Here is a 142218-nt window from a genome sequence, read left to right on the forward strand (position 1 = left end):
ATCATCACCAAGGTCAGAGCTGCAGTGTGGAAACAGAGCGCCGTGTCCCTGGCAGGCCTCAGCATTCATGTTGTTGCACTTTCTGCGTGTGTGCAGTCAATAAAGTCACATTTTTCCACAGAGGTCCGGTCACTCAAGCCAGCTGTCCTCACACTGCCCAGCACCGTGAACCCTGAGGGTGGACAGCTGGCAGCCGGGCAGTCAGAGCAGACACTGTGCACAGACTCATCTCATAGACTTGTTGTGAGAGCCAATAAAGCTCAATCACAGACACAACGATGGTGTCATCTCACTTATTGACCTAAATGTGTCTTTCTCCAGGACGAAATACTTTTTAAAAACTGACCTGAAGACTTTAAATGAGACTGAATGACCTGTGATGAGCATGATGAACGTGTGAGTCCACTACAGGCAGCTCAGCTTCACTGCAGCATTGTGGGTATAAAATGAAGATGCTGCTCTCTGGTGGTGACGCTGTGAAGTGCAACCCGGTGATCATGAGATGATTTAAGAAAAGGGGCACTGCCTAAACAAACTAAATAATCAAACTCTTTGTTTTCATGACTGAATAAACTGAATAAACAAACTGATCTTAAAGGACAACACAGTTTCACATATGTGGCGGACCCTGCCACCTTTCTAAGTTCAAACTGTTCTGGGACCTTATTTTCCCTTTGATGAAAGTCATTTTACAGTCGTACAGGAGGAAAACAAGCTGTGCAGAGTCTTTTGTGGCCCTAGAGGGAGCTGTGTGATGTCAGATAAACATCCTCAAGTGATGTCACCAAATCAGCAGGTTCAGTGTCCCGTTTCAGCTCAGTTCTGACCTCAGCTCTGTTTTGTTGATCTGTTTGAGGGCCCAGTACACTCAATAATAATCACCTTTGCTTTCTTATCTTTTGAGTAAATAAAAACCCCACCCTACTCGTCAAATAGCGACGCTTGGTCAGCGCCTTTAGCGTCCGTTTCAGACACAGTGGACTTTCAACTGACTCCGATGTAAACCCCCTCCGCAGCAGTTTTAGACACTCAGAGCTGCTGCTTCAAAATCATCAGGTGATCAGTGCACCTGCTCAAACACCTGTAAAGGCATTTAATGGAAATCCAGGTGCTTTCCAGAAGTCGCAGCCTGCAGTCACCTGTTTTTGTTTATCATTTGCTAGCTGGCTGCTAGATATCATGAACGCTTTACTGACCGTCTGGGTTAGAGGTTAGGGGTTAGGGTTAATTAAAGTTCTGTGGGTTTGAACAAAGCTCGGCTGCATTTGATCCCATAAAAACAATATTAGGATTCACGTTTAACCTGGCTGTCTCCTCTTCTTGGCACACCTGTCACCTGTGAGTGCCAGCTAGATGCTTACGGTGACATTCACCTTAATTTAACTGTCAGCTTGTTTATTTATGTGGTGATATCAGAGCTGTGATATTTATGTGGGCTGACATTAACACATATAACTGTCCTCAACCTAGAACTTGAAAAATAAAACCCAAAGGCACAGCTGTGTTTGTCTGTCTATCTATCGATCGGATTATTGCAGATTGTGACTGATCTTGAAGGCATCGACGAGCTAGTTTTCAGGTGAATCATAGAGGTTGTGATGTTAATTGTCCTTCTGTTTCCAAACTTCACATAAACACATTGACTTTCTAGGATTGCGGTGATATGCTGGTTTCAAGGTTTCCCATGTTATGAAAACTGATGACTAGTTAGTGTCAGAGACTAGTCAAGTTGATTGTAGTTACCCTTCAGATAAGACCAGGAAGGACACATTTGGTGTCAGCGTTGAAAGACAAAACACTGACACATATTATTCTAATGTGAAAACCTAGTTTTGAGATTGATGGTGTGTGTGTGTGTGTGTAAATAGGGACTCTATGGTGCAGTCGGACCAAATTAATTTCACTGTCTGTCACGTCCGCATGATCCCAGAACAAAAAGAGATTTTGTTGAGATCTGACTGTAAAAAGTGGAAAACAACATCAAAATGCCGCCTTGTAAAAAAGCCTGAATTCATCCTTTGTCAGCAGAGTCGACCAGACAACAAGCAAACAACTTTTTAAAAGCTTGTTTACTGAACGGATTTCAAATCGATCAGGGGCTATGCCGTGATGAGACATAGTTCCATGACTTACCAGGAAGTCCAACTTCCTCTCTCGCTTTCCTCCACACCAGCTCCTTTTTTTGCCCTTTCTCAGTTCGAGTAGACGTGTTATCGTACAGCTCTGGGTGATTATTATCCTCTCCTCCATCGCTGTTCATGAATGTCCGGACATCGGCCACGTTAAGGTCACGATGTCTGTGTCAATGTCAACGGCGATGGGCTTTCGCGACACGGCGGCACGCAAAATCATCGCTAACTCGAATGATGCACCTATTCACGTCTTTTCACTGACTTTGTGTGTAATCTAGACACACATACTTCACCTTGCGTTTGGTCTGAATGCCCCATAATGGACCCGGGACTTTTTCATGCCTGGTTTGCTCACCGACATTGTTAAATGAAAACCTTTGTGTCTTCTCTGTATGCTGATGCCTCTCTTTAACACACAGTTTGTACGATCTGCTGCTACAGGTCTCAAAACAAAACAAGGGTTTTAGCCTTGTTAATATAAATACATCGATATTTGTCTTGGAATGGGAATTTTGTGGCACGTTGGAGGAAACGCACTCGATGAAGCCTCGTGTTGACCTCAGCTGAACCTTTGAATGCATCAATGCACAGAACAAGGACCGTTGATCTGGTCCCTCCATCACTGGTGGAAATACAGAGGCGCTCTTTGCTGATCGCAAGAGCGCAAACCCGGAAAACCAGAGATTCTGCTGGGTTGCTACGTGGTCTCCACACTCACAGTGAGCCAATTGTTCAGTTTCAGGCCATGTCCTCGACGACTGGGTCATCATGGAATGAATGAGTGAGCATCGAAAGTTTATGACCAGGATTTGTATGAATGAAGCAGAGTTGTGACATAAAACAAACCCAACCATCCTATATTTACTCAGGTGTGACACACTGGACCGTCACCAGGTGAATATAACTAGAGATCATCTGTGTTCAGTGACTGTATAATTTCCCTGTTTCGCTGAGTTTCTGGTTGTTGTTGCACCTCCTGCAGCAATGCAAGGCACCTGTTCTTCCTCTGTGGTTATTGCTTTTACAAACCACAACCACCAAGACACTGTGTCAGGAGTCAGAAAGCTTCATGACCTGATTGCAAGTTGAATCCCTATTGTCTTGTAGCAAAGAAAGCAAACCCGACACTTTATTTCCATGAAACTGTCACACAGTTTGACTCAAAGTCCACTGTGCTCCACCTCCCGAGCCACACACTGATCCGTGTCCTGATTTGTCCTGTCCCGCTCTGCCCCTGAGGAGAGCAAGACACATTGGCCTTATTGTCTTTTTGACACTCTCTGCTGTGACTCCAAGCATGTGTTCAGTGGGTTGATGGGACGGAGGGGCAGGGGGACGAGCTTCTGCACCGCTGCAGGGAGCTTTTTGTGTCTTTATTTGGCAAAATGTTGTGAAACTTTATGATGCGGTGACAGCAGCGTGACGTTTGTGATGCATGTGGAAATTACAATATGGCTCGAGAAGTGTGAGTCAGTCAGCCACAACAGGATGAGTCAAACTGCTCGGCTAAAATTTCATCAAAAGGTAGGAAATTTACCGTCAGAAAATGCATCTTGTCTATTCATCTAAATGACTTCTGATGAGTGTAAAGACATGGAAGTATGTCATGAGACTGCAAAGCTAAGCTGTGACCACAACACTGTCGGCGGTATTCTTCCTGCATTCCTTAAGAGAAGCAGGGGCGTGCTCAGGCCGGTCTTGAGCGTGCTGAAACTCTGCTGTCAATGAGGAAGTAGCTGTGACAGGTCCAGGGGGGCAGCGAAGGCGTGGCCTCTCAAGTGCAGCAACTGCAGCGTGCAGGTAGACAGCATAAAGCCTGATCAGAGCACCGATCTGCTCTGTTACAGGGACTGTCTGCACTCGGACAATGACGCCAACACTCCTATTGTGGGTCCTCATCCTAAATGCCTCGCTCAAGCCCTCAGGTAAGTCGCTGGATACTGTTACCTCCATTCAGCACAGTGGCTAATTAATAACTAAAGCCTAGCTTTATCCACAGCACTCTACTTTACCTGTGAGTTTACTGCTTCTGGGCATAAATGTGAAAAAAAGGTGCTTTAAAACACCTGACCAGGTATGATTGATATACTGCATCATAGATAAAATAAATGTGGGTGTTCTTTAAAGACTTTAAACACTATACTCGTGTTTCTTCCATCAGTTTTAGGCCACTGGATGATATCCGTCTCCACATAAACATATGGTTGATCTGCTGACTGAGTTGACCATGTCTACATCAGTGATAATGAAACATGCTGTGACAAAATGTCCACTTGACCTAACGTATTTACTTGAGCAACATATGATTAGAAAGGAGGGACTGCGGGGGCCTTAATCCTGCCTGGTGTAACGTCCTGCTCAGGAGTGACACAACTGCTGTTGATACACTGCACTGTAACACTCGTTGGTGTCTAATACTGCTTTATAAGACGTGCAAATAAGTGGGAACGCAGCGCAGATGTTGTGACACAGGTTGTGTCAGGGCTAGGCGCTGTCACCACCCTCTAAAGGTACCACGGCGTACCTGGCCGACAGGTGACCGTGACTCAGAGGGGCTTAGTCATTTCCTTTGCAAGCTGATTTCGCTGGATGGAAACTACCGTCTTGGGTTAACAGTTTATTTGCATTGGTGAGACAACTGTGAGAAGTCCTTAAATTCAGAGATTACATGTACAGATGTCAAAATGAGGAAGTGATGAAATCTTCAAACCGTTAAGTAGGACTTGTGTAATAAGATCTTCACAGATGAACACCACTTGTAAATTAAATGTGTAGCAGTAAAAAGCTAATGTTAGGCTATAAACAGACGACATCACGGTCACACGACTTACACGTCACAACCACTGAGCGTCTTACTACACAATTACTATACATGTTTTCTATAAACTGATCAATGCACAAGTTGTAAAGTCAGAGTTAGAATAGTTTGTAACTAAAGTTGGGCGGTAAAGACGGACTAGTGAGTAGATGAGTCTCCGTGTTCGCTGTGAGGACGTTTAATGTCCCGACAACCTCTGTAGTCTTGTTAGCAACTGCTAACCGTTTTTAAACGCACAGTAAGAGTTTTATGTCGTAGAACAAAACGTGTAAATATCTTCAGCCTGTGGTAACAACCGACTTTATTTCAGACATTTAACTGAAAACACATTAAAAAACTCACAGACTTTGAGACGAGGTAACAGGAAGCGCCAACATGCTAACTGATTTCCGGGTTTTAGGACTACAAACTTTGCATTTTCCATATTAGTGAGAGTATAACAAAAAATCTAAATGTCTGATATGTTGAACTTGTGCATGTACAACATCGTCAAAGTTAAAAAAAGGTCAAAGAAGCTCCCCTCTCCCACAGAAAACACTGCTCCTGAAACGCCTCGTTAGGTGTCCCGCCGTTAATTCTGTGACTTCATGACATCACACTTAGTCAGAGTTATAGACTTTTGAGTGAAAATGGGAACATGCCGAGAAGGAGGTTAAACTTTTTTCAGCCCTGATGAGTGGAGAGTGGAGATATTACCAACCACCTTCACCAACAAGTCACAGCACAATATCTGTAGCCTGTCAGACCAAACTCTGGGAACTAAACTTGCAAATTACTCACGCTGACCCTGAGTACATCATGATTACTGAAAGATGACTCAGACGGATATGAATATTTTTTATCAGCACAGATCCCGTCATGTCTGACCTCCCGGTGGCAGGACAGTAAGAGAACAATGACCAGAGAGAAAGTGAGAAAGTTAACAGACAGAAGAGGAGTTTGAGAAGCGTATGTCCCCTTCATCCTCATCCTCAGAGGAAATTACACCCTTGTTGGGTCATCGTACAACCAAAACACGGCGTTTAAGTTCACGATTGGATACAAAGACAAACTTTCTCCTGCTCACAAAGCCGTGTGTGTTCCTGCTGATAAGGAATATAAGGTTATCACAACACCCCTTCACTGATAGCTAGTGGCCGTGACGGAGCTCCAGGTGCCGTGTTGATACTCTAAACACTTCATATTAATGTGTCACGGGTCGGTGAACAGACTCAGTAGAAAATCCCCATAATTACCGTAAAGGATGGTTGCCCAAGTGCCGAGCTGCAGCCAGAAACACCAGAGGGCACGAAAAATAGTTCACCAACACTAATCTTATATCTAATCTGCTGGGAGTGAGTTATTCTACAACTAATTTTCATCTGAAGGATCTTTTGTTTGTGTTTTTTTGAGTTTGCTAACCAGTCAGCAGATAAGGCCGCTAGCTCCACAGCTAACTGAGCTACACAGCCGATAGCAGCTGGTCTCTGCAGCCAAATATAGCTCTGTGGTTAATTTAAAACACGGTACACAAATAGACTTTGACTTGCTTTTTCTAGAGAAGCGCGGGGGACTTTTAGTGTGGTTAAGTTGGCTCTTAAAAATGACGCCTTTAAAAGATCCACTGATTATCTGCTTCCTGTTACAAAGAATAACAAATGTTTCCCTGAGACGACGTGATGATTTCACTCATGACCGTTTGAACCCAGGCTGGAGGGTGTTCACGGGAATCAAACTGACAACCTACTGAACTACTAAAACATAAAAAAGGTGCACTACTGTGCTCCTTTACTCTCGTATAATGCTTCGTTTGCAGGTCAGGCATCAGGACTTTTAACGCCTCTGCACTTTATTTTATTTCTGCCCTATAAAAATTTACTTTCTTATCACAAAGTCATATGATGCATGTTGTGTCTCTGCAGAGAGCCACGGTCGTGACTTCGAAGAGGTGGAGGACTACGAGGTGGTTCGACCTGTCAGACTTCACACAGTCAGAAAAAGGCAAACAGAGGTACATTTTTCGAGATTAATTCCTGTTGTTTCCCGAGTTCTGTTCTCAAGAACAAGCGTGAATCACTGAAACCACAATTTTCTCCACATCTTTCTTTTACGCAGAATGTCAGGCCACAGACCATTAAGTATGCAATGACGGTGGGAGGAAGAGACATTGAAATGCAACTAGAAAAGAATAAGTAAGTTTTCACTTCCTTAAAAGTAATTTCCCTGTGAGGTGTGAGGCAATGAGACAAAAAGACCGACGCATGCTGGTTATAGAGTCAACTTTCAAGGTCATTTCTAAAAATATTGAGTCCACATTAGAGACATGAATACCTCCAGTGTTGCTGGTTTATTGTGTCTTGATGCCAGAGACAAAGTCGGTGCTGTCACCACAAAGAGTTGAGCCAATTCTTAAAGAGAACTTCCTGGTTTTACTTCTTTGTTTTGTGTGGTTTTCATGCATTGATTTTCACTTTTGATCAACGTCGACTTCCCATTATTACACATTAACTCTATTAAACTGGTGCAAACAAATGTGAATTTCAACAAGAGCATTGGTTGTGTTTTTCCCACGTCCTGAGAATAAGTGTGATGAATCAGCGCCTGTAAGAACGTGTGTTACAATGATTACATGATGCGACACAGGATGAGATGACGGTCATTTTATTTTTTCATCACCAGTGAATTACTCACCAAAGACTACACGGAGACATATTACAAAGAAGACGGGACACAAGTCACCGCCGCTCCAAATGACATTGTAAGTATTTGGATTTTCAGTTCCTCAAACAGAGGATATGATTTGTCATTCAGCTTTTACAATAACTAACTTCAACATTTCATTCTCCGACTCTTCAACAACAATAATACGAGAGTAAAACATAAACAGATCCAAAGAATAGCTTGACAACCCCAGTCATCATGTTCATGTCCTCTTCAGGATCACTGCTACTATCACGGGAAGATCGTGAATGACAGCGGATCGTCTGTTAGCATCAGCACGTGTGACGGACTCAGGTGAGCCCCCGAACAATCGTCTCTGTGACTGAACTTTTCATTCAAATGTCCCGAAATCATCCAAGAGTCCAACACTGATAAAGCTTTATAATCACTGTTTATCACTTAATGTACCTCACACATTAAGCAGATACATCGACTTGTGTTTCTATCAACCTGGACATTGTAATTCACCCTCCTTTTAGCTCTGTTTTGGTCTCCACCAACTCCAAAATGTTCACCTGTCGTCAACACTTAATCACCAAGCTTGTCTGAGCAGGTAGCATAACTTTATCTAACATAAAAAGTCTGATTATAGTCATAAAGAGATCTAAAGTTAGCCACTTATTCTAGCTCATAATTCATATTAAGGTTTATCAATGCTACTATCACACCTCAGATCACAGACAAAAGTACAAATTAGAAGAAGAAATCTTTGTATTCCCAGTTGAAGTGCAGTATTTGTCAGGTAGCTTACCTGTCCTGCTGTTTTTCTCCTGGTGATTCATTTTTGTAAATCTGATCTAAAGTCTTTTCTCTCCTGTGTTTCTGGTGGGAGAAAAAAAGTTTTGCCAGGATCTTTCTAAGTTCTTTAATTTCTTTGCATCTGTGGAAAAAGAAATGTAACATTATTGTTTTCACTCTATTTCACACACACACCAAAAAATTGTTCTGCTGGAAAAAAAATCGTTTGAAAAAAAAATAAAGGAACTTAGAAAGATCATCCTGATCTCAAGTCAAGTCAAACACAGGAGAGAAAATAGTTTGAATCAGACATAAAAAAATCATCACTTGGCCCTCAGGGCTTCGTACTGAGGTGTGACTCGGTGTATTTAATCCTGCCTGGTGGTTTAGGGGTTACTTCAGAACGTCTGCACAGAGGTACCTGATCGAGCCGCTGTCTGGTGGCGATGAGGACGATCACGCAGTGATGACTTTCAAAGACACGAACTCCACGACGCCTGCCGTGTGTGGCGTCACCAACACCAGCTGGAACGAAGACTATGAACCCCCAACAAGCCGCAGCCGCTCCAGATCAGCAGTAAAACACCCAAAGCTTTTATTACACCGTGCACATTTTTATGTTATAGGACTATGTGATGTTAAAGGTGCTTTATCTGCTTTGTTTTTCCTTCTCCAGGGGATCTCTATCCTCCATCAACAGAAATACATCGAGCTCTTCCTCGTGGCTGATAACCGGGCGGTAAGACAAACACAAACACGTGACAGATTCCTGAGTTTCTGTGGCATGAACTGACTTGTCCGGCTGTTGCTTGTAACTGTGATAAGCAAGCAGAACCGTTTTGGTGCTTTCTGACCTAGTTTTGATAAAAATCACACACAGGACAGTTATTTTACAAAATCATGTGGGAAGTTTTGAATTAATCATCTGCTGAGAATTAGGATCTGACATGACATCATGTCGTTCCAGTATGTGAAGATGAAGAGAGATCAGACGGAGATGAGAAAGAGGATGTTTGAAATCGTCAACTTTGTCAACCTGGTGAGTCAACGCACAAAAAATGACACAAACTGCCAGCTGATCTACGCCTGAGTGTTGTGACAATATCCAGTCTTGTTCTTGTAACGTCTGTATTTGAATTAATAGCCCAGATAACATGGTTTGTTTTGTGCAGGCGTACAAACCCCTGAGGACCTTCGTCGCTCTGGTGGGGTTAGAGATCTGGACCAATCGTGACATGATCTCCGTGACGCCGCCGGCTGGAGCAAACCTGGACGCTTTCATGAAGTGGAGGAACTCGGTGCTGGTGAAAAGGACGAAGCACGACAACGCACATCTCATCAGGTACGAACGGCCCGTGTTCAACCATCGACTCATCGACCTGCATCACGAATAGCTCGACTTTACAGAGAAGGTCCATCATCAGGTGACCGGTTTCTGACGGTGAAGCTGCTCTGTGGTCTGTTGGTTCAGCAGCGGATACTTCTGTATCTTTTGCCAGACGGTAATGACCCTAACGGTCGCAGTTTGGTTACGTTTAGGCAACAAGTTACTTCGATTTATAAAAAAGATACATTACGCAAAGTTAGGTGAGTCAGTTCACCATCGACTTTTAGCTTCACACAGGACATGAACGCTTTTCTCCCGGATGAAAGTCCTGCATTTGTTCAGACTTCCATGCCGTTATACTGTGCCACCGTACCCATACTCTTTTACTTTGTTTATATGTGGCGGACCCTGCCACCTTTCTAGCTTCAAACAGTGTTCTGGGACCTTATTTTCCTCTGAGAACAGCTTGTTTATTCACTCATGGAAAAAAGTTTGTATTATTACCTAATTTATATTAGAAATATTAAAATTCTGAGTTTGAATTTCTTCCCCAAAACTACGTAGTGCCCCTTTAAATGTATTTTTCTGACTCTTACTCACTGTTATTATTTATTATTTTATTATTTCTCATTCAGTGTTGTTGCTCTTGGAAGAGTTAAACCGGCGTCAGGCTTTAGCGTTAAAAATCCAGCGTTCTCGATCTCAGTTGATATTTCTTGTTGAATAAAAAGGAAGTTGCAAGTTCTGGTTTTTATCCAAAACACAATCGGTCCTGTTTCACAAGTTTAAACTTGGAACTGTACAGCCACTGAAAGTTTCCACATCACACTTTAATCCTCACACATTTGCTGTCACAGATAAAGTTTGTTTGTGTTTCAAACTGAAATGTGTCGCCGTACAGACGAGCCTGTACGGCGACAGGCCAACCAGGAAACGAAGCGGTCAGATTTTATCAAATTTGAATTTCAGTTCTGTTCAGGCCCGTATCACTGAATCAAGCTGAATCAACAAACGTGTATTTGAATGTCACGGTTGGTTTACAAGAGCTGCGTCAAAGAAAATATATCTCAACGAAATCAACAATCTGTGATTTGAGATGAAGTCGTAAAAAGTGTTTCACATGTCGACGTTCTTTGTCTTTCAGCGGTATCGACTTTGAAGGAGCGACCGTCGGACTGGCTTTCATCGGGACGCTTTGCTCGGGTCACTCTGTTGGAGTAGTACAGGTGAGATGTCGTCCCGTCGCAGAGTACTGTGGCGGTACTGGCAGTAAAGTGCTTACAAACCAGTCAAACCAGTTAACAGGGAATGCCATATGCTTGGATCCAAAACAAAGGCCTCCTCTGGGGATAATAATGAAACTGAAATCTGCTTTTACAACCTCTCAAGTCCTCAATGACATAAACATGGGAAAACTGAAGGTGTGAAGGTTCAGTTAAGAAGAGCAAACAAAAGAAAACCTGCAGGCGTCGGGCTGTTTGAAACGTGAGCAACACACTTGTACAAATAAGCCCGGCCCAGATGCAGGCAGACTAATTGAAGGGAGACTTTCACTGGTCACTCAGCACACAAACAACTTCCCTCAACAAGAAAGAAATCTCAACAGAGCAGAGTTTCTGGCTGACAGTCTGTTGGGATGAGGTCTGCAGTGAGTCAAGGACAGAACCAGAAGTCTGGCCCGGGTGTCATTCCCCACCTCTCTTAAGCCTTCACAAAAAGGGCCATCGTCACACCCTGATTGGCTGAGAGGGGAACGACCAGGGCTGCTTTCACTCATTAATTAGGAGCCAGTCTCCAACAGCCTGCACACAGCTGATCTGAGTCCACTGCGATCAATACAGAGGGGTTTAAAACTCAGGTGTTGGGAGTGAGGTGCAGCACCCCCTGCTGGACTGTGGATGACAGGAGTATTGGAGATAAACTTATTTACTGAAATCTGTGTTGTGTGAGCTGAGCACAGTTAAGGTTGTGAGACCGGCCACGCACAATAAACAAAATAAAGGTGAGCGAGAGACGCTGGAAGACGTTTAGCTTTCAAAATCATGTCCCTCAAGAACTGTAATAATTTTAGCTGCACCATCAGGTCAAATTAAAATAGTCTCCAATACTTGCAAAAACATTCACACCAGCTTCATCCGTATATTTATTTAAGTGTAGGGGAACAATCATTAATCCATCTTTAAATGTCATTGTTTGTCGACCAAATCCAACCCTTTCGTATCTTTTCTTTTAAAGGGGAAGTGCAACTTTTCTCAGCTTCTGATTTTTTAAACTCTTCCACTGTAGTGCAGCACATGTCTAGACTGTGCCGCGGGAATAAGAGGAACTTTCTCGCCATAAACAAAACAAACTCAAAGTTACAGTCAGAGAACAGGAAACGAGTGAGCAGACAACCTCGGTGCACATGCTCGGTTTAAAGGTGTAGATTTTAGTAAATGTAAGATAATATAATATTCATGACTGTGTTTTCATTCATGAATAGTCACCTGAAACTGAGGATCGTTGTGTTTTTGTTGCCCTGCAATCTGATCCCTCGAGACTGCTGCTGAAGCTTCCACTGAAAATGTGACACACTGGACCTTTAAACAAACTTTATTTAAAGAGATCCGCTCGTATAACTGGTTTGTTGTGACTTCTCAGGATCACAATGACCGGGCCATCGCAGTGGGAGCCACACTGGCTCATGAGATGGGCCACAACCTCGGCATGGACCACGATGACTCCAGTCGCTGTGCTTGTTCCGGGGACAGCTGCATCATGGCCGCAGCACTCAGGTAAGAAGAGACAGTACAGAGGTGAAGATAAAGGGAAGGGAGACAGAGTCTGTCAGTGAAACTGACTACAAGCACGCAATGACAGATTTTATACATGAAGTGATGCAGTCATGTTTTATAGGCCAGATCAGATAATCAACCTCCAACATCAGGCCGGGATCAGACGATCAATCACAGTGTAACTAAGGCGTGTCCTGTATAACATGAGTGCCCGTGTTTCAGTGAGTCGGGATCTTTTTGTTTTGATTAAAGGAAACTGCATATGGAGTCAGTGTGTCACACTTTTTTCATGTTTCAGTCTGCTGTCAGTGATCAGCAGCTCATTAAAGCCTTTGCTGCACGTTGCCTCTCTATGACAGAGATCTTATACAATCTTAAATGTAAATGCTGGATATTGGACACTGATATTGAATTTCTGGTACATGGAGACAGTAATCGGCTGTTCATTTAAAGAGTTTAATCTCAGATGGAGAAAGAGGAAAATCATAACCGGTTTCACCACCGACGTGAGCCTCAGTGAGGGAAGTGACTCTTAATCTGTCTCTGAGAAACACATTGTTCTGTCTCACTTAATGAAACAGTGTATTACAGAGTCATTAATGTGACTCACACAGGTGTCAGTAAACCATCTGCTGTGAATTCATTCATCACTTCAGATTTTGTGGGGAGATTTGTTGAAGAAGAAGCAGACGAGAAATCACTGCATTAAAAAATATTTGTGTAATTATTCAGGGGATATGACTGTGGAGGTAACGATGACAACATGTTTGTGTTCCCTCAGCTGGAACATCCCTCGAACCTTCAGCAGCTGCAGCGGCAGCAACTACGAGAAGTACCTGACGGGTCGCAGCCCGAGCTGCCTGCTGGACAAACCGGACCTCAGAGGCCTGGTCGCTCCTGCAGTCTGTGGCAACGGGTTTCTGGAGAAAGGAGAGCAGTGTGACTGCGGCTCAGTGGAGGTAAACCAGGCACACGAGCAGACTGAGAACACACTGAGTCAAAAGTATTTGTTTTAAGATTTTAATCCGTGTGTGTTCACGTCTGACAGTTTTGCCTCGAGGCCACTGATTTCTCAGAGTCAGACTCATCAACTTGTTTCTTTGTCTCATCTTGTCTCTCCCAGTTTGTTTTTGAGCCCAGAGGTTTCATGTGAATTAGTCTGTTTGACAAGCAGCAACATATTTATTTCCATCCCGAGGAGTAAAGAGAAGAAGATATTTGAACGAGTCACAAGGAGTTTTTAACTTATAAAACAGCCTCATGTTATAACTGATGCCTCTGTTTGACCTACATCAGCAAAAAGATTGTCTTTTTCTGTGGATGATATTAATCCTGTGACTGGGGCGGATTCCCTGTGAAATCATTGGGACTGTACGGAAGCCCTGAGGGACAATCCTGGTGATCCGTTATCTTAATGTGATCTAAATTATTGTCTCCTCTGTGTTCATGACTTCCATCTGGTGGGGAAAAAGTTGAAGTAATCTTTCTATCTTAATTTTTTCCATCCGTGAAAACTTGGAAAAAACATTTCAGGAGAAAAACAAAATCTGTGTGACTTTTCTTTCTGAAGATTTGAACTCCTTTAATATCTCGTTAAATATTGAAACTGTTGTATAAACAGGACAAAGATCTAAATTAAGTGGTATTTAAAATTTCAGAAACACTGAAGGATTAACAGTCTGATTAACGAGCTCTGTGTCGTCGTTACAGGAGTGCACCAACCCATGCTGCAACGCCACCACCTGCGCCATGAAGGAGGGAGCTCAGTGTGGAGAGGGCGAGTGCTGCGACAACTGTAAGGTGAGTGAAGCTGCTCTGATGAGCTTTGTGCAAATGTTGATTTCCCTCGATGAATGATTTAATCTGCTCCTGTCCTCTAGTGGACATCTAAGGTATTACAAATATTTGAATTTGCTCTCAAGTAAATATTGTTTTCACGGTCACGGTTTATTTTTTCCAAAGCTAGAAAAGGTGGCAGGGCCCGCCACATATAAACCAAGTAAAACAGTATGAAACTGTGTCGTTTATTCAGTTTATTCAGTCATAAGAACAAAGAGAGTTTGTTAATTTAGTTTGTTTAGGCAGAAAAAATGAAGATCTTTCTCTTCTGGTCAACATTTCTTCCCCAAAAACTACATAATGTTCCTTTAAAAGGTTGTGATGTGTCAGTGTTGGGTTCAAAACTTGTTTCCGCTGCCTCCCAGTGGACAGAAAGTGTAATTCTTCCCCTCGAAGTGAAAAAAACTGAAACTTAATGGTGTTTACGGCCAAAAGCAAACACTTTTTGTACTGTTAAGATGTAAAATGGACGTACGTTTATGTAATTCACTGACTTTCTGCTCAAAGTGTAGGAAACTTTAACTTTAAACAGTTCTTTGACACAAATCTCACCCTGAGGTAGTTTTATAGCCCTTTAAATATACCTATAAAGGGCATTACATACTCGATTACATGACGTGTAATCTGTCTGAATGTGCACAGATTTCACCTCGGTCCAAGGAGTGCCGCAGGAAGCAGGACGACTGCGATCTGGCGGAGTACTGTGACGGGAAGAGCACCGACTGTCCCGAGGATGTGTTCGCCGTGAACGGCCTCCAGTGTGACGGAGGCCGAGGATACTGCCACAACGGCCAGTGTCCACAGAGGCCCAACCAGTGTGTCAAGATGTACGGGTCAGGTGAGTGTCACTGTACATGATGCTGCTTTGTTAAAGGATACTGTAAACCATGATTATATAGGAGCCACAAGATGCTGATGTGATCATCTCCTGTCGCCAGGCGCTATAGAGGCCCGTCCGTCCTGCTATGATCAGAACACCAGAGGAACCTACTACGCCTTCTGCAAACGTCCCGCAAACGACCGCTGGATCCCCTGCCAGCGAGAGTGAGTCTCTGCCAGTACTGAACTATAGTCTGTGTTAGAATAAATGTTTTTCTGTAAAACCAGTTGGATTACTGGCTCTGAACTATCTTCACTCTCTCGGCCCTTGCAGAGACGTTTTTTGTGGGAAGCTGTTCTGCCACAACGGCAACGAGAACCCAAACTACGGCCGCATGGTCCGGTTAGGTGACTGCAAGGCATCTTTCTTTGAGGACTATGAGAAAGACTACGGCCAGGTGGACACTGGGACCAAATGTGGGGATGGAAAGGTAAAGCTCGTTTTGTTTTGTTTACAGTTACTCATTCTGTAAATGGGTCACGTGGAACCGAGTGATTTTTTTTACCCATAAGGAAAGTAACACCAGTCACAATACTCCTACTACTACTACATTTCTCCTTTTTGTCTCCAGGTGTGCAGTGAGAACGAGTGTGTGGATCTGGCGACAGCTTACAGAAATGTCAACTGTTCAGCAAAATGCTCAGGCCGCGGTGTAAGTACAAGCCAACAGCACTCCGTTCAGTTTCGTTAATATCTTTTTTTTAATCTAAAAGTACTACAAGGAACTTTACGAAACAGTCTCAGTTTAAGATCATCAGATGCAACACCTCATCCTGCAAACAGCCGTCTTTAAAACAGAAAAACAGCTTCTTCCTTTCGCTCACCAGATCAAAATCTCTGAGGCAGTGGTGCTCGTACCACTTTTGTCCACAGGGGTCGCCAAAGTTAACACAAAATTATGTGTAGCCTCTGGTGCTAGGTGTCACCCTGTATACGATTACCTCAGGGTCATCCTTTCGTAGAGCAGCTCATATGTTTTTAATGTATGTTGTGATGATTTCTTTTCTCCAGGTGTGCAACCACAAGGCTGAGTGTCAGTGTGAACCCGGCTGGATGCCTCCTAACTGCGACTCCAAGGATGAAGAATTCAGTTCTGTGTCTACTGGTGAGAGCTGCCTGCAGTCGCTCATCAACACAATAAAGGATATAATATTAAAGTTGTATCTCTGCTGCATCCAACAAATCGATGTCTGTTCTGTCTCTGCAGGAGTGGCCGTCGCCATCGCACTGACCGTCACACTGGTGGTTCTCGGTGTCATCGCTGCTGTGTTTGGGTTCGTCTGGAAGAAACGACAGAGTCCTGGTTTGCCAAGGTGAGTCCTCAACACCCTGTTCCGGGTCTTGGTGTGGCTTTGAAAGCGTCTGAGCCAACAGATTAAATCTCTCTTTATCTAACAGCACACACACCCAAATGAAGTCGTCAGCAGTGAATCGTCCGGCTCAGCGCCTGAACAAAGGGCCACCTCCCGGTCCGCCCATGTCGGTGCCAAAGGTACTGCGTTGTTATTTACTGTATTAAAAGGTGTCAAGTTGAGATTTATTGTTTATTTATTCAGTGGATTTTTCTAACAATACTTAACATTTTTTAGGTTGTGAGGCCAAAACCCAAAGGAGCTCCACCTCCACCTCCTCCAGCGGGGAACAGAGCGAAACCCCCGAGCCAGAACTACATGGCTGCACGTCAGGTAACGCTGATCCACATTAAACACGTCATTGTCCTCTGACACTGACAAACTGATGTGATTCAATCAGAAGTTTAACAACAATAGATCTTGTATGTATATTTTGCACACCTGAAAATGTTGAGTCTAGATGTCAAAAATGTCAAATTATTCCTTAAAACTCAACGTCTTTGTTTTGTCCTCCAGGCTCTGAGGCCCGTACCGCCACCAAAGGTCTGACGCGTGACCCGGTGCCACCTGATATCAAACCAGGGGACGCTTGCTTGTCCACTTTCTCCAACGAGCGACTGCTGCTAATCCAGAGAAGCAGAGACTAGTTTCTTTATCACGCGCGTCCTGTCACGACTGTTTCCTCTGCAGCTTCTCTTCCTGCGGTGCTGTCAGAAGCACGTCGACACGTTGGTACCAGTGATGTGCAGCGAGCAGGAGGGACGAGGTGGACTTTAAATTGTTACTTGCATGCCATGCACGGAGGAAGTGTTTATGACAGGGATGACCTGGCACTTTTTTATACTACAGGGTGAGGGGTTAGTGCAACTAGACGCCGCTCTGGCCCTGATCGTGAGCCATATCTTTTTATACTTGTTGTGTTGTTTTGTCACAGAATATTGCACAAGACAGGATTTTACTTGTCAGTATTCAGGAACTGCAAAAAGTTTAAGATTTTAGTGTTGTTTTTTTTAACCCACAAAAATACCCTGAACTGCTTTTGATTAACGTTGATGTGATGGATGTAAATACTAACGCAAACATTTCAGATTCAAAACAAGCGCTGGTTGTTAGGACTGTGTTCACCCGAGCGCACACAGGTTCTGTAAGATGCTACATGTTTCTGGTTATTTCAAGCAAATCCTTTTAAAGGATTTTGAAAGTACGAGCCGCAGCACTTTAAAGGGGCTCTGTGCAACGATTTCTATTAATTTACATGTGTTATTTAGTTGTTTTTATTAGTAACGTGAGGATTGTAACGTGAAAAGTGAGACCTGACCCGCCTCTCCACAGTCCAAACGATGTGACTTCAAGTGCCTCGTCCCAGAGCGACAGTAGCTAACGTTAGCTTAGAAATGGAGCCCGCCAACATAAACTGAAGAGCGGCTTCAACACAGAAGTTACACGGAGCCCCTTTAAGATACTGTCAGTAGTCTTAATTAACGCTTCACTGCAGTTAGATACACTGAAACGCCGGCCAGTTAAGTTTACAGTTTTTTACACACATGTAGACAATGACAAATACACAACATGTCGTCTGCTGCAGGTTCAACATCAAATGTCATCACTGTGTTTTGTTTAGGACATCTACAATCAGCACACTGCCTGATATTTAACTAAAATATTGTGGCTTGTACATTATTATTATTATTTTTTTACTAATTTGGTTTTATGTAAATAGAGTTTCTGCAAAGCACACGTGTCATTTCGCTGCTTGTTTTCGACTCAGTTCACTATGTGAACAGGTACGTAATATATGAAATAAAGAAATAAAAAAATCCATGTTTCAGGTTCGGCACTGAGCAAGAAGATGGTTGTTGTTTTTAAAAATGTTGCATCGCCTAAAATAGCAGATTAAATGTTTTACATTACATTTTCACATTACGAACCAGTGACCAGTGAGGATTTCACTGACCATATGGATTATGGACCAATTATCGGGGTTTATTGGGCCCGATATTCAGCATTTTTTGATTATCTGTATTGGTGATTTTTCTGTCAGATTGCTGATAAAATGGTTTGGTAATTGGTAACACTAAACAATTAAGTAACTAGCAACAAAATGTATTAAATAAATGTAGTGGAGAGGAAGTATAAAGCAGCAGAAAATGGAAATACTTGAGTAAATTGGAATTAAATATCAGTTTTCAGTCTTCAGTCTTTCAGTAAGAGAAATCTGCAGCTGTGTTTTGCTGTAAAGCTCCCGAAATGTTTGAGGCTACTGTGTGAAACTTTCTATCGGCATGAGGTTGAGTAGATGATGACTGAATTTTCAGAAAAAGTCAGAGAAGCCATCAACACATCAACTTTGTGCCTCCAAATGAAGGTCCGAGTGAAAACAAAACAAGAGCCAACATCCAACACGAGTCAAATAAAACACTGTATTTGAATTTTATTCTTTTCTTTCAAGTGATACATCTACGTAAAAGATTTCATGGCCTCGCATGACAAGTACGGTACGTTTTTTTTTCATCCCTTTGTTACAGCTATTATAGGATTCTTGATGAACAATAGTTTGTTTACATTCTGCGAGATATGTATAGGACCTAACAGGAGGTCAGTATACTGTATGGCTCACCCGATGAAGCCTCACCTTTTAAAAACAAAATGTTTAACATCACAATTAAGAGTGTAAAACCCAAATACTTATAATATTTAGGACGTTTCCCCAGAAGTCTACTGAACATAAACGGCAAACAACAATAGTTTTTTTGGAAAACTTTTAAGAAGATTAATATTACCGACATTTAATCTTTAAACCATGTGTGGTTGAAAGTCTCCTGGCTTGACTCCGGTTTACCATCCACACACACGCACACATACAGATCTTAGACATATGTGGCCAAGGTGGCATGGCACATGAGCACAGACGCCTCGTTTTTAAAAATAAAAACAGGTGAGGGGAGCGGGGGCGTGTATTTACAAGGAAAAATAGCAAATCTTAAAGCTTTTTTCCCCCCATCGACGATAAGACAGAAGAATTACAGTCAGGTGTGTCGAAGCACCAGTTGGTTGTTGGTTGTAAGTCCGAGTGAAAGCGGTTTCTTAAAGGGTTGGGAGGGGGGTGCCTGTGAAGAGGAGTGGACGTGTTGAGACCAGAAGAAACAAACCAGCAATCTCAGCATTAAAAATAACATACTGTGTATATGAGTCAGCCATGGTTGAGATGATTACAGTACTGTTGGGCCTTGAGAGACAGCTGTTAGTGTGGCGGCGGTACCTTTTATAGTATCATCCCTGCCGAGGGGGAATGACTCAGTCCATTGTGTCTGTGTACAGCGGCGTCAAAGTGCTGTCGTTTCACTGAATGTCAAATGTTTCCCTTATCTGATACGCACGGTTTTTTATCACAATTCAAAAAAACAAAACAAAACAAAACAAAAAAACGTGCAATCTGTATAATCAACAGTAGATGGAGACACTAATATAGCTTTAGAAACATAGGAAAGCCCAAGAAGCACAGCCTGGATTATTATTTAGTGTTTGACAATAAAAACATCAAATCAAACTGCCATAATTCTGTTAAATACACCGACACTTCCTAAGCAATAATGAAAATCAGTCTCTTTTTTGAGGACAGTATGGCCGGCAGTTCCTCTGCGTTTTCGAGCAAATGTGTCCTCTTTTGTCCAAAAAAATGACAACCGAGAGAAAAAACGTGTCCTTTTTGTTTCTCGTGCTGCTTCATCGTCAGCCCCCGGAGGGGTCGGCTTAACTTCAGTGCTTGGGAGGAAGAAGAAGAAGAAGAAGAAGAAGAAGAAGAAGTGCTTCCAACCAGGATGTGGGAGTATTGACAAGTCTGGTTTGCGTTGACAGAATAAGACATGCTGCACTGTGGATCCCTTTTTTTTTTTTTTTTGGTTTAGCGGCGAGAAAAACATCCTAGTAGCCATCGAGTGAACAGAACCGGCACAGAACAGCAGCTATCATTGCACACAAAGCGTTAAATCCTTCACTTGAACCGTTTTCATTCACGAGTAATAATAATACAGGAAGAGATTTTTGTTACTCGGGAAGTGAACAACAAAATACTGAACAAAAAATCCATTCATCAAATATTTGTGGAAAATGTATAAATAAGACTATAAGTCTTCATTAAATTTCAGCTTTAAGTATAAAATAGTAATTTGTAATAACTGTTCTGGTATAATTAACTTCCCTTTTTCTTTTTTTTAATCACCTCTCAATAAACACAACTTATCTTCCAACAGACACACGTATAAGCAAACACTGCACTGTACGAAGAACCTCGAGCACCTAAAAAATGTCCCGATCCAAAGATCCAAACGAGGCTGTCGAGGCCAAAGTATCTGAACTTCAAATGTTCCCTTACCAAACACACGGAGAACAACAATTAAAAAAAATATAATAACTTACAAGTGACTAAAACTCCTGGATAACGAGGGCCTCATCTATCTGCGTCAACTCAGATTTATAAAAGTTTTATAACTTTGACATGTATAAGTTAGGACTTCAATGTACAGGATACATTTGAAACAACTGCAAAAAATGTCTTCATTCAATGATTTTGGTGCTATTACATAATATATCTAATATATTTTAATCTTTAATAAATAATCTTCCGCGCATGATTTAACACATCGTATGTTTTTGCTTTTTTTTTTTTCCTCCATCAGCTGGAAGCGTCTTCTCAGCGATGTGGCCTTCATTTTGTTTTATATCCTCCCGCCTGATTGTGGGTGAGCGGGAGATGGACAGGCAGCTTCAGTCGAGGAGACAGACGGAGAGAGGGAGAGAGAGAGGGGGAGAGAGAGAGAGAGAGAGAGAGAGAGAGAGAGAGAGAGAGAGAGAGGCTGGGGGCTATGATGGTGTGTGGGCTGTGTGAAGATCGGGAGGGTGGCGTGTTTCCGTTGCCTATCCATCAGTGCCGTTCTTGTTGGGAGTGTTGGTGTTGATCGTGGTGCCGTCTGGCTGCTGGCCATCTTTGCGAGGCGGCATCCTCTCGTTAATCCGGTCCAGGCCGCGGGCCTCCTCGAAGTTACGAATCTTCCTCGTGGGAGAGAAGCCTTGAATGGCTGAAAGGGGGAATAAGAGAAAATGATGAGAAGCTTGAAACTCTCTTCCCTGCTCCTGCTGCTTCAGATATTTGCCGTAAAGCTTTTTTTTTTTTAGCTTTCTCATCAGTCTCAAGTTCCATTTCTTTTTGCACAAAACACAGTGTCAGCCTAGCACAGTACAGACGATCAGTGAATACAACACATGCACAGCTAAAACAATGACTCCTAGTCTTTCAAACAACCAGTGGGACAAGCTACACAACAATTAAAACACCTCACACTTTGTTAGACTTACGGTAAAACGTCCCGAAACAGCCAAGGAAACCAGACAGAAAACGTGTGCAAATGAAAAGCAAACTTTGTAAGGGAACTGTTCAAACATACTCTTCAGTCATTTATGTTAACAAGTTAAACAGAGAATGATGTGAAGGTTTTATAGGTGGATTTACAGCCATAAATACTACGTCCTCAAGGGTAGGTACTCTTGCACAACCAGATATCTGTGACAACTGTAGGTGAGTGGTTCCCAACCAGAGATGTGGAGCTCAAGGAAAATGAAAAACATGACATGATAATCATATTATTGCTACGTCTGCCCACGCTGGACATTTAGCTCCTCGCCATCTCCTGTCGTTATGTCGTTTGACATAACGTGCAACAACCGCCTGCTACGACAACGTGAGAACGGAAACGATTCAAAAAGTCCTGGATTATTTACACATTTACCTTTTCATGTGTGCATTATTAAAATTAAATTTGATTCTTTAAATATCATGATCGACTTCAACATCAGTACACTGTGGCACCTCTGGATAAAAGTAAAGGACGTACTGTTTTAATAGTTTGATATGGATTAAAGGAGCACTCTGTAGTTTTGGGGAAGAAATCTTATTGACCTTAAAGGACGACACAACTTCATACTGTTTTACTTTGTTCATATGTGGCGGACCCTGCCACCTTTCTAGCTTCAAACAGTGTTCTGGGACCTTACTTTCCTCTGAGAACAGCTTGTTTATTCACTTATAAAATAAATAATAGAATAACTATTAGAGTATTTGTATTATTACCTCATTAACATTGTAAATATGCCCCTTCAAAGTAATTAAATGCAATTGAAATAGTTTAAAGTAAAGACAGTTTAATTGTATGAAAATATACTGTAACAATACCCATTTTTAAAAAGGTGCAATATGCAGAAATTCTAGTTGAGAAAACTCAAATATTAACTAAATTTATCAACAGGATGTGAAGAAATAACAGTTTTAACATATGTGTGTTGTGTTGCAGAGATTTCTACTGAAGTTAGCATGCTAACCAGCTAGCCCCAGCCCATCCTGGTCCAAAGCTCCTGTGCTAGTTGCGTGAACAACAACGCTCACCTGGGACCCCCGAGCCCTCAGCCTGCGCTGCTAACTGCACAGCTAACTGAGCTAACTAGATAACGGATTCGTTTTGAGTATGAATTCAACAGGATGCCAATTCTTACATATCGCACCTTTAAATCAAGTGGAATGAAGACATTTGGAGCAGGATGAACCGGGTCTATGAGGGTGTCTTTGACAATAAAGGTTGGGAACCACTGGTGTACGTTATGCTGCCTGAACACACTTCCTCTTTGCTCTGTCTAGGAGGTTATTCTCCCCCTTCTGTTGATGTGTTCAGCACCAAAGCCACCCAGACTTAATCTTTTACATGCATGTATCTGATAAAAACTAATTATTCTCGTGGCTGAGGCCTGTTTAACCACTAATTACCACTATCAGCCAGAAGGGGCAGAGCGTGTTGCAACAGCCAAATAGTGTAACAGGATTAACTTCTGAAAATATCCCAGGCAGGGATGTCCCTAGTCTTATTTTAGCCAGGTCTTAGCAGGCTTTTCTTCTGTGTGGGGAGCCTCACTCTCAAGAAAAGCTAATGTGGCGATAGCTAGGATAGCCTTGTGAAGATAACTAGCCCTCTTGTAGCATATCTTTACTTTTGTAAATCTATGTTAACTGACAGGTCGAAGGTTGGTGAGAATAATCTTGCTTCGTTTTTGTCATGATCATCTTTTCCTATCTTATCTATGATTCATTTATTACTTCACTCCCTCCCTGTAAATGACGAGCTCTCTATAAACTACTAGTACAGCGATCCAACAGACACTGATGATGCAAGAGCAACCTCCAATACAGTAATACAATATTCAATGATATTAAAAACTGTGGGGAAACTAAAAGAACAACAAAACCAAGAGAAAAAAGTACACATTTTAAGGGTGTGGCTGTGTTTAAAGGGTGAACAACACACACAAAACAAAGACATGAGATTTGAGGCACACAGCCATGCGTACCTTTTGCTTTAGCTGCCTCAACCGTAGCTATGTTAATGGGAGTTGAGGAAGGAGGAGGGAGGAGAAAGAGGGAGTCATCAAAGGCAGCCAGAGACAGCAAATACAACAGTCATATCAGAGTGTAAACCCTGGTGTAATAAACAGATGGCAGAATATAGGCCAACACCCATGGCACACAGTCATTATAGATGCAAAAATTCACAGCAGCTGTATTACAACACGTCAGTTAGTGGGCGGGAGGGTTAGAAAAGAAGGAGCCTGCTGGAGATTTAAGATGGCGTTGGTGTTAAAGGGTCATGAGGACTTAGGTGTGGAGAGCTGAAGGGGGGATTTGGCTGAGCGCTAAGAGTCTAAGAAGACCGGGGCGCAGCGGTGACCAGGCAGGACGACACACTCGTACAGTGTAGTGTTGTCTTTTCACACACACTCATCTAGTTACACACACATACAAACAGCCTCAATCCAGAAAGAAGATATTAATAATCAAGTAGAATTTAGAAAAACTCAGTGGTGAACTTTACATGATTAATATTTCTCCTTTAAAAACAAATGTTTTGACGGATGTGCAGGTTTAAAGAATATTTGAATCATCTAACAGAATCTCTAAATGAAGTTTTAGGGAACTGGTTATGTATTAAAGATGAATGAGAGCAGGCAGATTGTAACCATTTATTATTAGTGACACAAAACATGTCTGATTGTTTTCAGGAAGAATCTTTTAAGACCTCAGAAAAAAGGGTTTAATCCACAGGCTGAAAAAAAGTTTTAAAAACTACAGGCAGGGCTGAGAGAAACAAAGTGAGGAGTCAAGAGAGAGACGGACAAAAATACACAATCACTCGCCCTCCCTTTTGTTCAAAGAGGCCCAGCTGATCTGAAAGCAGTGGCTCGGGGAGCAGACATGCACAATGACATTCTCTAAAAAGGTCACCAACATGTGGTTTCTCCTTCGATTGCTCCGCAGCCGCTGTAAGCCTCCAGCGTGGCAAAGCGTGACTCCCAGCATGTCCTCTGGCAGGCGAGGCCGGGCACTGACCTTTAGATCAGAGGGTCAGCGGCCACTTCCAGGTGACAGGCCGACCCCCTCGACCAGCCAGCCCTCAGCTGAGCCCGAAAACTTTGGGCTGCGAGTGGGGGGGAGGCTTGAGTCAAAGTCTAGCCGGTGCTTCCTGAGGTGGGCGTGCCGTCATTGATCCAGAAAACTTGAAAGAGACCTACAGGGCAGGGAGGCTAGTTTCCCTCAGCTGGATGTCAGGGTAGCTTTAAAGCATCCAGTGATCATTTCAGGCAAAAGGCAACGCTCGGATGGTTGTATCTCAAGGACTATTTTGTGATACGTGTAGAGCTAAAACTACTTTAATGGTGTACCCATTCAATCAGATAGTGTTGTGGGAGAGACATTGTGCGAGAGGATGTCGCATCAGAGCCAAAGTAGAAAAATCACCGATACCGATAATCGGAAAATTGTTTAAAAAAAAATTATTCCATGCAAAGCATCCTTTGGACATTTACTGTATGTCCTTCATCTGGTTGAACAGGTTGAATTTTAGTAATAAAGAATCCAAAAATGCTGCATCACATCAGGAAATATCAGAATACTGTCAGTACAGAAGTTGTGATCTCTGCCTCTTTCTGAATCGGATCTGTCCTCAGTATTAGCCGCTTGATCATTGATTGAAAATGACAGGAACATTTCCTGCAAATAAAACTGTAGCTGCACTGGAAGTAACATTTCTTTTATCTACTTTCGGCAAGTTCCCTTTTTTAAAATGATGTTCTGGGGGGCATTTTGCTCCAACTAGGTAAAACGGTGGAGGTGGAAGATCGGAGAAATCTGTCGAAATCAAACCCAGGCTGCTACGAAGATTCAACTTTATTACACAGATTATATATACACCGATATTATATTTGGCTTAATATGGAGAATTATTTTTTTGCAACTATCTAGTATCTTATGTGTTCTTTCTGTATTGATGTGCTAGAGGAGCAATAGATCATGTAACATCACCTCTTGCTATGAAGAAAAAAAAAAAAGGCTTGCTCACAGCAATAAAAAAAAAAAAAAAACCTACACGCTCGGTGAGAAGGGGTGAGGAAATTTCCCTAGGGGGTGTAGGTTGTGATAAATGGCAGCTAGCAGGGAAGAAAGAAACGGGGTTAAAACACGCTTACCGGACTGTAAGGTCTGCTTTCCCCCCGACAACACGCCCACAGGAAGAGTTCCAGTTGGGGTCAGGCCTTTGAGCGTTAACACATTCTCGCTTTCCTCCCTAGTCCGCAAACAAGACACACACACACACACACACACACACACACACACACACACACACACACACACACACACACACACACACACACACACACACACACACAGATTACATTTCAGGAAGCAGGGCGGCGGCAGCACACACACCTGGTGTTTAAGAGACTGTTCGGTAAACCAGGAGGTCATAAGTTCAATCCTTGTGGGATAATTAACCTGTGCCCACTCGCTGTCTTGATAGAGCGATAGACCGTCAGCTCGAAAAACGCCTGCAGCCAAACAGCTAACATGTGTCCTGGTTCTGTAAGTGGGTCAGTGACAACTGGTGTCAATTTTAGCAGCTGAAGAAGCAATATGTCTACGGGTCACTTACAGTGTGTTCACATACATTTATGATTTTCAAAATACTCGTCCATCCTTTGTCTCCTCTACTACGTCCAGAACAAGACTTCTGCACAGCTTTTAAAATGTATTTCAAAATGTAGACGACATTATATTCATCCTGTCTGGATTTCTCTTTTTTAATTGTTTTGTTTTGTGAAATACCTTTTAAGCCACTGACCCACATGCACTGGTCTGTAAAAGACAGGCCGCTCCACATCTTACCCACTTGCGACAACGCAGCAGCGGCAGCAGCATTAATCTGGAATAATGTCTAATGTCATTATACAGTCTAGGTGGATCGTGACTAATCTCATGCCAGCTCATTAATCCAAGCAGGACAACATTGTGTTTTCAAACACAACTTCATTGTGCACTCGACTGACTCCATTCATTTCACCGGCGCTCCTGCCATCTTCCCTGGCCCCGTGGTGCCGTGTGATTCACCCTGGTAATTTGACTGAGCTCATTGTGATCCATATATACACGTACAGAAGGTAGAGTGTTACCATGAGAAAGGAAGAGGGACATCAAAAGGGAGAGCATGAATGACAGGGTCAGACCTGAGCACTGAGAAGACTCGGGCCATTTTCCCCACAGCACGAATCTTGTTCCGGATGACCTCCTTACGCATCGCTGAAGTTCCACCTGGAACATGTTCAGAACGTAACGTTAAGATACAGTATACCACCTTGACTATTTAATACTGCTATTTACATCCTATGCTACTGATTTTCTTAGGATTTACATAAAATAAACAACATTCTGTATAAAAATCTTGTGGGAATTCAGCGATTGTACTCAGGATTTTTAATGAAACAACAGGCACAGAGCTGATTAGTGAATAGCATGTGTCAGACAATCTGTGTCACATCGAACAGGACAACATTTTTACCTTCATACAGGTCGTCTCCCTCCGACATCAGCTCATCGTCGGAGCAAATGTTCAGTACATTCACCAGCATCTCCGTCACTGTGGAGGAGAGAAGCCACATTAATACCCGAGACTGGATCGCGATAAAGACACTCAGGGTAAGTTCAACGTGGTGAACTTTCATTATCAGGATAATCATGAATATTCTTACAAGAGTGACTTGAAAAAGTTGAAACTCTCTTTGTTTTCATGACTGAATAAACTGAATAAACAAACTGACCTTAAAGGACAACACAGTTTCATACTGTTTTACTTTGTTTATATGCGACGGACCCTGCCACCTTTCTAGCTTGGTGTTCTGGGACCTTGTTTTCCTCTGAGAACAGAGTTTTAAGCATGGTCTGAGGATTATCGGGATAATATTGTGAATTACAGTTATTCTGGCTCAGATAATCATGACATTAAATTTTTATTGGTTGCAATCTCCAACTGCACCACTAGATCCTACACACTGGTCCTGTAATGTTAGCGTGTAATGCTGTTCATCTCTCTCAGTTTTTGTTAAATGTCTACCAGCTGTGTTCTGTATGAGTTAAAGCTGCAGATAGAAACCTGGATGAAAAGCGTAATTTATAGTCCGGGTCTGTATATTCCTCAAAGTCAATGAACCATAAGCACCGCAGTAAAAGGTTTATTTCTGACTTTCTGTCCACATTTTCCCAATCAAACCACAAACATACCTTTCTCTCCAACGAAAGGTAAAGACCACGTGAAGACATCCATAAAGTTGGGCAACCAGTAAGGGTGGGGTGAGCAGTTGAACTGTCTGATGTTCATCACGTTGTTCTCATATTTTAATACGGCAGCTAAGGATTGACAGAGGGAAAGAGATGGGAGGAGAGAGATTCAAGGACTGGAAAAAAATGGAAATACAACAACGAGAGTGAGATAAGAAGAGACAGAAACCTTTGTTGTTGTAGACGTCTAGGTAATTTGGAGCTGAAAAGATTGTGATTAATGAAGGGAAGCCTGTGGTCTGGCTTTTTCTGTACATCCGATACCTGTCAGGCCACAAACAAATGACCCATCAAAGGCATTTTAAATTATGATAAAGTAATCTGCTGGGATAAGAATTAAAAGAAATTGTCGCCCTACTTACCCTGCATCCTGTGCTTCATGGGCTCTTATTACTGACAGCAAGTTATTATTTACCAAAAAGTCACACACTGCTGAGTAACTGCAACGAGAAAGAAAAGCAGAGAGAGGAGTCGGTTAAAACACTGAGCGGAGGTCAAAGCTTGTTCAAACTTAAACCATTAAAAGGAACAGCATGAGGTCACTCATGATCTCACTGACTGTTGTTTGCCTATGGAAATACTTTCATACTTATTTTCAACATGCCGTGCCCTGCCGCCTGTTGAGCGAGGGCTTTAAAGATGCTGAGGACCCAGAGCCAGGACTCTGGTATTTATTGGCTCTGCTGGCTTCTCTAGAAGCTGCACACGAAGAAGGCAAGAAGGCAGACGAGCTCAGCTAGATGAGGGTTTTAACTGCCTTTCTTTCTTTCACTGCCCTGCTAATCCATCAGCAGTGCTCAAGAGAAATAAATGGACAATCAATATTTCATATATCAACATCAGGCCGAGATGAATGCTTTTCTAATATTTATCACTTCAGTGGACTTCAGAGCAGGGCAGGATTCAGTTAAGTCAGCTATCTGAAAATCACATACTGAGCCTGTGTCTAACTAGGTTTCAACCACTAGTTAGTTTAACTAGTGATTTAATACGTGGTAGTATCATTAAAACGTGTCTAAATGTGTAAATCAGTTGTGGGGAAACGTCTGTAGCGCTGTACATTAAAAAAGTAACCGACTATCATCAACATGAAGTAACTGGGGCATCACAAGCTTTAAACTGACTTTCAGCAGGCCAAATGATATATTAAAAAATAACTGCAAATGGTTTATAAATGCCAGTATTAGTCTTATTTAAATACTGTATGCATTTGAGGTGTGGACATGTCTTTATTATTAAATGCATTGCGTTGCCCACAACACTATCTGATTGGTAACACGTCACAATTAAGAGCCTGTAAACACTGAATAATCAGAATCTGCAAAGTAACTTTAATTTATATAATAAGTGTAGTGGAGAGGAAGAGGAAAGCAGAAAATGGAAATGAAAAGTCATGTCGGTCGAGCCCTAACTAAAAAAACGTACATAGTGTTTTGAATTTGGACTGAATGGGGATTATATAATTTAATCGTGTGGCTCATCTAGACTTTCCAAATGTTATTGGACTGAATGGCTTGTGACACTCAAATAAATGTATCCACCATTTTACAGACCCTTCTTTCACAATGTTAGCTTATGAGAACAAGTCTTTTTGGGCTGCAGTGCATCACGTGACGATGTAATTACACGCTCTGTAAAACGGTGGATACATTTTTTCCTCCATAATTAAGATGCTAAATGTGCTTCTTGATTATTTCTGAGCCTATTTTCAATGAACATATTCTGATCAAGCTGTTTGCATCCCTTAACCTATTTTATAAAAGTTAATGTGTTAACCTATTTTGAACCAGCTGTTTTTATCCGTTAACCTGTTTTGAGAGGCCCTCAATATGTTTGACCTACAAAAAAGTGATGCTACATCCTCTGGCCTGTGTGATGCAGCCCATTTTCTGTTTTATTATCATTTCTCATTTACTTTTGTCTTTGTTTCAGACTGGCTGACAAAAATCAGTCCACAATCTGATAAAATTAACTGTTTATATTATAATAAAGTCCTGTATTCTCATCTCCTGTTCTGAGAGTTTGGTATTAGTACACCTGTAGAGCTGCAGCAGGAGTAATGAAGGCAGCGATTTCATCAAATACCTGAAAAAGTAAGAGCAGCCTCTGACGGAGTTATGGTTGAAGTGTTCAGATGTCTTTTCGCTGCCATAGTCTTCACCAGGGTCGGCCCAAATCAGGTCACACATTGGCCCAAATGCTGGAGGCTCTTTAAACCTGTCTAACTGTTGAGCACAAGACACAGAAACACATTAAGTCGAGATAATATTTGGTTTTCGACGACTTCTTACATGCGGCAAACTGCTGTTATGAACACAAATGGACTGTAACATCTCTTAGAGTATCACTTACTTTCCTTATGTCGTCTAGGCAGTTAATTTCTGGTGAGAGTCCGCCGTGTACACACAGGAACTGCTGGTTGAGCAGGGCAGCAAGGGGAAGGCAGTCAAAGGCCTCCATACAGGCGTCATACACCCGTTCAGAGTACTTTATTTTACCTGCAGCAAACACATGACGACAACACACCATGTGGTTAATGTTTGTAGCTCATCCCACGTAAAAACCAGGAATGACGCTGAGTCATTACCACCTAAATACACCTTTTTATTCATTAAGATTGATTAATTTCCCTGAAAAAATTAACCAAAATGTGGAAAAATGCCCTGTCTTACAATGTAAAAGAAAAAATTCCTCGATTCGTCCCTTTATCCGAATCCACACCAAAAGTTAATGGGGTCTATTCTGGGCCGAGACCCATCCTCCATTCAAGTTTCATGGAAATCCGTTCAGTGTTTTTTTGTGTAATCCTGCTGACAAACCAACCAACCAACAATCAAACGGACACGGACGACAACACAACCTCCTTGGTGGAGGTAATCGTCTGTAAACCTCACCAAAAACGGCCAAAATTGTGTTGTATTTATATTATATCACTAAGATTTATCAGAGTTGAAGAAGCAGCAGCTCCTCTGCCAACAGAAGGACTGATGATTGTTTCCAGGCAGTTTCTGCACTGTCACTTGCACAACGCTGCAGGTCAGATTAGGCCAGCAGGAAGTCGAGTCCTTATAGGGCAGGAGCAGCCAGAACACAGCCAGGACAGGACAATGTGGGTGGTGAACAAGACGGGGCTCGAGCGCAAAGTGGGAGCTGCATCCAGGTCATACAGAAGTCTGTCGTCGAGACTGACTACTGACTACTGAACCATTTTTCCCCCCTTTTTGGTTTGACCATTGTCTTCGGTTGCATTTAGTTGTTTCTTTTCTTGACAAAGTGAGGTAGTAGGTGTGAAAGGTGATGGGATCTGTTGTTATTGTTGTTGAGATGTTCACTGTCCTATCATTTGACTGTTAAATCACATCTATTGTGTCTGTATGGCTGTTTTAAGAAAAACTTGTGAACTGTTTTTGTATCCAACTTTATTTTGGGTCCTTCCCTGCAGTAAGTAACAATAGTTCCTAAATATATAATCACAATAATTAATGTGAGCTGGACTTGGATATGAGGCTAACAAATCAAAAGGGTTAAATCTTTGCTTAACCCATAAAAACTGAAACACAATAAAATCAGGACAGCCTCTTAGCATCTTGATGACTTTAACCATCATATGAATGAAAACTGTTTTAATACAACACGATGAAATGGTCGTAACCAATATTGTTTAGAGTGAGGTGACACTGACTGGGACTTTTTGCTCTCAAACCACATTGAGGTAACACCTGTGCTGAGACAGGTCGAGGTTAGAGGAGCAGTGATTACATTTCTCTCTTGTCAGAACAATATCTAATATATCCAATGATCCAAAATGACCACAGTGCTGAAATGATTAGACAGGCTGGCAATATCATTAAGCTGAACACATTCAGTCAATAGGTTTCTTAGACTCTTTTCTTAAATCATGTTATTTTGCTGCAGTATATAAACATAAAAAGTGATTTAGCCAACAGCCAACTGACAGGGAAGCCCCACAAACAAGTGAAGACCATAATTCATCTCAGAAGTGATGATTTTTCCTTCCTTCTGCTCATTTCGTCTACACACATAATCGTGACTGCTTTCAGATTTAATTCGGTAATGTAACACCCCACCCCCAACCACCACCCTCTAAACCGCTGAAAGGTGGCAGTGTGTAATGACACACTTTTTGTTTGTGTGTGTGTAGCTGAGGTGGTATGTGGGTGGAAGTGGGGGGAGATGCAGTGAGGGAAATCTATTTGCAGCTGGCGAGGTTTTCTTCTCTGTCTGCCAAAGTGTCTTTACTAATGCCTCCACACCTGCTTCTCACACACACACACACACACACACACACACACACATTCACATACTTAACTGTCACAGACTGAAAATCATTGTGTGTGTGTGTGTGCGTGTGTGTGTGTTTGCGTGTGTGTAACTGTCTGAAAAGCATCAGCAGCATGCCTGGCTGCTCTCCATGCTCCAGCAGTTCATCGTCTGCAACATGAAAAGGAAAAGGCTTCGTCTCCTCCGCAGAGTGTGTGTAACGCTGATGAACTGCCACATCTTGTGACAGGACTTCCTGATCCCACAGACACTTTCTGACAAACATGTCCTACTTAAGGGAGGTTAGTCCTTGTATGAAACGGGAGTCTGTCACCTCACACACACTTCTTCTTAATCTTTCTCTAAATTATGTGTTTTTTTAATACCTCTCTTGAGCCTTGTGTGTGAGTAGAAAAGAAACCGGTGATCAATTACCCTGCACTTGCACTAAACGTAGACACACCAGACCCTTGTATCCAGGCTTTGTCTGAAACCTGAAACCAGACTGATACAGTCCACTGTCAAGTGCGTACAGCGAGCGTAGGAGCACATTTGACTGGCCTTCATATGGCTGAGAGATGCACTGCACTTACATTCCTGTTTGAAGGTGAAGTACTCTGTGAGGTGCCGGCACTCGTGGTTCCCACGCAGGAGGAAGAGTGTGGTGGGGTGGTTGATCTTGAGCGACCAGAGGTAGAGAACACACTGGGAGGACAGAGTGAGAGAGAGACAGAGAGTGTAAGATGAGGGGAGGAGTGGGAAAAGTCAAAGCTGTGCATGGACCTTGAAAGTCCCGACTCTTAAAGTGCTTGTATAATTGGTATTCATCTTCCAGAGAATAATTACCATTAAAACTGCATCTCAGCATATATAGGATTCTCATTTACCTCCTGGTTTATATGTAATTCTATAAAATGTCAAAACAAATGCTCAATATGCCCATTAAATGTCCCTGAGCCCAAGGTGTGTGTAGGATGTAGTGGCATCTAGCAGACCACTCCATCCCTCACCCTTCTCTACGGTGGCCACTAGAAATGCGATCAACGCTAAAGGCCCTCTCTCGCGTAGAGATGCACTGATTGCAATTTTCTTGGCCGATTTCCAATTTTGGACTTTTAAAAAGTCTGACCTGCAGATTCCAATGTCGTTTCTATCGAAGGACTGTAATTGACAGCAAGCACAACATGTTTTGTAACCGTTCTGTGTGGACTCACACTCCTGAGGTGAAACACACAGACAGGCAGCAGACGAGAGAAGAAAAGCGAGAAGAAAATGCAGTAGAGACTCTCACACTGAGCTGACGTGAAACAAGTGCACATTAATTAGGTAGTCAACATAAAATATTTAGTTTCTTTCTTTCAGTTCAGGTTGAGAGTCCCATTGAGGTGGCGGGTGGCATTTGACCAGAAAGGAATCTGATATCTCTGACACTGATTGGCCGCTCACCGGTCATGGTCAATCAACCCGTCTCAGGCCGATCAATGGGTGCATCTCTACTCTAAGGTCCGTGTTCGGTTTGTCGTTTCTGGCCAACTGTATTAACATGTAGATATAAAAGGCTAATTTTAAAAGGTAATGAAAATGCAACAATTCTTCAAACACTAATGAAAACATTATTGTGAATATTATACAACATTTCTTCCCCTAAATCGCCCTCAATCCTACACAATGGGCCATTACGTGTCTTGTTTTGTACAACCAACAGTCCAAAACTCAAAGATATTCAGCTTACAATGATGTAAAACTGAGAAAAGCAGTGAATGCTCACATTAAAGGTGCACTATGTAGTTTTGGGGAAGAAATGTTAATCAGAAGAGAAAGATCTTCATTGACTGACTGAATAAACAAACCGACCTTAAAGGACAACACAGTTTCATGCCGTTTTACTTTGTTTATATGTGGCGGACCCTGCCACCTTTCTAGCTTCAAACAGTGTTCTGGCGACTTTATTTTCCTCTGAGAACAGCTTGTTTATTCACTTATGGAAAAAGGTTTGTATTATTACCTCATTAATATTATAAATATCAAAATTCTGAGTTTTAATTCCTTCTCCAAAACTACACAGCGGCCCTTTAAAGAAACCAAAACCAGAGAGCGACTGGAGTTTTTTGCATGAAAAAGGGACTGAAATGATCGATGACGATGAATCGACCAACCTATCGATCAACTGATTGATTCAGCTCTATCATACATTAATCTCCAGTTTGTCTAATGGTCTACGGGCTGTTGCAGCTCATAAGAGACAGACTGTGGACAGGTGGAGAAAAAACTGACTCTTGTGTTGTGGTTAAGCACACAAAGTACAGTACAGCGTGGACCTCGACCATCTGCAGCAGAACTACCAAAGAGCAGGAGACTTATCTGAAGGTGTTACTGGACTCAGCTAGAAACTCTGCTGAACACGCACGTTGTCTTAAGAGCTGCAATGATCCCACTAGTTTGAAAAGACTGCAGTTAAATTCACTTTCTCAAATAAAAAAAAAAAAACTCCCACACACCATCTTTGCTTTATTTGTCTGTGTTTCAGTCTGTCAGTGACCTTGATAAAGGCAAGCTAGCTTAACCGCCACTTATGCTTTATATATTGCAGCGAGAGCCTTACAGAGCAGTTAATAGATGGAACCAAATGAATACCATGTGATTTCCTCTGGCACGCCACAGGAAGATGTGCTTGTCCTTCACAAACGCATGTCATCTGAGGAGCAACACAACAGTTTTCCAGTCGCCATATTAGAGGTCCAAAAAGACAAAAGCAGATCAGCATTTTCAATCCAAATGAACATGCTCTCTCTTGCTGCCACCCCAGCCCACTCTTTTAAAATGCACCAACCGCGGTCTGCTTTTAAGTCGCTGGAACAAGATGCAAAGGTAACCGGAGTCAGCAGGTGCGTGTTCACATTACTGATAATCTATAAAAAAGAAAGAACGGGGGAGCCAGGACTCCCTTCTGATATTCACTCCCATTGTCAGGAGGAAAAGTGAACTGTGAAGTGCAGGTAAATGCATAGAGGGGAGCTGTCGGTGTGACTTGATCTCTCATGTGCGGAGGCGGAGAAAGAGACATGGCTCGGAGTGACTAGAAGAGCTGACATGGGTTTTAATGAGAGCCCTCTGCTCTCTTTGAGCCGGCCACTCTGTGTGCCACCTCCTCTCCAGGCTCCGACACAAAGGAAATGGCACAAAGCTTTGTGTGGCAGACATGAGCGCTGGCTACCTTCACCTCAGAGCCAGACACACACACACACACACACAGATGGATGTACACACTCTTGCCTGGTGTGTATGGGGCCAAGGCTGTGGCTAGGAGCGTTAGTCCACAGACATACTCTCTTGGATCAAAGAGAATTTACTAAGTAGATAAAGAAGAGCTTAGAGAATGAAATGGATTGCTCACATGGACTGAATTTAGACTTTGGCAAATTGCTGTCCTGCAAAGGTAATACGCTCCTTCAAGAGGCTACCAGTTAGTCTTTATGTTACCAAGGCAACCACATCCTGATATCCATTTTCCTATGTCTCGTCTTATGCGTTACTGAGGGGAGCTCCGTGGCCTTCCTTTAAAATGCAGAGAATTTTTCAGCCCCGTTAGTGAGAGTAAAAATAGCAGGAATCTGAGGCTTTTAGGCTCAACTGGTTTGTTTTCTGGTGACTTTACATCAGCAAATCAGGGAGAGAGATTTACGCATACATTCCTCATAAACACACACAAAAATAATATTTAGGTTCTCCGATTCCAGCTTCTTAAATGTGAATATTTTCTGGTTTCTTTATTCTTCTTCACATCATAAACATATGTGTCTTAAGTGAGGGATTAAAAGGCAAATGTGTGACCTGAAGTCACAAAGATTATATTTTTCATCATTGTCATTTTAGCTTAAGACTTAATATGTGTTAAACAATTTAATAAAATGATATTTTCTGCTTTAATAGAAGTGTTTCCAGCTAATGTTATCAGTGCTTTGGGTTGTGTATGTGCACACTGCAGCGGTGTGTGTGTGTGTGTGTGTTTGCTGTATACACATCCATAACATGACACAGTGTTGACAGCAGTATGTGCGCTCTAGACACTCCTCTCTGATCACACCCGTGCTTCAACAGCAGTGAGTAAACGAGCTCTGGAGTGACACTGATAAGCGCTGTGCCTCAGTCAAGTTGAACTGTTTTTCAAGCGGAGAAGAGGTGCAGGTTACTGCAGTAACCTCTGCGGAGAGTTCAAGTGTTATTCTTCTATAGAAACAGACGGGGGAAATAATCCCAGTGGCAGTTGTTGAGGTCTTTAGTGGACACAAACCCTAAAACTGGCCTCATCCTATCATTCCCTATGCTGTTTCAGTCTGCTCCTTTCATCTGTGACATTTCAACCCGCCTCTGTGTACGACCCAGCACCCATCAAAATCCCCCACGGGGTGGTCGAAATTTAAGCATACTGCCTTGTTCACTCTTACATCCAGCCCACTCAACACCATCAATAATCAACTAAACAACGCTGATTAGGTTTAGGGCTCCAGGGTAAGACTATTTTGGTCGCACATACACCCAAAAATCTGTCAAGTACAACTAAACATCGTCATTGGTCGCACAACAATTAATCAATTGAAGTTGTAGTATCTGTATCTGTCAAAATAATCACAGAATACTTTTTTTTGACCACATGGTAGAGCCGTAGTTAAAATGTACTATTGGGTGCACTTAAATGAAAAAGTTGGGCACACTAGTGAAACCAGTGTAAAAAGTGTCTATTGTCAAAACCTGGTGCAGAAATGACCCATAATGCAACTTGATTTGTTTGGTCAGAGATTCGGGTGTGTTACGCTAGTCTGTAAGATTTCACACAGCTCCCTCTGGAGCCACAAAACACTTTACACAACATTTTTTTCATATGCAGTCGCTCTCCTAAAGGCCTGTTAACAGACGTGTATGAATAAAATCAGTGGAGTTGTCCTTTAAAAAGACAAACCCGTCCTGCACTGTAGTGTACACCACAAAGCCTCATGCTTTGTCATTACTGACAGATATTACTGTGATAAAGAGGAAATGAAAGTCTTTCTTGAGGTTCACACTACTCCCACAGATTAACCTATCAGTTTAACTAATCTAGATGTGAGACTACTGTCTATCATCTGGCACAATAACCAACAATTTCTTCTCAGCATAGATGCTGACACAGTTACCTCAGGAGGTCAACAACTTACAGAAGATATTTATGACTATATTTTTCATTTTGACCAGCTGATTTTAATGATGCTTGAGGTGCTCGACCATTGTGAAATTATTGTTAGGAGTATCACAATACAGGTGGACGACAGAGGATGACACAGCAGTAGTGTTTTGTGTGGGGAACGTTTTGAAATCTTCCTTTTTCACCCATGAAGCTGCCATGAATCAATTCTTACTACAGCTGCCACCCTCCGGCTCTCATTAAGGCTTCTGCAGTTTCACTTTGTTCAACCAGTCCGCAGCTCTCAGTTTCAACGCTCTCTTATTTTTAACCGTTCTAATAAGCGTGTATGAACTGTGCCCTTTGAAGTTGTCATTGAAATGGAATTTCAGACAGCAGAATCCCATTTGGTCAAGAAGCGCTGCAGTAAGATAAGTGCAGCACTGCACTCGTAAGTGTGAGGAGTTAGGCTGACTTGAAATTTAGGTTTCCCTTTATTACAACTGCTTTTATTCTGAATTGAACGCACACTACACCGGGACACAAGCAGCAGAGTATCAGAAGCCAACAACACACCAAGAGCTCAGGTCACATTGTGATCAGACTCTATGAACGAGGAACAGTTTAAACCAGGAGCTAAGACACCTGAAGGCATCGTGTCAACCCATCACACACCGATACACTGAAACATATCACACTGTTCGATGCACAATATTCACAATTTATCTTGATTTTTGACCAACATTTAAACACACTGACAGTGGGAAAGACTGACACTTATTTTTATAAACATAAGAAATGGAAAATTTGCATTTAATGGAAAATATAAATGTAAAATGAAAATATTGTGCATTGTTGCATCCTTATTATACAGCTCGCCCAACAAATAACAGCATGAATAGAGTCTTCTGTCACTTTATCATGTGGAAAAAGCAAAATCGTGACTGAAGAGTTTACTAATGGATTCTCGTTCAACACGTACTTCAAATTATCTGTAAACCAAGCATTAACACCTAGTTTGTATTTGTGTTACTGTGTAATATATTCACTGACAACAAAATGCAAAATGCTTGCTGCCACCTTCACACTTCAAGCCAAGTTTTTTTTTTTTTTTTTTATTTACCTGTAAAATAAATAATTACAAATGAATAAACTGTGGAGAAACAACAACTCACCTCAATACTGAAGTATCCTCGATCTACGTAGTCACCGAGGAAGAGATAGCGTGTGTTGCTGGGTGATCCCCCGACTTCAAACAACTTCATAAGGTCAAAGAATTGGCCGTGTACATCTCCACATACTGCCAAGAGACAAACACGGTGCGGTTAATTGCTCATGTATCAAAACATTGTTTGTTAGTCTGGATGTACAAGATGTTGCTCTTTCTTGCAAAAAAAAGAAAAAGACGCCTCTGTATTTATTGAACTAGCGTCTTCAAAGCGTTCTGTACATTAACAAGCTTTCTTTTCAACTGTTGGACAAATATTATATTTCTTCTCAAATCAGGATTTCTTTCATAAAACTAAAAAAACATCTAAAGATTGAACATCCTCAATCCTGAGGAGGGTTGTAACAGTATTAGATTTTCATGATACGATTACCATCTCAGAAAATATTACGGTTTCATGAAATATGTTATTAAAACACTATTATTTTTATTTTTATTATTTTTATTATTATCAGTTACAATGACCCTTTTAGGAATAAAAACATGTTTTCTTTGGTTAATAAAATGATTTATAAGAAATTTCACACAACGTTACGTCCCAACAGACATGAAACACTGTACATTAGCAAATGTGCGATCATCAATTTTCAAACCACAGTATACTATGAAACTTATATATTAACAATGTGTTTACTTTTGTTGATGGTTCATGTCAGTAACATACTGACACTGGCAGCAGGAATAATAGTGACAGTACCAGTTTTTAGGTCCTTTAATCATGGTGGAAGAGGGAGGACTTTTGGTGCAATTGAAGTGATTATTGATTTCTTCTATTAGCAATTTGTTTTAACATTACATGCTAAACATGCATGGTAATTACTTGAGAATGTGGTCAGTCACATACAGTATGTGCAGTTGTGAAGTTCAAGACGATTAGCATCCTGATTTTATCTCTGCTTACTAGAATCTGCCAGATAAAAAGGTTGCACTGGCAACTACCAGGGTTTAGACCTACAAAAAATAAGAAATAGAAGCTGTACTTCAGACGACAACAGCAGAGAGAGATGATGGTGGCATGTTCTCAGACTACAGAAACCAAAGAGGTCCATGTTAGCTACATTATGCGTAATGACTACTGATATGTTGAAGGAAACTGAAAAGTAACAGAAATGCAGGCGCTCAGTGAGTTATGCGTCATTTAGAAAAAAATGTTTTCTTAAGAGCTGGTTGGATCCGAGGGTGCTGAATTTGGGCCGTGCAAAGGTCGGCCAAGAGGAAGCAGATATTTTTTGAAAGCTGACTGATGACAGAGTTGACTCTGACAGCTTGTAAGGCCCTCGGATCTGGCGCAGTATTGGGTATACACCAGCTGCCGGCATACAGAAACAGTGCTGCAATGGAATAATACCTGGGCTGGTACTGTGTTTACTCTTTGTTCACAACACTATCTACGCTTCCTTGGAACGACTAATGTCATCTGCATTCGACTGCTACTCTATCAAACTACTTAAACAGGGTACCACCTGAGATCTCATGCAGACATTTATGTTTTGGTCACAGGTCGGGATCATCTACAGAACAGCTTGTACCTGCAGTGATTTAGTCTCCCTCTTTGCTACTATGTCAACCTGCAAACCCACAGTGGAAATTAATGAGATGTCCAAGCCGGCCTGAAACATCAGAAAGTCCCCTCTGGGCTCTTAGTGAGCAGCCTACCTGTTATAGGCGCCTCCACTTCCAGCATGCACTTCTCTTGGCGGAGGATGCTGGCCCCATCATTGATGATCCTCAGAGCCACGTCCTCTTCCACCCTGCCCTCTTTGACGAGGTGGTTGCGGAGCAGCTCGGCGTTGGGCTTGCCATCTTCAAAGAGCTCTTTCACAGTCAGTTTATGTTGTGGAGGATATGGCACAGCTGCCGAAGGAAAAAAGCAACATCATGTATTAGATGAGTATGACTGATTTTATTTTAGCTTTTACAGGGGTTTAGTTTGTAAATAGCTTGTCAAAATTAAAAGGTATGCAAGAGACAATAAGACAAAGTGCATCTGTAGCAGAGAAACATGCATTTTCAGTTGCAAGAAGAAGATATGACCCCTGAAAGAAACATGGAGCAGCAGAAATGTCCCAAAGCTCACACTGCATTTGCTTAAACTGTAATCAAGAGAGGTGACATTAGCATCGACTGAGCCAAGCTGAAGTTATTGGCGCAGGAGGAGGGACGCGCACACCTACATGATAATGGCATGCAATCGAGAGCTGTGCAAGACAGACGGCAAGAAGCCCTGCACCTCACCTGAACCACCCTCTGTCAGCAATCAGCTCCACACCACCTACACAATCCTTTTACTGTCATAACAAAAGGTCAATGCTTTCGAGGCTGAGACCTGAGAGCTTCATGATCAAAACAGTCTGTGTGCAACATCAAAAAACTGCAAAATGTCTCACTGTCGAATAGAGGATCCAGCAGTCAGACAGTAGATATAGACAGAAGGGCTGCAACTAATGATCATCTTCAGTACTGATTAATCCGCCAATTATTTTCATGATTAATATTTAGCCAATAAAATGTCAAAGCGAGGCTTTCAAATTGCTTCTTTTGTCAAACCAACAGTCCAAAAACCAAAGACTCTTCATTTACTATCATAAACGGCAAAAGACGGAGCACATCCTTATATTTAAGTAGCTGAAACCAGCAAACGTTTGAAATTTATGCTTGAAAAATGACATGAGACGATCATTTGATTATCAAAATAGTTACCAACTAATATTCTCTCGATTGACTAAACGATTAATCAACTAATTGTTGCTGCTCTAATAGGAAGTTTTCTAATGACTCAGGAGATTACAAATTAATCCAGTTCTCCATAATGAAACATCAATGCAGTGAATTATATTAGGTGTTAATTAGAGCCCAGCCGATATTTTTGGAACTGATGCCGACACTAGGAAGTAAAAACTTCAGATATATAGGCCCATATAATCCTTAAATCAAACACTTGTGACAAAAATGTGTTACAGAGGCAGGATATAGATAGAGGATGCTCTTTTTCTGCATTATAATCTCTTAAATTAATTTCATATCAGTGCATATCAGGAGGATGACGATAAATCTGTGATAGGTCAATATCAACCAATATATCGGCCATGCTCTCGTGTTAATGTATGAAAAGTGGTGTAACTAAAGCTATTAAAAAAGCTAAAATACAACTCTGTGTGGATCAGTACTGTAACACTGGCAACAGCTTCACCACTTCATAAATCTCCCGGTCGGAGCAGATAGTTGCCAACTAAGCTGCACTTGTTCAAAACAATAGCAGAGTTGGATCCAAGCCTTCTCACTCACAAGGCTTGTGAGGTAAAAGGGATTACAGCTGGTATGCCTAATAACAGGCCAAGCACACACCAAAGGCATTATGGCACCAATTAAGTCTGGTGTAAAGCTAGCCAGGTAGGTTTTTCAGTACTGTCTTTGAAGCAAGCAGAGACATTACATAGACAAGTGCCAAAACAGCTCATACAGCTTAAAAGAAATGAGCATAAAAACCACAGGAAACCTTTGCCGCAGTTCATCCTGGATTCCTGATATCATCACATCCATCCACAGGTCAGACCACAGGACACCCTGAGCCATCAAATGTGACATAAATACCAATATCAGCCTGTTTGAAATCAGCACCACTTATGTGATAAGCTGTGCCAGTGGCAATGAACAAGAAGAGGAAGGAGAGAGAGGCATTCTGAGAATGTTGTCACACCCACACAGAGCGAATCAAAGTGCAGTATGAAAAAAAAGCGTTAATGAGTTTTTAGTGTGGGTGCATTTGCTAATCAGTGATGCAGTGCAGAGGTAGCCTGAAGTATTTCTCACCAAGGACTGTGTCTCAGTCTGGACTTGAGGAACGTTTTACAGTTTAGAAGCTGACCCACTGATGTGTGTAAAGCTTTTTAAAAAAGACATATATTAATACACCCTGCTAAATGTACTGCTGGTGCAACAAAGCAAAGGCAGTGAATGTGGGTCCGCAGGTGGTGTTTGACTCGGTGCAGGTAACTGAGGTTAGTTAGGCCACAGACTACAGCCTGGCCCGCAATGAAAAGGCTAGAGCACAGCTCCAAGTTGGCTAGCCTATGCCGAGGACAAGCTGTCATGCGTTGACCAGTGTGGTATAAATAAACAGTAAGTGCTCCCAGGCCTATGAGGCACGGCCGCGGAGAGAGCTGTAAGCTGAGGTACGAGCCTTAAGAACAGATTAGGTAAAGCCTCTATTAGCAAGAGCTTCCAGATTCAGGGGCTGTTTACTTAAAAGCCTTGTCACACTGAAGGAAGGCTCTCCGGTACGAACAAAAGCAGACTCTGTGAAAACACGATGACACAGAATGGGATACATAATGGGCAGGAGATAACCAGACCACGAAACATTTCAGGCAACGGCCACGCTCACCAAATTTACGAGCATTTGCCTGGAGGCTGGCAGTAATTACCCCGGGCTGGACAATAATAGCTGATCTCTGCGCCAAAGAACTGAACACTCCTTCCAACTCAACGGGAACGATCCCTCTGCCCTCCAATAATAACAACAACAATAATAATAAATTCTGGGTTGGTTTGCCTGTACAATCAAGGCTGGACCGGTCTGTTCAAACACAGATACTAATGAATCTCTGGCTGCCAGTAAACAGCATTACTCAGTCCAAACACACTACAGCGCTGTGTGCTGAAAGAAAACAACGGCGCAGACAAAGTGACGTGAGAAACTGTATTTTCCAGCACGAAGAAAAATGTTTGGTTAAAAATAATAAGCTGCCACCGCCCCTGACTCTGGCTTCTTATTAGAGACTGCCTGGCCTAATTAGCATTAATGTTTGATGAACTCTTCAAAACCACACACACACACACACACACACACACACACACACACACACACACGTCGGGGCCACTGCTGCACTGCATCAACACCCACACACTGTCTGGCATGACAACAAACGACTCAAGAAACAAAGACGCGACTATCTGCCGTCCTGCCCAGCGAGGATAATGTTTTGGACAGTGAGATGAGCCGGGGTCTAGAACATGTTCGTTATTGTTTCAAAATCCACACAATGGAGGAGGATTGAATTACAAAGATGCGGCTGGGTAGAGATGAATGGAGCGGACTGTGGCTGGATGAATCATGAAGTCCACTTCAGATTGCTCTAATTATCAGTGAATGCATTACCCCCTCGCCAAGCCAAACAGCCAGGCCCTGTGTTTATTCTCTTTACGTGCCATATGTCTTATAGCTCTTTGATTTTATTTCAGACGCAGTGACGATCGGGTTAACACACAGAAACAATCCAGTTCAATTTGCATCAAACTTGACGTGAATCTTTGTCACACCGAGCAGTGAGATTTTTAAAAAAAGCGAACAGAGCCGAGCCTCAGTCTTCAGTAAGTACAGGTGGCATCACACAACTGTTAGTCGACAGCGTGTTCACACACCACCCAGGGAGAGAACATCAGATCAAATGACCCAGTGATTGAGCTACTAGGTCAGGTACAATACTCAGCAGCGAATGAGCTTAACTGTTGACTTACACAAGCAGAGCAGAGCTTTAGTCTTATGTAGTCTACCAGTTAAGCCCTCTTACAGCCACCGGTTACGCTGGAAACAAAATTTTACAAAACATACTGATGTCTGGTGTCTTTCTGAACAGTTTTGGGGTCCCACCCTGAAGCTCAGTTGTCTTTACCCCGGTCTATACCTCCTCTTCTCCCTCCGTCACGTTCCTATTCTCTCTCTCCACCATGTGGCTGGCCATGTTGGGAACATCACTGGGGAGATTCTTTCCACAATTAACTCACCCTCTTCCCTACTGGCTCACACATCAGCATTCCAGTCCCCCTGGCAGGACACTCTCCCAGCGCCCTTGCAGACAGACAGGGATGTGGGCTGCGTTGGCATTAAGGAGTAGTGGTGATGGTGGCAGGGGTGGGGTTGGGGTTTTTTTTTTTCCTCTCTCTCTCTCTCTTGTCTTTGGCGCTACCTCACACTTGGCTCTGGGCTGTCCTGTCTTGGGGCAGACACGACAACACACGGTGTCCTGCCTGTCCGACAAAAGCCACGACAACCTCGGCGTGGAGGAATCCATCTTGTCTGAGCAGACCTTGGGTGCTCTCATGAGTGAGTGAGTGAGTGAGTGAGTGACAGCCTTGTGAATTAAGACTTCATCCATCCTAAATGTCAAGGAGGTCGGGCACCGATATAGGACTTCCTGCTATGAGATGGTAAATAACACACGCCGAAGGGGAAACTCCAGAGACCTTTTAGAAGTTCAGCATCTCCTTGTCAAAAGAAAATGACTTAGACGCCCGATATGGATGTGAACATAGTGGTATATACAAAAGACATGATAAACTATGACATATCTGAATTTTTATTTTGTGAATATATTCATTTAATTTGACTTTTATTGCATATCCCAACATCTGAGTGGTATTTACACAACTTCTGTCTCATGACACTACATCACTACTGGCTGTAACAACACTACATTTCAGCCTTTTCGACAGGAAGGCATCCAGACAAAGTTACCCCCCCAAAAGCTACAGGTGGTTTTTTTTCTCCAATTCATATCGTCTGCATGTAAAAACTGACACTCACCTTTCACCAGCCGCTCCGTCGTGGACTGTTTCTCCTGTTTGTCTTTGTCTTTATCCTTTCCTGACATCTTCGCTCAAAAGGGTCCGAAGGCTAATTTGGGGTGGGGGGGGGAGAGAGAATAGGAAGCCCCTGTACAGCTCTCCTGCCTGCCAGCTAGCCCGGAGACAAGCTAGCACATCAGCGCGGCCGTCAGCTCCGTCTTGACTTCAGCTTGATTGGTCGCAGGCGCTAATTTAATGTTTCCTCTCCCCCGACAAACGGCAAAGATTAGTTTAGTTAGCTAGCGGAGGAGCGCTAACTAGCTCTTGTTGTGGTTCGCCTGGCTAATAACCTAGCTAGCTCGCAGCAAACATGTATTCAAAGCGGGGCTAATTAAAGCACAAAGTAGTAATGTTGACACAAATAAATCGTAATACACGTTAAAAACAAAACAAAAATAGTTGCTGTGAAATAGTTGTCAAGTACAGCAAAAACACAAGCTGGATGTTACCTAGAGGGAGAGGCTGCCCGTTAGCAGCTAATCCGATTTAGTTACTCTTTTTCGGCTAGTTAGCCGGCTAACATCTTAACGTGTTGGCAAGTCGGCGGACAGGCAAAGACAGCGACGGAAGACTCATCGTCTGTTGTAGGGAGAGAAAAATAATGAGAAAGATAAAGATAAAGTCGCGTTTGTTTTGGTATTTTTTCCTCAAACAAACCGACAGGTCCCTGCAAAAGGTGCGGACAGCGTCTTCACAGTGTGTCTTCCTCCGCGGATTAGACCGTAATCTGACAGTGAGTGAGGAGCAGCGGTGGATTTCCTACAACATGGTGGGAGCCGATGTGACGTGACTATGGAAACGTAGCACGTGGTTCGGAGGTGCGTTTACAAACACGCACCTTAGAGTTGGTTTCTTTGCTGTCCGCTCGCACAGGTGGGCCCATAAACAGTGCGGACGCAGCTGGAAGTGTTGCTGCACCGGAGTAAAAGTGTCTTAAACAGATGCTGTGTCAGATGTGTTGATGTACCCTGTAGGTTTCAATAATCTTTGTTGTTTTGGCTTCTATTGTTTTGATGTGTGATTATTTTCCTGGCTGCATCTGAACGCATCGTAGGGTTTTCTTGATTTAAAGGTGCAATATGTAGTTTTTTGGGGAAGATTCTTCATTAGGCATGTTTCCATTAAATTAAAAGTGAATTATGAGGAACTTTCCTGTTGTAAGCTGGTGACAGAGAGACCGCAGGATGGATCGCAATGACTAATGCATTTATATGTGATTTAATATGTGATGTATGTGGTCGGACCCGAGCACAGGCATTAATAATAACTATATAAAAATTAGCAGTCTGTTCGCTGATGGTCCTGTTTGCTGTTACAGGTCATTTATAATCGTCGGAGGAATCAGAGACTGTGTCATTAACACTTAAAAGTTCCTCGTAGTCACTTTAAGTGAACTTTTGAAAGTCCACAACATGTGACATGTGAATCTGGTGCGTTTCAATAAACTGTTTTGAGCGAATGAACTAGGCTTCGTTAAGCGTAATTTGGACAGAGGATGACGTGGTGTAGGCTACGTGGCTACAGAAGTAAACAGAGGCTAGAGGTAAACAAACCAGGAGACAGAATGCAGAGAGGTATTCAGGAATTACTTTTGACAGGGCAAGTTGTAATTGTTCTTGTAATTGTTTCTTTCGTGGATGAGGCCGAGGAATCGTTTGGTCTCCTGATCAGTCCACACGTGTCGACTGCTCACAGACATGTTTTCTACAGACAGCGGAAACAGCTGATCACTTGTGTGAGTTGAACATTCAACTTTTTATGCCTTAACAAACTGACCTCAAAGGGGCACTGTGTAGTTTTGGAGAAGAAAGGTGGCAGGGTCCGCCGAAATATAAATAAAGTAAAACCGTAAAAAATGTGTTGTCCTATAAAGGTCAGTTTGTTTATTCAGTATATTCAGTCATGAAAACAAAGAGAGTTTGATTATTTAGTTTGTTTAGGCAGAAACTACAGAGTGCTCCTTTAATGGACAACACATTTTCATCCTGTTTTACTTTCTTTATATGTGGCGGACCCTGCCACCTTTCTAGCTTCAAACAGTGTTCTGGGACCTTATTGTCCTCTGAGAACAGCTTGTTTATTCACTGATGGAAAAAAATATTTCTGAGTTTGTATTATTACCTCATTAATAGGCCTTTTTAAATATTAAAATTCTGAGTTTGTATTTCTTCTCCAAAACTACATAGTGCCCCTTTAAAGAAACTGAAACCAGAGAGTGACTGGAGTTTTTAAAGTTTTTGCCCGACAAAAGATGATGATGATGATACCGACTTGGAAGTGACTTTAAAATATGCTGTTTGTTGTTTCCAAGGATTCCTGGAAGGTTTTTTTACACAGCGAAAAGTCAATGTTTCGTGCTTCAAATGGGACTTGAATGCAACATTACGTGGGCAGGGCTTCGTTCAGAAACCACAAGCTGTTTCCCCCATTGTTAATAATTTACATGATGTAGTGTTTGAAAATAATGTCACATATTATTACACAGACAACCAGTCTGAAACATACAGTGAGTGATGCAACACATACAATAAAAACTAGACCTGAAATATCATTTTGAGAGCAACTTAATAAATATTTGCTCTAATACTTGGTCCTCTGTTCAATTTCTAAAATATCCATGTAAAATTATAAACATTGCCATCGTTATAACTGTGACAGTTTTTGCACTGAACAGGAAATGTACCTGTGGTTTGTTTTTGTTGATATTGGATATAAACAGAGCAGAGAAGTATTTGATATTAACCTTTTCAAAACACGGCACTATGAAACTGGATTTTCAAGTCTTTCCACCTGTGTTGTGGAAAAATGTGATTCACTACCATCCCATGAACACTAGGTGGCGGTCTTGCTTCATTTTCAAAAACACTTTCCTCAGTGCAAAGCTGCAGCCCCTTCTCGTAAGGAATTATCTGAGAAGTCAGATGTGTTCAGTGTGTAATAATAAAGCAACTGGATAAAAAACAGATACAAAAATTTGAGATTTATTGAACTTGAAAATAGCATTAAATTCCACTTACACATTCATTATAAGTAAATACCTACAACATTACACTGAAAATATCACCAGTCACATATAAAACAAAGGATACAGAGGATCAGTTCAACGTAAAAAGCAGCTCAACAGCTAAAAAAACAAACAAAAAAAAGTATTAAAGAGGAAAAAGGCCATGCACAAAAGAGTTATCCATTGTTAGTCGTTAGAAATGCTGGTTCATCGAGACGTTGATGCTTCAGCTTCTGCTATTTTCTGTCAGTTTTGCCTGCTGACAAGACAAGTACGCTTTTGTCCAGTCAGTGGTTCACTTCTTTTGCCTTGAGGTGAACTATTATCACCAAGATATGACACAAAACATTTCAGAGCCCTGTTATGTCACCAATTAGAAAGAAAGAAAGACAGGAAAAAAAAAAAACAGCGACAAAAACACATGCACAAATCTCTAAAATTCACCCCAGGCAAACCTCGATACAAAGGAGGAGGAATGGAAGAGAAGCACAAGCACCAATCGGCACACAGCCCGAGGGTGTCTCTCGTCTCTCTGGCACATGTTCAGTATCGCTCGACTCTGGCCTGCAGCTTCTAGTGACAAAGCAAAAGCCTGACAGATGCACAGTCAGACGCTGCCTTTTTCTACTTTAGGGTGGGGAACATGAAATCAGCAGCAGGAGGAGAAAAACAAATGTTTGGCCATTTTTTTTTCTTTCAAGGGCTGAAGGTGGTGGTGGTGGTGGTGGTGGGGGGTTCTAGCCTCTACAGCTGAGCACAGAGAAACATGGGAGTAGTCAGCAGGACGTGATCAACGTCACTTCAAGTGTAGGCACTCGTGGCTCTTCAACAGTGCACAGCGACAGCAGCCGGGAGGAAAAACAAAACGTGAATTTTTTTTTATCGCACCAGAGAAAGTTTTTTCCTCCCAAAGCCAGGTTGATCTTGCCAGTTTCCTCTTAGAGAAATGTGGCTTGTTTTTCAGCACAAAATCACAAACAGAGATATGTTGGGAACAATGGTAGATTAACTCACTACATGTTTCACATAAAATAAAAACAGACCGCAGCTAAAAAAAAAAAAAAAAAGTGTTTGAACACAGAGTGATGTGGGAAGTCTTTGGTGCTCAGTGTGACAGGAAACTGAACAGGATCACATGTATGAGATCCAAAGAACTGTTGGCATCAACTCCAATCCAAACTGAGAGTGTTGAAGACAACGGACATCATAAAAAGGAGTGGTAATTACAACAGGAACCCACAGAAAACAACACACACCAGGAGTGTACTGTATGGCTATACATAAATCCTTCATTTCAGGCAAGGCTCTGCAGGCCTGGTCATTTGTTACAATAGCTCAGCCACTTATCCTCTCCTTCAACTCCCTTTTGACTTCTGCCCCAAAACGGATCAAGTACAAACAGTCAGCCGTCTTGAACCGGGCAGGTCTCGAGACACACCCTCGTATTGAAGAAGAGATACACCAACCAAAGCCCTCGTTTACACGTTAATCAGTCTATCCTGGCTATTATTAACATAACTCCATTAGTACGATATCATAAAAAGATGCTGAAATTCAAATATTTCTATGTACCTTGTGAAATTTTTCCGATAAAAAAAAATCCACAGCATAGATGCAGTTTCGCCTGAATATATTCTGGGAAAATGATATTTTCATCAAAACTGCACAGTAATTAGGGTCTCTCTTTGCTTGCATATACATTACCAGTAAATTAGTATGCTGCAGATGGAAATGATTAATCAAACCCTTTTTTTTCAGTATTCTGTAAAAGCTTGAGGAAAATGTCTGAATGGAGGTGAGAGACTGAAAAACTAATGGGCACGCAGAGTTGAGGGCACTACCAGGAGACAGAAAGTGCTGATAAATGTAAAGAGTCCCGGCTCAGTGACCCACGGACCCACACTGCAGCCTGCACCGGGCCCATCCACTGACGGGACTTTGCGAGACTCGAAGTCGATCTCGTCACGTCTTTTTTTTTTTTTCGTTTGGAGTGTTGATGGGAGTGAGATGTGAACGAGAATCCACAGAGATTATTGGAGATCTGCTTCATCTGAACGTGACCAGACCAGCCAACAGCGGGGTCCGCCTTCTTGTGTTGTGATTGGTCGTATTCCAAGAAAGGCCGACGACATAGAAAAATTGTTCTCACAGGAGCTCCAGTAGTGAAAAGGTCCATGACACACACACTGCGTCCAGTGAGCGGAAACTGCTGTTATTTACTGCATGATGAAGCCAGGCTGCGGGGCCATACGAGGTGAGGGCCGCTGGGGCAGAGCAGGGGGGTACTGGGATAGAAAGTGACTCGGGTAGCCGGAGGAGACGTTGGGGAAGGGCTGGCCCGTTCTGGGAGGAATTGGCGGGTACGGCGATGCTGAGTAGAAGACAGGAGGCTGGGGGGCAGCTGTTGGAGCTGGATTTAGAATTGGGGCCGGCTGGGATGGAGGAGGTGGGGGTTTCCTTCTTGGCTGGGCTACAGGGGAAGAGCCGTTAGTGGCCTCGTTGAGGAAGGAGGAGGGTGAGGGTCTGGCTGCCACCGACACATCCTGAGATCGTGAGGTAGGGACCGACGCCTGCGGCAGCCGCTGGCCCTGCAGCACCATCTCCTGCAGCTTCTCGATCTTCACTCTTCTCAGGTGGGCCAGCTTCCTGTTGCTCTGGTAGGTATCAATGAAGGAATCCAGGGTCATGTCGCCATCCAGGAACGAATCAGCCATATTCTGTTGACAGAACAGAAGAGATTCGGGAGAGTTTTAGACGGAGAAACTCTGGCTCTTATTCAACATTCATCAAGCTGCTGTGGGATTTCACATCTTAAAAAGATCATCTAATGAGTATTTCTCTGACCAACCATTTATTCAGTAAAAAGGTCAGGGACTTTATTTACCAAAGCACCTGTGGAACAAGATGTAAATGTGTCCGTGGGAACTCGGCATTTACCAAACATGTCCGTTGACCTTCATGCAAAGAACAATGATATATCTCACCTAATCCAGGCTCATTTACATAGATATACATACGCATACGCAGACTTTAGCTGAGATGTTATTAGGGCCATGTGGACTTTAGCTCTTTTTAATCACATGAAACATTCAAACCAAACTGTTTTATCTGACCTTTCAACACGTGGCTAAGATGCAGTACAGGAAGACATTACAATTATAGCACTTATTACACTATGTGATGGTTAAATAAAGAATTTTGGTGTTTCTAATTGGCAGAAAATACTCCTGACTAGTTTCATTATCAATGCCGATTCATTACAGCTGAAGGTTGTGAAATGATCCTCACGATCTCTATTAAGAAGCCGCTGATGCTCGGTGGTGCAGTACCAGAGAAACAAGGTGAAATGGAGGCATTTATGGCATAATTTCTCCCTCAGGGAAACTATTACATTGATTTTAAAATAAAACAAACTGAAATGCACATCTTTACAACCTGGCTTTACTGAGCAGAGATTTTTTAATGGTGCAACAGAGCTCTGCTTAACTTTAAATCTGGACTTTTACACATTTTAAACATAGTTTTACTAAACTCTGATCAGAGCTAATCTGAGATTAAATTAATCTTGGTGTTGGTGCAACCCAGCCTTAATGGATAAGTGTTTAGAGCCTATCAATCATGCTTACATGTTAGACATGACTTGTATTTAAGGAACAGGTTTACCCACAATTACACCTTGTACCACTGGGGCTTGTTGATAAGCTCGGCCAGTTGTGTTTGTAGACAGATTCTCAAGCACAAGGCACAACTGATGAAACATTAATGAATGAACTCTGCATGTAGGGCACGGAAAGTGCCTCGGTAGTATTTTTCTTATGGTATTAATGAAGCTTAAACAATAACTGACAGGATGGGTAGGTATCATTTGGGCAGGCCCATACCATCCACTATACATTTCATTTGTTGTTGTTTGAAAGGCTGCTTGTGTGATGAGTTTTTTATATTTGTATGTGCTTGTCTGTGTTAGATTCATGTTATTTGTTCCTGCCCAGGGACTACAGATGAAATTTAGCTAGTAGCTAATTCTGGTACGGCTGAGAGCCGTGCACTGTCCCTGTTAAATAAACAAATAAATAAATAAATTAATAAGTATCGCAGGCTATAAAATTGTGAAATTCTGCGGGTTGCGAGTCTTGGGTATAAACAATGAGGCCTATGTAGGAGACGAGATCAACAACTGGGAAAGCAGGTATATGAATTACTGCCTGATGAAGCTGCGGGACACATGAAGTCATCCATGCAGGGAGCAAAATAATGCTTACCTCTGTCTCCTCTTCTATTTTGGCTCCCTCCGCCTGCAGCAAGGCCAGCAAAAGGTCCAGGGAGGTGTTTCCTGACTTGGAGTCTGTAGAGTAACAAGAGAGAGGAAGAGCACACACGTTATTATTCTGTATTTCATGTTCAGTATAAGCAAAGCAGGCCCATACCATCCACTATACATGTAAATATAGTGAGATAAATCCTGAGCATGCAGCATCACACGCTGAACACATAACGGACAGATGGAAAACTGCTCAGAATCATCTGCGAGACCCACATTACTCTTAATCTTCCTGTTAATGTGAAAAACTGTTACTACGGCAGTCACACTACAGTGTAATAAAGATGTTTCACTGCCCTGACTTTTTGTCATGAGGACTTTGTTGTACCTAGTGTTATTTTTACCCTGTTTTGATCACTTTTATAACATGTCTGTGAACCAGAGCTACAACATTTGTAAAATTACACTACTACAATCCAACACCTCTTTTTTCACAACCTTTTCAACCCATTTGAGTCACAAGACTCTGGTGCAGGGTTTCCACAGCGCCCAATGCAACACAGATGCATTGTGGATTAAGTGTGATCCATGCCTAAATTAACCACAGAGCAGAAAAAAAAAACCAATATCCCCTCAGTTCTTACACTGAACGTGTGAGTAATAATAACAGGTTTTAATGAGCCTATCACACAAAGCTGCAGCAGGATATGTGAACTGTGCCAGTCACAGTCTTGTGACTGGCACATCCAAACAGCCATAACACTGCTCTGTTTGCTGTGAACTTGCAAAGCCCCAACTGAGTCAACTGAAACTGACTTAGTGTCTCTAAGGACGGAGCCTGTTTTGTTTGTGTTCCTGGGCAGGACTGAAAGTCAACACCAACGGGAGCTGCGATCGCAGACACACATAGAGGCACCAGGAACACATCACACATTGCTGATCTCCACTGTAGCATTGTCATCTCACCAAACTGTAATTACAGGAGCGACTCTGGTCTAACCTGATATGCTATTCTATTCAAGGCTTCCTTCTATGCATGATAACAAGTGAACAAAGATCTCGACAGATTAATTTACTTCTGTGTTTGTACCTGAAGCATTTCCTTATTTTATGATAACAGACTTTCATTTCTCAGCTAATGTTTGCTACAGTTGTGTAAAACCCGACCAGAGTCCTTCACAAAGAAATCCACGGTCCAGCAGCGTTAAACAACACAAACAAACCACGTCATCCACAGGATTAAAACAAAAACAAGACAAATCACATCCCTAAAACAAAGATCTCTCAACTAAAGCAGTCAATGTATTCATACCCATAGTGTTCAGCTTACACTCTCATATTTAACTTGACTGTATTTGTTTGACTGTATTAATTGCATCAGGAATAAACAAGTCCTTGTAGATCTTTTTCTTATGATTGACAGGGCTTTCCTGCATACAGCTGTGCTGCAAAGATCATCCAGCTGCTTCCGTTGGCAGCTTATTATCTTCCCTGCTGTCTTAACAATCCTATTTAGCTTGTTTCTATTTGCTAAGCTCAGACGCCAGTACCGAACAGAAATATTAAAAACAAGGACACCCTGTCAGACTGACCCAACCCAAACCACTTCAGTTTCCCAACACAGAACAGTCTTTCTTACATGTAAAATCATCATTGTCTGTGAAACTCAGTTTGTCATGTATACATGTACCCAGATACTTAAAACAGGTGACAGTCTCCACAGTTTGGTCACACAGTATCAGTGATGAGAGCGGGTCCACTTGGTTTAAAATAATTTCTGATGTTTTTCAAACATTAATTGAATAGTGAGCTGGACTTGAGCAAAATAGACAGATAAAACATAACATTTATGTCTAAAGATTTCACTCTAATGCTGCTTTTCCACCAAATTAGCGGGTCAACACAGGTTTTTTCTACACATCGTCTGTTCCCCATCACCACTTCCCTCAGGCAAGGCAGCCCGTCTGTGATTTTTTACTGAAGCGTTACGTTTCGCGTCATGAATGTGCCAGAAATAGTTGCAAAAGAAGAGAAAACAATAGGCCGCATCCCAAATTCCTTCCTTATTTACGCGCCACTGATGCATGTTGATAACGCATCATCACTTCGCACGGGCGTGTTCACCCGGGTCTTACGTTTAGATCAAAGCTGAGCCGAGGTGATAAAAACCTGTGTCTACTGCAGAGTCAACTGACCCGGCTGTAAACGCAGAGTGTACACATTCCCATTGCACACAAAAGCCCGATCTTAGCGGGTTTAAGTGGGATTTTTGACCAGTGGAAAAGAATATAAACAACATAGAGACTCTCCTCGAGTATCGCTGATTACTGATTACCTTCTAAAGTGTGTCAGAAGCTTTTCAGGCACCTCAATACGCCATTAGTAGACATTTTACATGACTAGCATTGTTGAGTTCATCTGTCAACCTCTTGTCATTGTCATTGTCATGCCCTCAATCCATGATGTTGAGTATGACCAAAGTACTGCTCTCTGTCATTCATTGTCCAACTCCCATCCACACTGTAACTTAAACATTTCTAACATGTTGTATGGTAAATGAGTGATGGTGATTGATGGACGCTATGTACTCCGCACAGAACGGGAAGTTAACTTTATTAATCCCACGAGGGGAAATTCAGTGTTTTCTCTGTCAGATATAGTTAAATCTGTTTTAAATTAACTATATCTGACAGCCAGTATTTCTTCTCTGACACAAAATTGACAGATAGTCAACCTTTGTGCGGTTAGGTAATCACTAGCTGCACGTCTGAATGTTGTCACCACTTGTTAACAAGCTTGTCAAACTGGATTATTGGACTTAAGAACAAGATCACTGCTGCTACTTAGACCGCCATCATACAGGACAGAAACGAGTGGTAAAGCATCAATGATTCATGTTGCATAAAGACAAGTTTAACCACTGTTCTCGTTAAGTGTTTCAGCAAGCTGACCTGTGAAGGACAAAGAACTTGGCCGGACTAAAGTTTCTATTAAATCTACTGATTATCAAAAACTTTATCTCAGACACTGGATCTCAAAACCTCATGTCGGTTTGCCAAAATTTTTTGCTGGCAGAGTTTGAAAAGATTAAAAAAACGTTCACGGACAGAGGCTTCATTCTCGACACAGCCCTTTGTCCAGGGGTGAACTCCCATTCCTTTCTGTGTCGCCCTCTCACCCATAACAAGGCGGACTCTCAGGCACATCAGCAGCTTCTCCACACAAAGCTGTGATTCTCTGGCTGTGCAGAGAGCCTGCCGAGTGCCCAACAGACAGTCTGGGCCTGGAGATCATGAGACAGCCATTTAGCAGATGAATCCACATCGACCTCTGCTGTGAATCTGAAGGGGGGAGTTCTGGCCTGCCTCGCTGCCTTTCTCTCTCTCTCTCTTTCTTTTTTCCCCCACCCTCCCAACTTCCCTGCCTGCCAGTCCCATCATCCACCAGTCCCTCCCACACTCTGTTGCTGTTTTACACCAGCATGACTGGCAACACAATGGTCCACTGTAGGCTGCCGCTGGTGGTGTATGGGGGCTGCCCTGCCATTTTGGCCCCTCCAGAAACCCGATGGACAGTGAGGGCTATTGCAGAGACATTTTCAGGAGGGAGGGCGGCGCTGGGGGTGTCACTGTTCACAAATGACAACACAGCGAGCTACTGTACGTGGGATCTTTCATCTGGGTCAAACGCTTCTCTTAGCTCTGAGCATCGCTGTCCTTCCCCAGCTGCTATGCTGCAGCAAATCCGGAGGGGGGGGCAGGGGGACACCGGGTAACCTACATTTGACAAAAGCCATCGCGCCGACAACAGACAAAACCAACAGACCTGCAGAGCTGCATCCGTGAGCTGACTCCTGTATGAGAGACGGGGAGCTTGGTATTCAGACCGTACAGCAAAAACTGCCTTGAACATTAAACAAAACACAGGAAAAAAGCACATATTGCAAAAAATATTTAGCAGCAGACTTTGTGTGGACTGTACACATGACAGCTCCAGGCAGTCTGCGAGCCTCACAGAGGAAGAAGACAAAGTCAAACTTTTATCAGCGCAGCAGAGTAGTGAATGGCTGGCATGCTATTTTGAGAGAGCTGCTAGGCAACGGCTGCGTCAACAAGGTCACAAGTAGCGTCACTCCCGTCTTCTCCACACACTAGGAAGTACTGTGAAGGTGTGTCGGTGTGGGATATGACAGCCCTCTTTAGTCTCAATAAAGATCCCGCAGCTGAGATGTAATCAGAGCTGGAACTTGCTAAACCCGAAAAAAAGAGTTCAATAACAGTGAGTCCTGCAGCAACATGATCACAGAGCTCCTGGTAAAAAGGGCTGCGACAGCCTCTGATGGGAAACATGAGAACTAGTGAAACAGGTCTCTTCAGCTTGTGCTCATTCAGAATATAAAAAAAAAAAAAAGCGCTGTGGGAAAAACACATTACACAACACCTCTGTTTCTAATGAGGATGTCTGAAAGCAGAGCCCGACTGACACCGGAGATCTGGAGCCAACAACGGCATTAATATCAGCCAATACAATCAGCTGACCAATGTATCTGCTCTTAAACTTAAGGCAGATAACGGCAATCATCTAAAGCCTTGTTCTTATCAATGTTTCTATACTGGATGTTTTAATACAGAGCTGACATGATTAGTCAATTTATTTCAATAAATCTGTCACTGCTGCAGAAACACTTCCCTGTAAAAGAGGTGTTACAAGCCCTCATCTCTCCCTGAAGCGGACTTTTGTTACCATCATAATAACATACACAGACTAACACTGGTGTCATATTACTCATTTTGGTATCAAAACAGATCCAGCTCCAGCTTCTCGAAATTCAAGATTGCCGCTATTATACTAAGCTGTAGCAGAGCTGCAACTAGAAAACAATTAACCTTGAGATTACCCTCTCGATTAACTACCAGCGTAGTTTCCAGGGAGGCTGAAAAATGTCACTACACTGAGTCTAAAATAAGATTATGTCTCGTATGAGTAAAAACATTTGGAAGTGATCTTATAAAATATATAAACGATGAATGTAGGAAAAATAAATCTGAATTCTTGTGTTTGATTTTTTAAGGAGTCATGTGATGTTAGAGTCGAGTTAGCGATCTTTCTGTTACACAATCAGCTGTGATCGATGAGTTTTTAAACATCATTTGTGCGACTACTCAATGATTGAAAAGGCTCTTTGGTGAGTATATGGCAAGCTTGGTACAACTGTCTTCTGATATGTGACTCAGCCCGGCCCAAATGTCAAAACTTTGCCCATGTGATTAACTGTTTAGTCTGTGAAATGTCTCTCATCTTTCTTTCTCTTGTCTCAAGAAAACCATTACATAATCAATTTTCCTTCATACACGAAAAAGAAAAACAGCAAATGCTCACACTTGACAACCTGGAGCCACGATTCTTTCATGAAAAATCACTTAAAAGATTTATCGATTATCAAAATAGATGCTGACTCCCTTTCTTCATCTTAGGTTCTCAAAAACCATGATGGCTATTTTTAACTATTAGCTGATATTTTGTCAAACATCATGTAATCAAACAGACTGATTGATAATGAAAATAATGTTAACTGGAGGTCTATATAAATGGCAAATCATTAAAACCTTGGTTAAAGGGTCATTCAGCAGCTCTGAGGGATCAAAAGTTTCAGGTCTTCCTCGTGGATAAAAGGTTAAGATGGAAGAATATAACCTTCCTGCTTCCTACAGCAGATAACACTTGTTACATAACCTTCTCTTAGTCTCCCGACATTTCCTGTTTGTATCTCAGCTGTTGTTATTAAATATAAATTCTAATCTTATGTATTGTAATAATATCTGGGCTGATGTTTTATGCCAAGTTGGCATATATCACAACGTTTAACTATATTAAAAACCTGCAGAGACCTCAATTGAATGCGAAAGACAAATAGGTTGTAATTATTAATGCCCTGTGTTTACTGTGCTCAGTTTGAAGCCGCTCCTGCAGGCATTTGTTAATGTATTGGTTCTCCATTACTTCAAGAGAGTATTCAAATTTCGTTAGGGCTGGGTATCATTAAAAATTCAAGGCATGGAGACAGTCTAATCAATAGTAAAATGTTTCTCTCCGTCTTGCGATAGCTGTACTCCTGCTGTACCTAGGCTGGACTTGCGCAGCTGATAGGACTCGAAGCTCTCCTGAAGGCTGCCGTAGCGTTTGGTGAGCTGCTCCTTCTTGTGCTCCAGTTGGGGCTGCAGGGCGAGGTTCTGCTCCGCCAGGGTTCGGTTGTTCACCAATGTCATTTCCTTGCTCTGCTGGACTTCCTGCATCTACAAAAGGAAAAAAATAAAGCATGTCAATAATGTGTTTATGGCTTCACATTTGAATGTCGTCCATCAATGCACAGCTCTTCTTGACAGACAGGACTTGTGTCTTACATAACGGTCTCAAATTTAGCCGTGTGGGGGGGAAGTCGTTCTCTACAATTAATATAGCTCCTCTGCAGAGAAGCACCATAGAAAATAAAATAAAGAAAAACCTTACTGAAGTGAATATTAAGTATGAATCATCGCACTTAACCAGTTTTCACACGACTCCCACAAGCCTCTTTAGAGACAAATCATGTTGAAAATCAGCTCCAACAGAACGGTTTGTCTTCTTATTAAAAAATCTCTAGCAGATTAAATCCAAACGAGGTAAAGGGTTAGTTGACTTTGTTAAATTCATCTGGTATATTGGAAAAAAATAAGCTGTACTGGCTACTATGTCACTAAACAATAGAGCCTTTTTGACACGTCACAGCCGGACAGCCACAGTCGTATCCAATAACATTAATTATGGCTGCATTCCATTCAGGTGAGCTAGTACCTGTGCGTGCTATTGTGCACCTGACTCACTCACTGTTTCCAGTATGTAATCATTCCCTCATTCACTATTCCCAAACACCATTCACTCAGTAGTCGACTCTATTAATAGTGAGCAGCAAATTTGGATTTTCGGACACAGTATTATCATTTTGTCTCATCCCTGACAGGTGGAGTGCGGACGTTTATAAAATATTTGGCCATAAATATAGTGCCCATGCTCGATATTTGGGGCCAATACTACTGTAAATATCTGACAGCTACAATAACTTCAACTTGGTGCAAAGAAATACGGAAGTACCAACAGACTGCTAGTAAATGGCTAAAGTACAAAGCCTCAATCACTCGCAATTTGTATTATTTCACTATTTTGGCTTGAAAATTATGATTAATTGATTAAAAATCGACTGATAAACAATTTGTTCACAAACTGATACAAGAGAAGCTAACTCTGTCTATTGTAATAATGTGTCTACAAGGCTAAATCTAAGGAATAACATGTAAACAATCGGGAATTGAAATAACAGGCGATTTTCTGTTCTCGCCATTCTGCTGGCATTGTTGGAACGCAGCATTACACCTGAACGCAGCATTACACCTGTGCTTTTCCTGTAACAACTCAATGTCTGTAACCAACTTAGACGAACCACATATTTACGTCAGCTCACTGATGTGTCATACTTGGTAGATAGCACTGGCAGGCTCCATAAAGTCGGGGGACTGAAAATGCAGCAGAGGCGGAGATGCACTCAGACTTTGACCCTCCAGTTTCTACAGCAGGTTTCTCTAAAAAGTTTCAAGCCCAAGCTGAAAAAACCCTGATGACATTATAAGGTCATTAGCTCCCAACTGTTAAGTTAAGTAGGTAAGTAAAAATTGATGGCGTGCCCCTTTAATGTAGGTTTGAACTGAACCCATGGGGACAGGTGGGAAGAACAGCTTGCTATAGTGGAGGACTGAATAAAAAAGGGTCTCCTGCTGCTTTTTTAAATGACTCATTTCACACATCCAACCAACCAGGACATGTAGGAAAACTCTATAAATACACTGTAACGTAGGCCGTGATTATGGAAAAGCTTCTAAAAGTGACTGAGGCAGGTCTTGTCTCTTGGTGGTCGGACTGAATGGGAAAACAACATTTAAAGCAGGAAAAGCAGCTAAATCTGTCTATTACCAACTGCACTTTGCACCGTCACATCCTGAGGTGACCGGCCGTCCTTTGACGAGAGCCGCTCTTGCTCATTTATCGTGGCTCACTAAAGAAGCAGACCTTTAAATAGCATCCACAACTGCAGGCTTGCTCAGTCAAACCAAACACATAATTGTTTTGCTGGGGGAAATACTCTCCGATTGCTCCACTCGCTCCATACAGGCTGAAATAATCACAGGAAATGTAGGTCAAGCTCGTCTGGATGGACCACAGACCTGAATTTTGAAAAGCTGGTGTAGTAACCCACAATTAGATAACCAAACACATATAAACGTCTCACAGGAACAGAGAGTCGCTATACGAGTTATATGGTTGGTATATTGGTATACAAGTCGGCAGATAAGTAACGAGACAAGACATTTCAGTACAGAAACACAGAAACACCAAAATACATCTAATTAGGTCTACACTTGAGAAACTATGTCACCATTACATAATCTGGGTTACGTTCCTTTCAAAAAATCTATCAGATTGTTTTGTCATGGGTTTCTATTAAAATGAATAACCATCGGCTGTTATCAGACTTTCTTTTAATTAACAGTATCGGTTGGGCTATAATTAATAGGTGTCGTCCCCCTACAACATTGTGAGAGTGTGTGTGAGACATTTCAAAATGAAGAAGAGGAAGGATGAACCGATGCAGAACGGACTCATCAGAGCGGAGTCAGGAGGATAAGCGAGGGAGACAGGAGGCAAATGTCATGAAATAGGAAGGTCTTGCACTAAGAGGAGTGAAATTTGGAAGAAGTTGAGGGCTCACCTCTGCCCCTGGGTTTGTTTGCCAGGTACAGTGACACACATCCCACACAGAGGCTCAGAAACACTCATTTTTGATTCTTATAACTATAAAAATCAGGAGATTAGCGCGAGAAATTACCGATCAGGAGCACAGCGCTAGAAAGGGTTAAAAACCAGGAAACCACCTCTTAAATTGTGAAATATCAGACTATGAAAACACGTAATTAGAACAGTTGCATCACTCACCAAAACCAATAATCAAAAACCTTGCAGAGCCGGTCCTGTATATTAGCTGACGCACACACCTGACTAACCTTTCTTTAGAATTTCTGCAAACAAACCACGACTTCTTAACTTCTTAACTTATTATCTGTTTTTAATTCCTCCCTTGTGATGTCTTTTTTCCTTTTCTCTTACCGTCCTTTACCTATTTTAATCTATTTATTGTCTTTTATTCCTTTTACTGCTCATAATCTTTTTACCTGTTTCTTAATTCCTCTGATGTGATGTCGTCTTCCAACCGTCCTTTATCGTTTTTATTCTTTTATTTATTTCTGTTTTTGCATTTTGTTGTTTTTCTTTCTTTTCTGTGATTGTGCCTGTTTTATCACTTTTATTCTTTTTACTTATAATGACTCACACTGACTTTTTGTGTTTTTACATTTTCTATTCTGCCTTCTTGTTTTAACTTCACCTTGGACGAGGCTTTCTTGTGTTTGTCTTCCTGAGTCTCCTTCTTTTGCTTGTTTTTCAAATCACTTTGTAAACTTCGTTTTTAAAAGTGCTACATAAATAAAAGTTAAATTTGTCTCCCATCTTTCTCTGCTGTATAATTTTTATCCAAAAAGATCCAGAAAGACAGGGCAAGACTTCCCCTCTCTGTATCATTAGAAAAACATGTAATTATTTGAATCCACCCAAAGACAAGACACCAAGGCGTTAAAATAATATCTGCTCCCTTACAATTAACTTGAGCTACAGCGTGCATGCCCTGCAAAAGCCTTTCCTGGATCAGAGAAGGACTCAAATAGATAAGAAGCCAGAGGCGAGAGACAGTGCTCAGCTTAATCTTAACTCACTTCCAAAATGTAACGTACAACACTGTTAAATGAGCCGAAACATAACGTGGGTACATTATAAAAAGTGGGTCACCTCCAAAATCAGGCTCATAATGGCTACAGCCCAGTGGACGCTCAAAATGTTGCTGAGAAAAATGAGTTTTGCAGCCTTCGCTTGCCTCAAATAACAAGCCACAAAGAAGCTACCATCACATACATGTTACATTTAGTGTATAGCAAAGAACTTGTGTCACACAGTGTGTACAGGTATGATGCTTCTAAGGTAATTCCTGTGAAGAAACAGGATGTAGTGCAACTAAACAAATTCATGACAGCGCTATTTGCATTATTCAAAGGGCAACACATGTGCCGCCTTCGCTGTGTGTTCTGCAAAACAAGGAGATTATTGCCTCTAGCGAAGCATGTGTCTACATCACAGGCAAGAGTTTGTGTCTATATGCTACAGCTGTATACTCAGTACTTCTCAGCACTCTCAGGTTTCACTCAACGCCTTATGACACCCACTCCTTTGTTCCCATCCAGTGTGTTTTAAAAGAAAGAATTTCCCAGACAGTTCCACCTTTCGGTTCGGGCATGTCTTTACTTGGCTTCGTCCGTCAATGTTTCCCATAATCTTATGACTGACTAAAGTCAACAACTGCAGTGTCATTGCAGTAAACAAGTCCCTCCCTCTTCTCTGTAAGCTATTGGAAGAGGAAAAATGAAACCATGGAGACAATCAGAAAGGGTGTGGATCAAAAACAGAACTGACAACACAAAAGGCCAGCTCACTGCACAACATTCATCCAAAGAGCTAATAATAGCCAAAATGTACAGTATACTTCTTGTTTTGCGGGGTAAATGGATCTGACGCACTTGAGATGAGATATAGAAGCTTTTGCAGCAGCTTGTTCATGTCTGAGAAGAGAGGCTTTCATCAGATTTTGGGCAATAAGATCTTACAGTACTTGTGTACACAGAATGAGACTGCCTGGGAGAAAGCCACAGCACCATGACGACAGACAAGAAAAATTCCTGCATCCTGAACATATGTGTTTTTATGTTTGTAATTAGCGATCAGGTCCGAAGCTGAACCGGGAAGGAACAAAGTGTTTCCTGAAAAGTTTGCACTTCACAGTTGAAGAAAGAAAACAAAGCGTACGAGTACAGTGGGATTAAAGTAGATTAAAGCCGACCCTGGAAATGACCGTGTTGGAAGGCGCAGTAGCATGGGAAATAATCAGAAGCATTAATCCTGAATGAAATCTGTGTAATCTGTTCAAACTCCTTTTAAATAAGCAAAATGTCTGCCTGCGGTAAAAACCTTTCCAGTGACCGTGTTTCCAGTGTGTATGGAAAAAAGTGAGGCTTATCAGCTTCTTATCATCGCAAGGGCATATTTATGATAGAGTGAAAAGCAGGTAGCCATTAATTGGAAATTTGCTGAGTCCTTGTGGCACGTAAGCAAGGCCATGGACTCCTGCCATGAGCCAGCTGCCTGTATGGAGTCGTGTAGTTTATAGTCCTAATGCCTGGAAATCAGTTCGCATTTTTGGACTTCCTGCTCCCTCCTCTCAAAGTTTATGAGTTTTTTTTAAATTGGTTTCGGTTAAAGCCTGAAATACCAGCTGTGGTTACAACAGGCTTAAGATATTTAGCGTTAAATGTCCCACAATTTTATTATAAAGCGCTTATGTGTGTTAAAATGCGGTCGCCATGGACATTAAACATAATTTAACTTTACAACTTGTACACTGATCAGTTTATAGAAAACATATTTAGTCATTGTGTAGTCATAAGCTTAGTGGTGGTGACGTTTAAGTCATGTGATCATGATGTAGTCTGTTTATAGCCTAACATTAGCTTTTTACTTCTAGCGATTTAATTTACTCTTTGAAAATAGCAAAAGTGGTGTTAATCTGTGAAGATTATCTTCAAGAACAAAACCTGTAAATTTCAGTAACTTGTGTTTGCCACAGAGATTATTTTCAGACATAATCTAAAATCCGGTTCAAAACTCCTATTGGCTTTTCAGGGCGATGCTAACTTCCGGGTTAGCCTACACAAATACGTCATCGCTACACTTCTCTATGGAGAAACCCATTGTGAAAAGCGTCAATTTAAGCTACTTTGCCAACTGCCTTTCATACACGCTTACTGTAACCTCGTTTGAGACTTTTTCTGAATAAATAAAATAATCTGCTGAATTCGGCAGGTTAGTTTTAATCTTTGATGCAGCAACATACGCGAACAACCACTTTATTATTAGTATAATGTTGTAAGCACTGCTTACAGATCTGGGTGTCAAATGAGCTGGTTAATAATTAATAGCCTTTTTAAGATAAGGGTGTTAAGTTATGTTAAGTTAAGTTTTCCTCGCTATCGGGTCTGAAACACCAGCCATAAAATTGGCAGATTTGTGAGTGGAGTTTGGCGTGAAGGAGCGTCTAAGCTAGGCTGGGCTTAAAATGTACATTTTCTTGTCTAAAAAAATGACTCAGCATTACAGCAGCCATTAAAAAATGTATTGTTTTAACTGTAGACGAGCTTCTGCTGTCTACTGTACTACAGTTTAATGGGGCTGCAATTTCGCAAACTGGGAATCCAGTGTGTGTTCAAACTTGAGACAATGCTTCGTCCCAAGGTTAACGATTTGTAACCCGTGTTAGCTTTCGCGACATTAAACTTCGGTTGACAACACTAATTAAAGGTTAAATCCGAAGCGGGACTAAAGGGGACCGATTCCGTAACGGTACCGAGTAAACGTCAGTGAAGCAACAACAAAGGGGGTTGAGAGAAAGAAAAAAAAAAACACACACACAGTGACCGAGAAAAAGGAGTCAGTAGCTAGCTCGGGACTACAAAAGCGAATAAACATACCTCGTCCATCTCCTGGACCATTTTTGTGAGTTTTTCGTCGTCCTCCAGAATTTCGTTGAGCTGAGTCATCGTGTAGGCGCTGAACTTGTTGGAAAAACTAGACATTTTGAGCCGTGGTCGTGTGTTTCTCCTCGCCCGTGCTCCCTCTTTCTCGCCGTCCAGATTGTGACAGCTGACTGAGCTTCTCTCACAGGAAGTAGTCAGCGAAGGCACCAGGCCCGCAGCCGCGTTCAGGCGCTGTCGGAAATCCTGGCATCGCCGCTGAACTGGCAGTAATCCCTGTAAAGCACCGGCTGCAGCTTGTCTTCAATGCGTCTTTTCGATTAAATTTAATTTTAATCACTTTACTACACTAATAAAAGCAATAATACAGCTGTCTCTTAGTGTTTGTTTACATAATTATGATCACAGACTGGGTGCCCAAGCTTATCACTGGCAATAATCCCTGTAAAGCACCGGCTGCAGCTTGTCTTCACTGCGTCTTTTCGATTAAATTAAATTTTAAATCACTTTACTACACTAATAAAAGCAATAATACAGCTGTCTCTTAGTGTTTCTTTACATTACTATGATCACAGACTGGGTGCCCACGCTTATCACTGGCTGCATCTTGTATTCAATTCAACTCAAATTCATAACTGTGTAATAACATACATAATTTCATTTTCATTTTTCACATGCAGGTGCAGCTCAAAACATTAGAATATCATTGAAAAGTTCTTTTTTTCTTCCATAATTTAATTCAAAAAGTGAAACTGTATATTTAAGTGACATATTTCAAAAATCCAGTATTTCAAAATATTAGAATATTACATAAGACCAATCAAGAAAAGGATTTATAATACAGAGATGTCGACCTTCCTTAAAGTATGTTAATTTCAAGCTTATCACTGGCAATAATCCCTGTAAAGCACCGGCTGCAGCTTGTCTTCAATGCGTCTTTTCGATTAAATTAAATTTTAAATCACTTTACTACACTAATAAAAGCAATAATACAGCTGTCTCTTTGTGTTTGTTTACATTATTATGATCACTGACTGGGTGCCCAAGCTTATCACTGGCTGCATCTTGTATTCAATTCAACTCAAATTCATAACTGTGTAATAACATACATAATTTAATTTTCATTTTTCACATGCAGGTGCAGCTCAAAACATTAGAATATCATTGAAAAGTTTCATATTATCTAGGTTCATTACACATAAAGTGAAATATTTCAAGTCTTTTTTATTTTTTATTTTATCTCAAAATATTAGGCCAATAAATAATTTTAAAAAAAGGACTTATAATGCAGAGATGTCGACCTTCCATAAAGTATGTTAATTTATGCACTCAATACTTGGTCGGGGCTCCTTCTCAATGAATTCCCGCATCAATGCGGCATGGCATGGAGGCCCAGGCTGCTTTGATAACGGGCTTCGGCTCGTCTGTATTGTTGGATCTGGTGTCGCTCATCGTCCTTAGATAGATTCTCTGTGGGGTTCAGGTCAGGTGAGTTGACTGGCCAAGCAAGCGCAGTAACACACGGTCAGCAAACCAGTTACTAGTAGTTCTGGCACTGTGGGCAGGTGCCAAGTCCTGTTGGAAAAGGAAACCAGCATCTCCGTACAGTACAGAGGACTAGTAACTAGTGAGGACTAGTAAAATCCTTTTTTTTTGATTGGTTTTATGTAATATTTTGAGATACTGGATTTTTTCATGAGCTGTAAGCTGTAATCATCAACAATAAAACAAAAAAAGCCTTGAGATATTTCACTTTATGTGTAATGAATAAATTATATATGAAAGTTTCACTTTCTGAATTAAATTATGGAAAAAAATGAACTTTTCCATGATGCCCTCTGTATTGTAACATAAGAAACACATCCACAGGCCTATGTGCTGTAGATTTACATACATATACACACACTTTGCTTCTGGTTTAAAAGAATATATTTTATCTGCATTGTGCAATGGCAAAACCACAGGTGGTTATAGTGACTTTCAAAACACAACCAATGTGTCAGTCCAAGTTTACATCGACTGATATCTGAATGGGGGGTTTACAAGGAGACATTGAACGCAGCATTTGGTTTTAATCCAACATGTCTGTTTCCATAAAGGCCAACATGCGGTATATCTTTTAAACGTGTGTTTTTCATTTACAGTGATTTATACATCATGCATCTCTAGTGTCATTAATTGATTTATTCTCACAACAAAATAAATCTGTATAATGTGTCAACAGTGCAACAGACAAAGGCGTCTTCTCTTTGTAGTCATTATGGAGCTCTCTTCAAAAGAAACATAACATTCTGTGATATGTTTTGATACATTCAACTCCATATATTTAACTGAATAATGCCACTTAATTCACCTATAAGTACATCTTAACCTAAACTGGTTCTGACATGTAGTATGCATGATTATGGACACAAATACTTGGAGTGTTTGAAGTAGTCTGTGGTTCAACCTTTCCTTCTTGTTACATGAAAAATATTAGACTCCAGGCTACTGAACAGCTGCAACAAAATATCCCCAAATATTCCAAAAAGCTATGATCCCTCAGAAACATCCATCAGTCCACTTCCACGTACTGCAGATCATTCTCAACAGCGCAGGTTGCACTCGGACTCACTGCCGCTGCTGCTGCTGCTGCTGCCTTGTCGTCTCCGCTGCCTCCCACCATCAGACCTCCAGCTGAGTTTGTCAGACGGGCTGAGGTCCTTCTCCCCAGTCTCGATGCCTAGGACCTGCCTCTGCACCAGCTTACAGTAAAGCCCCCCACTGGCCATCAGCTGACTGTGAGGCCCCTGCTCGGCCACATGTCCCTTGTCGATTACGATGATGTTGTCCGCCTTCTCCACCGTGCTAAGCCGATGGGCGATCACCAACACCGTGTGCTCTTGCATAATGTTGTTCAGAGCCTCCTGGACCTGCAGTAGGTACAGCAGAGATTTAACAAAACTATCACAGAGAAGAAGCAACACACACAAAAAACTTAAGAGTTTATCATCCTGTACATCAGATTTCTTTTTGGCGTAAGTACGTGTAGCCTTTCACTTACGATGTGTTCACTCTCTGCATCCAGGGCGCTGGTCGCCTCGTCCAGGATAAGAACACGAGGGTTACGGATCAAAGCTCTTGCAATGGCCACCCTTTGTTTCTGGCCCCCCGACAGCTGGGTGCCTTTCTCTCCAACACCTGGGGAACGATAAGCAGCGATGACTCAACAGCATGACTTCATCTTTATGATGCACAGATGGCAGTCAGCTCAATGTCCTTCTGATTAAACAGTAATATGTAGTTACCCATTAGGTCTTTTAATCATTTTTTTTGGAGCATTTCTGCTTTAAACAGTTTTCTGGGACCTTATTTTCCTCCGAGAACAGCTTTTTTATTCACTTACGGTTAAGCTTATCACCTTTTTTCATTACTACAACACATCAATGGCTGAATCACAAATAAATGCATGTAGTGATTACTTGTCTCATAGCCTTTAGGGAGGGTGGTGATAAAATCGTGAGCATTAGCCTTGGTGGCAACCTGCGTCACAGCCTCCACTGGGGTGTCCGTCAGGCCATAGGTGATGTTCTCCTTGACCGTCCGAGCAAACAGCACCGGCTCTTGGCCCACAAGAGACACCTGCGGAAACGAAACAGAAAATGAATGGCACGCCCCCACAATGCACCCTGACACATTTCCGATCTGATCACTCAGACCACATTCACAGGTGGTCTGGGCTGCATGTGACCACATCCTTTTAGCAGTGTGTTTGCGCATGTGTCATGGACCGCAGTGAAGGGCCGCCTACTCAGCTGTCGTCCTCTGCAGAACGAGAAGAAGAAGCCACAACAACAGGCAGAATGGATTTGTAATGCATATTACATGTTTGGGCTCGCTTAACCCTCCAATGTTAGCAGCAGATGCTTGTGTCTCAACTGATTTCACCATTGAACTAGAAACCTCAATATTGTTAGACTCCCTTAAAAATGGCACAGTCTTGTGAGCTGTTACTTTTTGCTTTGTGTAAGAGACATAATTTCCATTTGTCCCAGTGATGTACGTGGTCTGAACAGCCTCCTTAATGTAGACTGACCGTGGAGTGGAAGTAGTCGTGCCTGAAGGTTTGCACTGGCTTTCCATCCAGCAGCACTTGGCCTTGCTGAGGAAGATAGAAGTTTTCCAGCAGACTCACACAGGAGCTCTTTCCGCTGCCTGAAGGTCCCACAAGGGCCGTCACCTTCCCGGGCGGCAGAGTGAACGACACTCCCTGCAAAACACACATCATCGAGGAGTGATTTCGTGAGCAAACGTGCAGCATAGAAGTCTAACACTGGTATCAATGGTAGCTGGAGCCAAACTGATCAGTCACAACACTTTATGGCAGCAAAATCCCTCAGAACAAACCTTGAGTATATCAGTCTCAGGGCGCATTGGGTATGCAAATGTGACGTCTTTGAATTCAACCAGCCCGGTGCATGTGTCTGGAGCCTCCGTGCCATCAGCTGGGTGTTTGGGCTCCCTGTCCAGGTACTCGAAAACCTTCTCGGCAGCTCCGACTCCCTGCATGAGGCCCGTGTACACTGATGCTATGTTCTGTAGATAAACCACATGTGACATCAGTTAAAGGGATTAGTGTCCTCTGAGTGTTTTCATATTCACACGATGAACGAACATTCATAAAACTGATGAAATACCTCGAGACACTCTCCCAGTTCAAGCATGTATATGAAGAAAGCTATCAAGGCACCACTGCTCATCTGCTTTGTTATGACAAGGTGACCGCCATAGTAGAGGATCGCAACTTCTAAAGCGAGCTCTGAGATCTGAAACACACACACAGAAAAAACACTGTAACATCTACATTTAGAGCTTCACATCTTCATTTGATGGGGCAACTGCTGAAACTTACACGACTGGACGACATGTAACAAGCGTAAGCCAGCGCTTGTTTTTTGTTGAGCTGGTACATGACCAGAAGCTTGGCATAGTACGAGTCTGCCTCCCCGCCCTCGTTAGCAAAGCTTCGCACGGTCCTCATGGCTGAAATCGTTTCTTCGGCAACTTTATTGGCCTCTGCTAGTGTTGTTTGCACCTCTTTGGTTAATTTCTGGGAAAAAAGAAAATACAAAAGATGTGAATTTTTTTATTTTATCTGCAGATTAAATGATCAACACAGACGCAGAGCTGAGCTGTTGTACCTTGTAGTATTCTCCATAAAGTTTAGAGACGAGGGCGATGAAAGGGAATCCCATGATGGTCACCAGCGAGAGCCTCCAGGACATCCCACACATGACGATGAAGTCGCCGGCGCCCTTGACGGCGTTCCGCAGGAAGATGTTGACGTTCTGGGAGATGAGGTCGCTCACCTGGGTGGTGTCGGATGACAGACGCGAAAGGATGTCACCTGCAGAGTGACAGAGGCATGTGAGGACATTAGAGGGACAGCATTTTTGTTGATAACATTTCAGGATGGATGCACGTGTGGTGTTTTTATATCACCTGTATGGTTTTCATCAAAAAAGGCGATCTCCTGTCTCATCAGAGTTCTGAAGAGATGGTTCCTGATTCGAAGGTTTAATCTGGCCATCGTCAGGGTGAAGACTCCTCCGCGTACTCCCATTGCGAGTGAGCTGAGGAGAGGATGGAAGCGTCATAAGCGTTTGGCTTTTTATTTTGGTTCAGCACATGTGACGTCCTGCCTCCCTCCCACCTCTGTGTACTGTCCAAGAGGGTTGGCAATAAATCACTAGTGTGATATATGAGACTATACTGTATATTGTAATATAAGTGTTGTCTCTTCTTGGTTTGAAAGGCTGCGTTACAGTAAAGTGACGTAAGATTTATCAAAATCTCATTGTGTTGATATTAGCACCAATATTGATGCGCAATCCTAGTATTGATGAAAGCTGCTCGTTCATTTATGTTAGCAGGAAAAGTGTAAAGTCAGGGGAAGTTTCGTAGTCCTGAAACATTTCTGGAGCTTCACGGCAAAACAGTGTTGCAGAATTCAACTAAACACCTGAAGTGGATGGGGACTTTTCTAAAAAACAACCGGAGAAAACATAAAATGGCTCCATACAGATCGTCCGGCGTAATCAAAGTCTCTGTGTTTGAAAAGACATATTTACAACCTTGACACGTGGTGGAACTTGAGCACCTACTTCAGACGGGGTGCGGTAATACACAATATTCACACCTTTGACGCACAGTTGTGCTCAGATGGTTTGCACGCTGACGGGACAGTGAAGACTCGGGTTATAAAGAGGGTGTACTTAACATCTTTTCAAATTCATTTGGGATCTTGGGGCTTCTGGAGCCTCTGATTACAGCGAGCAGGCTGTGAAGCTCCAGAAATGTTTTGTTGTTGAACTGAACTTGGGGGAGAGTAGATAAGGACTGAATTTTCATTTTTGGGTAAACAAATATTTAAAGGGGTACTATGTAGTTTTGGAGAAGAAACTCAAACTCAGAATTTTCATACTAATAGTATTTATGATGTAATAATAACACAAACTGAGAAATATTTATTTTTCCATAAGTGAAGAAACGAGCTGTTCTCAGAGGAAAATCAGGTCCAAGAACACTGTTTGAAGCTAGAAAGGTGGCAGGGTCCGCCACATATAAACAAAGTAAAACAGTATGCTAAAAAATGTTGATGACAGTTGACAACATAAGAGTCCTGGTTAGCAACACGTTCAAATAGACAAATACCTGTGTCTCTGTAATTATAGTGTCTCTTTCAGGCCAGTTATTTTATTTTGAAAGTGCACACAGGAACACAGTGATGACGTACATCACACCCGACCCATTCACCCCTGATATCACCTGTAGATACTCACCTGACTAAGGCGAGTGTGAACAGTGTGAGCACGGGCTTAGCAAGATGCTCCATGCTCTGTTGAACCACAATGCTGTCTATAGCTTTCCCGTACCAGTAAGGTATGAAGATCTCACCTGCAGGTTACAGAGAGATGGAAACATGAAAACATGAAAACAAAACCTTGTGTATCCGAATTTCTTCATTTTGACACTAAAGATTAGCCGCTGTTGCACTTGATGAGAGAAATCTGTGTAATCCGGAATGAGTCAGACGGTCATAAACTATCAACTAGTACTTAAACACAACAGTGGTTCAAAGACGCCGATGACCTATTTCACATGAGTGTTGCAATCCTTAGTAACAGAAAAAGTTAAACATTTGATGGAGCTGAACTTCGGACATCTGATTCATATTTCTTTATCTAAGACACTCACACACAGAAGAGATGAGGAGGGAGATGACGGCTAACGATAGCAGCCCACCATCCTTCCTGGAGTAGGACAGCAGACGCCCCAGTGTTGCCCCAGAGCTCGTGTTCTCCTTCTCCGTCATCTTCTTCCTCCTCTCACCCCCCACCTCCTGCTCCTCCTCCTCACCAGCTCCTTCCACGAGCTTTTCAGTGTCCTCAGAGTGCCCTCTACCTCCACTGCTGCTGCTGCGACTGCTCGCTGATTTGGACTGCATCCCCAGCAGCCTCCAAAACAGCATGACACCCACAGAGGAGGCACAAGTCCAACATATCAAGCTCAGGACCCAGGGCCGATGGGTCAGCGCCGGAGCTCCCTCAGCTGGCTCAGTCAGCATCAGCAGCTTGGCCAGGGTGTAGGTGATGAAGACCAAACAGATGAAGACGGTAAGGGGGGTGAATTTAGCTGCCCTCGGTGGGCCGTCTTCTCTATTCCATGACACCCCGATGGAGGCTCCCAGCAGGAGGCAGGTTCTGAGCAGGACGGTCCCCCAGAGGTCCAACGTTGACTCGAGGACGTTAAAGTTCAGGGTTTCCTCTTTGAATATGCTCAAGTGTGATCCATGTGTGTACAGGACGGTCGTCACTACCACGTCCAGGAGGGTGAACGACACAGTGCAACTCACAGCTACTTTGAGGCCCATGCTGTTATCTGGAGAGTTAAACAGAGAGTAATGATCAGTACTACCAGCATAGCATAGCCTATGCAAATAAACGGATAAGTTTATTACACAAATAAAGAAATATCCTCATGTATAACGTTTGCCGAATGAACAAGCAGGCCCAAATAGTTACAAATATGTTGTATACAGCATTTCACAAAGTTCATACAGTGTCTCTTCACACAGCAAGTCTTTAAATTGAGCTTTTTTTTAAGGGAATCTGGTGACTTTTGCCACATCTTCTTTTTCCAAAAGAAGTAGCCTATATTGGGTACTGTTTACATTTTACCTATCTATATCATTAATAGGCGATTGGTTGATTATCGGGGCAGCAAATTTAACAAATGTGCTACTTTGGATCTGATGCAACATCCTCTCAACACAATGTTCTGCCCACAACAATATCTGATTGGTGGCACGTGATAAATTATAGCCTATGAACACTGACTAATCTGAATCTGCAAAGTAACTAGTAACTAAATTCATCAAATAAATGGAGTTGAGAGGAAGTACAGCACTTGAGTAAATTGTACTGTAGTTTTATTTCATGCTTAGGGTCACGGTGAGAATAGTGGTGGTCCTGCTTAACCTGTTTGAACAAGATCAGGCACAGGGCTGAGGGCCACGTAAACCTGTCTGACCCTTAGGGGGCTCCTTAACTTGATCACTCTTTGTTGAAGATTTTGACACAAAGATTTTCACTTTTACTGCAAATGAATATCGGTTTTCAGTCTCCTTGCCTTCTAATATTCAGAATCAGCCCTGAAAAAGCCACATCGGTCGACCTGTAATCATTAATGTAAAAATGCTCATAAGAATGAGAAATTATTAATTTATAAAGAAGTTTATTCAGTGTATTAGAGACCCCCCCCTTGCTGTCATGGCAGCTCAGCTCTCATTGACAAAAAAAAACCCCACTCCAGCTAGATTAAAGTGCAGATAATCCTTACATTCATACTGCAGAAATTATTCCTGGACATTTTTAGATCTCAGAATTGAGCAGTGATGACACTTACTTTTATTTTGAAGGAGTGCACTTCCGGTGTACTGCGGCTGGTTGCCTTGGTAAAGATGAAGTGTCCTATAAATAAATAAATAAAACTGTTAAACTATAATCTGTCAGAGGGCTGGAGGTGAGTGTCCTCTGCGGCTGCAGCATCGATCTGAAACACATTCCTACAAATCATTAGCTAGCTGTGTAAGCTAGCTGTTAGCCCGGCGTTGAGCTGTGTTGCGTCAGGTTTCAAACTTCCTCCCGTGTTGTTTTTAAAATCCCATGTCCAGCCAGCTGTCCTCGGGAACATTAAATAATTTACTGCGCTCTTTCTTTTTTCATTTTAAACACATACAGCGGCGTAAAAATGGAGGCTAACAGGCAGAAACCGCGTCTCAAACTGAGCTAAGTTTGACAGATGGAGCCAGGGGGACACCGGTATCCAAGATCGTCTATTTTAAAGAGGATGCACAGCTCTCAGAGACAGTTACCTGACAACAACCAACAATGGCAATTATTATTATTATTATTATTATTATTATTATTATCATTATTATTATTATTATTATTATTATTAGCTGAGACAGTTATGTCAGTATTGTAAATACAAAGTTATAGCCTACTTGGCATCAATCATATCAAGTCACATTTAAAGAGAAGAACACTCACCCTCACAGTTGTCCTGAAATGTTAAAAATAAGTCTTCAAATCATCCACTTATCCTTATAAATTGTTATTTCACGTGTCCCCTCGGTCTGTTTGTATTTGTTAAAAAAGACACAAGGCTCCTGTGTCTCTTAAATCTAACCATACATTTCAGAGCACGGATAATGGGGCAGAATGAAACCTCTTCTCGCCTCTCTGATCTCAGTTGTTGCGGAAGTGAACGTGCCGTGGCTCCTCCCACCAGGTATTTTTAGTGAGCGTTCAAGAGCCTCGAGCGAAAACAAACTTGATGGGAGGACTTTTACTGTCCAGAGTGTAAAAATAGAGCAATTTTTAATCAAATTATAGTATCTGGTCAATTTGAGCATTGTGATAGTTGGTTACTAAAACTCAATAGTATTTTTAAGTCTCCCTGAGGAGTAATAGCCATTAATAATTGATTATTGATCATGTGTATGTTATTTCTGAATTAAATGTGCAGTATGTTTGAGGAATATTCACATCAGACATCTAGACTTTACACTAACACATTTTAAAGGTGCACTCTGTAGTTTTGGGGAAGAAATGTTACTCAGAGGGAAAAGATCTTCATTGACAGATTTTTTTTATGTCCAAACAAACTGAATAATCAAACTCTTTGTTTTCATAACTGACTAAACTGACCGTTAAGGACAACACAATTTCATACTGTTTTACTTTGTTTATATGTGGCGGACCCTGCCACCTTTCTAGCTTCTAACAGTGTTCTGGGACCTTATTTTCCTCTGAGAACAGCTTGTTTATTGACTTATGGGAAAAAAAAGTTTGTATTATAACCTCATTATTATTGTAAATATTAAAATTCTGAGTTTGAATTTTTTCTCCAAAACTACATAGTGCCCCTTTAAAGTTGCAATAGTGATACTTCAGTTGTTTAGGAGAATGCAGCAACGTTGTTTTGTTGTGAAGGTCCAGAAATGTTTTATGGACTAAGAAAACCTTCACCTTGCTTTCCATCAGCATGAGGGGAGGAGACAATGACAGAATTTTCATTTTTGGGTGAACTGTTCCTTTAATGTTTACATAAATTAACTACTGTTCTAGCAAACATTTGGAAACTGAAACTCTGACATTATTGCCAACATATTCTCAATGTCTGAGCACATTCAGACTCTGGTATCTGGTGGTGGTTTGTCCATAAGTATAAATCACAATGCCTTGTGAACTTTATTAATAAAAGCATGTGAAAGTGCGTACTGGTTCATGTAAATCCAGTTATTTTAAAGATAAAGACTCCACTTAATAACACTAACAAACACTCAGGAGCAAACTCTTACTTCCCACCATGTAGTGACAAAACACCAGGGCTTAAAAATGAAGCAATAGATTTATTTTAAAGTACCGTAGCTGAAAAATCTTTTGTATGACAAAAGTGAAAACAAATAAATTAACAACATTTTCATGGGAAACTGCTTTTTTGTTGGGAAAGCTCAACAGTGCATGTGGGTCAGTGTTACTGCCATTTCTTTGACCAGATTCTGTCCAATATCTGGTTTCCCGTCCGATCCGTCAAAGACTTGAGGCGGCTCCTGACAGCATGTAGTCGTGCTCCACTGATGTGTCCTCTCCGCACTGTTTTCACACCGTCCTCCTCAGTGGACGTCAGCCTCGGCTAAGTGATACGCTAACTCGGTCTTTATGTCCTCTGAGCCGCTCTGCTCGGTGGCCAGCACCGTCTCAACAGGAAAGGACAAATATAAACTCTCTTTCAGTTTTTTCGGGGAGGGCGAGTCTCCTGCACCGAACAGAGGATCTGCGATTTTAAAGGTCATGGAGGGGATGTTGTGTGTCCTCCGCTTGGCGTTCTTCTTCTTCTCTTGTTTGTAGGCTGCGTTCATACTGGCTATTACCTAGAAGTGGAAGACACACATTCAGACACAGAACAGAAGGGATGTAGAAAAGTAAAAAAAAACAGACATATAACATCTGAGCTGACCATATGTTACACACAGCCAGTTATGTTAATTAGTTAATTAAGGTTACAGATGTGTGTATTTGTAAATTTTTATGTTTGCTGTCTCACAACACATTAGTAAAACTAGTGTTAAGTCATGTAGTAAATGTGTTCACAAGAGGTGAAGATGCATAATCATAATGACCTAACTGTGTCCAACATGTCATGATATGTCAAGTATCCTGACCGAGGGACATAAAAAATATACCTAATTGAACATGAAACTTCCTGCCGCTGATGCAATTGCCGCGTCGTCCTAAAAAATAAATAAAATAATCTCCAAAATATCAACAAGGAGTCGACCGTCCAAGAATCAGCAACCAAAGTTAGCTACGTGCTGTCAGACAAGCTCGTTAAACAGAGCAAGACTTTCACTGATGGGGAATTTTATGAAAGACTGCCTGGTGGAGGCAGCGAGGATACCGTTTGACTGTTTGGATTTTCTCATCTGCAATACAGACCCTTTTTGCAGTGTGTGTCGGTGTTGGTTTTCCTTTTCTTCAGAACTGATTGTATCAATACAAGACAAAGCAACATGACTTACCAGCTGTTTCACAGAGTTCTGCTGCTCCTGCATTATTGTCATATACGTCGAGGCCTTCTCCTTTGTGGAATACATATCCTGCTCTTGGTCGTCATAATTCAGGAGGCTCAGTGACGTCTAGAGGGAAGGAAAGAAAATTAGTGATCAGAAACAAACCACACTGTTAGATTTGTTTTATCTTAACAAGGGAGTCTGGACCTCATTTGGTAAATTAGCCATCCTGTTGAACATGAGGGAATAAGGTGTGAACTTGGTTGTAGGGTTGGTGGACGTCCTGAACAGACACAGCACCGGGTCCAGGAAGTCGTCCCAGTCGGCCTGCTTCTCCGTCACCATCTGCACCACGGCGTCCTTCAGTAAAGTACAAGTGCAGTCGTGCAGCGGGTTGAGCTGAGGATGATCCAGAGGGGACACCTTCTGCACGATGCTCCACCTGTCGCACAGCAGCTTCGTCACCTAGGAAACACACAGCAGGAGCAATGAGAAAACTGCCCGACAACAGCAGCGCTACAATCTCATCCTCTCATTCATCAGTTTATTTAAATATACTTTGTGACTCACATCTCACCTCATCACAGAAGTCAGCATTCTGCGTGCACACTATTGTTTTGGGGGCACCAAACCTGATTAAACAGAACAGAATTAATTCAAAATCAGGTTTCAGAATAGTGTAATTTTGTGTGTATCAACACGGGTTAGAATAAAATATTAGCATCCTAAAAGTGGCCGTTCTTTAAAGATTTGGAGGCAAATCGTGGCAAGAATTAAATTATGTCACACACATTGAATAATTTGGTTTTAAATGGTCTCATGTAGTAAAGAAAATCAAACATGCTGGCAAAATACATTTTAAAAAACCCTCGTTTAAACCTCAGTATGATTAGTCAAGATTTTGTGAAATGTTTTCACCTGTATATGCATTTGGAAATACATCGCGCAACAGAGAGAGCATCTGTCTTTTGCACTGGAAAAGCTTCTGGCCATTTACTAAAGTAATCAATAAGGACTGTAACCTTGGTGTTGCCTTGCTGGGTCTCTGGGAAAGGACCTGGTGAGAGAACAGAGGACAGACAGCAGGTCTCAAAAGTGTGAAAAGAAATCGTACAGTAAAAAAAATAATACTTTGATGGATTTAATTGAGGCACAAACCTATAATATCAATCCCAACAATCTCCCAAGGTGCGTCCACTTTTATGGGCCGGACAATCCTCGCCAGGTTTTTACTCCTCTCCGTGTGCTGACAGGTGTCACATACTTTTATCTGAAACAGCAGTTATCATGAATGTTAGACAGTTTTGTCTTTATGTCCCAGAGATGTTAACAGAACACCAAAGACATAAAAATGTGTGTACCCAATCCACCACGTCCTTGATGATCCCCAGCCAGTAGTACTTGCTCTGGATCCTGTGGACAGTCTTCTTCTGGCCCAGGTGATGACCGATGTCGTTAAAGTGGCAGTCGAGGAAAATCTGCCTCTTCCTCTCGGCCTCGATGACCACCTCCCTCTTCTCCTCCTTCTTGGGTCCCACATAGTACAGCTTGCCCTCTTATAAAAGACATGTGTGATGAGAACATGTGACATCCTGACACTGAGGCACCTGCAGACCCCTTCATGAGTACTTGCGGCCAAACTCAATTCAAAGAAATGAGTATTTAATGTGGTCTTGCTCATCTTGACAGGTAGACAAACAGATGAAACACAACTTTTACTGTGAAAAGCAGTTCAAGTCCATTCCTCAGTTCGGCTTACACTTTATTTACCAAACTCCACTTATATCCAGAAAATCTTCTATAACTTAAAGCCAGTTTTAGAAGTTGAGATATACCTGATATACAGTGCTGGGTATGTTTAAACTCTCACTTAGTGTGCCGAATTTTCTACAGGCTCCTACAGATTCATAAAATATACAAAAATATGTCCCACAAGATATATACTTCTTTATACATTAAAATTGCACGTTTTTTAAATGGACGTTCGTAATGTCAGCTAGAGAAAAGGCAAAGCATTCTCAGTGGGTTTTTCCAGGAATCCTCACCGTCGATGATGAACTTCTGGGCGTATCGTTTGAGATTCTTCTTTCGTAAAGGGTTCATGGTCTGAGGGAAGCAGCCTTTAGCCACGAAAGTGTAAATGTCACCGAGTTTATTGGAGCTGGACTCGACCACCTCCTCCTCAGCCACCTGCAACGACTCCACGCTCAACATTTCCGCTCAGACTTTACAAAAGTAGCACAACGGACCGCGGTTACAAACCTCAGCAAACATAAATATGCTAGCTGCTAATCGGCATATTTAATAGCCGTGCTAGCCGCTGCTAACGACGACAGTTAATCCGCAACAGATCACAACATGACGGCACAAAGCGTGTGTTTGGCTCCTCTCTTCTTCTTCTACTGTTGATCTTCTGCGGTTGGCATGTACTTTTTAGGGTTAGCGCCCCCTTCGCCCCCTGCTGGACATCCAGTGGTACTACAACTTGGCCATTCTTTTTTTTGTTTGTTTGTTTTTACTTTTTTAATAATTATTATTTACAAAATTCAAATTTACAAACTGTAAGGCAACAATTAATTACAGTTTCAAAGTGTAAAAGAGTGAACAGACACTTAACTCATAAAATAAGATTTTAACACAAGGCAAAACAATATAAAGAAAGTAAATATCATAAAAAAAAACAGGAAAATAAAATAATAAAACAATAAATAAAGGCATTACATTGATAATGTCATTTTCTAATAATACATAGAGATCTTTGGCACAGTTGGACTTTTTGGATGAATTTCAACAGATTAAATATTTATAAAGTTTTATTTTCAATATCTTAATCTCAAGCATCAGTATGCTCCTGTGTTTTCTACAGTTTTCCTTTGACTCATTTGTGTTCCTGGTCAAACTGTTACCACAACTGTACAATCTCCATTGGAAACAATATAGTAAATTAAATGTTTAATTAAAAAAAAATGTCAAGACTTTACGTGGGTTAGGTGTCTTCTTACAGTAATATTATGTCTCTGCCCTGTAGTGGTCAAAATGTTTAACTACAAGTGTCAATTTGGTGATAAGAAATACTAGAAATAACAGAGTGGCACATTCTCCATTATTGCTAATGTATTAGTCTGTTTAATACACTGATGAGTGGTATTTGTGCTATTAGAGGCACATATTTAAACAGAGATGTTACACACTATAACCTGAGCTTGTGGAAACTTAACTTAATTTAACTTAATTTAAATTAACTCATTTTAAGTATTAATGACAAATAATGTACTTGTTTTGCTGTTGTTAGTCACCCTCCTCACCAGGTGGTGGCGGTAACGCGCCGATTCGTTCTTTATCGCCAATAAAACGAAGAAGAAGAAGCAGCGGCAGCAGCAGAAGAAGAAGAAGAAGAAGTGTTGTTGTTTTGCTTGTTGCAGCTCGTCGCTGAACGTTTCCTGCGTGTTTTACTGAGGTTATTTCTTCTGAACGAGCTGTGATGACAACCGAGGAAACCGACGAACATCCTCAGTTTTATTTCTGCGACTGTTTCACGACTGACAACTTTTTCCTGGAGGACTACAGCCTCCATGTCCGCTTCGTGTCGGAGCAGCAGTTCAGACTGGACTATGAAGCAGTGAGTCACATTTTAACAACGTGTTAACAGTGTTTGGAGCGACATGACATGACATGACTGACACCTGGGTTCATTGTTGCTGTGCAGCTGCTGAGGAGGCTGGGCTGTGTGACGGACCCACAGTTTGAGGATGTGCTTAACAAGGTAAGAGAGTGTGTGTGACCAAGAAAACAACAACAACAACAACAACAACAACACAACAGGGTCTCAAATACTAACTCACAATACGATAAACGATTCACGATACATTGCTCGCGATAACGATAATATCACGATACAGCGATTTTTGCAATAATCGTGACATTTCAAGACAATCATCTGACAACACATCACAACATCTGTCTGACTGAAGAATACAAAACACCCCTCGAAAGGAAAAGTGTAGGAATTATGTATTTATTCAGTTACTAAACTAGTTATTAAATACAATTTTGAGGTACTTTACTTGAGTATTTCCTCTTTATACTTCCTCTCCACTACATTTATTTGATAACTGTAATTACTAGTTACTTTGCAGATTCAGATTACTCAGTATCTGACTACTCATATTGTTGCAGGCGGGACATTGTGCGAGACGAAGCTGCATCAGAGCCAAAGTAGCTCATTTATAAATTAAATAAGTTTATTTTAAAGGCGATCTGACAGAAAAATCTCAGATATCTATAATCGGAAAACATGCTGAATATCGGCCCCGATAATCTGTCTGCCTTTAATTTATTCACTGTATTGTGCTTAGTGTCTCGTGTGCCATCGTTTCAATGTAAAATAACAATAAACTGGCAAAAGCTGAAGTCGTATACGACAGTAAATGAAGATCTTCGGGTTTTGGACGTCACTTTGAGCTCTGAGAAATCGTGATGAGCATTTTCCATGTTCTTTGACATTTTACGGACTAAACAATTAATAATTGTGTAAATAATCAGCAGACAAACAGATAATGAAGCTAATCATTAGTTGCTGTGTTCAGATTTCACAGGAAGTGGACCGACGAAGGCGTCTCGACGCGACTTCTGCTGAGAGAGCTGCCGCTATAAAAGACGTGTACCAGCCTCTCCATCCTCACGTCTACCACCTGCAGGTATTTACCATGTCAGCCGCTGCGCGTAGTGTCACTGATGTGTCGTGAACGCCACGCTGAGACACACCTGCACCCCTCTTCTCCTCAGGAGTCCTACCTCGCACCGAAGTTCAAACAGCTCGTCGAGTACTGTCGAAGCAGCGACGCCAGCGTGGAAGGTCTCTTGGACTCGTTGGAGGAAGAGGCAGGTGAGCTGGAAAGTGCTTGTTTTGACTGAGGTTTTAATGCCTTGGAAGTCTGTTATTATTTGTATTATTAGCTATAAAAAAAAGTGTTACATGGAACATCTGTTTTTCTTTCCCGTCCTCCTGTTGAAGCAGGGAGAGTGTATCGCTTCCCCATGTTTGAGAAGAGCTTCTGCGAGGAGCTGGTGGAGGAGCTGGAGCACTTTGAGAAGTCCTCCGCCCCCAAGGGACGACCCAACACCATGAACCATTATGGGGTAATGTCTCTACGCCTGCCGGCCATTTAATCACCGCTCAGTCATTCATATTTCATCTCTATTGTGCCAGGATATCTGAGTGCTTGACCTACTGTGGTCCCATCAGTCATGAAATATGTAAAGCAGGTTCATGTGGGCACTTTGATGGATTTTCTAAGAAAGTCAAGGAGAATAAGTGCTAATTTCACAGTAACATGCCTGTAGTGTATGGCTTAAAAATTAATTGCACTATACGGCTGCTAGCCAAGACGGAGCCCCTCGTCTGAGACACTAAATTAGGAAGATATAAAATGTTAAAGCCATGAAAGAGCTCTGTATTAAATATGTATAGATGTAAGAAGATCAGAAGGATATGTCCGAAGTCCTTTTATTCATGATATTCTCCTCATTTTCCTTCTGGTCCAGATCCTCCTGAACGAGCTGGGCTTCGACGAGGGCTTCGTCACGCCCCTCCGAGAGCGCTACCTGCGTCCGCTCACCTCCCTGCTGTACCCGGACTGTGGGGGGCGCTGTCTGGACAGCCACAAGGCCTTCGTCGTTAAATACGACATGAACGAAGACCTGGACCTGAGCTACCACTACGACAACGCAGAGGTCACCCTGAACGTGTCCCTGGGCAAGAACTTCACTGAGGGAAACCTTTACTTTGGTGATATGAAACAGGTGAGATGAAACAGAAAATAAGGTTAGAAATCTAGACTATAAGCTGTTAACAACAATATCAATATATTGCTTTTAAGCAGCTGGATGCACAGTGTAGTATTGTCCCCATGAACACTGTATAGGTTTATATGGAGTAAATAATATGTATGTTACGATATACCGTGTTTATTATAATTGTACGTAAGCTGATAAGAAAATGACCCTTTTTCTCGCATTATTTATTACCTCAGGAAACATTATCCTGATGAGTTTATGGTCTTAATCTCTTGTTTCAAGCTTTCTTTAAGTTATGCTCCCATTTAGAGTAAATTAGGCTTCAGGGCGTGGCTACCTCGTGATTTAAAAGTCGTCGCCAAACGTGTTTTCACGTCCCAATATGCTCACTTTTGGGTCGGGTCTTCAAAACTCGGGTCTTCAAAACAAGAGGTGACATCACAGGTGGTTTACACTTCAGCTGTTTACTGGAGAGGACTTATTTAAATCGTATTTATCATATTTAAAGAGTTTTTCTTTCAAGTATACCCTTTCAGTCTATTTTTTAATTGTTGCTGATAGTTTTAGAAACATGAAAACACCAAATCTTACCAGATTTACTATAACAAATTACTATAAAAGCAGCAAATGACTATTGTGAGATCAGTGTAATCCATGCAGAAATGTTCAGTCCCATCTAAAGTTGGTGGATTTGTCGCCCCCTGCAGGTGCCTTTAAGCGAGACAGAGTGTTCAGAGGTCGAGCACAGGGTGTCCGAGGGTCTCCTCCACCGGGGCCAACACATGCACGGGGCCCTGCCCATCTCCTCCGGCCAGCGCTGGAACCTCATCATCTGGATGAGAGCCTCGCAGGAGCGCAACAAGCTGTGCCCCATGTGCAACAAGAGGCCGACGCTGGTGGAAGGGGAAGGCTTCGCCGACGGCTTCACCAAACACTCTGCGACGCTGAATCCTTCGTGTGTGCTGACGTGACGTGCTGGTGTTAATAAAGCCACCGGGTGGAAGTATCAAAGACACACTGTGGCAGACAGTAATGAATGCTGCCGCCTTGAAAATGATTTAGGTTCATCCAGTCTAAGTTCTCTGTCAGGTGATTTAATAGACAGTTTGATAGATGTAGAATTAATCAAGACGACACTGGGTGACTGTAGAAAGTCATTAAATGGAGTTAATTAAATTAACACTTTGACTGTATTCCAAATTGGAATGATGAATATTTATGATCTTTACTATTAATAATAGCAGTGGTATTAATACAATTCTGTGTTTCAGACCTTCAGAGTAGTGATGAGACTTGAATGAAAAAAAAAACATATTATTACTGTGTCTTTATATGAACCGAGGGCAGTACATCTTCCACACTGGCCAAAAAATCCACTTACACCCGCTGACATCTGGCTTTAATGTTCAGTGTGAATGTAAATGATCAGGAAAACAACGCCGGTGAACACGCTAGTTTTACTCTGCTTTTCAGGCGCGATGCGATGACGTGTGTTGAAGTCAATGCTGCCGGCTTGTTGAGATCTTTTTTGTCTCTGCAGTCGACGCTGAGTTTTGAAGAGAGACTGAAGGTAAAGAGACTCATCGGAGATCAGAAAGAGATGAGACATCTCACTCGTTAGCAGCTTCAGTTATTAGCTCCAGTGTGTTTAATTCAGAATATTATTGATTGAGACTTTTTCTGGATTTAGTCTGATGAGGTTGATGATCTGCTGCTTTCTACTGTTCCCTGTTTTCCAGCGTATTCGTGATCACGAAGGGGGAAAAAAAACTCGCCCACCGGTAATGTGAACGCAGTTAATTGCAGATTACTAGCGGGTTTAAAAAACCTGCGTATACACCTCTTTTCCTTGTAAAAGTGGTGTAATACTGACTAACCATAGTCTGTTAAACTAAGTTTTTGAAACTAAACTACATTTATGACCAAAAGAAAGGAATCTAGTAAACATGGATGTAAAGAAGCCGCCAGGTCTGCCATTTTTGTGGACAAACCGTGTAATCGCATCACGTGACGCACATCAGCCGAAAAATACTTTCTCCTCTGAGTTTACATTGTGAAAGAAGCACAACCCCTGGAAAATGACTAATTTCCCGATCAGGATTTGATCCATTTTGTCCGATAACATTTGTAAAGTCTTGAAGAGCTACATGATTAAATCATTTAATTGCAGTTCAAGTGAGCAGGGGGCTAAACCAAAAGTTAGCCAGCTGGACCAGCTTATTTGGTTCTTACAATCTATGGATGTCGATGGTACAATATTAAAAAAATCTGCTTTTTAATTGTCATGAGGAAGGACATTTTCTCAGACCTCAAGGACAGACACAAAACACTTCAGTGAGAAACACTGAGCGGAAACACATCCTGTTTGTTCACAAGCAAACTCCACAGAGCACCTTTTAATTGTATAATTGGTCACATCTGTCAGATACCGGATCTTTTTTATAAGGTCAGTTCTGGTGCCAGTAGCTCTTTTAATAAACACATCCAGTACAGAATCGTTCCCCATAAATGTTCATCTGTCAGTGACGGTTGTCAGAAGTCAACAATGCTGATATTAAACCGTTCCTCTGCCGGTATAACGCGCTTGTTTTTCTCATAAGCTTTCTCATAAGCTGCGACAACCTGAGCTTACTGTTTTCTGAGTGTTGCTGATCGGCAGTCTGGATCAGGAACATCAGAAGACACATCCGTGATGAAGTGTATTTTACTTCTGACGGCGCCGAACCACACATTTCTTAGTCGTGCTGTAGATCTGAGGATGTTCAACACAGGAGAAGCACACGATTTGGAATAATGGAATTTTAATTACATGAATTATATCGGTCAGTTCATGAACATCCATCACGTGTGAGCTTTCACGTTATTGTCATATGCATGTGGTGTTGTGTGGAAGTGAGTTATGTTCTCATACAGAGTCACAAATATAAACCTGTACGCTACATCTTGCAAAATAAATCGATCCTTTGCAGCAACATCACGTCTTTTTTGGTTGTTTCTTTTTGTTTTCCGGGTTAATGTGCCAATATGGAAGTGTTGAACTGGAGGGAGACGGGGGGGAAGGAGAGTGTTTCTCTGGGATCAGAGGCACAAAACAACATATTCAAACAAACACAATATACAAAGGCTAATATAGAAGAAGGCATGGCTTTTTACAGTCGATGTTACAACCTCGTTATCAATAACTTTGTGCCTGTTTTCACGTTTCCTGCTGCAAACTCAAACTCTGTAGACGCAGGCTGATGTGAAGTTATTGTACAATAGGTTCTGACATTTGTAGTAACTGTATAATAGTACAGTATCGATAGCTAGGATGTATTAAGATAAATATTTTCACATCAAATATAATATTCCTATACAGCACATACACATAAATATTTCCTCTCTTATTGTGGCTATTTACATCATACAAGTAAATAAATAAATTTAGTATTTAATATATTGTTCAAGCAATTTCTGTCAAAAATGCACCAATTTTAAAAGCAGATGCCGCTAAAAACATAAACGTCTCCGTCGCTTGGATCAGTCCAGTTTCAGCCAGTCTGTTAGTGTATCCGTTTGTTCACAGCTGTCAGTCTGTGCCACCTTGAACTGTCCGTGGCTCAGCACCGGCTGCATCGAGCAGTTCGCCCACACCTCGCTGTGTGTGTTGTTCTGTCAACAAGACATCGAGCTTCGTCAGCTTTTATAACGTGGTCTCGCTGCTCATGTCCCGAGGCCGGTGGGGGTCGAGGTCCGAGTCGTAGTCCGACTCCATCTCGATCTTGACCTGGGGCACGGGGCAGGCCATCCCTCGGCCCATAGGCATGGCCGGAGACGACGGGCAGGAGATCTTCAGGTGGAGGGTGATACTAAGGAAGGGGCAAGTTTCTGGTTACCATACACACCCACGGCCAAAAAACACTGAGGGGCTGCAGGGAGGAGGAGCTCGACCACGTGGCATCGTGACCTCAGCCGGACACAACAGCAGCTCGTGTCAGTGATGAGTGAGGTGAGCTGCTGAGGGGGCGTCTGAGGCAACGATGCCTGATGGTCAAGACCGGGTGACGGGATAGAAACCTTCGAAGCAGGGAAGGTTTCATGTTGTGGCCCGTTTAACACAAATTGAAATCAGAGATCAAGCTACCTCCTATATATAGTTTTAGTGGCGGCACAGGTCGAACTATGTTTTATTTCTTTGAAACTATAAAGAGTGCTGAAAAGTAAACTGAGGACGTGTAATAGGAAAATGCAACCTTCAGCACCTTGACTTTGCATTAATATCTTCATTTTATAGAATAAACAAATAATTTTTCAGTCGTCCACAAATTAAACTACGCTTTTAGTTTTGCATCCAGCTACACTTTGCAAATCAGTAATCAATCCTGCACCCGACATGTTGCAACATCATTTGTTCTCAAACTTTTTGGATGGTTTGGTGAAAAATGCATTCAATGTGTTGAAGCTCGACAACATCTCACAAAACAAAATTCATATTAAATCAATAAACAAAAGTCAATTCCAAACCATGCCTCTTTCAAAGCAATGCAGACATGATGGGCAATTTTGAAATTGTCATTCTCCCACAAATGAAAAGAATACAAAGTATCTGTGTTTGAATGTTCAGCATGTTGAGCAAAGGTCACCAGAAATAGCCTCATCAGCTGCACTTGCAATGCAAAAACATTTTCACTGCTGCGGCTCCAGGTGAGGCTACAAGTTGACGTGCAGGTGTGAGAATCACAAGAGATTTAACATACGGAGGAAAAAGAAACAACCAAAACAATGATGCTTGTTGCATGTGGATGATTATACGAGAAAGAACTGGCCTGACAATAAATCCTCTACACGGAGGGGGGGCTACATATACAACATATTAATATATCACACATTATATTTATTCATCTATTTCAATTCCACATGTTTTATTCTAACAAAGAAACCTGACTGACGGCTTTGACACACAGAGCACAACTATGCAGGTCATCAGCCCTCACCTCACAGTCGCTGCTGTTCAGAATATCTCAACACTAACAAGCACACATCAATGAGGAGTTACAATATTCAGCGCAGCGAGACATTTTTAACACATGAACACAGTGAAGAGTAGCAGCAGGATTATACAGTTCATGACATTACAATGATCTGCATTGCCTTAAAGTGCATGGAGAGGAGACTGAGCCCAAAACACGAGAGGAAGCGGAAACTATGAGGACGATGTTACGTGTGAATCCTCCCACAAGTGTTTATAATTTACATTTGTTTCTAAGTTTGTGGGAATGAATGAAGGAATAAAGAAGAAGCAACGAAGAAGTGAACACCACGAACACAAGAGAGCAAATACTTTGGAAAAATATTAGAAGAATGGGAATATAAAGCAGCAGCAGAGCGTAATAAGTGGCTGGTTTCATGCTACTGTGTCAGATGTCAAATTGAAATAACGGGTTAAAGTTAGCGTGTGATCTTTTTAAACTATCTGAGGCTTCTGATTAGCTGTTGTTACAGGATGTAGAGTTTTGGCCATATTTTTAAAGAGCCAGTTCAACAAAATTACAAAATATATCTATACAACTTACCTGTAGTGGATTCTAACTTGTTAACTTATTCATTAAAATTATTGTTTAACTTCTGTGAGCACCACAAACAAAATCCCATCACCTCCACTCCTGTTAAACCCTCACAGTTAATGATTTGGTAGTGAATGGAGAGAGACGAGTAATTGTTTGATCCTGTTTGAATTGTGAAACATTTGATGTTTGTCAGTTTAAAAGCTAATTGTCCAAGTCGATAAAGTCTCAGTTTGTCGTGATTTAAGTTAAATATCATGTAGTTTTGTGTTAAAGCGCTCAGTGAACTTCATCGTCTCGTTCAACACCAACATGGCCACCATCTTGGCACAGAAAAAAGTATTAAAAAAGATGAATATCACAATAAATCTGCTCATATTGACAACTGCAGTTACAGGTTTTGGTGAGCGTTTAACGAGACGACGTCACTAACGACACTGTTGGCTGTGTCGTCTTTATAATGACGGATTTTCACAGTCTGATATTTCATTAGTTTGAAGACAAACTGAGACTTCACATCATCAAACATTATTCACTACCATACAAAGTATTTTCTGAAATACGGTCCTGTGGACCGGGCGCGACTTCGGCTCTGTGCTGTCGGCTGCTGTGGCGTTTCATCGGCCCTGCTCAATCTCAATAGTTTTGAACTGCATAGAGTGTGTGTGTGTGTGTGTGTGTGTGTGTGTGTGTGTGTGTGTGTGTGTGTGTGTTACAGAGCACTGTGCGTGGCAGCAGCCTCGCAGTATGCTCCCCACTGAGACTGTACAACATCAGGATACATGAGGTCTTTGTAGGGGATGTGCAGTTTGAGGACACAGTACCTGCGATCCAAGTCTGACTCTGAGCTGGGTGAGTGGTTGGAGTAGGCGTGGGGCTTGTCCTGCAAGAAGACACACACACACACACACACACACATGATTACACACACACACACACACAGATCATCAGAAAACTTGTGTCATGACCCATCCCTCCAGCAGGGGGCAGCAGAAGCTCGAGGGCTCTCACCTCTTCCTCGCTGTCGTCTTGTTTGGGCTTCTTCTTCTCCTTCTCCTTCTCCTTGCCCTTCTTCTTATCGTCCTCCTTCTTCTTCTTCTCTTTCTCAGGCAGCAGGTCGTCCAGCCAGGCCAGGTCGTGCTGGGAGAACACCATGTCCAGCATCTTTCGGACCACCATCAGACCCAGGATCTGATGAAGGTTTCAACACACAGATACAGGCCTTGTTTTGACTCCCATTAACATTCATCTCACATCCCAGATGTGGTCCGAAAAGGATTAAGCTGTTTGGCATTTGTACATGACATTAACATGAATCACCGGTACACACACAGGGAACTCGATATTTACCCTCTTTGAAACTCTTTTCATCCTAACAAACAATTTTGGTATGGGTATTGGTTAGATCTCTAAAATAATGATTGCTGGAACATCTTCAAAGCATCCTGGATGCCCGGGTAAAGCCCGATTTCATGCTTCATGCTACCAAATTACATCAGATCATCTGATCATGTAGAACGCAAGTTAAAACCTTGTGTTAAAAAGGGTTCAATCTCTTCCTCCAGCCACGACACAACGAGTTAAGATGCATTAACATTTTGTCACATACCATGACGGGGAAGATGATGGCCAAGAATGTGGATTTCAGGATCCAGAGCACGGCCAGACACATGATCTGGACCAGCGTGAACAGGTGAACCTTCCTCAGCGGGACGTGACGGAGGTAGGAGAAGTCGGGCTGGTGCTTGGACGGCATCATGTACAGTTTAATCCTGTCCCAGAACTGAGCAGGACGATGAGAAAAATGGGGGAAAATGAAGGAAGTTTTGAGTGGCACAGGTTAAATACATGCAGACCTATATGAATATTTAATCCCACATCATTTGCAGGGATTTATATGCGTTACAGCTCAGCTCTCACTGTGCAGCGAGCTGACAGGAAGTTACCCAGGAGCACCTGGCTGTAGGTGTTTCAACTCGTCTAAATGCATCTGTGGTTGTAATTGTTTCTGTAGATATCGGTTGTTATAATGAGACACCTGGCCATCAGAAACCTACGCTGACACACTCAGTGCAGCCGTCCACAGGTGCAGCAACCGGTCTGATTGTTTTCTTCATTCCACATAATTTGGGAGCTTCTAACAAAATCCCCCAGAGTTTTAATTCACCGTGTAATTCTGTTTTCTCTGCGGTCCGTATGGACACTTTGGGGAGCTCGTCTTCCTGCCTGCCTGCTTGGCAGCTTTGAATAAGCCACTTCCCACCTGCTCCAAATGCAATAAGTAAGATGTCCAGCTACAAAAAAAAAATCAATTTATTACGATACACGACAGCAACAGCTGGCACACAAGCGTACCTGGATCCCACTGAGGGAAGCGACGCCCATGTAGAGGAAGACGCCGTACAGCACGGGCATGGGGATGAACTGCAGGGAGCAGGAAGAAAATGTGTTGTAACGTTCGTCACAGAGTGTTGATAGACTGCCAACAATACAGGAGGACGTGTACGGAGCCCATAAATGTCCGATATTAAGTAAATAATTAGGCAATAATACGTAAGAATCGACATACACATATACATCGATGACTGTAGATGCTGTTAGCGTGTTAGCTCAGTTAGCTGTGCAGCAAACTGGCCTACCAGGGGACCGTTGGTGTCTACACCCCTAGTTTCAAGCCAGAGGCTAGCTGGTTAGCATGCTAACTTCAGCGGATATCTCTTCAACACAGTACAAAGACGTCAAAAGTGATGTTTCTTCACATTCAGTTCACATTTTAGTTAATTTTTGAATGTTTTGTAGTAAGATATTGCACCTGATGTGCACACAGATATAGAAATGTGGTGTATCTATGGCTGCGCATGCTACTTAGCGATTTATTTATTGATTATTGAACGATTTCCATGGTGGCTCTTTTGTCAGGTAGTGGATTTAATAAAATAGAGGATCAGCTTGAACACTAGACCTCTAAACGCCACTGTTCAGGGTTAAATGCTCTCAGTAACCTGCAGATGTTTCTGTCCTGATTATAAGCAACAGGAAGCAGCACACAGAGCAGAGTCACGTATATCTGATGCTGGACAAACAGCCACAACACAAACACAATGATTCATCTGCAGTGTACATCGTACCTTAAGGATTGGAGCGAGGAAGATGGAGACGCCGGTGAGAGCAAACACCAAAATGCCTGTCATTCTTTGTTCTCTGTATAGGAAACATTGATTACAACACAAGGGTCAATTTCACAAGGCTTCTCTCTATTTCCTCTTCAAAGGACCGAGTAAGGTTCGCTGATATTGCCAGCGGCAGCCTGAAGATTGAGGATTAAGTTACAGCTTTCTTTCTCATTTCTGTCTTCTGACTTTTTTATTCGACTGTGGACCGACCTGACCCCGAGGAACTGAGGCTGCTCTCCGGGAGCGCTCGACTCGCTCTCCATCTTCAGCGAATCGATGTGGGCGATGGAGATGACGGTGGCGGCGACGTACCAGGGGAGGCCCATGAATGAGCAGGCGGCCATCAGGACGCCCACCCAGAACAGATCCAGATGGTAGCCACATCCTTTCTGCCAGGGGGAAACCACACACGGATCAATTTTTAATCAGCACAATCAGACCTCATGAAGCTGGGATGAGGTTACTCTGACACCGACCTTAAGTTTGTTCTCCTTGCGGTTAACGATGACGGCGCTGATCTGCTGGTCCATGAAGATGAGGATCGTGACCAGGAGGGCGGGGACGAAGCTGGCCACGTAGACCCACCACGGGTTCTTACCAAACGGCATCACCAGCCAGCCACGTTCCGGCCGAGTCGGCTGGTGGGAGATTTAATTTCCACAACAACTGAGCATTTCACTTCCACAGAAGTACACGGACATTTTTATAAAGATAGATGCCACTCTCATGTCTGACGATTCAGTGCGAGCCCACAGCCAGGAAGCAGCAGGACACTGGCAGCTCCACATCTACAGACTCCAAGAGTCCAGGAAGTGGCAAGAAATTGTGCAGCAGTCCCCGATTAAAACCACCAGCTAGAGACTCGTTTGTCGTTTGGACAGAGCCAGGGTGAGCTGTTTCCTGTGTTTGTGCTATGCTAAGTTAAGCTAGCTGTCTCCTGTCTCCAGCTTCATATTTCATGGACAAACATGAGAGTGGTTTCAGTCTACATCAGTGATTCTCAAACTTTTTTCGGCCTACAAGTTACAGCCTAATTAGATGACGGTCCGGCAAAATAGCCTCGCCGACTCACTCGTCATCGTCTCTGTTGCCATCTTAACTGGATGGAGACGTCAGTGAAGCAGCGTCCGGCTCCAAACTGGAGGATTTTAGTGTCACATAGCGCTCAACGGCTGACCGTTTCTGATATAAATCGTAAATATGTTTTGCAGGCGGTGTCGCAAAACGGTCACAAAACGTTTCCCAAAATTTGAAACTGCTCCTTTAAAGCATTGGTAGATCGAGTCTGGGAAAGACAAATTAAAAGAAGCGAATGAAAACTTGCCGTACCTTAAACTCTGTGGGGACGATGAGTTTGGGCGTCTTGAGTCCCATCAGCATATCGAGCCCCACGAACGTCATGATGGACATGAAGATGGAGAAGTCGCTGATGAGTTTCCTCAACTGAGACAAACAAAAACCATTTCTATGAGAAAAAAACACATTTCTTTTTGCCAGACTGAAAACAGAGACGAGGTCTAACAGGAGGCAAATCATAAAAACTTAAAAGTCTGAGCTGTGTCTGGCTTCACTTCACATCATCCTTGTGTCTGGAGAAAGAAAAGGTTCAGCTTTTTGTCTGTCTGACAAAATAAATAGATCCGTCACCTTGGTGGGGAAGTAGCGGCTGAACTTGAACTTCTTGAGCGAGACGGTCATGGAGTATGTGCCGAAGAAGAGGATGAAGGACATGAGGGCCAGGTCGGGGACGTACTTGCAGGACTTTCCCACCAGAGAGCCTCCGTACTTCAGACACTCCTTCTTGCTCAGCTGGCTCCAGTCCAGAGCTGTCACATTCAACTGGGATGGTGGGTGGCAGTGTTGGGGGGGAGACAGGAGAGAGGAAGAGTGAAGTGTTTTGACGAAAGACACGGAGGAAAAAAAAATGTAAAAACACAGACAGAATCGTCAGCACGGATGTGAAGTTAGAAAAATCCACGGAGGACAGTGAGAGAGGACGATGATGATGGGATGGACGGTGATAGACAAAGGAGAGAAAGAGGAAAGCAACTTCTTCGTCAGACAGAGTTAGTTGGGTTTTTACACACATTTATTTAATCATTCATTCATTCAAGCTGAAATGTGACCGACTCTATAAAACACTCAGCAATCAACCAAAATACAAATTGGAAATGAAAACAAGCACTTACCCCAGAGACACTAGAGCTGTTATCTGGCATTGGAACTAAACCATTGAAGATCATTGCAGCCACTGTTCATGAGACGGGACGGAGACGGGCAGAGAGACGAGGGAGGCAATGAGACAGAAAATGAAAAGAGTGTGAGGAGGAAGACAGAAGGGAAGAAAGAAACGCAAAAAAACATAATGAGAATCCAGCTGCCGGACGTTGCAGAGAGCACTCTCTCTCACAGAGGTCCCATGCAGACAAACACAAGAGGTACTCACTTGCAAGAGATGGCAGCCATATTGTTTTGTGCATGGCAAAAACAAACAAGAGACAAATCAGTTACAGAAATCAATGTCTGCACGGATTATTACTGCAAAGTCACTTCCACAAGGCTCGGAAACTGATCGGTGAACACGTGGGAATGAAATGTGATGATCGACAGTGTGAAGACGAGGTGATCGTGACTCGCACTGAGCGGTTCATTTTAAAGAGTAAAAAATCAACTTGTCCGTGCTGCCTAGGGCACAAACTATGTTCTGGTACAACTGTTTCCATCTGAACTAATATCAGCCGATAGCCAATTAAGGGTGTGATTTAAAAAAGCAAACACATAAAAGTACAAACTCAAAATACAGCTGCTGGAGGGACTGTGGCTCCAAGGAGGTCAACCACTACCACTTGTCTTTACTAAAGTAAATGCAATGACTATAATTGGGACGACAATTATATTTAAGTGGGATGAACTTTATTAGAATATTAGAACGAAACACTTATTTGGAAAACTAAGTGTAGCAGTTAATTTCCTCAGAGAGCCGGTACTTTATCATTTATGAAATCCTTGTAATGTAAAGACCTTTTCAACAAGGCTTCAGGAAAATAAATTAAGAAGGAGGAGGAGAAAAATGTCCCCACAACACCCTCTTTTGTTTGAATGTGTTTATTCAACTCTTTAAAAGTTGTATTTTTATTCATTAATCTAAAACCCCATGTTTTATGTTCGTCTTTTCAATTCTCCATTGTAAAAAACTGGAAAAAGTATGTACGTAACTAAAGATGATTGTGTGACTGTTGCTATGATGTGAAAACAAATTATTTTACTTTATTTTATCTTTAAAATAACAGCTGCAAAATCATTTTAATGTCACAGGGAGGACCGGTGTCTCTTCATTGGGATTGAAGAGACTGAAGAGGGTGTTGACGGAGGAAGCTACGAAGAAAAATGAGGATGGAGCTGGATTGTTGAATACTGATATAAACAGGCTTGCTCAGTTATATCTCAGCCCATTTCGAAAGAGATTTAGCTGCTCGGTCAGTGTAATTATCTCTGGTTCACGTTGCATAGCTCGGCATCATTGTTCTGAGTTGTGTGCAAACTTTGACTCACTTTAATATACAAGTTTTCAAGACATAACACAGTTACGACGTGGTGAGTTTTGTTACGTAACGATAAATTACGTCTGACAAACCGTCACAGAAACTGGGGTTTTGTATTGACATGTAGGATGCCGATGATTTTCATTCATCTTAAGACAGTGCAGAGACTTGAAAACCTCTCATACATCATGATAACATCAGATATTCATCTTACTTACTACCCTAATGACATAAAAAGCACAGATGCCTGAGGAGTGAGTCTACTGATCCCACACAGAGCCTTTCCTCGTGGATCGTCCCCCCACCTGTACCTCCCTGAGCCAAGGGGTGAACTCACTCGGGTCGGGGGCCAGGCACTCGCACTTGTAGGCGGTCACATAGTCGGGCTTGAAGTCGGTGTTGATGGGGTAATACTTGAAGGAGCCCACCATCTTCTTGATGGCGTCGGAGATGAAGATGAAGGAGATGAGGCTGGAGAAGCCCTCCTCGGTGAAGCGCGTCATGTACTTGATGATGTAGCTGGCGTCCGTGGCCACCAGGATGAAGCACTGCAGGCAGGAGTGCATGCCGATCCACAGACGCAGCTCCATGTAGTCTATACCGTTGCTCCTGTGGGAGAGAGAGAGGCGTAATTAATGCATCGATAGTGGTGTTCAATTATAAAATGAACACAAACATACGCAGCGCTGCATATTTATGAAATGAAGATACAGACGAGGTCAGGAGATTTCAGAAGTTCGACCTCTGACTAATTAAAATGAGAATAAAGAGAAACGTCTTCATTTGTCTTCTGTGAACTTCAAAGTTTTGTCTTTTGATGGGCTTGAGATCAAATATCAGAGCCTAATTAGACTTTTCACTGTTTTTATCTGGATGAAGAAGTCAGCAAATTAATGCGAAATCAACCCTTTTTTGTTCATCCAGCGATTCACGCCATCAGCGGCTGTGCTTTAAACTTCAGCCTGGAGGGAGGATCGACTCTGAAAGCTGCGACACGAGCAGCATTTTAAATCAAATCTCTTCGCTCTCGACTGGAGTTGAATGCAAATAATGCTGAGAGTCATGAAGAGGAGTTAGAGCAGGAGAGTCAGCTGTGTTTTTCTCCATAATGGGATTATCAAATAAATCCTCTAATTGACATTAAAGAGGTCGTCTACAGTGTTCACACTGCAGTCCGTCTGGTGCGGACTCACTTGCTGAATTCAAACAGGAGCTTTTCAAAGATGAGGATGGGTCCAGTGGAGCTGAGGATGATGAGGGGCTGCCCGCTGAAGAGGCAGAAGACGGAGCCGGCCAGAGCCGTGCCCAGGAAACTCTCCATCACACCCTGTTAGGAGATGAGACACAGAAACATGTTGAGGAGGAGGACGAGAGGCTCTCAGAGGGAGCTGGTGGGAAATTAAAGTGCAGCCGCGACGATCAAACTTCAGATGAGATGTGGGAAGAGAAGCATGACGACACAACAGTGGAGCGTGTAAAGGTCGAGTGTTTTAACCTGACGGAGCGAACGAGCGTCAGGCGAAGCACTTCTCTGAAACAACTCCTGTGTGTGTGTGTGTGTGTGTGAGTGTGTAACTGTTTGTGTTGGTGCAAAGTTACTGAAGCACAAATAGAGTGAAGGAGATCTACGGAAGCCCGGAGGGACAAATAAAGTCAGAACTTCTGATCCAAATTAATTTCTCTCATGTGTTTATGACTCGAGAACTGGCAGAACATTTTTGCTTTTGTAAGGATGATCTGTCGAAGTTATAGAGCTATAAAAAGATAAATAGAGTAAATAAATATAATAGAGTGTGACCCATTTTAAAGTGGGTGAAGACCGGCCAGATTTGTCCAGCAGCCACTCAGAGACCTGATCTGATGTAAAACCACAAGGACCTGAGACTTATTCATGAAGCCAGACACTCTGTGGTCAGAAAAGTTCATCCTGGACGGTCTGTGACATCACTGCGGCATGACCGAGCAGTAAAATGAAATTAATGACGATGCCTTGTAGTTTTTCTCTCAGCTGTCCTTCGATGGAAACACATTCGGATGATTGACAAGCTGAAGTAGATATTATTCATATCAGGATAAACAAATTAAAAACAGGAAAACGGTATCACTGGGAAGACGAACCGGCTGTGCTTAGGTAAATATATCTCATCTAACCTGATAAATGTGACACACAAATTACACTTGATGTTCCCGGGCTGACAAGTTGATTTTAATCTACTGCTGCTACGTGCCCGTGTTCATAATCACTTCATATTGACTGACACGGCCATGTTAGATGTTAGATGTGAATGTGACGTGGCAGCTCTGATACAAACATCCAGGATCATGTGTGAATAACTAAAATGCATCATTGTGTTGTACCGTACAATAAATATGAAGCTAGAGCTAGCAGTTGATTAGCTTGTTAGGTTTTTTTTGCCTCGAGAATGAAAGTTTTTTTGACGTCTTTTTAACGTTCACTGTTGATGTCCAGGTGACGTCCTTACAGGGTTCAACGTTTTTTATTTTCATTTCACTTTAGACACTTTTTCAACTTCACTTACAAACGTCTAATGAACTTTTTGTGGTTCAAAATTAAAGTTTTAATGACGGCCAGATTTTACTTCAAGCAGCAAAAACTACAGGGTGGATTTACGCGCTGCATGAGGCACGCACCTCACCAGGAGAGCTAATCATCAGCTTTATTTAATGGCATGTTTTGGTCATCCAGCCTTCATCTAGCTGATAATCCAAGGTTCGATTACCAATCATGCTATTTAATAAGGATGAAGTATACGCCTCATACTGAGGTCGAGACCAGGGGTTCAAATCCACCCTGCAGTTTTTAGCTGCATGAAGGAAAATCTGGCCGTCATTAAAACTTTCATTTTGAACTTCAAGAAGCTCTTTAGACGTCTGTAAGCGAAGTTGAAAAGAAGTATAAAATTACAGAGTAAAAACTTTATTTTTGAACCCTGCAAGGACGTCAAACAAACTCATTCTGTCTCTCCACAGGAAGTCTTTTCAACATCTTTTCAACATCTTTTCAACATCTTTTCAACATCTTTTCAACGCTGTCAAAGATGTTGAAAAGACGTCTTTTGTACATTTTTGCTCAGTGGAATGAGCTGAAACTTCTCCCTGCAGAGCATCACACAAGCCTCTGGTCCTTCATTATTCATTACTGCAGAAGAAGCCACGTCCTGCTTAACCAGGAACACATTAAAAGGCCACGTGTAATCAATTGAATAGGTTATTATAGAGATCAGCTCTGTGTGTGATCAGAAAAGAGCAGCGGAGCTGAGTTGACCTGGTTCTGTCACTCTGTCGTACCTGGTAGTTGTCGGTAGCGTCTCCCAGCAGGCCGCCGAAGGTGATGGCGTTGGTGATGCATCCCAAGTAGATGAAGAGCACGGCCGAGATGGACTGAATGTGGAAACCCTCGTAGAAATCGCTCGGTAGCCACGGCAGCTTCCGCTTTATGTCCAGGAACAAACCACCGCAGAAGCTGTGAAGCACAGACAGAGCGGTGTATTTCCCATGAGTGGACTGAATACTCTAACAATGATTTAAAGATCTGGAGACACAGCGGTCAGTGTTTGTCACTTTCAAATCTCCATTTTCAAAAGTTTTAAAGGTCCTGTTCGTAAGAAAAGTTGACTTTTAAGTCTCATTTCTAACTCGTCAAAAACTAAAAGCTGTGGGGTTTGAAGGACGGGCCAGCCTCCGTCCCAAAGTGTCAGTTTTACCTTTCTGCATCGTGTTCTGACTCTGTGCAAATGAAATAGACTTTGCTAACTCTGACTGCATCAAGATTGACTTTAAATCTTATTCTACGCTTCATTTCCTGCCGTAAAACAAAACAAACGGGGGAACATTTGCTGAAACTGGCGGCCGACGCTGCCAGTTTGACCAGATTACCCTTTGTATTCTCAGCTCATTAGAAAGCATCTGCACCTTTTGGGGAGTTGAATTTGAGCCCAAATAATTTCCCCCCGTTTTGCCAAATTTTGATGAATTCATTTCCATATTCCCTCTCCGTATGGCTCGAGTCGGGTTAAGTTTACCCAACGCTCTCGACAGTTCTGCCATGTGGCCCCGGACTACCTACCGTCCAGTGAAGGCCAGCTCCTCTCCGAGCTCATGCTGCTCCGGCATCTCCTCGTCCTGAGCCAGGCCTCCTCCTCCTCCGGCTGTGCCGTTCATCTGCCCCAGCTCGTTTAAGGAAAACACCGACTTCCTGCAGGAGAGACGCGTACGGGGGTATAGATTCATTAATTTGTGTGTATTTAAGTGTTACTCCACAATGTTTCAGAGGCTTTTCACCACTGCAAGCTTCAGCTCAAGGTCGAACCTCAGGGTTTCAATCAGGAAACTATATAAGTGTCCAGATCTTTGAAAAAACTGATAAAATGATGATTTTGGTCCTTCTGGGCAACTGTAGAAACATGGACCGGGTCATTCTGCAGATAAAAGGTCACAAAAACACATCAGTTCTTCTTTTCAGCTTCAGATTCAGATTCAGATGATGTTTATTCACAGTTTGCCTCAAAACATGCAGCAGCACGTAGGCACAAGAAAAGATGATTAATAAATAAAATAAGAACAAAATAAAATATGTCAAGGACTTTGGTGTAATTAAAGGAAAGCAGAAGATGTTAATAAATATTTTGATCATCTTTAATAAAATTTAAATAAATAAAAAACATCTACAGAGAATTTAAAAAGCCGGCTCGCAGAAGGAATAAAAGATTTTTCGAGTACAGAAAATTCACTTCACTGGAGGGTTTGTTGATGGCAAAAAGAGGTCGAGTCCCTTTCGTGTCACTGCTGTGATCTTAAAACAGATTTCAACAAAGCTGCTTCTGTGTTTCAGTGTGAGGCTGAAACCAGCAGATAAAACTCTCAGTAAAAGATTGATACAAGCGTCAGAGGATGACGGGACTGACGGAGAGGGAAATAAGTTTGCGGAGAAAGTGAAGCCTCTGTCGGCCTTTAAACTTTAGATGCTCATTAAAAAAGGTTCCTGTGATGAGCTGATCCTTCTTACAGTTTCCCTGTGAGTGTGATGAACATTATTACACACTTTCTGTTCTGTTTCTGTCCATTTCATATTTGATTTCTGCCCCTAAATCTTCCTAAATCCTCCACACCGGACCTTTAACTTTCATACATTACAGGCATATTAGCTCATTGTTCCCCAGACAAAGAGGAGCTTAATGAGCATTTCTGAGCTGGATGGTGAGACTCCAACCTTTTGTCAGCCGAGGGGACTTTCTTCGGAGGCTCAATGCGGATTTTGGGATCCCATTCTCCAGGTGGAAGCACGATCACCTCATCCAAAAACTCATCTATGCCCGCGATGAGGTCCTCCCGATCTCTGGCCTTGTAGGCCACATCGCTGAAGAGCTGGGAGGAGAGAGAGAGATGAAGGGAGAGGGATTTGAGCACATTACAGAGTTTATATCACGCTGATAGCGCTGATAGGACTCGACTTGGATTTCTCGTGCTTTTTGAAGGTCCACGGAGGCTTGTTAAGCATAAATTGTGGAAGCTTCATCGACGTTTTTGACCCCAGTTGGATTACATTCAAAAACATACTGTCAGTCTGTAACTAACCATGCCCTGGAAACACTGTGAGTCACGTGCACGGGAGCTTAATGTAGAGAAAACATAAATCAAAGGCTTGACTCTAATTGGCAATGACTTGGGCATTGGTCCAGGTCTAGTTTTATAAATGTTAACTGCATGCGTCCCTCAGCGCCGGTTCTGTAAACTGAAAAAACATCACGAACTAAAGATCAGAGCGAAGCTTCTGCAACCTGAGGGGAGGCAGAAATATAAGTCCAGGCCTTTTCGTCTGTGGAGCCTTCATTGATCCCACAAAACAGTTTAACTGGATGTGTTGGAGCCTGATGCTAAGTTTGTATCTAAACACAGCAAGTGCTTTCTATATGTTGAGTGATTTAATTAAAACAACACCTCTGTGGACAGGAACAGTAGTGAAGTGAGCACAAGAATAAAGCCAGAGAGCATCCAAAACATCGGCCTGTTCAGAAACTGCAGATTTCCAGACTAAAGCTGTTAAATGAACGAATGTTTCCAGCACAGAAGTTTCCCTTCATCATATATCTCTCTCTTTCTCTACTGAGTACTCTCCTCTAGCAGGCAAAGTAAAAAACATCATACTTAAAGTCCCCCGAAGTCTCTTAACGATATCACGAGTCAAAAACTTGCACATCTGAACACAAGGCTGCAAAACACAGGCCAACCGCAGCTATGCAGCATCAGTAAAGTTTTGGGGAATAGAAAAAATCTCGGAGGTGAACTGGAGTCAAACGCTAAACAAATTTGCTAACGGCCTGAGTCCAGCCTCTCTCAAAGTTTAGGTCTGTAGACCACCAGAGGTCCGAGAGCAGATTTAAATGAAGTGTTTCTCAAACTGTATGTGACACTGAACGACTCCAAGGCCTCGTAGTGAGCAGGAGAGATTTCTTTAAATATTAAATCAGCTTGTGTGTAAATTCAAACATTATTCTTTGGATCAGCTGTTCTGCTGCTGTCAGAACGTAATCGAACGTTTTGCGACGCTGCCTGAATAACATATTTACGCTGTTATTGCCATTTATGATGAAAAATGAGCTACGTGAGACTGAAGTTCTCCAGTTTGGAGCCAGACGTTGCTACACTGACGTCTCCATCCCATTGAGATGGCAGCAGAGACAATGATGAGCGAGTAGGCGAGGCTATTCTGTCATCTAATTAGGCTGTAATTTGTAATATACTGTTGAAGTAGGCCAGAGACATTAGCATTCACCCTGAGCACCATGGTGACAGCTACTGAGATATTTCAGTCTGGTCCTCGCTATAAAATGAAATCTGTAGGTGTCCACCTACGTGGACCTACGTGCATTGTGATGTTATGTAAAAACAGAAATAACCGTTTAAAACTGTGCAACAACATCAAATTATGAAAATATGCTCTTGAATCTGACCTACCTCTGGCAGGAGAAGATTTATCTCCCATTAAATTGCCACATTATCATGGAGACACCTTTCCGGCAGGTGAATATAATATTTGTATGCATGATTGTGGCTCTTGCTCTGGATGTAACCGAGTTCAATCTGCAGTAACAACCTATTATTTCTTTGCTACTCGCCACTGCTATTAAAATGGCACCGTTGGTTTTGTGCTTAGTGACTTAGGAAGCAATTAAAACAACTAAAAACTGCACTCAGGAGCCAGAATAAAACACTCCCATTAGCAAACCATGGGGGTGACTTATTATCCCAACGGCAATCCTGCTCCCAACTGATGCTTAACAATCAGCATCACTTCCAGATGTAATTAAAACTCAACAGCGGGGGATCCCAGTGGATCAGCAGGATAAAACCACACGCCACATACGTGTTAGCTTCCAGCTCACAGCCTCGACAGCAGATGACACTTTGTGTTCCTACGTGTTGTAACGAAGGAACGTCAAGGACACATTTTTATAAACACGCTGACAGACACTTACATCGTCCACCATGAGCGTTGCTATGGCTCGACCGATCTCGTTATAGGACTTGGCCTTTCCTTGTGGTCCCAAGAGAATAAACAGGAATCTGTGTGGTGATAAGACAAATGTGAGCTTCGATGGCGAGGGGCTTTGTTTGTCTGAAGAAGCAGGAAAGACCTCGCAGAGTTGTTTCACCTGGTGGGAACGGGGACCTCGGTCAGACCTCCTAGCGTCGTGGCTTGAGCCAGGCGGACGAAGGCTACGAAGGGTTTGTTGAGGAAATCCACTTCGCCCACCAGGACGTTGGACGCCTCCGCATCTCTGGGAATCTTCTTCATGAATTTATTTTTTAGCTGTAGAAAATGGAGGGGAAGAAAAAAAAGGGAACATGGTGAGACATTTCCCACAATCGCCTTCGGTGCGTTCATGTTTCTGTTAATGTTTACATGAAATTTAATCACAAACTATTCAGATAATACAGAAATGTATAATTATGTTCTGTGTTAAACGTGTTAGTAAATCAAATGTGCCGCAGTAAGCGCTCGTTACCTCAGGCGCTGCGAAGTTATAATGGGAATTTCTCACTTTTTACAGACATTTTATGGAAAAAGACATATTGATCGACCAAGAAAATAATTGGTTTGCAGCCTCACATATGTTCCTACTTCCGGTAGTTGTTGCTGCCTCATCTCCCTACAGGGATCATTAGAGTTTCACCTCCGAATCATTTGTTAGCAGCTGTGTCTCCAGCACCAGATGTTTGCAAGATAACAACCTTGTGTGTTGTTTTTTTGTTTATTCCATGAGCATTAAGCTGCCACTGCAAGAGGGACGGGCGAGCTAACCTGACCTGTCTGATTGCATGTAAAGGTGTGGCAGGAAATTGGACGGCAGCACAATAACACTCGATAACAGAGAGAGAGCCTCGCCAATCCACCCACAGCCCCGATCTGTGTGGATACATGTGAGAGGCCGAGCACGCGGACAGGACGACGAGAGGCCTGTTTTTTCGATATTGATCCAGACACACACACACACACACACACACACACACACACACACACACACACACACACACACAGTAACAAACTATCACTTGTCCATTGTTACATGTGACCTACTGTAGGCCTGTAAATACAATCTGAACATCCAGCCGACCGCTCATAACTGGGGTACTTGGAACTGGACAACTCGTCCGTCCTCACAGTTTAACCAACAAATAAAAGTTCAGAGTCCACATCGCACGCTCCTGAACAAACACTCATTCATTATTGTTTGCACATTCGTCATCGCTGTGAATGACACTTAATCCCTGACCTGATCTGTTTCAAATCCTAGTAGCCTAATCCAAGCAGCGGCAGCACGCTCCCTCTCTGCATCAGCTCGAGCATGCGTCACCGGGTTTAAGCTGCATTATTGCATCGGCCCAACAAAACAGGTGTGAGTTATGTGTTCGCACGCTTCCTCTATCACGAGCTGTCACCTTTCGCTTGCGATCGTAATGAAAAGATTGATGACGCACTCACCACTCCACCGAAAACATTAATTCAGTTCAACACAACACCTCACTGAGACATGCGGTAGGTAATCTCACCAGTAATGGAAAACAATCCGGCCATTTTTTAACACTCGAGGGACGAACGCAAATATAAAACGCACTCGCTTTGAGGAAATGTTGATTTTGGGGTTTGTTTTACCAACTGATCTTTGTCATTCCTTCATTCAACATCACTCTGTAAGTGATGCTTTAAATGTGCAAAGGGACGAGCAGGAGAGTGAAATGAATCACCTGGTCTGTGCTCGGAGTGTCTGCGATATCGTTCATACTCCGACTCTGGGCGTGACCTGCAGTACAAACACAACAAGAACGTTCACTGTAGATCCGTTCAAATGAAGATATACAGTTAGAATAAATACACAGAACAAGGTAAAGCAGTAAGACGAAAGGTGGAGACTCATTGGAGATTAGAAAGCTCCGGGAAAATCCTGAGGCCACAGTTTTATCACACTGACACCAAAGTACTCGACTTTTTCATGAGTTTTTACGTCTAACAGGTTGTTTTTGTCTAACAGGGAGGGAGCACGTTCATATTTTGTAGACTTTAAAGCCTCGGGCTTGTTTGTGTCGGCTGATACTTGTCTAGATTCTTGAAAATAGTGAAAGTCTTTTGTTTATTTTCCCGTGGATGAGTCAGAACACACTGCAGTCGCTCTGGTTTTTAAAAACAGCGGTAATGAGCAGTCGTAGTTTGCCCTCGGTCATGATAACATCCATCAGCAGTCCCTGATGTAGGCAGCTCTTTGTTCTAGATCAGCTAAGTGTTGGTGCTGCTCAGGAACCTGGCTGGGATTCAGTTCTGGTTCCAAAGTAGGAACTGGCTCCGAACCAGCACCTGAACCGCCTTGGATGAAAAGGGGTAATTGATCTGAGCAAAACTAACTGAACCGAAGAGCTAGCGTCCGGTTGTTGGAAGGAATTGACGGTTGGCCAATTCAGACTATTTTGCCTGTGTTTATATGGTTGTTGCATTTAAAGGAATCGGTCGCCTGTGCAATGTGGCGGACTCACCACAGGAACACGGGGAAACAAAGGCGTCGCCGGTGATGGGTGAACGAAAACCAAACCGGGTTACTTAAAAGAATGGATCTTCTATAAGACTCATGATGATTGTGAAAATGGTCAGAACTTGAACAAACATTGTTAAACCTTTAAAAAAAAAGATGGACCTAAATGCAGTCGATGGCAGGCAGAAAGATCGTTGGATGAATTTTAGGCAACACGACAGCAAGACCAGGGAAACTCAACAGACGACTCGACAATGACTGGACTTGAATACAAACTAAACTAACGAGGGGATCAGATGCAGGTGGAGCGAGGCGGAGAAACACAAGCGAAGGGAATGAACAGAAAAACACCAGAAAAACACTGGAAGGAGGGAAGGACTAATGAGGGATGGAGGACAGGTGTGGAGGGAACATCAGGCTGGTGAAGAGAAGAGGAGGGAAAACAGAAGACTGGAGAAAAAGGCAAAAGAAAACAGAGACAATGAAACTAAAACGACCGGACATGACACTGATAGACTCACGCAGGCGGCCATAGTTGGGCGCAGGCTGCTGCTTCATCCTCAGGTCCTCTGTGGATCGGTTGAAGTTGGGCGCCGGCCCCGGACCCGGTGCACCTCTCGGCCCGACGTTCCGACCTGGCGAGAGAAAAGAGGTAAACAGACACAAACAGTAACAGAGTCGGTGAGGTGACGCTTTATGATTTATCTAGCAGTGTGCCACCCTGCCCGGATGAGATGAGGAAATGCTACAGCGGTAATTAACTCATCAAACATTAATACATCCCCTGTGGAGGATATGAGCCTCGTTGTGACTTCACTCATTTACCAAGTCAGTCAAATAAACAGCAGAATGAATTTCTCACAGGCTACAAAATTATATGCGGGATCAGAGCGGACCCAGAGTGTGTTTTCATGTGATGGCATGTCATAATAAATGCTTCCTACACTGTATACAGCATCATTAATCATAGATATCATTTAGAGGCATCAGTGTCCCATAACTGACCTGATAATTATTACTTTGCCCGTGTTGGAGGTCAGTAAAGTCTCATCCCAGAGGATTTATTGGTCCCATATTCTCTTACACAGAAGAGGACACTCACCGGCAGAGGAGCTGGATTTGCCGATGTCGGCTAGCGAGCGGTGGATCGGCTTCTTGGTCTGGTGTCGATGTTTCCTCAGCAGGACAAAGCTGATCTTCTCTCGTAGGTCTGGAGAGATCATGCCCTCCTCTATCTGTCTCTCAATGATGTCGTCTGGAAAGGGAAGCATTTATATATATATTATAAATACGGTGAAACATTACTAGATGAGAGGTGCGTGTAACACCCTCAACTACTGAGCCACACGTGACCTATTTTCTAGCATACAAACTGAACCTATTCTTCTGATCTCTTGTGGGAAATTGAAGTAAGATAATAACCAACAACATCAATGTGTGTTCACGTATATACAAACTGCAATGTGCTATACAGAGCTGGGAACCACTGTAACTGCTGCGATCGATTCTGCTCTATCGATTGACGTATTGATAGTCTATACGAACGCGTGTGCAGCTTCCGTTCTGGCATGTGCTGAGTAGTGTGGGGGGAAAGTGGGAGAAGCATAAACTGGCAGTTGTGTCACTCTTTGTAGATGGTTCAACACGTAACAGCAGAGAGGGCTAACGCAGGTTATTATGGTGAAGGAATATACATAAAGTATTAAAGTTTTACCTGATGCAGAAGTGTGAGTGGGGAAAGAAATGAGAAAGCATCTTAACTGAAGCTGTGTGCAGATAATGTTTTGTGTATTTTGTGTTTTTGTCTAGATGAGAGTGGAGGGGTCTGCATGAATACTAAAAAACAGAGTTAGAGATTCGTTTTTTTTTTTTTTTGTGGTAATGAGTAACTTATAATGTTGGTTTTGCAATTTAAGTAATCTTTTGTTTCTCTCCGACTTCTTAACAGGCGATACACAGAAACTTTCTCAGCCAGCAGGATGGTGAGAGCAGAGTTCAAACATGATGTACTGTCGGCGGGACGAGGTTGTTTTCTCGTTTTCTGCCAAAACTCGTCAAAGTTCACGGTCTGCTCGTTAGCAGCCTGAAAGACCAAACTCTTTTCACTGCAAGTGCTTCCTATGTGTTACACCAAGGCTAAATCAAATTATGGTTAATCTGAGGTACATGTGTGCCATGACTGAGTGTGACGTTCACAAAAATATTTGTTTTTAAGGGAGCTAAACTTCTAGAAAACAACTTCTTGTGAAATACGTCACGAAACAAGAGAGGAGTTTGGTTTGCTCGCTAACACTACAAGCTAACGTTACTGCACAGTGGCTGAATATGTAACAGAGCTGATTGTAACAGTGACGGCATGAAAATGAACAACATCTTCAACATCTCACCAACGATCTGAGGCAGCGAGTAGCCCTCCAGGTCCAGTAGCACCGTTCCCGTCTGGAGACACGTCCTGAGCTCAAACAGACTGTGCAGGGACAGCGTGGACACGTGCGGTTTACTCCATCTTTCTCCTCCCTCCTCCACCTTCTCCTCAAACTTCACCCACCTGAAGGCAGCAAAAGGACAGAGAGAGGAACAGGTGAGGAACACACAACTGGAGAGATTTCTTTTGAGCTTGTCCATTCAGAATAACAGTGTTGAATCACAGAAATACATTTTCCCAACAGCAAAAACTTGTAAATCTTTTCAGTCGGAGGGTTGATTCTGCATTTATATCAGCTTGACATGTTGAGTGGGCTGTGCATTAGAAAGCTGACAGAGTTAATTAGCTGTACAAAGACACCATTTTCTGAGTCGTCCTTGGATCGACTTCTAGTTCTCAAACTGATAAACATCACAGCAACAACAAATTGAATCAGCTTTAAAATCGTGCTTCATTTTATATCTGCTTCATACATTTTTTTGCAGGAATAATACAGGTGGAGCTCCCCTGTGTTAAATCATCCTCTAAATGGAACGCAGCCGTCGTTAATGTTACGAGCTGCACACCTATGGGTCAAATTAATGGGTCAAAAGGCTGAATCGTTTGTGGAGCAGATATATGAGCCTGTGTGTCTGTGAGTGTGAGTGCGGCCTTCACCTGGCGGACTCCTTCCACTCCAGCTCGTCTCCTTCTCGCTGCAGAGTGTCCATCTCGGTGAAGAGCGTCGGCGTGGGCATGTCGTCGTCTTCGCTCAGGATGTAACGTAACCGCTCAGCCGCCGGAGACACTTGATGGAAAGAAGACGATGAATGAAAAGGTCTCGGACATTTTTACAAACAATTGGCATATGTGACCTCGCGCTCAGAGCTGTAGCGTTCACGTTAACCTTCATTTGCTGAGGTGAAAGTATTCACCTAAAAATGAAAATTCAGTCATGATCTCCTCCCCCACATGCTGATGGAAAGTCAGGTGAAGGTTCGAAGTCCACAAAACATTTCTGGAGCTTCACAGCAAAACAGCGTTGCAGCGTTCTCCTAAATAACTGTATGAACCTTGATGGGGACTTGTTTTAAACAATAAAAATATCATAAGATGACCCATACAGCTCATAATCCAAATCTCTGGAAGCCTCGAGATCCCAAATTGATTTAAAGCTTGTGCACCCACTTTAGACATGGTGCACGCTAACGCTTTTAGCTTAGCACTCACATTGAAGATTTCAGCTTTAAAAAGGTTGTAAATAATGTGTCTTCACATCTAGTTGGGACCTTTGGGCTTCCAGAAGCTTGGATTACACCAGACGAGCTGCGTTGAGCCAAGTCCTCATCTACACCTGTTGTTTGCTGCCACCCTGCTTTGCTTTTCATTTTTGGGTGAACTTGTCCTTTAAGTGAATCTGACCTCTCACGCCTGAATGTTAATTATGATCTCTAATATGACTCCACTTACACCCTGTGCTCTTACAACCAGCTGCAGGCTGTTGTCTGTCACGCCATGTATACTTCCTATACGGCACCAGCAGTAACGATCGCAGTATTGATACCTACGTCCAGATCACATCGTACTACCTGATTATAGGTATTCAATCATGAGCCCACTGTACTTACAATCCAATTCACTGCTGCGTAGAGGCTAAATTGCCCCCCCCCACCCCCATATTCATGAATGGTGCTGCAGGGTAATGAGCTGTCAGTGCTGCTAACGTATGGACTCAGCTGTACGGTAATTACTGAACACGGGTTGAGTCGACTGTATTGAAGCTCTTTATTGACAGCGACTAACAGTGAATTCCACTTAGAAGTTATTTTTCCTGAATGAGAAGCACTGGTGAAATCAATCGAGTAAAACCAGAGAAAAAGAACAACGTTCACGAGCATTTAAACTTTGTCTGATGTAGAAAAGTGGGGGAGCGTTGAGCTAAGTTGAATAAATCTGATTTATATACAGAAAATACATTCTTTTATATTAGTTGCTTCCCCTTTAATTGATTTATTAAAGATTGTGAGGTCAGGGGCAGGACCTGTTTTAGCTTCTGATGGTGGGGGAAAGCCAGAAAAAGTTGAGGAACCACTGATGCATTTTGTTCAACAGCTCCTCCAAACTCATTAAATACTTTGGCTGCTAAAGAGACAAGAACACAACTCACTTCCCACTGAGCAGAAAACATATCCAACGTTTAAAAGACTTCCAGTAGAGAGCCAGCATGGAAGATTTTGTGACATCTTTTGTTGACCAACCAACGTCCACCATTGATGTCCATGTGACGTCCTCACAGGGTTCAAAATCAAGGTTGTCAAAGACATCTTTTCAACTTCAGTCACAGACGTCTAAAGAAATCCTTGTGAGTTTTTATGACGGCCAAATTTGAATTCTTGCAGCAAAAGCTACAGGATGGATTCAAACCCGGAGCATCAACTTACGCAGCCTGTATGAGGCATGTACTTTACCAGGACGACCAATCCACAGCTTTATTAAATCCGGCCTTCATCAGGTAGGCTCATATTTCAAGGTTAACATGGTATATAAGCTCCTCTGGTAAAATGCAGACTCCTGAGGCTGATGTTCTGGGTTTGAATCCATCCTGTAGCTAAACTTTGGCCGTCATAAAAACTTAATTTTGATCCACAAGAAGTTCTTTAGACGTCTGTGACTGAGGTAAAAAGTTGAATTTCGAACCCTGTCACTTGGATCATTAGTGAACGTTGAGAAGACGTCTCCATTGGACGTCTTTCGATATGTTTTTACCCAGTGGGTTAATGCTTTCTCTCAGACTGAGTCTATTTTCCCCAAGTTCTTGACTTTCACTCAGCGGGTTGGATTTTCTCTCCCGTTGTTGCCTCGTACATTTGTTTTTCGCCCCTGCTGTAATCCTCCGACAGATAACGGCACTGTATGCATTATTTATAGTCATGTTTCTGAGGCCCAGTCGCTCTAAAACACTGTGTTTAGGGCTGCACACTATCCAGACATCGTAAAAAACACCTCTGCTGCGTTGCTACTGATTGCACCACATCGATTTAGCAAGACAGGACAACTTTCCCAGCCAAAGCAGCAGCAGCGCTCTGCCAGGCGACTCATTACTGCAAGCTGTAACAGAAGCTACAAACTCTCAGGCACTCGGTGTTTCAGACTCCTGCTGTTCGCTGCTCAAACTGCTGGAAGGAAGCAAAATCAAATCAAACGCACAAGGTGGGAAAATGCAACAATATTGTAATACATGACACAGTATGTTCCAATCCTTTAAAAAGCGTTTTTTAATTTTTAAAGTGCAGAAACTCCTGGCAGGTCTCTGCAGAAAACCTGCTATCTGCTCCAGACTTCACTTGAGTTATTTGTCAAAGATTGCAGCCTTACTTCCCCATAATCACAGCGCAGCGCTCTCAGCAAGAGGCAGAAGTTTTATTAGAGGCTTTTTATAGTTTCCTCTTAATGAAGGCTGAGAGAAAAGGATTTCTTAAGAACTGTCACCTGTCAAAGGCTTTTCAAACTTTTTCTTTTATTCTACAGTAACACATTTCTCTTCCACCATGGAGGTGATGCTGTCACCCATGTCCGCTTCTTAGTCATTGGTTGGTTGGTTTGTCGGCGGGGTTACACGAAAACTACACAGCAGATTTCCACGAAACTCGGATGGAGGATTGGCTCTCGGCCAAGAATAGACCCCATTAACTTTTGGTGCGGATCCAGATGAAGGGGACGGATCCAGGAAGGAAAGCTGACCGGGCCTCAGGTTAGAACTTACTTGTGCGGTTGATGTCCTGGAGACCCTGCTCAGACGAATCCATGAGTCCTTCCTCTATATCGATGTCTCTGTAGCGGTCCTGCTCCTGCTCGTGGTGTCTGTGGTGACTGTAGCGTCTGTCCCTCTCAATGTCGGAAGCCTCGCGACTCGAGCGCCTTCGCCTGCGTTTACGTCGATATCCTCGAGGCACTGGAACGCCGATGTAGATGGACTGATGGTCTGGGGACAGATGTGGACGTTTCTAGGTTGGTAACATGATGATTAAGACACTGGCAGATTGTCTAATGAGTTCCTCATTAATCCCCTCAAGTGTGTGTTGTCATGAATGTTAACCACTGTAACAAACTCTGAATAAACAACGTTTCACCTCGTGTTTGCTCGTCAACAACAGCAGTCGTCACAGAGAATCGTGTATAAACTGAATCAAGTCTATCCACAATCACTCAGTCCTGCAGCTTTTCCCCGTGATTCAACATATGTCTTGTATAATCCCCCGTTTTGCAACAAAAGCCTGCACGATGTGAGTTTGGATCATCTGCTGGCAATTAAGTTGTCACTTTAAAAACTAATTACACACAAAACTCCACATGGAATAACTAAACAAAAGGGAGACGCAGACCAATATTGAACGTCTGGAAGAAGAACAGAGCCTGTGAACCTGCAGCTCAGTGTGACGACACACACACACACACACACACACACAAACACGCATACACAACTCCAACAACCTCCACAAGTACACACTCCTAAACACACACAAACAATCTTCATTGCTAATTTGCAGTCGATTAACAGCGTTCACCCACACAAACTCTCAGAACAAATTAGCAACAAAGAGACGAATCAGAAACTTTAAGTTGGTGTGAATTATCGGCTGGCGCGTCATTGTATTAGGAGACATCAGGACGATGGGTGTAATGACTTAATTTCCTGTGTCTATTATCAGGGGGGCCTGTAGATATGAGCCACACACACATGTGCACACACACACACACTCACCCTCCTCCTCCTCATAGCGAAGGTGAGAGACGCCCATCCCTCTGTCTCCATGCTCCATCCTGCAGAGGAAGACAGACAGCACATCACTTTAACAGTGAAAACACACATCAGGTTTGTGTAACGTTAGACTATGGTTAAAGTCTGTATGCTGTGTGTGTGTGTGTTTACCAGTGCACCTGTAATATGGGTGTATGTGTGTGTTTCAGTGGTTTAAGTGCACGTGTGTGTGTATGTTGTTGCTGTGTTTCTGATCCGAGCCTGCAGCAGCAGCAGCAGCAGGGCTCTTGTTCACTGACCTGCATGTCGGGTTACAGCGCAGATCAATGGGAAAATAATTAAAAAGCGAGGCCGAGTCGATGGAAATGTGCTTAATTAAAACAAATGTGAAGATAACTTACCGCACGTGGAGCCGATTCACACATCGAGCGCCCACCAGTAATGTTTAGGGCCACCCTGTTCTAGGTTACAGAGATCATATACATTCATTCACTGGATTACACACAGCGCTGTCGTTGCAGGGTTCAGAATTTGTATTGGCCCCCACGTGTCAGCGGGAAGTGAATTTGCTGAAGTTATTACAAGACAGGCAGTGAAGGCAACTTTCAGCTTTTCTGTGAATAAAGTCATCGCAACAAATATATTGACCAGAAGCAGAACAGATCGACTCCAACACACGAGATGTTGTAGTTGAATTTTAAAGAAACACATCACGTAGGCCTTAAGTTAGCAGCTGTAGCCTGAATTACTAAAAAGCTGCATCAATCAATATGTTCTGTGAAATTTTGATGTGTTTTCTGAAATGTTGTGAAGTCTGATATTCATGTTATTAATGTTGTTTAGCGTGCTAACTTCTACGTTCTTTCTCAGCTTGCCGCTGACGTCTGTCCGTCTGCTTTTTGGTGCAGTTGTTGTTATTTTTTCAGATAAATCTTCCTGAAAACAGACTGAAAAATATGCAACGACCCTCTTTCACATTGCACTTACTTTCAGTAATGACATAATAAATATTGAGTAATGTTTTAAGTTTTTAGCTAGTGGAAAAAAGCACAGGAATACGTTGTGTTAATGGTGGTTCTGTTCCAGTTAATGTCTCAGTAAGAACTAATGTACCAGAACCTGATGCTTTCCAACCTAAATGAAACTGTGTATCAGTCATCCTAAAGTGCCTTTTCCAAGTTTTTATACTTGTTTGCTGCAAAATGGACCGTCTTTATTCAGTGCTTTTATATTCTTACAGCCACTCAAAGCACTTTACAACACATGCCACATTCACTCACACACACACATTCACACACTGATGCCAATCAGGAATGATACGCTGCTTTCTATCTAAAGTGCTCCCCCGTGATATTTCCAGGCTGACATACTGGAGCAGCCGGAGATCGAACCTCTATCTTACTGATTAGCGTTCAATCCGCTCCACCACCTGAGCCACAGCCCCCCACAGACTGCATTCATTGTTAATGTCGTGAGTTGCACTTGTGCTTTTTCCTGCTCTGACATGAAGTCTGTTGTGAAGAGGTCTGTCACATCACGTCCATTAAACTGAGCCACAACTTGGAAAAAACCCACCAGACTAAAGTACAATATGAGGTTAATATTTCTATAAATATACAGAAGGATAAAAATATGGACACACCTAAAGCTGTATGTGTGCAGGTGTGCAGGTGTGTGTGGTGTGTGTCAGCAGCTGTAATAAATCCAGTGCACAGCTGCTCGGTACCAAGCAGCAGGCTGGAGAAGTGTGCGACTAGCTTGTGAACATAATGAAGTAATTAGCAGCTAAAGAGCTTTAAGATGATAGTATGTCAATATTTATTTATTTTACAAGTGGACAAAGGGCTGTTATCAATTGTCAACATATAAACTGTTATGTGGTTGCTTTTACACAAGTCTACATCAGACTTGCACAAGTCAGGTGGTTGTTTTTGGTTTGTTACTAAACTAAGAAAGTTAATTTTTTATACGGTGTGAACGGTATCTCCGTCACAGCCACCCCGCCCTCCTTTCACTTGTTTCTGTGCGTTAACTTCACCAGCGATCACTGATCTACGTGAAACTGGATCATATTTTATTGAGAAAAATATAAACTCTGCCTCAACTCAGAGTTTCCTGAAAGCAACCGGTAACTGCTGACAAGTCTGTCCACTCCATAGGGGAGCGTTGGTGCTAACGATGCTATCACAGTAGCTTTGGAGGTCGGGGTCGGGATGTGCACCCAAAACTGGAGCCAGGCGATCGGGCAGTGAAACCAAGTTCAGCAGCTTCTACGCCTACGGAAATAATGAAGAGCTGAAGAGACCCGTTTACTCGTCGGCCCATTTCAACAGCTGGCAGCTGAGCTGTTCTGAGTTGAGTGAAGTGTTTGTGCAAACTTACCGTACTGTACCGCGAAAAATGCTTCAGCAAGACTTAATTTATGAGATATACGTTATGAGGCGCCACATTTTCTCTGTAGTTAGCATTAGATTGCGTCTGGGATTTGTATTTACGACAGTCGTGTTTTAGGCCTAAAAAAGTACAAAATTACTACATAATGTTGCTTTAAGACAGCTGCAAAATGAAGCTTTGGATGCAAATTCAAATGGATTTTTGTATTCTTAATTATTTATGGTTAAAACATGTTTAAACCACGAAATTCAACCAAATCCAGTGTGTATTTGTTTCCAAGGCAGCTCACATCATAAATTATTAAAATACTGATTTAGTATTTAGAGTTTCTGTGAGCTTTTTTAAATTCCTGTTTCACTGCAGAAAATAAAAAGCCTGATTTCTGAATCCTGTAAGCGAAAGCAGTGTTTCTCTTCACTTCGCTCTGTGTGGATAATATCTCCCCAGTCCACCCCGGAGGGACGAGAAGTGTAAAGTGGCTGTTGGGAGGATGGGTTTAGCCCAGCAGAGCCCAGTTGAGCTGCTGCTGTGAATGTTTGTAGCACTGGCTTCCTGCCTCTGTAATTAGCGCTGTCACATCAGTGTCCTTCACACCCAGTGGGCAGCTGGAGCGAGAGCTGCAGGCTGCCCCCCTCACGGCCCGATCGATGGGCATCGCTCCTGCCTCCAAAACCTCCATACGCTCACACATAAACATGCGCACGTGCACACGGGGGTAATGTGTTCGTGTGTGCATGCAATTGTGTATGCGAGTCTCTGGCAAACAGCAATAGGCACAAATGTGCACTGGAAAAACCAGGTCAGGTCTGTCGAGTGAATACATCTCAAACATTAATAACTCACTCCGGGAGGATTATTTAACACGTCTGACACTCACAAAGAAAAGTGAAGCTGCAGCAGACTGATATTATTTCACTTCAGTGACAAATATTTGTTATATTGTGTAATGTTGACACCTTAGTTTAGCATGCTAGCTTTAGCTGATTAGCATTAAACACAATATGCAGATAATGGGAATGTCATTCTGCAGGTAAACGATGATACAAAAATGCCTCTACTCAAGTATCGTGTAGAGGTATTTGTACTGTACTTGAGTATTTCCATTTTCTGCTACTTTATACTTCCACTCCACCACATTTTGGAGGCAAATATTGTACTTTTTACTCCACTACATTTATGTGACAACTTTAGTTACTAGTTACTTTTAATTTTAATTTATTTTATCAGCAAATGGATTAAAAAATCTGACTGTTTACGTAATATTATAAAATATTTAGGTTACCCACAGTATCACTAGTGTACTTTTGATACTTTAGCACATTTATTATCAGATACTTGAAGTACTTTATGCTTTTCATATGTGTGACTCTCGCAAATAATATTTTAGCATCTTTACTTATGATTTTTGTGTAATTTTACAACAATGCTGATGATGGCAGGTATAAAGTTTACACCTTAGTTTAGCATGCTAACATGTTTATTAGCAGTAAACACAGTGTTAATGGTAATGAGGGTGTCGTATTTGCAGGTATTTGGACTTAAACTAATAAAAAATGAGGAACATTTAATTCAATCCTGAACATTAATACTTTACAGATTTATATTTTTTTGCACAAGTCACTTAATAAGCATTAACATACAAACTGAGGAGAAGAAGATCCCACAAGTGAAGCTTTAATCTGTTCTGTATCGAGACACATGCACCAGTCCCTTCATGTTATGAGGCAGCCAGTTAAAACTTTTAAGTGTCATTTCTGTGCAGCTATTAAATGGTGTGTGTGCAGTGAGAGGGGGGTTATTAAGTTAAACGGTGCTCATTAGTGCTTCACTAAGTTCGAAAGGAATTACCGTACGTCTCATCGACTTCTCAGAAAGTTTTTAAAAGCTTGTTTTATACGCTTTGTTTCCCCTGAAAGAGGACGGCGACGTATGAAATCTTAGTTTTGCAGGAATAAAGCGAGGAAGCGTTGTACAGGAGGATGATCATGTGGGTTATGCATCATTTTTTAACCCCAAAAACCCAGACAAAGTGGTCGCCTTACACTTTATCTGCAAACTCAAAACCTTCACACATTCCCTCGTGTACTGACTCAATGGGTGTGTGTACAGCTCCCTGAAAATATTAGACATTTACAGATGAAGATGTAGAAGATATATGAAGCTGCACAGCCTTCATGCATCAGTGGAATATCAGCCTGCACCCACTTCTCCAAAGTGCAACGTCTATTAGAGTTTTCTGTGTTTCTGATAAAGTACATTTGTGAGGCCTAAACTGTGGAAATAAATGCCATCTCTGAGGTAACAGGCTGAGAAAGGCTCAGTTCAGACAGACAGACAGACAGACTGCAGTGAAAGGAAAACAAGAAACAGGTAAAGAAAACCTACCTGGATTAGTTGTCAGCTGTGATGAGTGAAAGCAGAAAAGGCCTTTGCTGCTCAGAGGGTCGCATCAATGAAAACATGCCAGTGGACCTCCAACACACTACTGAATGGTACAAACTCAGCAAAGAGGAAAGCTCCTTTCCATTTCTGTCTGTCTGTTTGTCTGTCTGTCTGTCTGTCTGTCTGTCTGTCTGAGTGGCTCTCAGTCTGTCTGTCTCTCTCTCTCTCTCTCTCTCTCATGACTGGTTCAATAACGGGCAAACTAGGACTCAGCAGAGAGCTCCAGGCAGGAAGTTGTTTCAGAGTATGGTTGACACCAAACCACCGATAGAAAATCCCTCAATATATCGCACCAGCCGGTCAATATATGGCATCGCGGAAAAAGTGATGAAGGATAGGAAGTTACAGGATGCTGCTCGTGAAAACAAGCCGTGGGTTAAAAATGGATTTTGGAGTTGGAGAGAGGAGGAGTGACGGATCACCATTTTGGATTTATTCAAACGTTTCTCAGCACTGCAGCTGGATACTCAAAAGCCAGTTTTACAGGGTTTGGACATAAGAACATGATAAAGAAAGCCAGTCTTCAGTCGACCATGTTTGCTGATAGTTATAAACCTCTTTCACTCCCTTCACTTCTAAGCTTATGACACAGTCACTACATATCTGTGTGAGGCACGCTGTATATTCTTATTTTTAGTTAGGCTCTCAAAAAGACCATCATCTGGGATGTGAATGCTTTATTTCTTTGTTTTTGAAAAACATTACAAAACTAGCTGTTAGTCTTTAACCGCCCTCTGCTTTCTTTACAACTATTGTAATAACAGGACTTTTCCTTCGGCTTGAATAACTTCACCAGCCTCCCCGAAGGGAAAACAACATCACCTTCATGACTCAGGAGCTGGAGTCTAGCGCCCTGGGCAGGGTTTTGGAGGAAGAGCGAACAATATCTGAGCATAAAATCAATGAGTCACCTCTCGATTCAAAGACCACGCTCTGTTGGATAAAGAGCCGCACACCTAGCAAGGTAAGGTGCTGTAGGTGCTAACCTGTTTCAAGTTTGTCTTTCATGGAGACGACTAAAAAGCTTTCAGCTCGTCGTGTTTGATTCAAGCTATGAACCTGTTTTGCACATCTTTCACTCCTTTTTTATTTTGAGGCTTATTACAGAGTCTTTACAGGTTTCGGCCATTTATTCTTATTTTCAGGACGTGGTAAGCTCCCCAGGACAAAATACCATCATTAGGCATGTGAGTGCTATTATACATCTTCTGGGATATTTATTTATTGAGGAAAAACATGGATTTCCAGCAGGTTGAACATGGAGGCGGATCAATAATGGTACTGTAGCTTTCTACTAGGAGCCACACAGTCTGACGATTACTGTTTATAATGATCATGAAATATGACAATTTCAGAAAGGTCCATCATTACCTCCCCCATCACCCTTCATCCCTCAATGAACTCAAGGCATCGGGGTCGACCAGCCCAGCACACATGGATAACAAGAGTTTACAGGATATTAAAAATAATCTGGTAGACTGCAGGATGTAAGTCACCGTTGGCACTGCGTTCAGACTGTACGTCGTGTTTCCCAGTCCTCTTTTGCCTAAAGTTGAGGCCCAGGCTTCTTCTTGCAAATCAGCAACACCTGAAAAACTATAACACCGAACCACTGACAAGTTAAAATTAAGACAAAGTCAGAGGCAAGTCTCAAGTTTGCAGCATATAAAACCAAAACTATCATCACAGTTATCCACTTCCAGCAGTAATTTGGGGAAAATATGCTCTTTTGTGATATGTGTGAACTGACCCTTTAAGCTGTTGCAAGAGCACCATCATCATTATCGATCTTCCTCTCCACTGAGCAGACCAAAGGCCACACGGTGACGCCCTGCAGTCAGGCAGCAAACTCATCCCAGTTCAACTGGAAAAGTTTGGTGGAGAAAACGAGACGAGAGCCGCTGAAACATGACACAAAAACCATCTGAAACTACTGCCGGTGTTCCTGAAATGATCATCAGCTCTGGGTTTGCCTCAGTTTTTAACAGATTGAAAGAACTTATGCATTTTAAAAAGGTATAGGTGAAGATGTTTAAAAGATGTTGTGAGTGAATTATCATGAATCAAGTACGACTTTAATGTCTCTACATCTTTGTGTCCCTGCGTCTTCATCTTGATGAATGGCTGCTCATTTAGCAGTCGTTAGGGACACCGTGGGGATGAGTTAGAGGAAGAAATCAGAACTGGAAAAGCTCATTTCAAACTATTTAATACATTTGTAACTCCGTCCACCCTGTAACTTTTGCTGCATGAAGTAACATTTTGGTTTCATTGTTTGTGTGTTTTATGTGTTTTCTGTCTTCCCTCCTGTTTTCTTGTGCTCCTCACCTGCCTGATTTTCCTCCTCCAGTGCTATGTTTCTGTTTTGTTTTTTTGTTCCTCGTGTTTTGTCCTGATTTGTGCTTCTTCATCGGTCATCAGCTTTCATTAAAACTTGCTTTTTGTGTTGAAGCTGCTCTTGTGTTTGCATTTGGGTCTTGTTTTTGCATATGTGACCGTTTGTAACTGAAGTTGAAAAGATGTCTGAAGTTACATGGTAAAAACATTCATCCTGGCTCTCCACTCTTTTCAACGCTGTCAGCGACGTTGAATTGACGTCCTCTGGATACGTCTGGCTCTGAGGGTGATTATGTTTTTTGGCTTGTCCCTTTAACTGCAGACTTACCTGTGAAGAAGACATGAACCTCATCAATAACTCCGACATCACACTGATCGAAACACCTTAGTTGTTGCATTGGTTAATATATTGTTCCTGCATTAAGCCTGAGATACCATTGAAACATGTACATTACTGATAGTTCATGAAGGACTACATTAAATTCATGCATGAAGTCACAATGGTCATTCATGTATCTGACCATTAAAGCGTTACAAATGTATAAAATAGTTGGAAATGAGCTCTCCAGTTTCGTTCTCAAAATGACTTCTTCAGAGAGGATTAAACTGTCACTTCCAACTCATCCCTGTGGCGTCCTTAACGACTGTTAAATGGGCAGCCATTCATCAACCCTGAAGATGCCCGGATGCAAAGGATGTACATATATAACGTAAGTAGTGCTTCTGCACATCGAGCCGGCGTCTTCATTAATGCCATCCATCCATGAAATCCATCAAACCAACACAACAGATGATGTTTTGTGTAAATATGCTGATTTGAACTGAAATCAGCTGTTCAAACCCTCGGATCTGTTGTCACAAAGGCTTCTGGGAGAAAATCAGTAACATCCAGTGAAACATCTGCACCCAGAAAGTAAATTACAGCACTTCATCACAAAACAACTTGTGATATCTACCGAACACAAACACCAGTGAGACGGGGAAGTCTTTTGCTTCTCAAAATGACAAACGACGCTGACTTTTTCCTCCCAGCTCTTAACAATAAATCTGGTTGATTGTGTCGCTGATAATCTCCTCACATTGTACAAACTCAGCAGGCGGAGGAGACTCGAGCGAGGCTATTAAAAAAGTAGTCTGTTAAAACCTAATGGAGTGAGACTGCAGATCTGAAGAGGTGTAGAGATAAAGAGCGCCGAAACTATAAAAAGGTTAAGTAGGAGGATGAGACACAGGGGGATTCATGTGATGTGTAACCAGTCCGTGCATGAAAATCTGCAGCTTCTGGTGAGAGTATCAACTCTGTCTGTTTTACCCCACAGCACACGGAGCATTTAGTGTGAAATTGACTGCAGACTGGTCAACCTTTCCCTGTTACTGATGCCAGATACGTGGGTAATTCAATCAAGGGTGCACACAGGCGTGGGCACTGCTAATGACGGGAGAAAGAGTTGGAGTTACCTCGCAGACAAAAGAAGCTGGAGAAACTGTCTCTCATTGGGAACGTCACAAAAACTGAGATTAAAGTGAAGGCGTTCACTGATTTAATGCATTTGTTCCCCCGGCCCAGTCTGACCCCTGGTAGCCACAAAGAGGCACTGCAGTTTTTACAGCAGTGGTAGCAGCTTGAGGTTCAAGGTTATTTTATTTATTTATGGTGGTGCTGATGAGTTCAGGAAGAAGAAGCCGCTCTGTAGTCTGGTGGTACATCAGCACATACTTCTGTATCTCTTGCCGGACTGTGGCGGGGTGGGTGTTGTCTTTTAGTATCTTTGGGCTCTGTGCAGACATCGTCAATTCACTTAAGAGTAAGACAAAACATACGATCAGTTTATAAAATATGACACATTTGAGGCGGTGCTGGCAGTAAAATGCTTACAAGCGAGCTCCAACACATAAAAATATAAACGAAAACAAATATATTCACTTACAGGGAATGCTGGTACAAATGCCTCTTCAGGGGATAATAATAAAACTGAAATACTTCGACAACCTCTCAAGTCTCCAGTGAAATAAAATGGGAAAACTGAAGGTGAACAACAACATGACAAACAGTTTACACATCCAGCTGTCCATCTGATGAATGAGTTTGGTCTCCACCGACTCCTGAGTGAAATATCTGATATTCAGCTACTAAAATGCTCCACTATCTTCTCCAGCTATGGATTTCTGCTGAGCAGTGAGTGTGCAGAGGGTGTTCAGGGCTTTTTAACGACCGCCTGCTGCAGCAGAAATTGATGCTATGAGAGTGAACCACAACAGTGACGTTCGCCGTACAGCTGAACAATGAGCTAAACGCTCTGTTAAGCGGAGGAGAGCTGCAGACGCAGATGATGGTTCTCTGTGAGGTCCAAGTCAACTCCACACAGAGCCCTCGAATATGTTTACACACCAGGTCTGGTGCTGAAAGCTGAAACATCGTCAGAAACAGCAGCAATTAAAACAGTGATCATGAGTAAAAAAGCAGTAAAAACAATGTGAACAATATAAATAAGACTCTACAAAAATATGTACACCATCGCACACTGAGACGCTGAAATTGGCCATCAGTGTGTGTGTGTGTGTGTGTGTGTGTGTGTGTGTGTCTACCAGCAGCCGGCAGGAAGCACCTGAGATGTTGCTCCTTCACACACTCAGGCTGAAGCAGCCTGTTGCTGAAGGAGCTCTCCAGTGCTGCTCAGGCTGGGAGTCGCTCTCCACCAGGGACGACAGCTCGGCTTAGCTATCTTCCTCCTCTCTCCCACCACCTGCTGGGTCAGGGGGGCATCCCAGGACAGAGCCGGCCTTTTTAATCAGTGTGTCGAGTCTCTTCCTGTCAGCGGTCGTGATGCTGCTGCCCCAGCAGAGTCAGCAGAGGTCCTCAGGACTGCCCCGGGGCTCCTCAGCAGGTAGAGTCTGCTCTGGCCTCTCCTGTGAAGTGCATCAGTGTTGTCTGTCCGGTCCAGTTTGTTGTTCAGGTGAACGCTCAGGTACCAGTAAGAGTTCTGTATCTCAGGGTCCATTCCCTGGATGTTCACCTGTGTCAGTGGGGAGTGTTTGGAAATCCCCCACCAGCTCTTTGGTCCCTGCATTGATCTGGAGGTGGTTCTGCTGGCACCACTACTACTGCTACTACTACTACTACTACTGCTACTACTACTACTACTACTGCTACTACTACTGCTACTACTACTACTACTACTGCTACTACTGCTACTACTGCTACTACTACTACTACTACTACTACTGCTACTACTACTACTACTACTACTACTACTGCTACTACTACTACTACTACTGCTACTACTGCTACTACTGCTACTACTACTACTACTACTTCTACTAGTCCTTCTACTACTACTACTACTACTACTACTACTACTACTTCTACTACTACTGCTACTAGTCCTTCTACTACTACTACTACTACTACTACTACTACTACTACTTGTACTACTGCTACTTCTACTACTACTACTACTTGTACTACTACTACTACTACTACTTCTACTACTGCTACTTCTACTACTACTACTACTTGTACTACTTCTACTCTACTACTACTTGTACTACTACTACTACTACCACTACTTCTACTACTACTACTACTTGTACTACTACTACTACTTCTACTACTACTGCTACTACTACTAGTTCTACTTCTACTACTACTACTTCTACTACTACTAGTAGTACTACTAGTTCTACTACAACTACTACTACTACTCCTACTAGTACTTCTACTACTACTACTACTACTACTACTTCTACTACTTCCATTACTACTTCTACTACTACTACTACTTCTACTAGTGCTTCTACTACTACTACTACTAATTCTACTACTTCCATTACTACTTCTACTTCTACTACTACTAGTAGTAGTTCTACTACTACTACTTCTACATCTACTACTACTTCTTCTTCTACTACTACTACTAGTAGTAGTACTAGTACTTCTACTTCTTCTTCTTCTTCTTCTTCTTCTTCTTCTTCTTCTTCTTCTTCTTCTTCTTCTTCTACTTCTACTACAGTTTATCACCTGACCAAACAAGATATTTGTTATTGCGGTTGTGTTGTTGTTGTGATAGTTGTTGTGTTTGTCAGATATACTGTTGTTGTGTTAGTTGTTGTTGTGTTTGTCAGATATACTGTTGTTGTGTTGTTGTTGTTGTGTTTGTCAGATATACTGTTGTTGTGTTAGTTGTTGTTGTGTTCAGTGAACTCTGTGTCCTCGTGTCCGTTGTGAGGAGCACCTTGTTGTCACCTGAATACTGGGAAAGCAAACAAAAACAACACGATGTGTCTGTGTGAAGGTCTGCTGCTCTCTGCACAACACGGTTGTTGACAACATGCACTACACGTCGCTGCACTGACCATCAGCATCATTTCCAAGGAAATTGTATATTATTATCTGAGCTTAATTTATATGTTCTCTTTTCAACAAGTGATACCTCCACACACCGAGTCTGTTCCCTGACAGATAAGGCTGTTGAGATGGTGTGTGTGTGCATGTGTGTGTGTGTGTGTGTGTGTTTATGGTTCCCTTGCTGATCATAACAACAACATTCACGTCCATATTATAATAATCACAGCTTGTTTAGATGTGCGCACATCCTGCTCTCAGACTATTGAGTGTTGTTTTTTTGTTTTTTTAATCTTATCCGCTGACGCAATCGAGCTGCCTGCCATAATTATCCCATCCCCAGTGTCTTGATCATGATGATGATGAGGGGGGAAGAGAGGTGAGAAGCGAATGAGGAGAGATGACCTGCAGGAGGAGGGAGAGCTGTGTGCGTTCATGCGCTGCTTGTGAGCTGAATTAATACGACTTGTGTCCACGGAGAGCGGTGTGTGAAACAGGGGAACAAATCTGCAGATCCACTTGAAATTCAGCCTCAACCATGTAGGGAACCAAAAGTCTGAGACCACAAGTCAAAATACTTCTGTGCTCAACAATTTGCATTAAAAGTTGGATCTTTGAAACATTTCAGGATACATTTGCAGTAACATTAGCGGCACTTCATCGCTCATGAACTCGGCCCACGTGATTTACTCGTAAGAGACATAAAGGTCTAAATTGTTAACAAATGTTTAGTCAATCAATCTTTATTTGTACAGAACCAGTTCACAACAGAAGTCATCTCATGACACTGAGCAAGCACTTTGCAACAGTGGCAAGAAAAAACTGCCTTTAACAGGCAGAAACCTGGTTAATAATAACACATCTAATAACAAATTTGTTGAATTAGTTCAAACCAGGAGGAAGTCCTGGAAATAAGTGAGCAGTTAGTATTTTTTGTCTTTCTGGTTTCCTCATCTCAAAGTCTGAGTTTTCTGTTTTTTGGTTAAATGTCTGAAATAAGGTGCAGCTGCAGATATTTACACGTTTTGTACGATATAAAAGACCTCACATTTGAATCATGCAGCGTTTCTTGTGTATTGTGTGTGAATTAATGTCTCTCTAAGACCACGTGACATACTTGAATGTGCTATGTGTTTAAATTGGTGAGATGTTGATAATTACGAGATGCTACACGCAGAAATAATTGAGGCACTCAGAGGTTTTTGATGACGGGAGGGAGAATATCTCATTCTCGCTGCAATTTGTGTCAATCATTCATCCTCTCCACCTTCTCTCCTTCCCCTGCAGCTGGTGCCTTCATGTGTTCACCTGTTAGGGGCAGGTGATACCACAACAATATTGATTTTACTGTACATGTCTGGAGATTTCCTGCCTCTCTGTAGTCTCTGGATGCTGATGAGACTTTTCCCTCCTCATCCTCTCTTCTTTGCAGCAGCTCTGAGTTTCTCTTTCTTGTGTTTAAACAAGTTTGTGGTGTTGCCACATTAGTGAACAGCTTCACACACACATCACAGCTGCAGTGTTTTCATTTACAGCTGTAAAACAGCTCCAATAGAGTCGTGTAGTTTGTTGTCCTAAAACCTGGAAATCAGTTTGCATTTTTGCACATCCAGTTCCCTCGTCTCAAAGCCTGAGAGTTGTTTCCATAGTTAATCTGTTAAATGCCTGAAATAAGGTCTGTGGTTACCAGAGGCTGAAGATATTTGCACTTTTTGTTCTGCGGCGGTTGCCAACAAGTGTCTGAATGAGACTACAGAGGTTGTCGGGGACATTAAACGTCCTCACAGCGAACACGGAGACCCATCTACTCACTAGTCCGTCTTTACAGGCCCACTTTAGTTACACACTACACTTACAGTGTACAGCGGGGTTTCAAGCCCTTGAGTTACAGAAACTGCTATTGGCAGGGATTGAAGGTTACACACGTACACGAATGACTCACAGAAGAACGCTACAAGACAGCAAACATGGATGTAAACAATGCTGCATACAGAATACTAAAAACTGGCATGGCAAATGTGTTATTGGAGGAAGGAAACATTCTGCATGTTTGTAAGAGCTCAAGGACACAATGTCCACATACTTGCGCTAGCAAATAAACAATCTATCCTCTCTGGATGCAGGAAAAATGTTTCAGTTTGCAGTTTTCATACCAAAAGATTCAGCACAACAATCAGTAGACAAATTCAGCTTTATTAACAAGTACAGTAGTGTTGATTGATACAAGGCAGGAGCTAGGGGGAAGCTCAAAACAGTGCATAACTCAGATACAAAAAACCGTAATAGAGTAGTTTTTCACTGGATTTGTATTTTGGATAATCCCTTCAGTTGTTCCTTTGAAAAGATGGAATAAAAAGTTTAGTTAAAAATGGAGCAGACTCAAGCCCCCCTGATGAGAGCTAACATGTAAACCGAGTTGTTTTTTTGTTTTGTTTTGTTTTTTTAAACTTTACTTCATATACAGTACAAAACATGCATCCCATGTTATTCCACAACTATCAGTCTTACAATGTACATCGATTGCACACAACCAATAAAAATAATTAAAACAAAAAATAATACACAAACTTTATACATCTGTCACTGACGCTACACGCAAGACGTACTTGGCTATTCCTATTTCTCCGACACTGAAAAAAAACGCCATTTCAAGCTACCATTTAATTTTTTACACCACATAGTACTGTGCTCTGACTACTGGGCTATTTTCAAAAAAACAGCCTGAGGTAAGCTTTAGCACATGAGACATCGCTCAATTTTAAAGGCTAAAAAGATTCAATTAAATGTGACATAATGCCATAAATCCTTCAACATCAACTTTCACAAAGAAGACAAAAGATTTTCTCTCTCTCTCTAAAAAAAAAAGAAACAATAAAACAGCTAATGTTGCATGTTGTTCCTCCAATTTTTAAGTTGTAAACAAATTCATCAACAAAGTGCCAAAGTACTTCTGATCCCTTTAGCTGGCCGAATTTCTCTTGATCCAATGACTCACGGGTTCAACCATTAAGTAGTGCAACATAACTCCAACAAATGAAATGATTACAATGACAGAAACAGAAAAGGCCAAAACCAAAAAAAAAGGCAAGAAAGGGTTCAAAAGACCGCTCAGTGTTCCCTTTTCTGCTTTCGGCCGACGTCGACCTCGTCCAGCCCCGTGACCGATCTGGACTGCTGCATTTCCCGGAGCTGAGCGTGCGTGCGGGGCGGCTGCTTCTTCAGCTTCTCCAGGTGAACGTCAATGGGGTCGAGTTCGGGCTCGGCGACGGGGACGGGCAGGTAGCCGCCGTCCCTCGGCAGACACATACACCAGCCGGCGCCGGCCAGGTCCAGCTCGCCGTAATCAACCTCTGTCTTCTTCAGCTTGAAGTCCACCATGTCCGCCGACTCGCTCATGTCCACCAGCAGGTTCCAGAAGACGCAGCTCAGGACGATGCCCAGCAGCTGCAGGGAGACGCGAGACCTCGTTAATGCAAATACTGTAAAAAGGCTCGATTCCTGGAGTTCAGTCATTTTCATTTTTTTTGATTACCGTATTGATCCGAATATAAGACGATATTTTTTCCCTTGAAAAATGCCTGAAAATTACGCCTCGTCTTATATTCGGGGTCTAAGGAATAACTCATGTAAAACAATAGGTAGCGCCATATGAGCGCTTTTGTCTCCGTCAGCGTTTAGTGCAGTGTGACCCTAACGTGATCCTGTAAACATAAACAAGCATGGTGGGTGTGTTAGCCTTCATTTGCATAAGCTACTGTACTGAATGACAGAAAGATGCAGCCCAGACACAGAGATCCACTTGAAAAAAGTGCTTCCAAAGTCGGTCAGGTGAATAAAAATCAGAGGAGAAGTTATGATGCGAATTTTAAACTTATGGTTGTAAATGAAGCTGAGAGAACGAATAACGTGAGGGCAGGAAAAAAATATGATGTGACTGAGTGCAACGTGCGACGCTGGCGGTCCCAGAAAGATGAGCTAAAAAACGCTCACAGCCAGAGAAGGAGCTATCGTGGTCCACAAACTGGTCGCTTCACAGAAGTTGACAGAAGGGTGTGTGAATATGATTTGATGTGGGAGGAGCCGGCGGCAGCGGCAGCGAGCGACAACGAAAGTGCGAGTGAGGAGGAGGAACCCAGTGATGCGGAGGATGCAGCTGAATGAATGAAAAAAAACAAAAAACTGTTCGTGGTGTTTTTAGATGTTATTGTTCTCACATTTTGCAGACTGTTCTGACACTGTTTGTCAAGAAAATGTGCGCCGTTTATTGCACAGGTTAAGCCAGTAGGCTTATGCTCGTTTAATTGCACTGTTATAACCTATGACATAGAGAACCGTGAAGTGCGTTCGCTTTGCCTATTTGCGGAGTTATAGAAGATTTTATGATTCCCCCCCCCCCCCCCGCATGAACACCAACGATGTTGAAATGTACAGGGCAAAAAATGAATTTTTTTTTATGCAAATGAAATTTTGTCCAAATAAAAAGTATTTTTCCAAATATTGGTCTTGAAAAAGAGGGGTCGTCTTATATTCAGGGTCGTCTTATATTCGGGTCAATACGGTACTTGTTTCATTTTTCCATCAACATGCCGTCCTGTCTTTACTGAACTCACACTAGAGTTAGCGAGACAATTAGCTCCTCTTAGTTCTGTGAATGAGAAAAACTTGAATTCAGAAGGTGTTTGGTTGTATTATTCTGTTCAGTAAGGAAAATGTGTAAAATTATTGAAATTCTTGACATTTGCAAGTTTATTTTGTTTATTCGTTAGACTTAAACAGCACATATCTCCCAACACACACTGCACGTGTGTAAAAAACATTCAGATCACACTACTTATCATGTTTAGGCACTGCTGAATGTCGCTTTCAGTGGTTAAAATCACAAACATAACTAATAATAAAGCTTGTGTATTCTGAATATTGTGATTTTCTGCTGATCTATTCTGTACACAACATCGACTGTACTGCGTGTCTGTCCATCCTTAGAGGGGGACTCCTCTTCTGCTGCTCTACATCACAAAATCCAAATCAAGCTTTAAATGAAACTTGAAAATGTAATCCAAACAGCCACTGTTGCATCATGGGGCTTGTAGTGCACGCAGGTAAAAGTCGCTCTATGTCCATTTAAAGATCATTTAAATTCATGGTTTATTTTCCATAAAGCAGGCAAAGAACAAAGAAATCCTGCATGCCTCTCCTGCTCTGGTTTAAAAAAAAACAACATAGGCCCTCTCAGGTGCATCGTGGTACAATGAACAAGGAAATAATTAAACTAAACAAACAACTCGCTAAAGAAAATCCCATCAAACTCTGATTAGAGCAAACATTTAGAATAATCAAACAAAAGATAAACTAACAACAAACAAACATCTCCACCACGCTGTTAAAAGATTTTTTCCTGGGGACGTTTTTCGTATCTGAACTGAGAGTCTGAGGACAGGAGGTGTGTCAGACCGACACCATGTGCTCTCATTTTTAACGATGTGAGTGGAGGGTAGGTGGCCGAACCTCTGCAGGAACCTGCTGCGCTCCATAACTGCCCGAATATCCTGACCTTCTATCACAGACAGTGGAACGAAGACTCAGGCTGGAGCGATGGAAACGGTCTGATCCAAGGTGTATTTCAAGCTTTTACAAGGTCCACAGTAACACAATATCAGCATTAGCCGTGCTGCTGCTGTGTGTAGAAACTTATTTGGGGGTGTGAATCAATCATGCCTCACTAAATTATTTTCAATCTTTCCACCACAAGGATTTATTCCTGAAGTAGTGACTAAAGGTAAAATGTTATCGTAACGATATTCATCACATGTGTATCGATAATCTTATGTTGCTGTATCGATATTTTGTCCCACACATATTTTTTTACAGGATCAGCATACTGAAAGAAATCAAACCTGAAGTATGCAGGCCAGTACACAAGTTTATTACAATAAAAACTCAAAGGAAAAGGCCAAGTGAAGAGTTTCCCAGGAAACAGTGGTGACAGGGCACTATTAACTGCAGGAGTGGGTGTTTATTTTTAATTGGATTAAATTTATTGCACCTTGTGCGAGCTACATTTAATTCTGAAGCAGTGCCGCTGGAAAGAGCCAGTTTTTTTATTTATGCAGCTGTTTCAGAAAAGTAATTATTGTAATTACTCCCCTCTGTGGAGGCTGCGACAAGTCTGGATGTAAGCATGGGAAGATTTGTGGACGCTGCGGTGCGGAGGATTCAGATTTACCAAAATGTACTGAAACTATTAAAAAACTGAAGCAAGTTTCTGAAAAGTTAAACCACAATCTGGAATTCTGGCAGCGATTAATCAGGTTTTTTTTTTTATGATGCACAGAAAATATAAATCATTTGGGAGGAAAATGAAAATGTGATTTAACTTTCAGAAACTTTCGCAGGAAGTCTACAGTTCAACTATCAGCACTATAAGTTGGAGAGGTGCATTTGGCTGGAAAAAGGGCTTTAAAGCCAGTTCGGTTTCAGTGAGTCGGTGCTGTGAGTTTTCAATTACCTGAGGCAGCCCGATGGCGCAGCAGAGTGCGATGGTTATTCCAATGTTGTCACTCATCCAGAGGTTGACTGCATGGATGCAGCCGCGCACGTGGATCGTGTCATGCAGGGTTTCACGCTGATACACAGAGCGGAGGAAGACAACAAGAGGAAAGTCTCAGTTTTAAACTCAAACTCAAAAGCCACTGCTTAAAATAAAAATAAAGACAAAAAGAGTCAATGAGCATCACAGAATCTGCCCGACAACTCTGTAAATCAGACGTTAGATCGTTTGGATTAATTCTCTTTCAGTGATTTCAGGTTCTGTGATCATCAGCTTTGCCCAATAGTCTTTGTATTCCTTCACAGCCATGAAACACAATAAAAACATCACCATCATAGAGTATTTGAGTAACACAGTGCTGCATTATGGGTTGTACGTAGCCTTGATGTTGCTATGCTAGCGGGTTTTTTTTCCAGTCGGTTTAAAGTGTTACTTCGTGTCCTGATGGCTGAAAATGAGCTAAAAGCATCGTCCGTCATCTTGACTGTAGAAAAAAAACAGACCGGGAGCGAATCAGCTGTCAAGCTGCCAACAAATAATGGTGTCACAGGATGTCATGAAGAGATTTTTAGACGGTCTGAAAAGCCAGAGAAAATCATTATGACTATTCACAAAAAGCCTGATGGGAGAGCGAGTGTGAATATGTGACAGATAGATAAACTGCACGAATATTGGATTAAAGTTCTGCTTCAATTAAAAAAGTATTTCTTGTTTTTAACAAGAGAAAAGCCTTCAGAGAGCCTCTTCTCTTTGGACTGATAATGTCTGGGTCTAAAAAATGTTCTGAAGGTGTATTGTGTCTTTAAAAAGTGAAGGAAAAGAGTGAATTGTCTTACAGTCGGGCCAATGAAGTCAGTGACTTCCTTTCATACATTGTAACAAAGTTTGTTGGTGTTAAAAAGTAAGTTTCAGCCCGTTTAAGTTGTTAATCTATCTTCTAAAATACAGTTACTTTGTGTTTTTATAGGATTCTGAACAGCATTAAGTCAACTCAAGTGCTTTGATTTGTCAGACAATTCATTGACTGGATTAGCAAGAAACATCCCATCTGGTAATTTGATCTACGAAGGGTTAATGAATTAGAATTTGAGAAATTAAATCACGTGTGATGCATCCAGGCTGTGTGAGGAGTCAAAGACAAAATGTGTCTACTTGTTCGTCTTACCTCTTTTTCCAGAGTCTTGTAACCACACAGAGTGTTGACGACCTCTCCAACCTGTGCAAAGAAGTCAAGATTCAGAGAGTCAGAGACGAGATTTTAACTGAGCTGAGCCGAGCTGACCACAGACGGCACCGTGGGGACATGTGTGACAGTGACGCTCCTGACAGGGGGGTGTGTTCCTGTCCGCTGACAGCCGGAGCGTGACCTTAAGGCGCTTACAAAATGGCTCCAGCCCTGACAGGTGGACAGTGATAACAGCAGACACCCAGCAAATGCTCAACTTTTCTAATCAACTCCTCCATCTCTGGTGTGTGTGAGTATTGGAGGCTTCTGCCATTAATTTCTCCAGCACAGCTCCACTGCTTCCACGAACAGTATCAGTGCTTTGAGCTTCGGGGCGCCATGAGGCAACAACATTTCATTTGAAGAGAGAAACCTTTCAGAGGCCACTCACTTTTAAATCACAGCATACCGCCTGCTAGCAGGACGAGACACTTCTCTCACACAATCATCTCTGCTGGGGAGACAATCGGTGTCTTTTCACTCCATAATTAAGCAGCAGACATCACAAAGTCTGTGGATGGCTTCTGGATCAGACCCATCTATCATCAGGGACCAGAATCATCAAACAAGATGGCCGTCTACAGGCAGCAGGCCCATTTATGGATCACATGGTATCAATACTTGCCAAGTAACTTTATGAACTGAACTCTGAAAAGTGATTCATCTTAGAGCAGGAATTGAAAGACTGTAGGAACAGAGAGGACAATTTAATCCTTTTACAGAATTTTACATTTAAAATGTTTTTAGTTTGACTTCAGTTTGTGTTGATGGGTTTGTTTCATGAGGATTTATGTTTTTATTTGGTTCAGCTCAGTTAGACTCGATGTTTAACAGGCGAGAGGAAAACAAACTCTGGTGTTGTGCAGAATTTAAATCTCCTGTATTGTCCGAATAATGGCAGCGAATTTAGCACCTTTCTTGAGTTTGTAGTCAAGAATAAAAGCCGTGCGACAGAACGAATAGCCAGGACTCACCTTGCGACGGACACAACAGGTATATGGAACCCCGCAGGCTAGTGGACCTGTACCATTGCAAAAATGGTACTGGTTGACACCCCAGTCCTTGTACTCGTCCCCTCCACAACATGAAAACTGGAAAAGAAAAGACGATGCAGTTAGGAACCAAAGCAGGGTCATCTCAACATGTGAAACAACAACAGGCTCAAGTTCAAACTAAGTTACAGCTTCTGCTGTGTGGTCCACACCTGTGTTGAGCCTCAATGTGGAGATGTCACGTCATGACATGTGAGCATGTGAAGACTGCAGAGTTTCTGACAATCAAAGGCTAACATCTTAATGTACCTCACAGAGGAAATTCAATAAAGTGTCCAATGTGTTGAGACCTTTCCTACACCACGAAGGACGCCTCTACCTCTGTGATCGCCTGACTTAGCCTGCACGCTGTGGGGAAAAAACAAAAGAGCGGACGGCTACAAGATTTATTGCCCTCCACATTGATAGAGGTGATGGAAACACAGTAGGTGTCCCCTCGAAGAAAAGGCTTCCAGCTGTGAGAATTGTAGTCGAGAGGCTGGACTATTCTCTGAGCTCCCGGTCAGAGGTTACTGTAAACATCCATTACAGCAAATTTGTTTCGAAATTCAAGTTCAAAGACACTGAACCCATTCAGCGTTCGCCTCAGTGGAGCTGAACTGATGTCAGTTCTGCTGCTTCTATTCAGATAAAATATGTATCTCAAAGAGTGAGCACATGAGACATTTCCAAAATACCCACCTGCAGCATTTATCTATTATTAATTTCTTCTCTTGATAGATTTAGTAGCTGCAGGCTACAACAAACAACTTTTTGAGACCGACTGAGACCTACCTCAACGAGAGAGAGCGTAACATGGAGGGCAACTTGTTAATCATTAAAAGCAGACTGACTATCCCAACAATGAAACTGAGGATACAGAAATAAAAGTGAAATCAACAATCATGTCATCTGTGAGATGAAACGACCAGCTTGGTGTTAATCTGGCTGGATTAAAATGCAGGATAACAAACCAACTGACCAACTGACTGATGGAGAAAGACGAATCTACAGTAAAGCTCTGAACCTGCGTGTCACAACAATATCTTTGACTATCATTTTCTAGATAAATCATCATGATACCTTTTGTTGCACATAGTCCAAGATATTTTTGAAGTCCAAGTCGTCGTAGTAGTGTTTGATTCCTTCTCGTATACTGCTCTGAAACAAGGCAGACGTCTGGAGAGAATGGCGAGAGGTAGAAACGCAGATTAGAGGTGGTCAGCGTTGCCTGACTGTGTCTGGAGGCTGTCATAAAGTAGAAGTAGTATATAGGAATGTAAAGGACAGGGTGTGACCCCGAATATGACAAATGTACCTTCTTTTCAAAGATGAGAGCCATGGTGAGAGCGATCGCCTGGAGAAGCAGCAGCACGCAGAGAACGCAGAGGAACTGCAGACGGAGAAAGATGACGGATTAATACATCACTGTGTGAACGTCAAGTGCTGCAACAACAACACATTAGGAAAACTACTTTGCAAAGTATACCCGACCAGTACTCGACGCCCATACCAATATATCTGTGGTAGAGCAAATGACCGATCGGACACATGCAAGTGAAGTGATGAGTTATTCACCATTACTCCCTGAGGATAAAACATCCTAAGTGATCACTGACTGAACACACATTTCTCAGTGTTGACGTGTATAATCTGTACACCAGTGTGAACACTGCCTGCTGGTACTGAATGTGCTGTGTAGTCAGATTACTGGGTTGTAGTTTGTTTGAGGGTATCGGTTGTGCCAGTCAAGGCTCACCACTCAAAACGAAGATGCAAATCTGTTTTGCCACTGGAGGCAAATTTGCCCCTTCGCCTGCACAGATATGAAATATCATGCATGTCTGACCGAGCCATTATTCCCCGTTACTACCCTGATTTTGTAACTCAGATGACAACTCACATTGTACAAAACTGGGAAAACTATAATGTGCAAAACAAACGCAGGCACTGACACCCTCTCTCCTCCTCGTCCTCCTCTTTCAGTCTTACCATGTGCAGCAGGGTCTTGTTGTCCCGGAGGGATCCCACCATGCCCACCACTGACACTGTAAACATCACCAGGCCCAGGAGGATGAGCACCACAGCAGGAGCCAGGAAGAGGCCCTCCAGGGTACGATTCTTCTGCCTTTCCACTTCAGCATACACCCCCACACACAGCACACAGAGACCCATCAGCTGGAGGTGGAGACAGACAGAGAGACAGAGGGTTCATGAGATACAAACCTTGAAAAGTCTCTGAATGAAGAACGAAAAATGTGTTTCTGAGTTCTTCTTCCCTTCCTCCTGCTTCTTCTTCTATGAATGATGAGAATAATCCTGTCAGTTCGTCTCCCTCTTGTTTGAAAATGAAACTTCAACCTCACAGACACATCTGGTTTAATGAATAACAAATGGAAATAGAGCAGCTGGTGAATGTAGCTGATAAGCTTTTCTAATCTACGATCAGATTAGCAGCCAAACAACAAGTTTTAAAGGCTGATACAGAAAGTTTTATTAAAAACGTTTTTAAAAGTCAATAACATTCAAAAAAGGTTTCTGTTTTCCTTCAGAATTGTATTTTTATCAGTGTGGAAAAAGCCTCAAGAAGAAAAGACAAGACATCAAAATGCTTCATTAAAATCCAGACTAATGAGAATCTTTTAAGTGGATTTGTTGCATCTTAAAGCAGCATAAGACTCCGGTTCATATGAACTGCGACTACGTCCACTTAGTGGAATTACAGAACGGATAAAGAGGACGGGACAGACTCTCCGTCACGGTGGGACGGAGACAGTGGGAGTCTAAAGATGCCTGACTGGATGTAATAAATACGCAAGAAGCCACCGACAAATGGTGGCACCAGAGCATAGGATTTTAATATCATTTATTTATTATTATTTTTTTTTTTTTCCTGGAAAGTGGGAGGAATGTATAATAAAAGACCGTCTTTAATTGATGCTTCTTGAATTTACGCCTGGTGTGTTTTGGTTCAATAACATCAGCATTCAGACGGGGAAGGCAAAGATATCAGGACATCAGATACACACTTTCAGTTTCTTTCATCATTCTTCTATTAAATCAAACCAATGTAGACGCATACACTGGCTGGGTACACATGGCAAGAAATGTTCTGCTCTGTTATTTTGGGACCTCATTATCCAATACTTCTGACCGTGCACTGATCTTACAGCTAATATCCTGCATTGTTCGAGCAACGATTCAGGAGTTATTCTTACCACGTGACAGCTTTCCACATAATTCCTGAAATAAGGGCTCTTTCAGGCATGAAAGATGTATTTATTATCAGACATACAGGTTTTACAGGTGCTTTTGTTCCCAGTGTCACAAACCCCACGTCACCCACAAGCTGCCCTGAGTGCTCACATCGTGTTGGGTGAAGGCTGCACAATGTGAAAGGGTGATCGGGGCACAGAAATAGAAAAATACGTGTTGTTGGCGTAATGTGACCATGATCAGATCCAAAGTGCCCCCAGTGCAAAGCATCAGGCATCTAACCCGCGGAGGAAGAAATACACAGACCCTCGGATTATTATTATTATTATTATAAATTGCATCAGATTGTTAATATTAAGGCTGCCTCCCTAAAAGTTGCTGTCTCTCATCATCAGTCTGGACGTTCCTGAGTCGAATCATTGCACTTTTGTGTTTTAGCTGCGTCACGTCCGCAGAGCGATGCAGAAACAACGGCACGACAGACTGTGAACTTTACAAATCGAGTGTCAAAATGAGCACAAACCACAAAACTGTGATGGCAGCAGAGAAGAGTGAAAAACACGAAGGGCAGCATGAAGCAGAGCGGCGTGACTCCGGTCTGTCTGGACGCTCCGTGCTCCGGTGACGACTGTCAGTGAAGTTGGCTGAACTACTCCTGAACCAGACGTTGGTACAACCTCCTCTACTCGCCGTCCACCGTGACTGACTCCTCGGCTGACGGGCGCCTGGCAGGAGAGACGCTCGGTGGACCGCTGGGATTTAATCTGAGCAGGACACACTTTTACTTTCTCTGTCTGGGAAATCTGACGGCTTTAATACATGAGTCTGACAGGTAAAACATGACACTCACGTAGACGGCTACTGATTTAAAGAGAGTGTTTATGAAAAAATAATTCAGTTGGGTGTTGAGGATTGGATTGTTAGCATATGACAATTTCATACAATAGTGTATGAAGGACAAATGTTATAGAAATTAAATGAAAACATACAATTTAAACTGTTAATGTAAAACCATTACTCATCAATTAAATATATTTAATTTCAAAATAAAGTTTCAATGCATGTAAATTAAATGCAATGTAACTTTTAATATAAATCTTTTACTCAGTAATTAAATGTATTAAATTTTAGATGATAATATTACAACCATAACTTCATTTCAGTTGGGAAGAGCTTTTTATTTTAGTGCCTCTCAGTTCAATTCACTGATTTTTTAATTAAGAAGCATTTGGTTTTATCAAACTCTTTCTCAAGTTATGGGACAAGCACCACACTGGAGACTATTTCATCACTAACTTCACTTCTGGGAATATTTCACCCGAGAAGTCAACTGTGTAGATTTCAAATATGGGCACTTATACTAAAATGGATGGCAGAAATTCAACTGGACCGCAGCCGCATCAACCTGCACGGAGCAGATCGGGCCAGACGGGAAGTCAGACAGCGAAACAGCATCGTGCATCCAGTGAGATTTCAAAATAAAACACCCTGCGCCGACCTGCAGCACAACAAAGCTGGAAATATGACCAATAAACACACTTTAATTTTGATTTAACTATGTAACCTTGAATCATGCAGGCCGGAAATAATATTTAACCACATCATGAAACAGAAATGTGTAGAAGGTTATAGAGGTCTCACTCACTCGCAGACTTGACGTGACGACAGTGAACGCGTCACGGTACGTACGACTGAAGCCAGAGATGATTAACGGGACAGTAAATGACTCTTTGTTTTGCTCTGTTGTGAAATATTGGATGATTAAACCTCTTTAGGTCTCGAACAGTTCATTAAAAAACAAAAAGAGGTTTTGATTTATTTACACTCGTTGCCGTCAACTGTAAGTTACACATCTGAATTATGACGTGGCGCTCAAACCAGACAGGGAATCACTACTTTAATCTTCAACAATGATTTGTTTTTATAAGCTTATTATACTTCTCTAATGTAAAACTGAGTAGATGTACTTAGTTACTTTCCACCTCTGCATCTAGCTGCGCAGTGTTTTAGACTCACAGTGAATTACTGTCATAAAGAACATTATATTAAAATGATTAGCAGGACTGAGTGCAGCCCTCTGTGCCCGCTGTAAACTGTTAAATAACTTCAGAGCACCACGTCAAATTTGTCAAAGGCAGCGTGTCGCCCCGTTTACATCTAACTAATGCAACTGCCAAAAGAAAGAAGACGTTATACACAGTGTTTGCTTCCCTGCTATTGATTTTCAATTGGAAACGGAGGCAATCTACCTTAAGAGCAGGGTCCATCTACTTCCACTCCATTTACTGCTCACAACCCTCCATAAAGCACTGGCAGATACATTTGGCTTGGATCCCACATCCAATGTCAGCCTTTCTACCCACCCTGCTGCAGTAATGAAGATAAGAGTGAGTAACAGACTTTGTAGAAAGGGATCTGATATCATCACGAAGAGAAAGAAAAAAAGAAAAAGACAATAGCTGGAATTGCTAGCATGATATCAGTCATCGCGGGATATTGGAAAGGACGGGATGCTTTGCAGACAAACGGTCTGTAAGCCGGATACCGATGAGTTCTGACAGCGCTGAACGGTGACACCGCACAAAAACACATCGACTCAGGGAAAAGAAACCTAATCCCTGAAATGTATGTGTCCAAGCCTGCTTTACAGAAGCTAACAATGCTAAAAACCAATTGCTTTTACTTGTAGTTTGAGTGACACTTTATAACCATCATGAATAAACTGTAAATTAATAGTTAATTAAACTTTAATTAAGTTATTTCACTATTAATAATGAAATACTTATATAAAAGCCATAAACAATCATTGTTAAAGTCTATAAACATCAGATTCAACTTAACAATTCCTTAATGAATTGTTTATAAAGCATTTCATAAATTGTTAACGGCTAAATTACTTTTAACTTGAGCTATTTTAACTATAAATGTATCATTTATTTATGATGGTGATTATAAAGTATTACCGCAGTATCGTGGGACAATTAACCAGACCTATTCATATTCACTGGATGAGGAAGAGTAATCCCCACTGGACACCTGCAGCTCTACTTCTGTCATGAGAATGCAACTTAAATCACATTAACCAAAACTAATATTACAACTGCAGGGAGACAACTTTAATTAAGTTTATACATTCAGCTTTGGGCTAAAAAAAGCTTTTGCCTGTTGAGCCGAGCTGAGCCGAGCTGAGCTGAGCCAAGCTGAGCTGAGCTGGGACCACACTGTCCTCAATCACAGCAGTAAAAAGAGAGAAATGGTAGCGGGGACAGACGGATCATACGAAAAGAGACTCTGGAGTGCTAATGGAATCAAACCACTGATGTTTTGGAGTCATATTCAATAATGTGCCTCAGGGTGTATAAATACAACAAACACAGATAGTCAGGCAGAATGGAGGCGGCGGCGGTGGTGGTGGTGCAAATTGAACATTATACCGCAAATTTTCCTCGAGATGAAAGTGGTGCAAGGGTCAGATGGAGGAAGCGTGAAGCCGGACTAAAACACAAGGGATTGTAAACAGGTTGATATGGCATTTACATGATTACAGACAACACTGCAGCATAGTTTCTGATGTTTTTTTATGTGTTTGACATGCATAATACTCTTGTTTAGGCCTATATTCGAAATATCACATTATATTATTATATAAAGAATAATAAGGGCCACACTTGTGCAATGAATCTGCATTATTTGACATGCTATATTACCCAGAATGCTCTCAACCTGCCAGGTGTGTCTTTAAACTGAGTTAAACTTACCTGTTTACATTGGGCAAGATAACATTTCAGAGAGGTATAACTACATGAATTGTCAAAACATAAATGACATTATCTATTTAAACCATAATATGTATATAATTTGGTTGCATGTCCAACACAAGCGCCTCTCAAGGCTGCTGCTATTTTCTGTCGGCGACACTATTTACCCACATCACCGTCCCTTTAACTGGATCCAACGCCCTGCACCACCGAGCTGTTTGCTCGCATTGTTTCACTATCACGTGTAATTATTAATACCTTGCTATATTATTTTATTGCTACACGGCCCACGATTTGTTTGTATTAACAACATATCAAAATGTAGCAGGATGCGAGGTGTGTGAAATAGTAGCATCGATCTTGTAAGCTAACCATTCATCAGCTAGCTAGTACACAGGGAATTCCACACCGAGTCCCATTGGAAATTGTGGCAACTTAATATTGCATTGTTAAACAACATATACGTGTAGTTATAATCCGATGTATACTTTATTTTCAACTAATTAGATTCTTCTGATGAATTCGGCTAATGTCCTATCAACCACACGGTGATTTATTTCAATTTAATCTCACATATACCCCGTTACATGATGCAACGCTGTTTAGATGGAAGCTCACGAGAGTTTGACACGTACCCGTGTTTAAAAATTAAATTGTAATCACAATAGGCCTGGTAGCTGTTTGGGGTGTATGCCGAATTGTACTACAGATTGTATAGATTCGCACTATGCCTGGAGTTATGATCTATAAAGCGTGTATTTATGTACGCATGTATGCAGATGCTACATGCAGGTATTCCTAATGAAGTTTGGAGTGAGCCTCACAGATGCTACTGGGTGTTTCGTGCCTGCTACAATTAGCCGACACCGGTGCTGCTCGGGCGAGCTCACGATGGCACACGGGATGCCGAGTTCAACAAACGGACCGGAAACTTACCGAGAAGAGCATTGAGTAGATATTTAGGGTAAATTTGATGAAGTAGTAGAAGTGGTTGGTTTTCCTCAGTTCAGAGTAGGGCGGCATGGCTGCGAAGCTAGCTAACAAGCTAGCTAGCTATCCCTCGTTTGGTTCTGGCGATATGAAAATAATACAAATGAAAAATAAGATATTGTTCCTGAAATTAAAAATGCTTTAAAGAGAGCTAACTGAATTTTAAATACGTAGCAGCCCTCATTTCTCACATTACTACAGAGGGGAGCCACCGAAACAAAACCACTTCCGTGCGGCCGGTCCACGCTTTGTTTTGACTACATTCTTAAAGGGACAGTACACAAATCGTCATTACTTAATTGGATTAATCTGCTACATTTAATTTTGTGACATCATTTTGTGTTTAGTTTCAACTCTTACACACGTGTTGCATTCATATTGTCAGCGGTTATTTTAATGAAATATTAATAATAACAGTAGAAACAAATGTAAACATTAAAAGGTGGCATATATTTTGACATTTTGTAGCCAGAGAGGACAGAAATCTGCCTATTAAAAAGTAAAAAGCTGTTTATTTTTTAACAATGAAACAGGGTGGAAGTAGAATGAACCCTAGAAATAAAAAAACATATGTGTAAAAGGTAAAAATGATCTTCACCAGATAATTTACATGAGTAAAAACATATTAAATGGCAGAAAAAACATGCAAGTAAATATATATGTTGCTAGGAGTTACTGTGATGCACAACCTCTCGACTCAGGGCAGAGTTAATCCCCTCTTGCTTCAAGTTGCATCAGTTGTTGTCACCACTTGTTGGATATATCTGGTGTGCTAATGACCCTACAGATGCATCACAAAGAGGTTTAAATGATTGCAAAGCTGGCCATGTGTTCGCTCAAGTGATTATCAGCAAGCGTTTACTCGTCTGTCGTTCCCGTCTTTATAAGCTGATTTGTGATCTTATTTTTTATTATTTTGTGGGATCAGTCATTTCACTTCCTCCTGATTTGTTCAGTCCTGGAGAGAGTGTCCATTCACGCAACGTCACCTGCTGAACACGAACACGAGTTAGCTATGAGTC

At 42.2% G+C, this 142218-nt stretch overlaps 8 protein-coding genes across 11 annotated transcripts; 2 read left to right on the forward strand and 6 right to left on the reverse strand.

The window, feature by feature from the left end:
- Window positions 1–3908: 3908 nt before the first annotated feature.
- Window positions 3909–18393, forward strand: adam28 (ADAM metallopeptidase domain 28). The gene is made up of 22 exons (XM_073465931.1): window positions 3909–4057; window positions 6852–6940; window positions 7045–7121; window positions 7609–7687; window positions 7868–7944; window positions 8779–8965; window positions 9065–9127; window positions 9356–9427; window positions 9561–9730; window positions 10860–10941; window positions 12356–12489; window positions 13271–13448; window positions 14200–14289; window positions 14971–15166; window positions 15267–15372; window positions 15482–15638; window positions 15780–15860; window positions 16220–16313; window positions 16416–16521; window positions 16607–16700; window positions 16798–16893; window positions 17077–18393. Exons 1-22 carry the CDS (start codon window positions 4000–4002, stop codon window positions 17107–17109), a joined length of 2319 nt encoding a protein of 772 aa, XP_073322032.1. The 5' UTR covers window positions 3909–3999; the 3' UTR covers window positions 17110–18393.
- Window positions 18394–21141: 2748 nt separating this feature from the next.
- On the reverse strand, window positions 21142–46347 carry ppp3cca (protein phosphatase 3, catalytic subunit, gamma isozyme, a). 2 transcript variants are annotated; one of them, XM_073465932.1, is made up of 14 exons: window positions 45515–45647; window positions 40588–40785; window positions 38879–39003; window positions 33139–33250; window positions 30617–30762; window positions 30350–30489; window positions 28627–28704; window positions 28434–28528; window positions 28208–28333; window positions 27489–27566; window positions 27157–27241; window positions 26122–26219; window positions 23950–23976; window positions 21377–21635 (listed from the first exon to the last, which is right to left on the reverse strand). In XM_073465932.1, the coding sequence occupies exons 1-14, from the start codon at window positions 45579–45581 to the stop codon at window positions 21475–21477; spliced, it is 1536 nt and encodes a 511-aa protein (XP_073322033.1). In that variant the 5' UTR covers window positions 45582–45647; the 3' UTR covers window positions 21377–21474. The 2 variants fall into 2 exon arrangements, with proteins under 2 accessions (XP_073322034.1, XP_073322033.1); XM_073465933.1 differs by lacking the exon at window positions 23950–23976 and having other exon boundaries at window positions 21142–21635; window positions 45515–46347.
- A 2173-nt stretch (window positions 46348–48520) lies between these two features.
- Window positions 48521–65697, reverse strand: vps37ba (VPS37B subunit of ESCRT-I a). The gene is made up of 4 exons (XM_073466857.1): window positions 65534–65697; window positions 58942–59113; window positions 52822–52904; window positions 48521–51276 (listed from the first exon to the last, which is right to left on the reverse strand). Exons 1-4 carry the CDS (start codon window positions 65636–65638, stop codon window positions 50776–50778), a joined length of 861 nt encoding a protein of 286 aa, XP_073322958.1. The 5' UTR covers window positions 65639–65697; the 3' UTR covers window positions 48521–50775.
- Window positions 65698–67452: 1755 nt separating this feature from the next.
- On the reverse strand, window positions 67453–74867 carry abcb9 (ATP-binding cassette, sub-family B (MDR/TAP), member 9). Of its 2 annotated transcripts, none has more exons than XR_012178807.1 (12): window positions 74483–74867; window positions 72773–73456; window positions 72358–72472; window positions 71018–71148; window positions 70717–70922; window positions 70428–70625; window positions 70213–70341; window positions 69923–70111; window positions 69612–69785; window positions 69059–69157; window positions 68580–68716; window positions 67453–68448 (listed from the first exon to the last, which is right to left on the reverse strand). XR_012178807.1 is itself a non-coding variant. In XM_073466856.1 (12 exons), exons 2-12 carry the CDS (start codon window positions 73446–73448, stop codon window positions 68122–68124), a joined length of 2442 nt encoding a protein of 813 aa, XP_073322957.1. In that variant the 5' UTR covers window positions 73449–73456; window positions 74483–74553; the 3' UTR covers window positions 68037–68121. The 2 variants fall into 2 exon arrangements, 1 of the variants encoding a protein (XP_073322957.1); XM_073466856.1 differs by having other exon boundaries at window positions 68037–68448; window positions 68998–69157; window positions 74483–74553.
- A 1606-nt stretch (window positions 74868–76473) lies between these two features.
- Window positions 76474–80024, reverse strand: LOC140996070 (gypsy retrotransposon integrase-like protein 1). Its single transcript, XM_073466302.1, has 8 exons — window positions 79700–80024; window positions 79016–79209; window positions 78813–78924; window positions 78573–78711; window positions 78232–78286; window positions 77862–78119; window positions 77664–77780; window positions 76474–77015 (listed from the first exon to the last, which is right to left on the reverse strand). The coding sequence occupies exons 1-8, from the start codon at window positions 79866–79868 to the stop codon at window positions 76758–76760; spliced, it is 1302 nt and encodes a 433-aa protein (XP_073322403.1). The 5' UTR covers window positions 79869–80024; the 3' UTR covers window positions 76474–76757.
- Window positions 80025–81033: 1009 nt separating this feature from the next.
- ogfod2 (2-oxoglutarate and iron-dependent oxygenase domain containing 2) lies at window positions 81034–86427 on the forward strand. 2 transcript variants are annotated; one of them, XM_073467074.1, is made up of 7 exons: window positions 81034–81273; window positions 81361–81417; window positions 82241–82351; window positions 82440–82539; window positions 82669–82793; window positions 83199–83456; window positions 84158–86427. In XM_073467074.1, exons 1-7 carry the CDS (start codon window positions 81136–81138, stop codon window positions 84419–84421), a joined length of 1053 nt encoding a protein of 350 aa, XP_073323175.1. In that variant the 5' UTR covers window positions 81034–81135; the 3' UTR covers window positions 84422–86427. The 2 variants fall into 2 exon arrangements, with proteins under 2 accessions (XP_073323175.1, XP_073323176.1); XM_073467075.1 differs by having other exon boundaries at window positions 82672–82793.
- A 692-nt stretch (window positions 86428–87119) lies between these two features.
- On the reverse strand, window positions 87120–108901 carry slc4a5a (solute carrier family 4 member 5a). The gene is made up of 23 exons (XM_073465942.1): window positions 108834–108901; window positions 108139–108299; window positions 106838–107006; window positions 106273–106367; window positions 104976–105031; window positions 103382–103539; window positions 103205–103292; window positions 100939–101093; window positions 99796–99924; window positions 99018–99192; window positions 96902–97035; window positions 96046–96317; window positions 94356–94390; window positions 93814–94005; window positions 93496–93609; window positions 92643–92804; window positions 92377–92555; window positions 92122–92194; window positions 91349–91417; window positions 90603–90776; window positions 90005–90184; window positions 89818–89876; window positions 87120–87298 (listed from the first exon to the last, which is right to left on the reverse strand). The coding sequence occupies exons 1-23, from the start codon at window positions 108884–108886 to the stop codon at window positions 87133–87135; spliced, it is 3048 nt and encodes a 1015-aa protein (XP_073322043.1). The 5' UTR covers window positions 108887–108901; the 3' UTR covers window positions 87120–87132.
- Window positions 108902–126602: 17701 nt separating this feature from the next.
- Window positions 126603–141405, reverse strand: LOC140996311 (tetraspanin-15). Its single transcript, XM_073466668.1, has 9 exons — window positions 141388–141405; window positions 141143–141276; window positions 135225–135410; window positions 134551–134625; window positions 134316–134411; window positions 133176–133292; window positions 132142–132192; window positions 130935–131051; window positions 126603–127873 (listed from the first exon to the last, which is right to left on the reverse strand). Exons 2-9 carry the CDS (start codon window positions 141227–141229, stop codon window positions 127538–127540), a joined length of 1065 nt encoding a protein of 354 aa, XP_073322769.1. The 5' UTR covers window positions 141230–141276; window positions 141388–141405; the 3' UTR covers window positions 126603–127537.
- Between the last annotated feature and the right edge of the window lie 813 nt (window positions 141406–142218).

This window comes from Pagrus major, chromosome 5, assembly GCF_040436345.1.
Source record: "Pagrus major chromosome 5, Pma_NU_1.0".
NCBI lineage: Eukaryota > Metazoa > Chordata > Actinopteri > Spariformes > Sparidae > Pagrus > Pagrus major.

What these genes read in the sequence shown, in the direction of transcription:
- adam28 (XM_073465931.1), top strand. Translation starts at nt 4,000, where the DNA reads ATGACGCCAACACTCCTATTGTGGGTCCTCATCCTAAATGCCTCGCTC. An exon ending in GCAGCCGCTCCAGATCAGCA is followed by an intron (nt 8,966 to 9,064) that starts GTAAAACACCCA and finishes TTCCTTCTCCAG; the next exon opens with GGGATCTCTATCCTCCATCA. An exon ending in ACTACATGGCTGCACGTCAG is followed by an intron (nt 16,894 to 17,076) that starts GTAACGCTGATC and finishes TTTGTCCTCCAG; the next exon opens with GCTCTGAGGCCCGTACCGCC.
- ppp3cca (XM_073465932.1), bottom strand. Translation starts at nt 45,581, where the DNA reads ATGTCAGGAAAGGATAAAGACAAAGACAAACAGGAGAAACAGTCCACG. An exon ending in AGTGGAGGCGCCTATAACAG is followed by an intron (nt 39,004 to 40,587) that starts GTAGGCTGCTCA and finishes GTCTCTTGGCAG; the next exon opens with TATGTGGAGATGTACACGGC. An exon ending in CGAGTCTTCTCAGTGCTCAG is followed by an intron (nt 26,220 to 27,156) that starts GTCTGACCCTGT and finishes TTTGCGGACTAG; the next exon opens with GGAGGAAAGCGAGAATGTGT.
- vps37ba (XM_073466857.1), bottom strand. Translation starts at nt 65,638, where the DNA reads ATGTCTAGTTTTTCCAACAAGTTCAGCGCCTACACGATGACTCAGCTC. An exon ending in TGGTCCAGGAGATGGACGAG is followed by an intron (nt 59,114 to 65,533) that starts GTATGTTTATTC and finishes TTCCTTTTGTAG; the next exon opens with ATGCAGGAAGTCCAGCAGAG. An exon ending in AAATAGAAGAGGAGACAGAG is followed by an intron (nt 51,277 to 52,821) that starts GTAAGCATTATT and finishes TTCTGTCAACAG; the next exon opens with AATATGGCTGATTCGTTCCT.
- abcb9 (XM_073466856.1), bottom strand. Translation starts at nt 73,448, where the DNA reads ATGGGCCTCAAAGTAGCTGTGAGTTGCACTGTGTCGTTCACCCTCCTG. An exon ending in TTCACACTCGCCTTAGTCAG is followed by an intron (nt 71,149 to 72,357) that starts GTGAGTATCTAC and finishes TCCTCTCCTCAG; the next exon opens with CTCACTCGCAATGGGAGTAC. An exon ending in GTTACATGTCGTCCAGTCGT is followed by an intron (nt 70,342 to 70,427) that starts GTAAGTTTCAGC and finishes TGTGTGTTTCAG; the next exon opens with ATCTCAGAGCTCGCTTTAGA.
- LOC140996070 (XM_073466302.1), bottom strand. Translation starts at nt 79,868, where the DNA reads ATGTTGAGCGTGGAGTCGTTGCAGGTGGCTGAGGAGGAGGTGGTCGAG. An exon ending in ATGCTGACTTCTGTGATGAG is followed by an intron (nt 78,120 to 78,231) that starts GTGAGATGTGAG and finishes TGTGTTTCCTAG; the next exon opens with GTGACGAAGCTGCTGTGCGA. An exon ending in AGAACTCTGTGAAACAGCTG is followed by an intron (nt 77,016 to 77,663) that starts GTAAGTCATGTT and finishes TTCCACTTCTAG; the next exon opens with GTAATAGCCAGTATGAACGC.
- ogfod2 (XM_073467074.1), top strand. Translation starts at nt 81,136, where the DNA reads ATGACAACCGAGGAAACCGACGAACATCCTCAGTTTTATTTCTGCGAC. An exon ending in CTCACGTCTACCACCTGCAG is followed by an intron (nt 82,352 to 82,439) that starts GTATTTACCATG and finishes TCTTCTCCTCAG; the next exon opens with GAGTCCTACCTCGCACCGAA. An exon ending in CTCGTTGGAGGAAGAGGCAG is followed by an intron (nt 82,540 to 82,668) that starts GTGAGCTGGAAA and finishes CTCCTGTTGAAG; the next exon opens with CAGGGAGAGTGTATCGCTTC.
- slc4a5a (XM_073465942.1), bottom strand. Translation starts at nt 108,886, where the DNA reads ATGGACACTCTGCAGCGAGAAGGAGACGAGCTGGAGTGGAAGGAGTCC. An exon ending in GAGCTGGCCTTCACTGGACG is followed by an intron (nt 99,193 to 99,795) that starts GTAGGTAGTCCG and finishes TGTGCTTCACAG; the next exon opens with CTTCTGCGGTGGTTTGTTCC. An exon ending in ACGCTACCGACAACTACCAG is followed by an intron (nt 97,036 to 99,017) that starts GTACGACAGAGT and finishes ATCTCCTAACAG; the next exon opens with GGTGTGATGGAGAGTTTCCT.
- LOC140996311 (XM_073466668.1), bottom strand. Translation starts at nt 141,229, where the DNA reads ATGCCGCCCTACTCTGAACTGAGGAAAACCAACCACTTCTACTACTTC. An exon ending in ACAAGACCCTGCTGCACATG is followed by an intron (nt 134,626 to 135,224) that starts GTAAGACTGAAA and finishes CTCCGTCTGCAG; the next exon opens with TTCCTCTGCGTTCTCTGCGT. An exon ending in GCGCCATCGGGCTGCCTCAG is followed by an intron (nt 127,874 to 130,934) that starts GTAATTGAAAAC and finishes GTCTCCCTGCAG; the next exon opens with CTGCTGGGCATCGTCCTGAG.